Genomic DNA, 144,179 nt, shown 5'->3' on the forward strand with positions numbered 1-144,179 from the left:
CAGCCCCACCCACCTCACATGGTGATTATTGTGAGTATAATAATAACACACTTGGTAAACTACTCTGAGTGGGCATTAAGTTGTCCTGAAGAGCGATATATATGTGTTTGAGTGTGTGTGTTATTATACAAATCGAATGTTATTATATAAATCAAATGTTATTAGCTTGTGATGCTAATCAGCAGGCTGTCAGTCAAAGTGCAGTCCGTTGATGGTTGGCTGTAGACAAGGCACTCTTGGTTCCTGTTCTGTAATATGGGAGTAATAATACTGACATACTTTACACATTGTTATCTAGGACTGCTAAGCTTATAATGCAACTGCCTTCAGTATTTAGTACAGGCTCTAAAATAAATACTAATCATAGGGTTGGAACCTTTTACCAGAGGACTATTTTCACCAAAGAATATCTCCTTTGCCAGAGAAGGATCCTTGGGTCAGAAGAAGGCTCTACCATTAGCAGAATAAGACCTATGGATCCAACCCATAATTATTTACTCCTAGCCTACTACTTTTCCTGCATGGTTTCACACTCACTAGCAATCCATGGAGTAGTTCTCAAAAGTTTCCTTTCTTGGAATCCTAGCATGGACATGTTCTGCAGGTTTGATCTGGCACACAGCTAGTGGCAAGGATCAAATTAATGGCAGGGATAAAATTAGAGAGTGGGAAACTAGTTTTTACATTTTTAAAAAGTTTGTCATGTTTAATTCTCCCTCAATTTCTCTGCCTGCAGCCTTTGAATTAAGATGGACCATATATGTACAATAGGAGTGATTGTGCAATACATAGAACGGATATACAGCAACATCACTGCAACTAGGATTGCCATCTCCAGGTTGGGGAATTCCTGGAGATTTAGGGGATGGAGCCTGGAGAGGGTAGGGTTTTGCGTGCACTACTTTCTGCAGTCTCTGAAGGCTGCATTCTAGGTATACCATTCTCAAACAGATATTGCAGCTGTGGTGGGGTTTTGGGAGCGGAGGGACCTCACAGGGGTATAATGCCATAGAGTCCAGGCTCCCCAAGCACCCATTTTTCTCTAGGGGAACTGATCTCTGTAGCCTGGAGATCAGTTGTAATTCTGGGAGACCTCTAGCCACCATCTAGAGGTTGGCAACCATATCTGCAATCTGAACAAGTTCTGAAGCCTGCGTAGTGTTAATGTGTCTGCAGTAGCATCAATACATATTCATTTATACTGCTGACAGTGGTACTCACTCGGTGGCTCGCAGAGCCAGATTTGCAATGATCATCAACCAAAAAGCCACATTTACCCCTCAGGGAAGCTCACAGCTTACCTATTCCTCTGGCAGCGGCAGTTTCAAAGTGGGAACTATCTGCCAACCACAAGCCCCATAGAGGACGGGCCTTGCCCACTATCCTGAAACATGGGGCAGGTGCCATGCTGGGAAATGGTGCTCAAAAGAGCAACAGGTGGCATGTTAAAGAACCACATGCGACTCCCAAACCACTGAGTGAAGAGAAAAGGAAATATGTTTTGTAAGTGAAGATTGGTAATGTAGCATTCCCAAGCCATTGAGTATCCCTACCTTAGATTTCCTATGTAATAACAACTGCAGGTCATTATGTTAACATGGCCCTAATACTGGCACTTTGGAATACTCCAGGCTTTGAAAATAAGTAGATGGGACTCCTGGGGTTTTTATTTACTTGTATCAATATGAATGTGAGTATAGGGCCATTGATATAATGTTGAATGTTGTGAATGTGTTTTTTCTTTCAGTCTGAAGGCTTTGGAATTTTGGCTCTATGTATATATTTGAGTATTTCATTTCCATGGAATGCTTGTGTCCTTAATGCAGAACTGCTCCCTGCCATTTCACAGTCTCTACACTATTTTTTATTATAGAGGAGGAGGTTTGAGGCATTATTGGTAGTCTACCTATTATTATTTTAAGTTTTTGTTTCCTTTGCATGCATCTGGAAGTCAACTAAAAATTAATTAACCAGATTGAGACATTGTGAAACTTGAGGATGCTCAAGGCAATCAAATGCCTCTGTCTCAATAAAAGGCTAAGCACAACCATATCTAGTATATTATTTCTTTGTATATTGTGGGTGAGTAAAAAGGAGAGAGAAGCAGGGGACAGAACTCATGCTTTGTGAGCCTCATTGACTCAACCTACTAAGACAATCTTTTATTATCTTTTACTATACACAAAGAAAAACGCTACATTACCAATCTTATCTTCACTTACAAAACATATTCCCTTTTATCTTACCCAGAACACTCTATTCAAGGACATCTATACAGATTAGTTGCTATTTACAATTTTCACTTTACTATGCTAAAGTTTATTAAGAGTAAGACACTACCTGTTAAGAACACGCACGAGATATCTGCTAATAACTCTGACTTATGTTGCTCTCAGTCCTGATACTTTTAATTTACTTTTTAGATTCCTGTTTTTTCTTCAGTAATCTTGTTCTGCTGCTTTTCAGTGGAAATTGTTTTATAGTCTAGTGAGGTTTTCATAACGTGACATGTTCAGCCTTCTTAAAATGAAAATTGGCAGTTTTTAAAAAAAGGGACTTTGGGATACTGAATCAGTTTCTAGCACATGACAAGATCTAATGGTTTTCTCATATAGGAGTATATATGAGAAAACCAATAAAAATCTATTTAAAAAAAGATCTAATGGTTAATCTTTAAAAAGCCAAAAATACATTATTAATATCTAAATCTTCAAGGTTCATTTCAAACAACAAGGAGTGTTAGGGGCTTGCTCTCATGGAGCATCTATCTGAATTTGAGTTTTCTCTCATTAGAAACCTCTTCTTGATTAATGTATTCAGCTGTTCTTGAATTTTCTGTTGAGCTCCCAACAGATCATTCTCAATATACTTTTTAGTCAGGTCTTTGTTGCAGTGTTTTTCAGGCATTGGAAAAGTGGTTGAAAATCTGCAAAACAAAACGTGCTGGTTTGTTGTTGTTATTGTTGTTTTGGCCAATTCATTGTGCACTATTGTAGAAAGAGCCCATCTACTCAGAGCTGATGAATTGCAAGAATACCAACTCCCTTCTTCGTATTTCCATTCAGCCATTTCTGACTCTGTTTTGGAGTCATTTGATTAAACTTTGGTGTGCACTTTCAAATTTCAATTTCTACTTTGAAATTCTGCTTTCTTGTCTTGATGAAATTAATGTATTTATTGTAGAGATAACCCTTTTCTAAAAGTCAGAGATTACTTCTACAGATGCATGAAATGTTAAATATTGCAGAGATTTATACCCAGAGCTATAACAGGGAAGGGTAGAGATTGGGGAGGGAGTTAAGCATGGATGTGATGCTATAGGGTCCACCCTCTGATGCTGTTATTTCACCTAGGGGAACTGAGCTCTTTAGATTGAAAATCAATTATAATTCTGGGAGAATTCCAGGTACCACCTGGAGCTTGGCAACTTTATGACAAACTCATGGGCTAGTGTTGGGGAGGGGGGGGGGAAATAACCAATACTTATGGAGTTATTGTCTCAAAGTTATCCCTGTTTATTGTAATTCCAGAGGGGTAGCTGTGCTAGTCTATTGAAGGCAAAATAAAAAAATGAGCCTGGCGGCACCTTTAAGATTAACAAGACTTTATTTCAGTGTTCACTTCCTTGGACTAGAGTCTCCTATATTGCATCTGGGGAAGGAGGATGCTCTAGTTCATGAAAGCTTAAACTGGACTAATATCTTGTACCACTAAACTTCTGTTGATTTCTAATGTCTGCAGCTGAAGTATATCAAACTTTTTAAGAATTCCTGCATCAATCTATTACATGATGAGGAATGTCAAATCTGTTGCAGTAGATTGTTCTGATGTAGGGCTATCATCTCTAGGTTCATTAAGCCAGTCCTTCTTACTTTATGTAATTGGTTTAGGCTGTGACTTTTAATCTATAACTTCACTGTAGCAAGCAGAAGTTCCTCCATCACAATTTAGACCTGTAATGTTGTCTTTATTGAAGATTTTGTTATTTAATCCCATGTCTGCCTCTTGACCTCTTTGCGAACCTGTTACCTGTGTGACATGAAAGCTTTTTTTGCCAATCAAACTTGTATCATTAATGCCAGTGTTTTCACATGTAACATGTAAAAATCTATTATGCACAAAGTTTGATGATATCACAGTTCCTTTTGCTGGAATCCAGGCTTGGCAAGTGCTCTCTGCCAAAGATATGTCAACATGAAATATACTTTTGTAGCTGATATGTCCTGCATTATATAATCAAAAACATGTTTTTGATTAAGCATCCTGATGTAGTGTGCATACCCAGCCTGGGCTATTAATAATAATTTTTATTGTACTTTTTCTCCAAGGAGCTCAGGGTGGCATAGTTGGTTTTCCCTTCCTCCATTTTATCCTCTGCAAACCTATGAGGTAGTTTAGGCTGAGACACAATAAAGAGCCCAAAGTCACCTAGTGGCAAGTTGGGGATTTGAAACTGAGTCTTCCCAGGCTTCAGATACTCTAACCACTCTGCAACACTGATTTCGATGTCTACTAGGAGCAATGCTAAGGAGGTCTACCTAGAAGTAAGTTCTGTTCTTTTATTTAGTGGCACCAACTCCCCAGAAATTGTTCTTATGATTGCAGCCTATGTCCTGTACAATTGATAAAATAAACAAGAAATAAATTTTTAGCACTCTTCTTTAAGGCTTCGTTTAAGTCTCTTGGATTCCTGGGTATTGTGATTCCCTGGATCTCCCTCCCATATGTTTTCGATGGCAAATAGAGAAATACAAACACACTTTCAGGATATAATCATTTTAATTAATGAAAAATCCTTAGATCAAGCTGTGCTAGGAAGTCAAATCTCAAAGTTAAGTGCATCCTCTCTATAAATCCTTGGTCTCTTTGTAATAACTCCCCTCCCTCACCCCTTGTAGCTCTGGGTATAAATCTCTTTGCCCACTAATTATAACATTTCATGCATCTGTGGAAGTGAACTCTGAGTCAAAAACGTTATTGCTACATTAAATTAATCTTTAATGCCAGAATGCTTTTTGTTATTAGAAACACTATGCCAATATGGGCCTTCTCCTGGTGTTCTTATAATTAAGAGAGATAGCTTGGTGAGAGAGCTAGCTTAGTGTAGTGGTTAAGAGCATGGGACTCTAATCTGGAGAACTGGATTTGATTCCCCATTCCTCTGGAAGCCAGCTGGGTAACCTTGGGTCAGTCACAGCTTCTAGAAGCTTTCTCAGCCCCATCCACCTCACAGGGTGTTTTGTTGTAGGTATAATAATAAAAACAACAAGCCAGGGCTACAATATAGTTAATAATTGGAGTATAATCTATTGTTTACAATACAAAGTGCAAAAGTGCTGAAAATACATGCATGGATTATAAACCAATTTATACAGAAGAATTCACAAGTGCATAGATACAGTTACCAGTAGCAAATATAATTGTGCAAAATATCACTGTCCGGAACAAGTCTTATCCATTAAAGTGCAAATGCCAAAAAAGTCAAAGGAGAATCGGTAGGTGGGAGCTTGCGCCAAAGGGATATTAGCAGTCCATACAATCAAGATACATATACAGAAGAAAACGCCGACGGGGACTTGCAGGCAAATAACATTAACCCGTTTCGTGAGGATCACCCCTCACTTCTTCCTGGGCGTGTAGCAATTCGGACTGTACATACTGTGAAGGAAAATTAACAATAAACGAACATATATTCAATTTTAATAAATATTTAAAACAGCAAACCACACACTCACAGTATGAAAGTAGCGCCACGAATTCTCCCACCGTTCCTCCGACACGCAATTCACGGACGTGTGCCCATAAAGGTAACCATTGCTACTAATATAGCCACCGTAGGAGGAGTCAAACATGGTAAAGAAAAGGCTTTGCAAGAGCTGGAAAACTTACAGGATTTTAATTGGACATTCATAAGAAACAGGAAAAATTAATGTCAAAATTCAAACCATGTGGGGACAGGGAGTTTGTCTGAAAGATCCATTTGGATTCTAAACGAGATAGTAATTTAGCCCGATCAGTGGCAAAAGGACATTCCAGTATGTCTATTACTGAAACTTTAAAATCTTGAGGATGGTGCTTGAATTCATGAAAGTGACTAACAAGGGGTGCCTCCCAAACCTGATTCCTTATTCTGGATAGATGCTCTTGTATCCTGATCCTTAGTGGGCGAGTTGTGCTCCCCACATACAATAAGGGGCATTTGCACTGGATGACATAGATCACATTTTCAGACTTACAGTTTGAAAAAAACTGTCTATTAGAACGATAATCGGGGAGTATTTGTTCTGCCCTAACCATAAGGCTGCATACGTTACATGAGCCACAGGCAAAGTGGCCTTTGGGCAAGTTATTGGGAGCCTGGTGACTGGAGAATTCCGATTTCATTATCATATCTCCAATAGATCGCGTGCGTCTGAATCCGACTGACAGCCCTGATTCACATCCAGGAATGTCCCTAATGAGATGCCAATGCTGTCTGATAATAGATGTTATTTTTGTGGCCAGTGGGGTATATTCCAATCCCCATTTGATCTTATTGTCTCCCTTCCTGTGTCTAGGTGTTAAAAGGACAGCCCGATCCGTGGCGTCTGAGCTCAATCTAGCCCGTTCAATCACACGCTGGGGGTAACCTCTTATTGCAAAACTTACTTCCAGTTCCCGACCACTAGAATTATAGGAATGGGAACTGGTGGAATTCCGTTTTAGGCGTAGGAACTGTCCCAGGGGGATGTTGTCTTTAAGTTTTCTAGGGTGAAAGGACTGATAATGCAGATAGGAGCATCTGTCCGTCGATTTCTTAAAGGGGCGGACTGATAATCCATTAGATTCACGGTAAATAGTGACGTCAAGATAGTCCAGGTTGCTTGAGCTCCCATTCCAGGTGAACTCAATATCTTGGTGTAAGGAATTAAACCATTGTCCGACTTCGTCAGCAATCTCACGTTGTCTTAGAAGGACAATGACGTCATCTATGTATCGCCGGTATAGAATGAACTGGTCTTTAAAGGGATTCTTTTCGTTGTTAAACACCCATTCCTTTTCTAAAGAGGACATGAAAATATTCGCAATGCTGGGGGCCGCAGCACATCCCATGGCCACTCCCTTCAGCTGAAAAAAATAATTATCATTAAACTTAAAGTAATTCTTTTCTAGGATAATATCTAGAATATTAAGTAGGAATGGGGTGGAAGGCTGTTGTATTTCTCGTTGTAAAAGGGCATCCTGTACCACTGATCTTGCCTCATCGTGTGGAATGGAGGTATATAATGACTTAACATCCAGTGACATCAAATATACTGTTGGTGGAATTTCTAAGGATTCGATAAGGGAGATTAATGTCATAGTGTCCTTTAAATAGGCAGGAGTGCTCGCAACTAAAGGTTGTAAGAAATAGTCTAGATATCTCGAGAGGGGTTCCAAAATGGAATTGGAGCCAGAGACGATTGGGCGACCCAAGGGAGGGCGTTCTCTTTTATGGATTTTAGGAAGTGTATAAAACACTGGTATTCTCGGGGAAGGATTTATTAAAGCATCTCTAGTTTTCTTATCTATTTCGTTATCTGCTAAACCTTCATCCAATACTATTTTAATGACTCGTTGAATCTGTGCTGTAGGATTATAAGGCACTCTCCTGTATTCCATCTCGTTTCCCAATTGTCTCTCACATTCCTGTACATAGTCTGCAGTATCCTGGACAACTATACCGCCCCCTTTATCTGCCCTTTTAATCACGATGTCCCGGTCGTTTTGGAGCCCTTGCAAAGCCTCCCATTCCATCTTGGAAAGGTTATATCTTTTGTAACAACGTGTGGATTCCAATTTGGTTACATCCCGCAAGACCACCCTTTCAAAACTTTCGATCATAGGATCCGTTACTGTCGGACAAAAGGAAGATTTGTAAATGATTCCAGAGGTAGGGGAAGGATCGCCTGGCCCAAAAAGATGCCTTAATTTAATCAGGCGTATCAGTTTAAAAAGATCCACTCTAGTGCGAAAAGCACTATACCCAGGAGTGGGGACAAAACCAATACCTTTATTTAAAGCTGCAAGTTCAAAGCCAGTGAGAGCCCGTGAGGAAAGATTAAAGACTAAGTTTTCCTGTATGGGCGTCTTTGGCGATAGGGGCCCCTGCCTAAAAAAGGCTTAGATGGAGTGTTCCGTGGCCTGAGACTACGAGTACTCATGCCCTCGTCTCCAGAGGTATCAGTCTCTGAGGGTTCCGTAGTTTCCAACTCAGAGTTGGAGGCAATGTTGGGCGCCCAAGAAACTTTTTTACGTGGTCTCAGAAACCTGTCCTCTTTCCATTGATAAATTCTACCAGAAGTATAATCTCGCCTGTCTCGCTCAAACTTACGGACTTTAAGTTCCTTAAGTTTCTCTTTGCTTTCCTCAATGCGGCGTGCAATATCCTGTGTGCGTTGGTCAAATTCTGCCTGAGTAACCTTGGATTTAAGTTCCAATCCAGCTTTATCAATGTCTACAGTCAGGTTATCCGCTTGGGCATTGGATGTTTTAATCAAGAGTAGCATCAAGTCAAAAGCACATTTATTGAGTATTGCTGCCCATCTGGATTTAAACTCCTCGTCCTCTTTAAACATCCCTGGCGGCTTATGGATACGCAAGCCGCGGGGAATGAATCTGTGCATAGAGTAATCTGTTAAAGACGCCGCATTGAGTTGTAGGCGGCATCTTTTTAATTCAAGCTGCTCTAGAGCAGACCAATCCTCAAGCGGTATATGTGAATCTGTCCCTAGAAGGGTAGAATTGTTAGACAAAATTGCATCTCTCTCCTCAGTGGAAAAAGCAAAGCACTCAGCTAAATCCGCCATACTGCCCAAAACAGATGACAAAAGAAATACCAAGGGCAACCCTAGTGCAAATTAGCAAAAACAACAAGCCAGGGCTACAATATAGTTAATAATTGGAGTATAATCTATTGTTTACAATACAAAGTGCAAAAGTGCTGAAAATACATGCATGGATTATAAACCAATTTATACAGAAGAATTCACAAGTGCATAGATACAGTTACCAGTAGCAAATATAATTGTGCAAAATATCACTGTCCGGAACAAGTCTTATCCATTAAAGTGCAAATGCCAAAAAAGTCAAAGGAGAATCGGTAGGTGGGAGCTTGCGCCAAAGGGATATTAGCAGTCCATACAATCAAGATACATATACAGAAGAAAACGCCGACGGGGACTTGCAGGCAAATAACATTAACCCGTTTCGTGAGGATCACCCCTCACTTCTTCCTGGGCGTGTAGCAATTCGGACTGTACATACTGTGAAGGAAAATTAACAATAAACGAACATATATTCAATTTTAATAAATATTTAAAACAGCAAACCACACACTCACAGTATGAAAGTAGCGCCACGAATTCTCCCACCGTTCCTCCGACACGCAATTCACGGACGTGTGCCCATAAAGGTAACCATTGCTACTAATATAGCCACCGTAGGAGGAGTCAAACATGGTAAAGAAAAGGCTTTGCAAGAGCTGGAAAACTTACAGGATTTTAATTGGACATTCATAAGAAACAGGAAAAATTAATGTCAAAATTCAAACCATGTGGGGACAGGGAGTTTTTCAGCTGAAGGGAGTGGCCATGGGATGTGCTGCGGCCCCCAGCATTGCGAATATTTTCATGTCCTCTTTAGAAAAGGAATGGGTGTTTAACAACGAAAAGAATCCCTTTAAAGACCAGTTCATTCTATACCGGCGATACATAGATGACGTCATTGTCCTTCTAAGACAACGTGAGATTGCTGACGAAGTCGGACAATGGTTTAATTCCTTACACCAAGATATTGAGTTCACCTGGAATGGGAGCTCAAGCAACCTGGACTATCTTGACGTCACTATTTACCGTGAATCTAATGGATTATCAGTCCGCCCCTTTAAGAAATCGACGGACAGATGCTCCTATCTGCATTATCAGTCCTTTCACCCTAGAAAACTTAAAGACAACATCCCCCTGGGACAGTTCCTACGCCTAAAACGGAATCCCACCAGTTCCCATTCCTATAATTCTAGTGGTCGGGAACTGGAAGTAAGTTTTGCAATAAGAGGTTACCCCCAGCGTGTGATTGAACGGGCTAGATTGAGCTCAGACGCCACGGATCGGGCTGTCCTTTTAACACCTAGACACAGGAAGGGAGACAATAAGATCAAATGGGGATTGGAATATACCCCACTGGCCACAAAAATAACATCTATTATCAGACAGCATTGGCATCTCATTAGGGACATTCCTGGATGTGAATCAGGGCTGTCAGTCGGATTCAGACGCACGCGATCTATTGGAGATATGATAATGAAATCGGAATTCTCCAGTCACCAGGCTCCCAATAACTTGCCCAAAGGCCACTTTGCCTGTGGCTCATGTAACGTATGCAGCCTTATGGTTAGGGCAGAACAAATACTCCCCGATTATCGTTCTAATAGACAGTTTTTTTCAAACTGTAAGTCTGAAAATGTGATCTATGTCATCCAGTGCAAATGCCCCTTATTGTATGTGGGGAGCACAACTCGCCCACTAAGGATCAGGATACAAGAGCATCTATCCAGAATAAGGAATCAGGTTTGGGAGGCACCCCTTGTTAGTCACTTTCATGAATTCAAGCACCATCCTCAAGATTTTAAAGTTTCAGTAATAGACATACTGGAATGTCCTTTTGCCACTGATCGGGCTAAATTACTATCTCGTTTAGAATCCAAATGGATCTTTCAGACAAACTCCCTGTCCCCACATGGTTTGAATTTTGACATTAATTTTTCCTGTTTCTTATGAATGTCCAATTAAAATCCTGTAAGTTTTCCAGCTCTTGCAAAGCCTTTTCTTTACCATGTTTGACTCCTCCTACGGTGGCTATATTAGTAGCAATGGTTACCTTTATGGGCACACGTCCGTGAATTGCGTGTCGGAGGAACGGTGGGAGAATTCGTGGCGCTACTTTCATACTGTGAGTGTGTGGTTTGCTGTTTTAAATATTTATTAAAATTGAATATATGTTCGTTTATTGTTAATTTTCCTTCACAGTATGTACAGTCCGAATTGCTACACGCCCAGGAAGAAGTGAGGGGTGATCCTCACGAAACGGGTTAATGTTATTTGCCTGCAAGTCCCCGTCGGCGTTTTCTTCTGTATATGTATCTTGATTGTATGGACTGCTAATATCCCTTTGGCGCAAGCTCCCACCTACCGATTCTCCTTTGACTTTTTTGGCATTTGCACTTTAATGGATAAGACTTGTTCCGGACAGTGATATTTTGCACAATTATATTTGCTACTGGTAACTGTATCTATGCACTTGTGAATTCTTCTGTATAAATTGGTTTATAATCCATGCATGTATTTTCAGCACTTTTGCACTTTGTATTGTAAACAATAGATTATACTCCAATTATTAACTATATTGTAGCCCTGGCTTGTTGTTTTTGCTAATTTGCACTAGGGTTGCCCTTGGTATTTCTTTTGTAGGTATAATAATGGCATAGTTTGTAAACCGCTCTGAGTGGGCATTATGTTGTTCTGCAGGGCAGTATATAAATCAATTATTATTATGTTGTCAGTATCAAACAGGGGTTGCTTGATATTGAATGCCAAAGAGATATAAGCATTGTCCCAAGTTTTCTGATTCCAGATAAACTTAAATATGTTGTTCCCCTGGCACCTTATCTCTCTGTCTTGGAGGTACCTAGTCAAAGGAAAGCTTTCATTTTGTTGAGATGGCGAGTCGTCTCCTGTGCAGTGTTAGAGTGGAGATATAAAAAGACTCCATGAAGGAGAGAGCCTGCCCATGTGACTCCGAGGAGGTGGAATCCATTGAACATGTACTGTTCTACTGCCGTTTTTAATAGGAAGCGAGGTTAAGTTTAATCTCTCCTCTGTTCAATAACTACCAAGGTTGTTCTGATGCCGATATTTTAAAGAAGCTTTTAATGGGCACTAACCCACAGGCTATTAGCTGTGCTAGATTTTTCTCAGCAGCCTGCTGAATTCATTGACAAATTTTAGGCATGGATTTCTAATTTTGAATTTTAAATACTGACCATTGGTTGGTTCAATCTTATTTCTTTATAGCATGTGTTTTAAACACTTATATCTGTTTTGAACTGGTTGTAGGCCGAATAAATGAATTGTAACCTACCCTGAGAACCAGTTTTGGCTGAGAGGTGAAATAAGAATACTTAAATAAATAAAACATGTTTGCTGGCAAAGTGACAAATGTTCTCTTCTGTTCATAAGAGAAGAAAGCTGTGATGTTGATACAACCAGCATGTGTGTGTGTGTGTGGGGGGGGCATCTGAGTACGGTTGCCAACTGTCTGGAGGAAAAAATGTCAGGTCCCTTTTTACTAGTGGTTTAACTCCATGTCTTGAGAAGCTCATTACCAGACATTAAGCCTCTATTAAAGGGACAGAACATTTTTCTCCAGGCTTCTTGGCAATTCTTTTTCTGAGTGTCTGTCTGTAAAGGGAAGGTGTTAGGGCTTATGTGACAGATGGCTTTTGCCCTTACCTTTCCATGTTTCCTGTGTATTTCATGAGCTCCTAATTCTTTCAAAAGTACACCAGCTCCTCAGCTTTTTGCAAGTTATTGATTTGTTCCTTTGTGGATAGTTTGATAGCATCAGTCTATTGGGCAGGTATGTTCACATGTGTAACATGAGGCCCACTGGGTGAGAGCCGGAGTATTTAAAGCGCCTTTTTGCTCATCCACCACTGGAGGAAACTTAGAAATGGATTTTGCCACATCTTTCAAATCGGGGTCCCAGCCAGTCTATCACAAACCCAGTCTTCCCAGGTGAGGCGAGAAATGAGGGAGGATGAGAAAGTTCAAGTGTAGATAGCGAGCAGCAGCTTTTGTAGGGACGAGAGGTCGTGGAGGCGAGGTGGCAGGATAGTTCTGTGGCACCTGTGAGCACCCCCATCTCGTCGTTCTCCATAGGAGAGGCACCTCAGCGGGAGCGGAGGCTGCCACCCGCCTCGTGCCTGGCCCGTCTTCACAGAGGGCGCCTTTCCCGCCCTTTTCTTAACCTCACGCAACGCCTTTTCCTTCTTTTGCCAGGGAGGTGCTTCGTTGTCCCACACAACAGCTGCTCGCTTCCGTGTTTCCTTCCCTGGCGGCGTTCAGCGGGAAGCTAGGAGGCGGCCCGCCTGCTTGCTGGCACGCTGTCGTTCGCTCTACCGCCGACGGGAGCCTAGAGCCGAAGGCGAAGACGGCGGCGGCTCGGCCCCTTTAAGGCTGAGTCTGGCGTAACGCGATCCCGCAGTGAGTGCCAGCCGGCCGCCGCAGTAGCAAAAGCCTCCGCCGGAGAAGCACCGTGTGTGGGTGTGAAGGGCTCTCCCGCCGCAGGGGCCCGCGAGGAAGAATGGGAGGGACAGGCGGTCGGTCACGGTAAGCCCTCAGGTGAGCGTCAGCATCTGAGGGAAAGGCGGCCGGGCGGGCAGGCAGCCGCCAAATTCTCTGGTGAGGATCCCCTCAGGACAGGCTGGGCGAGGGTCGTGGAAGGGAGGGCGGATAGGCCCCCGGGCGGCGTGTCAGGAGATGCTCCCTCTCTCCTCAGCTGCCGTTGTGTGTGTGGCGGCTCAGGTTGGGCAGTCTGATAGGGAAGAGCTGTGCCCCGCCGTTGGTGGGAGCGTTAGTAGAGAGCAGATCGGTGGCTGGGAGGACGCTGTCTCTGGAGAGGTGAGAAGGAGGGCAGCGATGCTGGTAAGAGGGGGAGGAATCCCTATTCTCCAACCCGGTGCTTTTGTCCGTGGGTGGGAAGCCGGGTGAATGGGAAACGGAGAGCTGTGGTCAAGCTCCCCCGCCCCGACCTCTGGTCTAGGTCGGGCCGAAGAGAAGCAGAGCCTTCTCTCCCCGTTGCAAATGAATGTTGGCAAATGGACGCTGGGGTGGGCAGTCAGGCTTTCTTGGAGTGGGGACATCCGTTCCTGTACGGTGGGAGTTTCACTGCATCTCTTTGTCTTCTTCATCTCCCCCGGTACTGGAATGGCTCTGTCTCTCTTTCTTTTTCAACAACGCCCCCCCCCCCGGAGTTGGTATAGGATAACTTGTTTTTTATTCATTGAAAAATTGAGAGGGGGCAGCATAATTGGTGCCTGTTGCCTGGTGCTGCATTTTCTGCAGCGGGATTGGGGAAATGCCTGGGAAAGGGAACCTGATTTTATTATACCCAAAGGTTTGAGTGAGCACAAGTAATGCCAGGATGGGTATGGGTTCTAACAATAAAGTAAGCTGGAGGGAGGGACTCTGTCTGCAGCTTCAGCCCATTTGAGGGAGCTTCTTTCAACCTGCATCCAGCTCAGTACACTGTTCTGCTGTCTCTTTATAGTGCTGTCCAAGTGGCTGGTATCTTTCAGTTCGTGCAGTGAAGATGAAACCTGTACTTTGGGGTTGTTTATTAAGTATTAGTTTATTATGTATTAAGTATTCCATAGAATTTTTAACAGCAAGTAGGAAACAAAGCCAAAAAAAAGCTTCTTGGCTGCTGTTACCCAGGCGGTAGTATAGTAGAACTGGGGAATGATGAATAGTATCTGAACAATTAAACCGTATTTTTAAATGGTGCTTGTAGTCATTTTTTAGTTTTCTTTGTGCGGCATATAGTTCTAGGGCTGTTGGGTTTATATTCCAATAGTCAGTAAAAATATTTTTGTTGTACGAAATTTCCGAGATGGTTATTTCTTTGTGGATCTCCATATTAATTCATTTTTCTTTGCAATACATTCATTTCTTTAAGGTATTTGTATTTGACTAGATAAGGCATTTTGTACGTATTGTATGTTGTTGTATTTGCACTGTCCTATAAAACCTCTGCCTCATACTCTGACCTTTTCACTCTTGTAATCTTATCTTTAGCATATGTAATTTTTGCTGGCCTTGCTTTTCTTGATGCCAATGGCTGAGCTGCTTTGATGTCTTTGCCCCAGTGGTAGTCATGGCCTCTTTGGTGTGACAGAAAGCACCAATGGTCTTGGATCAGGTACCTGATAAAAGAAGACTCAGAATTCAGATTTCAAGTTTTATGAATAATATTTGATAACCTAAATCACTAATATAATTTAAATGCAATGGTTATTTTGAATATCTATCAATTTGGTTGAGCACTTTTAGTTATTTGGTAGAAACACATACATGCTTCTTATATAGTATGTATTGATGTTCACAGTCTGTGTTATACAGGAGGGATGTTGTATGTACAGCAAGCAGTGTGTGACCTATATCCTTAGAAACTAAATTCAAACTTGGTCTACATTAAAGTCGCTGAATTTGATTTTGTATTTTTCCACTTTGGAGACAGTACCCTTCTTCAAGGTAAACACATACTGAGTAGTCCTGAAGCAATGTAAAAGAGCATTGCTATGGATTGGAAAGAGAGAGCATTCACCCATCCATTTGCTGATCTCTGTTTTGATGCCATACTGCAGGCATCTCCTGTCTTTTTGAGACTGCAGACACCTTTGAAATATTGAAAGGTGGCAGTGAGCACCATCCCAAAATGGCTGCCACAGAAGGTGGAGCCAAACACAGTCTCTACCTCATTTGCAAAAGTATCACATAAAGGGAATAATAAGAAATAAAGGCAATCCCAAGCAAGGATGGGAGAAGAAAATGAAGGGGGAAGTGGGATTAAAAGAAGAAAAGCCTGAAAGGGGAATGAACGATAAGCCCAAGTGCTTACCAGTCATCCTGGTTCTCCAGTCATCATGATCCTTACCAGTCACCTTGTGCAGTAGCAGCCATGGAAAACTGTTTAATTTTAATGAGGGCAGTCAGTAACAAACCCTGCCTTTTGTGTTTGTATTTATGCTTGTTTTCAAATTTCTGCAACCCATACTCTATTGTATTTGTTAACTGAATGTCTTAGCTGTTGATCATATTGACTTGCACTGTGTAATCCACCTTGAGTCTCAGTGAGAAAGGCAGGCTATAAGTAACATAAACAAACAAACAATGGTTCAGAAAGTGGGCAAAGCATAGCAGGTGCCGGGGGAAGTACTGGTGGGCGCCATGTCGCCCACAGGCACCACATTGGGGCGTCATCCTCCCTTTAGTCTGTAATGAATTACATGTAGTATAAAATTAAACCTGCAGCATCTCTATAATGTGCGAATCCAATTTTGCAATTGTTATATAATAATAATAATAACATTCAATTTATATACCACCCTTTAGGAAAACTTAACGTGCACTCAGAGCGGTTTACAAAGTGTGTTGTTACAACACACAAAGTGTGTGTTGTAAATGTGTCCACAACAATCACCTTGTGAGGTGGGTGGGGCTGAAAGAGCTCTGAAGAGCTGTGACTGACCCAAGGTCACCCAACTGGCTGCAAGTGGAGCAGGACTCCAGATTAGAGTCCTGCTGCTCTTAACCACTACAAGTCAAGCAAAAACTACAACCGCGTAGTAGGAAAATTTACAAACAATGCATAGGATAAGTAGTCATCATATAAATGCCTAATAACAATCTTGACAGTATCTCATAGAAACATATGTAATCCACTGTTCACACAATCAAAGCAGCTGGTCATATGCAATCCAAAATAAATACAATACTAAATTCAAATATAAATTCATATATCCAATCCACAGTAACACATAATCAATGTGCTTTCCGTTATAAACCATGTTTCGATGGAAACATCTTCAGGTAAGGATTGATCAAAGTTGTAATGGTTACATACATTTCTTCAACTCACAGGTAAGTAGACAGTGCTGTGAACATGTAAAAGGAACAGTGAGTAAACTGTTTCCTTAGTAAAGTTTAACAATTAATTACAAACATGGGATATTAAATGACCCTTACCACTATTTCCCAATTTGTACATTCAAGATAGCCGCAGCTTACTGTATATAGAAAGTTCTTCTGAAATATACAAAACAAAAACTGTTCAGCAGCATTCATACAGTATCCAACCATTAATTTTTCAGAGGCTCTTAACTATTACACCAAACTGGCTCTCAAACAATGTGTCTGTGGATAAGTAATAATTCTTCATTGCAATACCTGTTTCTTGAGCTGTACTGGTGTGTGCGCACAGATGGGCAGTAGGACTATGGTATGTATCTTACTTTAGGCTAGTGGAACTTCCTGTGGCCTAAGGGAACCTTCCTCCACCATAAGTGGTTTTTCTGGTGGAGGAAGAAGAGCCACATTAGAGGAAAGCTTCAAACTTTGCTCTGCGGAGTGGTAGGATATGTGCTAATTTTTTCTTTTTATCTTTGAGGCTTGATCATTTGGTATGTGTGAAAGTAGTTCAAAAGATAGTGATGATACAGAATTGGGTTTTCCCTCCCTATATTCCACTACGGCAATTTCTCTCATCTGAACAGGGCCTTCTGCAGGTGCCACCCTGCACATTGGCAAAATCGACAGTTGTCTGTACATGGGCATTCTTCGTGGTGGCCCCTGCTTTATGGAATGGTCTGTCTGAGGAGGTTAAGAAAGCTCCCACTTTTATGGCCTTTGTAAATGATGCAAAACTGAATTGTTCAAGAGGGTTTTTTGCTCAGATGTAAGAGCTGTACTGTAAGAAAGTGCTCTCAAGAGATCCATCAGTAAAGGGATAGAGAACCCCTCAGTAAAGGGATAAGGAAGGTCCACAGAGTTCACTACTATTGCTATAAACACTACAGTGAGGGATCATAGACTTCACTACTATTGCTGTAAGTATGATCCTACTGGGTAGTTCCTATGCTATTTAATATATCAGTCATGGAATTTGCTTATGCTCTGTTTCAACATTGTTGAATCTATAAATATTTTTCTTTCTTCACATTTTGCAAAATTGCATGTATATGCCTGTTACCTGTATATTGAAATGCCTTTGATTGGACTGACTCACACAGTGTAATCTGCCTTGAGTTTCAGTGAGAAAGGCGGACTATAAATGACATTAAAGAATTAAAAAATAAAATGCTTAACATTACCTTTGAGTTGCTTGATTTTTCAGTTTAACTTGTACAGCTTAAAATCCCATGTTTACTTAAAAATAAAACCCAGTGAATTCAAGGGACTTTGAAAATAAGCATGTTTAGGACTGTAGTTGTACAGTTTTAGTCCTATGCATCTGAGGTTCACAAATCTTCAGCTGGCCTTGATAGCCAGCCAAATTCTGTGCTCATCAAAGACCTTGGCCATGTCCCACTGAGCTTTGGATGTGTTCAGAATGCCAATAAAGCCCCTCCTCTCCCTCACAATTCTGTATTTGTGTGTAATCCTTCTTGTACTAACTTTGGAGTACCTCCAAGATCAACACATCTGAGCCTCCACCCCCTTCCCCAGTTCAAAGCCTTGGAGGCATAAAAAGACGTTTCCTTCTTTCTCAGTTTCCGAGGCTCAGCATGGGGTCAGAGATAGACTTGAGCTCTTCCTTAGACTCCACCAAAGGGCAGAAACTTGTGCCAGATTAAAAGATGCACCTTCCATGTCCCTGTTAGGCACTGTTACTTAAGTCTTAGTGAATGCAGTGGGAATACTATTTTGTATGCCATGGACTGAATCTCTTTGGTACTGAAGTTTATGATAGTATTTCACAGTAACTATATAGAGTAGCTTGTATACTTTGAGTTTAGATAAAGCAGACGGCATAGACCTAAGGTACTGTGACAAAATGATCTGCAGTCAATGATAACATATATTGAATGTGAGTATTATGTTGCAAAACATAATGAAAATAACAGCTAACCCTGTTCAAAATAGAACAGTAAATGTACACATTGGTTGAGCTGAATACAAGGAGCCAGGAAGAGGAACTTTTGCATGTCTGTTATGTAGAGCAACATTAAGATTTTTAGCTCAGGAAAACAAATGTGCGAGTGAAACAATAACACATTGATGGGGAAAGCTTTGCTGCTGATTACAATCAAAACTTCCCTGGTTTTGCTGTCATTGAACTCTTATTTTAAAGAAGTAGATTGCATATGCTGTGACAATTCATCTATCTGCAGAGTATTACTAATTTCTAATTTTCAGTTAAATTTTGGGTTCAGCTAGGTGGGACACTGGAGATCCATGATCAATTCTCCTGATGTCTTTAAAAACATTTAAAGCAGCCAGTGGGTGTCTGGGGAGTGAAGTCTAATCTTTCTCTTTACCATGCAGTTTTCTGGACTGGAATTCCTCTCCCCTTTCCCAAACACCTATTAGTTTCAGTAAGAGAGAAAAAAGGGTGGGGAGAGTTAACCCTCTCTAGCACCTCAGTTAACCCCTTCTGATCAGTGCTTTGACAGATTCAGAGGAAGAGCCTGAGGAGCCAAAGCCAGAGAACCAGGAAGGGCCTGACGCTGCAGAGGCAGCTGCTGACCATGTTCCAGTAGTGCGAGAGGCCACCCTGCCAAGCCTGCAAAGAAGACCTGGCCTCTGAGATAGATAGATGAGACAGGTCTCATCGCTGAGAGTAATGGGAGTCACCACCAGTCTCTGAACTGACCCTCTGTGGGGAGACCGAGAGACAGCTCCCAACCCTATTGGGTATTAAGCAAGAAGTCAACCCTGCAAGGTAGGATGCCTGCAGGGTGAGCTCCACAAAACTATTATTTGGTAGCTGTGGCCAAACTATGCCAAGAGACTGAATGTAGATTCAGCCCCAAATAACACAGAGAAGTATAATTATTAGAATTTATTAAGAGTGTCAAAGATTACATAGAAGTTGTGTAGAACAGGAAAGAAAATAACAAAGCTACATAAATACTCTTAAGACACAATATAAGCTTTGGTCCTCTGACACAGAAGTTACTTTGTCATATTAGAGACACAAAAATCCGAAAGTCCAAAGGCAAGAATTCTGGACTGATACCTATCCTGGTAGTCCAGTCCAGAGCACAAAACAGCATGTAAGTGGCAGTTATTCCACCACTAGCAAACAAAACGAGAACCAAAGTAGAATGAAGACCCTTGCTTTATGCCAGGCTGCTTCAGCATGGCCTAATCATGACTGACCAATCAAGGGTCTGGCTAGGTATTCCTCTGCAGCTGAAACATACTCACAATTAGAGCAACTAGCTCTCACCCAGGGTTCCTCGCACTAATGAGATGGAATGAAAGTGCAAAACTCCCTCCTGGACTCTTGGCCTTGAAGCTCTGATTTCATGATCAAATCTGTACCTGTGTGCTTTAGGTCCATCTCATACCTATCTCTCTGAAAACTGCAGAGTCAAAATGATCAAACTTTTATAGAGAAAGGCCTTTTGTAGTGCCAGGGCTAGAAACCTGAACCAAAGAATTGAAAAGCAAGAAATGAGCTAGAATAGAACACTCTCTTGAGGGCTGTCCTACAGGGACCAGTATATATGTTGTGTCCCAAGATGCTCTGGCTTTAAAACATCAGATACCTGGATAAAATTTCCAGTTTGATACCAAAACAGGGCCTTTGCGACTGGATACTCTCAGATGGAACTATCATAATTGTTTGAATGCTTCAAAGACCATTTGTCCAAATCACCCATGAGTTTTGTCACGCCTGCAGCCATATATAATGACTCAAGTTTGCCAGACAATGACCTAAGGTCCTGGAGGCTCCTTCACAGTATAACCAGGGCTTTTTTTCCAGCTGGAATGTGGTGCAATAGAGTTCCGGAACCTCTTGAAAATGGTCACATGGCTGGTGGCCCCCACCCCCTGATCTCCAGACAGAGGGGAGTTTAGATTGCTCTCCACGCCGCTGGAGCGGCGCGGAGGGCAATCTAAACTCTCCTCTGTCTGGAGATCAGAGGGCAGGGCCACCAGCCATGTGACCATTTTCACCAAGGGTGATTTAAACTTTTAAAAACTCTCCCCTTGTTCCAGCTGACCCAAAGTGACGTCATTGGCCCTGGGAGCATGCGTGCACTTTGCATATGCACATGTGGTACCGGGGCACCACCTCCCACCAAGAGTTGTCCCCTGTGCTAGCAACCCACTGAGTTCCACCACCTCTTTTCCCAGAAAAAAAGCCCTGAGTATAACCATCTCCAGTATTCAGTTACAAGCCCAGTAGAGGACATCAAGCCACTGCTCAGTCTGTTGAGCCTGTGTTAGCCGGGCTGCCACTCAGGTGATTCACTCACGACAACTGGACTTTTCTGCTGTCCCAATTCCCTCACCTAACATGCCCATATTTGGATTTCCTCTTCCCCTGCTCACCCAAATTCAAATACTCCGTTAAAGAATTAAACCCTGCACCTTGGACCCAATCCCCACTGTAGATCCTAACTCTGCATGGAATTTGGCCAATATCATAAGGATAGTTAGGTTGGAAGCAGTAGAACATCAGGATTTGAAGCCAGTCTTAAGTTGCCACTGGACTCAAATCCTGTTGGCCAAAACCATAACTCACCGCAGCACAGGCAACTCTAAATACATAAATGGGGCATCTTAAACCCCCAGACTTTGTAGTTAGTTTTGCTCATGAACCTCTGCTGCTGCAGAAATCATGCTAATTGGTAGTCATCTGATCATTTCCACTGCTGAGGTCTTGGGCAGCCAATAGTTGGCTCTGTTCCAGGACCTCCCTTTCCCTGGGCTTCACATCACTTTACTCTGCTGTTCAAGACAGACAACTTATGACTTTTTCTCCTTCCCTTTTTCACTTCTCCATAGGCATCCCCAGTTAGACATGGCTCAAACCAGCACCCTTGGGATCATTCAAATCTACACAGTTTATTTGGCTACCATGTACAACTGTTTTACAACATTGTCTCATTTTGCATTGCTGTTTCCTATTTCATTTCATTTCTTTATCTTGATAGGACAACAAAGGTTACGTGTTCTTTTTCTCTCTCTCCCCCTCCCTACTAAATGAGAGTATTGTGCTAGGTTGGGAACCATGTGTACAATAGACTGGATGGTCTCAAGTCTTTGCCCTAGAACATGTGTATATTTCTACTCATGTAGAGGATGCTCTGCATGTGTCAGGCTTGACACAGGGACCAATTTGAGTAACAATGTGTCCTAGAATGTATTCTCATTTCATACATGACAACAGTTGGGGTTAATAGGTCTAGTATATCCTCTTTTAGACCACTGAGTTGAATGAACAGTAATAGAAAAGAAAGTAAATCCTGTTCATGAACTGACTAGCCTTAGATATACTCCAGAATCATTCTTGAATGTACCTTGGGGAGGGGGAGTTCCCAGCAGGTGTCCATGTGCAAAGTAGAAAGTTGATGCATAGTGGTCATACTGGGACTCAATTTCATATTCCAAATGGGTGTAAACAGTACTTCAGACAATGTGCAATGTGTAATAATTATGCACATAGTGAAATTGAGTTAAGTATGCTGCAGTTAAACAACTCAGTCAAGTTCCTGCTTTGACAATATACTTCATGGAATGCTTTCTTTTCCTTTCATGCCATGCCATTAAGTTGAATTTGGTCATATTCTTTTGTAGGGATGGCCTATTTAATGTATGTTAAGTTGATGCTATTGATGCTTGAATTAATTTTATTAGTGTTCTGTCATTTATTTGACCTTGCTGTGGTATCATAATTCAGACATTCCAACATATAAGTTGTCCTTTATATCCTATATTGGTGGATTACTGTGAATCTGTTTTTTAATGAACAGAATGGTTCTGAATTAATTTTAGTTATTTACTTCATTTATAACCTGCCTTTCACAATGAGAGTCAAGGCAGATTACAAAATGCAAAAAGTAGTACTAGCAGAATTCAATGCAAACAGAAAACTGTAACAAAGTTGCAATGGCCATAGAAAGCCTAAGTGCTTTGCTCTTGTTTCATCTGAAGTGAAATGTCTGCATAACATATCTGTAGAATGAAATTGGTTTAGCTACTCTGTTAAGGTATGTGGAAATGAAGGCTTGCACATAGACTAAATCGGTGATTCTGAATGTGTGGTACTTATGGGTGCCATGGCACCTTCTGATATGTTTCCTGGTTTCACCTTCCTTCCTTCTACAATGCAGCTCTTTCTGAAAGCGAAGAGCCTGGCTATTTTCTAATTTGTTGTAGCAGGAGGCTTTTCAGAAGAGTGTAGGAGGTAACACGTTTGGGTCTGCAGGGAACATCATTTGAAAACAGCTGTCTGCATTCTAAGAGGGCACTTGGCTTGTAACCATACAGCGTTTTGATAGGCCCCAGCCCCCATGACCTGTTCTCAAAATTCCAAAAATGCCCACAGGCTCAGCAAGGTTGGGAAACACATGATTAAATTGGCACAACTTACATTGCAATCCGCTCTGTATTACCATTTCACATTGAAGAGAGGGATCTGAAGCTAAGAGATGGACTCTCCTAAAGCTCCTCCCATTCTTTCCAGGTCACCAGTTAAGATCTGCCTTACAAGCCCTGCTCTCTGTGCCCTCCAGCTTTAGCTGTAGTTTAGTCTGTAGTTTGTTTCTATTATCTATGCTTTTATGCTGGACAGAGGCTTTTTTATTGTGGGATTCTAATTAACTTTTAATGTTTTGTTCTTATTTTGTAAGCCTTGGGCAGGTTCCTAGAGAAGTGGCATAAAAATGTTCTAAATAAATAATAGTGATTTCATGACTGTATTGAGATTTGAATTTCCTAGCTCTCATTCTCATAGCCAGCATCTCATTTCACATTTGGTATTGCCACCAGTGGGGGAAACACTTGTTTGAGCAGCGTCCATTCTGTAGTAAAACTGCTCTTGAATGAGGAATAGATTTACTACTTAAAATATACAATACAGGAAAATATTTGTAGGCAGAAGTTTTTCATTTATGTTAGACTGTCCAAGAGGTATCTAGGCGGATCCATCTCTCTCCCTCTCTCTCCCCCTCCCTCCCTCCCTCCCCCTCCCCTGCAATTTTTCTTTTCTTACTTATTATGCAACTTAACACCAGCTTAAACTTGCCAGTGTTAATAATGAAGTTGTATATTGAATCTATCTTGTAGTACCTTAAAGACTAACACATTTATTGTAACACATTTACTGTATTTTTACGATCTATTGTTGACTTAGTTAGAAATAAATTTCATGAAGGCTGGGAGGTAGGGAAGAGGTGATCAGGCTCTCCCCACCAACTACCCCACCAATTTGCACTAGGATTCATTTCAAGCTCAGGTACCAGAGACAAGACAAGACTCCCGTGTGCTTCAAAAACAAAGCTGCAGCTTTATTGATTACAAATTTTGCTTAGTAACACTCGTGCATTACACTCACCCCTCAGTGCTGTGCTGATTGAATCAGATGGCCCTCCCTCCCAGGAGTTCCCTCTTGATCAGTTAGGAGAGATCCTCAGTGGAGGGTCTCTGTCTCATTTCAGGTGACTTTAGGTTTTATAGTAATAACAACAACATTTGATTTATATACCGCCCTTCAGGATGACTTAACACCCACTCAGAGAAGTTTACAAAGTATGTTATCATTATCCCCACAACAACAATCACCTTGTGAGGTGGGTGGGGCTGAGAGAGCTCCTAGAAGCTGTAACTGATCAAAGGTCACCCAGCTGGCTTCAAGTGGAGAAGTGGGGAATCAAACCCGGTTCTCCAGATTAGAATCTCGCGCTCTTAACCACTACACCAAACCGTCTCTCTCTATATTCTTTTTTCTTCGCCTTTGCCTTCCTATTGAGGAGTGTTGTCATTTGCCCATTTACAGGTCTCATGTTTTGGTGGAGTGTTCCCGACTCACAAATGTTCTGGAACCTTGCTAACACTTGCCTATGGACTCTGTGAGTTTCCGTTTTTCTCCATAAGGAGCTGATAATGGCACTTGCCACTTACTATGACAGAGGTTATCTGGGGACTTTTCATCTGGTGGTCTCTTTATTCTTGCTGATCCAGGTCTTCTTTTATCCATTCCCTCAGTTTTTGTTCACACTAGCACAGATCATTCATGTATAAGTTACGTAGATCATATGGGGTTACATGAAGTTCATCTTCGTTCTTCTGTGCCTCCACACATGGGGACTGCGCAGGCGCAGGCCAGCCGCCGGAGAATCTTCCATAGCTTCTATAGCTCCGAAGGGGCCGTTTGTCGCGCGCCTCAGCGACCGTTTTCCCGCCCAAACGGTCACGTGCTCCTCCAGCGACCAACGGCCCCTTCCCTCAGTTCTCTTCTTGCCGCCGCTGGGAGAGAACGTTAGCTTCGTTGCTCTGCGCTTATTGCTTGTGATTGATCTTCTGGTTTATTTGGACATCGGTTTGGACTTCGGACTTCGCTTTGGATACTGATTTGGACGGTAATTAACGAACGGTTTCTGACTCGGACTGGTTGACCTCTCTTATTTGCGCGCCCCTGAAGATGGCCTCAAAGGCGCTCTTCAAGCGTTGCCTGAAGTGCCATACTAAAATGGCGCAGACCGATGGCCACGACCAGTGCCTTTTTTGTCTGGGGGAGACCCACAATGTGACCGCCTGCAAAATCTGCCAGGGGTTCACGAATAAGGCCCGTCAGGATCGGCAGGCCCGGCTGAATTCCTCCCTCTGGAAAGCGGTCATGTCGACGGAAACACCGCTGCCCTCCCCCAAGGCTGGCCCAAGCCCCTCTGTCGGAGGGCGCTCGAGGGCGGGTTCTGTGTCCTCCGCTCGGTCTGCACGCCCCGCAAGTGCCGCGGCGTCGAAGACAACCTCTCCAGCGCAGGGTTCGGCGCGGCCGCCCCGAAGCGCTTCTTCTACCGCGTCGGATCCGAGAGCTGCCGCCTCGGGGCCGAAGATCGTGGTTCCGAGCCCTCGGTCGGAACCGACGGCTGGGTCGATTCCGGTGGCTAAGCCGCGCTCGTCGTCATCCAGAGCTGCGTCGGTACCGAGATCTTCTTCAGAGCCACCGGCAAAGAAGAAAAAGACCAAGCACCGTCATCGCTCTCCACGCTCGGTTCCGACGGAGGAGGTCATCCTGATTCCGCGCACACCGTCTCCTCACCTGGGCTCTCCGGTTCCGGAGGATGTGCCGGACCCGGGCGCGTTCGAGGTTGTACCATCGGCGCCTTCCCCGGTAGCTGATCCAGACCCGCCTCCGAGTCGCCGGGATCGATCGTCTTCTGGTCACCGCTCGCCGGCAGCTGCTTCCAGTCGTGAGCGACGTCGGTCCGAGGAGGGGAGTGTCGGTTCCGTGCGCTCGTTGGCCTCCCGTCATCGTCAAGCTTCGGATCTGCCTCCCGCTTTCCATTGCCAATGGGAAGGGGCTCCTGGTTTCGCATACTCGGAACCGAGGCCCTCGACCTCTAGGCAGGCATGGTTCCCTCCGCCAGCCCGGGGAGAGGAATCGCACAGTTCCGAAGGGGAGGACATCGGCAGCGTCGGAGATTACGGTTCCGAGTCCTGTTCCGAGCCTTCACCAGACGACAACGTGGCGCCGAGCAGTAGTTCTCCATATGAAGATTTGAGAATCTACGCAGATCAGATGGCTCGGATGGCTCAAGCTTTAGAAATGGACATCTCCTCAGCCGTTCCCCAAACCAAGGACAAGCTGCTCAGGAGGGTCTATGCGGACAATCCTGCAACCGTTGGCTTCCCTATGCTTGAGGGGATAGAGGAAATTGTCGAGAAGGTGTGGAAGGTGCCCTGTGAACAACCTGCCACCTCGAGGAGGATTGAGCAGCTTTATAAGATTAAACAGGGCACCTGGCCGTCGTTGTTGAAGCACCCTCCGCCTTCATCGCTCGTCACGGAGGAGTTCCAGTCTCGCCGCTCTGGAGCACCCTCAGCGCCACCTGACAAGGAGGGGAGGAAGCTAGATGCCCTGGGTAGACGGCAGTATTCCATCGCGTCCCTAGGGCTGAGGATTGCCAACTACCAGACGATTATGGCTGGGTACCAGCTCTACCTCTGGGAAAAGTTGGCATCCTATGTTGGCATCCTCCCCCCTGAACAGAAGGCAGTGGTGTCGCTCCTGCAGACAGAAGCTGTCCGCCTGTCAAAACAGCAGCTAAATGCAGGGAGCCATGCGGCCGACACAGCAGCTCGTGGGATGACTTCCGCCATCGTCCTCCGACGCCACTCATGGCTGCGGTCTACGGCCCTTTCCCAGGAAGTGAGGTCCCGGGTGGAAGGCCTTCCTTTCGAAGGGGAATCACTGTTCTCCGCGTCCACCGATGAGGCCTTAAAGAAAAAGAAGGAGGACAGGCAGACGGCACGGTCCTTGGGCCTGGCTCCCACGGACAAACCCGCCTACAAGCCACGGTACACTCCCAGGTACGGCCCTTACCACTACCAGGGCAGGTACCAGCAGCAGCGGCCGGGTTACCAACCGTTTCCGGCTTATCAACAGCGACACTACCCTCCTCAGCAGCAGCCCAGGAGGCGTAGGCCGTTCAAACCTCGTTCCTCGCAGCCTCCGGCCCAACAGAAGGAGCAGCAGGGCCCTGGGAGGCAGTACTGATGGGTCAACCCAGCCGTACCACCGAACTTCTCAGACAGACTGAGGCCATTCCTCTCGGAGTGGGAGTCAATAACATCTGACTCATGGGTCTTAACTATTGTTGAGAAGGGGTACGGGCTGGAATTCATTGAACTGCCGAGATGCTGTTCACCGCTGACCGCTGTCAATAACACTATGGCCGAGCTGGACACTGAAATAACATCGCTCTTGGCCAAGGGAGCTATAAAGGAAGTGCCCTATGAAGGCTCTGTGAAGGGGTTCTTCTCCAGGTTCTTCCTAGTCCCCAAAAAGGACGGGGGGTTGCGTCCCATTCTGGACTTGCGAGGCCTTAATGCCTATTTGAGGGTGACTAAATTTAAAATGGTAACGTTGGCAACTGTGCTTGCCCTGCTCAGGAAGGGGGACTGGTTTGCGGTCCTGGATCTGAAGGACGCATATTTTCATGTGGGGATACGTGAAGAACATAGGAAATACCTGAGTTTTGTTTACCGGCAAAGGGTCTTTCAATACAAGGTGCTCCCCTTTGGCCTGTCCACTGCCCCACGGGTGTTCACTAAGTGTGTTGCTCCTGTGGTCTCCTTCCTTCGGGAGCAGGGCTGTTCAATTTTTCCGTACCTTGATGACTGGCTCATCGTGGCTGAGTCTGAGCCCAGATTAGTCCAGGACCTTGATCTGGTGCTTACCACATGTGACCGGTTGGGCCTCGTGGTTAATCTAGAAAAATCTAAATTGATTCCCAGTCGTACGGTCTCCTACATTGGTGCACTTCTGGACTCTGTGAAGGGTAAGGCTCTGCTCCCCCAGGGGAGGGCTAGGTCCCTAAAGGGTCTTGTGTCCATGTTTAAGAGGAACCGTTTTCAACCGGTACGCACTATCCAGTGCTTGCTGGGCCATATGGCTGCTGCTACTTCTGTAATCCCCCTCGCCAGGCTGCATTTGCGGCCTCTCCAGAACTGGTTTGTACGAAGGTATGATGCTTTTCAGCACCCTCCGTCCCTCAAGCTCTCCGTTCCTAGGAGCATACTGTCCTCGTTGGATTGGTGGTTGTCTGAGGGCAATTTGTTTGGAGGTTTCCCTTTCGGTTATCAACATCCTGACATCACGGTGACCACGGATGCCTCTCTGGTGGGATGGGGGGCTTACTGTGGGGATGTCTGTGTCCAGGACGTCTGGACTGAAGGTGAAAAGGCGCTCCATATCAATGTTTTGGAACTAAGAGCCATTCGTTTTGCGCTTGTGTCCCTTACAGCTCTGCTGCGAAATCGTCACGTGTTGGTACAGACAGACAACACCACTGCCATGTACTACGTGAACCAGCAAGGGGGCACTGCGTCCATGACTCTCTGCCGGGAAGCCACGCTCACCTGGCAGTGGGCAGTCAAGAATGGCGTCACTCTGCGAGCCATACATGTGGCTGGGTCAGACAACGCTCGGGCGGACGCCCTGAGCAGGGTTCGGTTGATAGACCACGAATGGGAGCTCAACGACGGGTGCAGTGGGCTGATCTTCAAGCTGTGGGGACACCCGGTTGTAGATGTGTTCGCTACGGCGGAGAACGCCAAAGCCCAGACATTCTGTTCCCGGGCAGGGAGCGATCCGCTCTCTATTGGGGATGCCTTCCTGTTTACGTGGAACCGGGGGTTGCATTACATGTTTCCGCCCTTCCCCTTGATAGCCAAGGTCCTGTGCAAAATAGAGGAGGACAGGACAGACTGCATCTTGGTGGCCCCTTTTTGGCCGAGGCAAGTCTGGTTCCCACGGCTCCTGCAGCTGTCTCGGCGGACCTATGTGAAGCTGCCCCCTTGGCAGGATCTTTTGAAGAACGGGGACATTCTTCACCACGACCCCGGGAAGCTGCACCTGGCAGCTTGGCGGATCGTCCCTCCTCGTTGATTTTTTCCACGCAGGTGGAACAGGTCCTCCTGAATGCCCACAAGCCATCTACCCGGCGCTCTTACGAGGCCAAGTGGCGGAGGTTTGAGACCTGGGCACGTGAGAAAGGGGTGGTGCCTACAGATAGCTCCCTAGGGCTAGTTTTTGACTATTTGTGCCTCCTGAGGGACCAGGGATTAAGGGTTACCTCCCTCAAGGTTCACCTGGCAGCTATCTCTGCTACCCACTCTCGTGTTGATGGTAGCACGGTTTTTTCCCACCCAAAGTCCCGCCAGTTCCTTAAGGGGATGTTCAACCTCTACCCACCGGTGTCGCCTCCTGTACCACAATGGTCACTGTCTTTGGTGCTGGCACGGCTAATGTTGCCTCCCTTCGAACCTTTGGCGACCTGCCCCTTGGACCTGCTATCGTACAAGGTGGCATTCCTAGTGGCTATAACCTCTGCCAGGAGGGTCAGTGAGCTCTCTGCGCTAAGGTCTGATCCCCCCTTCCTTTTATTCCATCCCAATAGGGTGGTATTGCGTCCCTGCCTGGGTTTCCTGCCTAAGGTAGTGTCCACTTTTCATCTGTCGCAGGAAATATCGCTTCCTACATTCTTTCCTCATCCCTCTTCCAAGGGGGAAAAGGCGCTGCACACTCTGGATTTGAAGAGGGCGTTAGCTTTCTATCTGGACAGGACAAAGGGCTTCCGAAAGTGTCCTCACCTGTTCGTGTGTTTTGGGGCCAAGGACAAGGGCAATAGGGCTTCCTCGCAGACTCTGTCCAGGTGGATTGTAACGGCAATTAGTAAGGCTTATTCCCTGGCCGGGGCGAGCTGCCCGCTGCAGGTTAGGGCCCATTCCACACGGTCCCAGGCTGCCTCTTCGGCTCTCCTCCGAGGGGTTCCGTTGGCTAGCATCTGTAGGGCAGCCACCTGGTCCACGGCTGACACCTTTGTCAGGCATTATGCTGTGGATGTGGATACAGGGCGAGATGTGGCTGTGGCCAGGGCTGTATTGCATTCCCTTTTTTCCTAAGGGGTTCTGAGATGCTACGCTATGATGCTACAATTTTTTGTAGTTGTATGTGTTATATGTATATATGCTTATATATATATTTATTGAATATATCCTTATACAAGTGGTGTATATATGGGAGTATATTGTATATATGTGTTATTTTTGTATGTATATTTGTGTATAGTTATATGTTGTTTACACTTGTTGATGGTTCTTGTGTGATACAATAAAATTGTGTTGGACTTCACCCCACCTTCCTTATTGTGTGAAGCTTGGTACACTCCCATGTGTGGAGGCACAGAAGAACGAAGATGAAAACAGGGTTGACATACCTGTAACTTATGTTCATCGAGTTCTTCTGTGCTGACACACAACCCTCCCTCCTACCCCGCTGTGAACTCCAATGCACAATGCTGTGTGGGCTGTAACAAATATTGGCGTCCATGCAGGTGGTGACTATGTGTATTGGATAAGCGGCGGCAAGGAGAACTGAGGGAAGGGGCCGTTGGTCGCTGGAGGAGCACGTGACCGTTTGGGCGGGAAAACGGTCGCTGAGGCGCGCGACAAACGGCCCCTTCGGAGCTATAGAAGCTATGGAAGATTCTCCGGCGGCTGGCCTGCGCCTGCGCAGTCCCCATGTGTGTCAGCACAGAAGAACTCGATGAACATAAGTTACAGGTATGTCAACCCTGTTTTATTGTGCATTTTATTAATTGCAGAATTTTGGGTTCTGTCTGTATAACAAGAAGCTGAAACAAATGGCCAGCCTGTGCTACTTCCTGCATGATATAAAAATACATCCTAACTTCTGCTTTACATGGATTGTTGGCCTGAATAATGCTTACAAGTTCTAACAATGGTTAACTAAAAGTCATGAATCCCATAGACCTAAAATCTACATCTCACAACTTTGTCAGATGCATTAAGTGTTATATTCAGAGATAAACATAAGGGTACAAACAGTAGAAGGACGAAAGTGGGGAGTGGCAAGGAAAGTCCAAAACAGCCAGCATTCCTAGACATAAACATTATACTTCAGACCATATATGAAAACAATATCAAGGCAAAAGTAGTTTGCTATGTCATTCTCATCTGTTGATGAATTAACAGTGTAAGATGAATAGTGTATATAACCTATGAAGAACAATAAATAAATAACAAATAAAATGCATTCTCTGTTCCTGTTGAGCCCAAATGTGATAGTGCCAATTTGTATGTGAATACTAAATCAGCAGCTTCTCATTAGAGTCTCCCTTTGAAATTCTCCTCTACAGCAAAGTTGTAATTTATTATTGATTGTCCAAGGAAGTTGAAATGCTACCCCATTGGTTTCTTACTGTTTCATCTTTGCATCTGATTTGCGTCCATTTATTGAATGTCAAGACTGACTAGACTTGACAACATAGCAGGAGAAAGGCATTGTTGGCACATAATCACATAATGTTGGGTGTACAGGTCAATGAATTCTTAGTGGTATGGATAATGTTATTGAATTCAGTGATATTGTCGCTTGAGAGGATGTGGGGACAGAGCTGCATTGGAGTTGGTGGCATGGGCTGGTTTCTTCTGTCTCTAGTTAGAAGGTCCTTTGCTGTTGGTGAGTAATTGCTTCAGTTTGGGGAATTGCCTGTAAACAAGAATGACTCTATTCTTCAGTGCCTTTGAATGGGAAGAATCATCTTCCTAGAAAGATGGTAGACCCTTGATAATTCACTAGGAGGTTTTAGCTGGGAGCTGTAGGTGATAACCAGGGACATTTTATTACTTTCCCTACTCTGTGCAAGGTGATTCTTGAGTACTCATGTAGCATTGTCAGTCTCTTCTTGAAATGTAGACTGAGATTTTCAGGAATGCTTAATGTCAATCATGTAGGTTCAGTTGTATCTTACAGTTATATGTAGACAATAGATTCTGTATGGTATTAGCTGTGACCAGGTTATTACTTAGTGACCTTGGGCCAGCCACATACTCTTAGCCAAACCTACCTCACAAGTTGTTAGTCTAAAATGGAGAATTCCTTGGAGGAATTGGAAAGAAGCAATAAGATGTGAAAAGCTAACTATAAATACATTGTATGTACCAAATTCTAAAACAATTTTTATAGAAAAATTCTTTATAGCAAAATTCATTTTATAAAGTGCATAATTAACAGTTTTAAAAGTTCTCCAGTTTCTAAAGTGTAAAATATTGGTATCTAGGACTTGAAAAATCTACTTCAATCTTACCGCAAACCAGAAATGTCCCACACTTAAAGTTTCATATAGTCATAGAATGGCAATTTAGCTGAAAAATTTGCCTAAACATGACACTATATCCAGCTCATAGATATAAATGCAACATGTCCAGTTCTTTTTAATTGCAAAGATGAATATAAACTGGGAACAGTGGACGTAGTGAACTTCTGAATGAAGCATGGTCTGGAATGAAGCATGGCTGTGTCAGTTCCATTTTCTCAGCAGCCTGTTTCAGCTAATACCTTGAGAAAAGATTATCTGAAACAGGCATGCAAGCCAGCTCCCTGTTGGGGAAACAAAGCTGCAACGCCATCCAGATCATGCATACCCAAAATTAAGTCCCGCACCTCGTCTCTCCCCAGGGTCCGGTATTCTTCCAGACCCCATCTGGCAACCCTAGACAGTGGACAGGGGCATTGTATGGCAGGGATTGTTATTGGCTGGATTTCTACCACTGCAGTAGCAGACACAACCACTGGAGAATCAGGAGTACTCAGGTTTTCCTTACTCACTGTAGTGTTCCATTCCTCCTTTAGACTTTCTGCCTTTTTATTTCCCCTTCTCTTCCTCCCTCTTTCCCTCCCCCCCCCTCTTCTCGGTCAGGCTTTCCTTAATTTCTTTTTATTTCCTGTCCTCTTCTTTGAGAAACTGGCTTCTATAAAAATTTTACTGGAGAACACTTTTTAAAAGTGTGTTTGGCTTCAACTCCTCTGGATGCCATTTTTGGGGTGACACCAGCAAAATTGCAGTGATTCCTGGGCATAATATAGGAACAAAAGGTCACTTCGTTGGATCAGTACATGACACCTGTAGTGACTTGCCAATCCTTGGCATATGTTCAAGCCATAATATAATACCTTGATCTGTTGTTCTTTATGATGACCAAGGAAGATGGTTTTCCCCATAGTTTAAGAAGAAAAATTGTTTTCAGAGGGTCATACTTTCATTTTTAAGAGGTATTTGCATTAAGTTTAAATTTCATTTTGAAAGATAATATTATAAAAGAAAAATATAGCTGAAACATAATGTTTAAAAATCTGACTTCAATATTTAATTTTTTTAAAAAATCATTGCTTTTATCTACCCTTTCTTGCACAGAGAATTTAGTTTTAACGATAGCCCTGTCTAGTGGATGTAAAGCGAGGACAGAATTGTAGGCCATTTCCACACGCCCTGAAAGGATGGCTCACTCTCCAAATGCTGAGGAGTTAGCCGTGTTAGTCTGTGGTAGTAAAATCAAAAAGAGTCCAGTAGCACCTTTAAGACTAACCAATTTTATTGTAGCATAAGCTTTCGAGAATCAAGTTCTCTTCATCAGATGCCTGATACAGAGACTGGTCAAATACAGAAGAGAGAGAAGAGGCAATTAGGGGGAGGAAGGCCACTTTTCTCCAGGAATCCAGACATCCCTATTTGCAAAATAGTTGCAGGCTGTTTAGCATCTGTTTTTTCAGCGCTTTTTCTGGGAATGCACTTCCTGAGGCCACAGAAAAGCCACCGAAAAAACGAAGCCAAATAGCCCACAAACATTTTGCAAATGGAGACTTCACCAGCATTCCGTGAGTGGGCTGTCCATTTAAGGGCATGTGGAAACAGCCATATTGTAACTCTATTCCAGATACCTATACTGGGGCATGATACAAAGATATACACAGCCCAAGATTTGTTTAAAGTTTTAGGGTAACCGATTAACTGTGCTAAGTCTTGCTTCTGCACACGTTCTTCTGCCCTTTGATTTTCTGAGGTGCAGACTATCTTTTTGTTGTCAGGTAATGTTGATTTAAAAATCAGGATGGTTGTTGCTTTGTATGCACTTCACTGTTGATCCATTTCTAAACTGAGGAATTCTGTTTGTTTTTTAATAGGCTGAAGAAAGATGGCTGCCTACAATAAACTCATTTTGGGAGTTGGTGTTAGTAGTTTTGCTATATTTCAACTTCTCTTCCATGTATTAAGTTCTTGGGTTTCAGCACGTGTAACTTCTGGTTTTAATAATCTTGACCAAAAAAAGAAGATTGAATGGAATTCAAGGTAAACTTCATAAACAATAGTTTAATCTGTGGAATAAAAATGTCATTATTACAAGTGTATGATTTTGTATTCAGAGTTAGAAAATATTTTGTTTTCTGTTTTATGAGGTGCAGTATATTTTTGTTCTTATTACCCTGAATAAATGCATGCTCTGTGGTTTGTACCATATCTACCTTATAACCTTTCTTTTTTGCTTTTCTCCGTTGCGTTTTGTTACCTACTTGTTACACTATAGGACTTTAGTGGGAGAAATTCCACAATCTTCTAGGAAAATAAATTGTTTATTATAATCAAAATAGCTACTGCTTTGAAAACATTTTGCATTTTGACATGGTAGATCATGTAATCATCTTTGCTGTGATAGTTCCAATATAAATGTGTATTAGATTTTTTCTCACTGACGTTAATACGTGTTTTTAAGAACAGTTATGAGGTGCTGGCTGAGCTGGGCTGTGTGGCCCAATTGTATCATGGGGAATTTGCAAGGATGTATGGGTGTATCTTGCTTTCCCCTGTATCCCCCCCTCACACGATTTCCTCTTTCCCCCCCTCGTGGCAGCCCCCATATCTTCACTTTTCCCTGTTTCCTTCTCTCCTTCTCACCTACTAACCAATCTACCTTTTATGTGTCCCTCATCTTCAGCTATATTTATTATTTATTGACTTAATTTATACCATACATTTCTTCACCATGGGGACCCAAAGCAGCTTACATCCTTCTCCTCTCCTCCATTTTATCTTTACAACTGCTTTGTGAGGTAGGCTAGGCAGATAGTATGTGGCTGGCCCAAAGTCACCCAGTGCGCTTCCACAGCAGCGTGAGGATTCAAACACTTGGTTTCCCCAGATCCTAATTTGAAACTCTGACCACAACGACACAGTGACTCTGGCTGTTCCCACATGCCCTTAAAGGGTCAGCCCACTCACCAAACGCTGGTGGCTTTTCCTCATGAATCCAGACATCTCCATTTGCAGAACGGTTGCGGGCCATTTGGATTCTGTTTTTTCTGCACCTTTGGGGGGATTGTACTTTCTGCAGTCCCAGAAAAGGCACTCAAAAAATGGAAGCCAAATGGGCCGGTCCGTTTTGCAAATGGCAGCGTCACCAGCATTCCGTTTGTGTGCCATCCTTTTAAAGTCATGTGGAAATGACCTTTGAGGTGGTTACTGCTGAACAGTAGCAAGCTGCTAGTCCTGGGTGAATCATATAAATTACATCGTAGCAAGTCAGTCAATGGTTACTGTTGGGACTGGCCACAATGAGTCCTTCCTAAACAGCCCTTGAAAAGGGCCCTTCCCTTTCCCCTTGCCTTTTATGGACAGAAACCAAGGCTTGAACATAGGCAGTACTGCTGTGGTTGTCTAACAATGGCCACATTTGTTTCTTAAAGCTACAAGTGCTGCTTGTATCATTTTAACTTTCCTTGTTTGCAGAAGGGCCATGTAGTTGAGCCTTTTTCTTTTTGTCCACCAAAAGAATTTCGTAATGGTCTTAACTGTATGCTCTTTGGAACATTGTATTTATCCAGCATTTGTCATGTGAAGAATAAGCACTTGGAAATAACATTAGAGTACAAGCTACTACTATTTTTTTTCCTAAGGTGTCACTTCGCATGCTAGATCAAAACTAGGGTTTGTTGCCTGATGGATCAGATGTGATTTTCCTTTGTTTCTTTTTCTATAAATACTACTTTCACTATTGTAACTGAGAATTTATAAGACTATCTAGTTTAAATTGCACTTTTATATTTTAAGAATATTACAGTCAGAACATTCCTAACTAGTTTGCTTTTGCTTCTTTTTAGGACAGTATCGACATTCCATGCCCTGGTGGTTGGAGCATTTTGTTTATATATTTTATTATATGACGAAGCTGTTAATGTTGACCATGTTTGGTAAGGAGTGTCCTTGCTCATAAATCCTTTTTTCTACTTTCTTTTCCTTAACAGTACACTGTTAAGTGATCAGATTGTTTCTAAGCTTCATTTAACATACTAGAGAAGTAGTCCTACATGATTCTACAGATTTTTACATGTGACAGAACATGGTTTCTAAAATGTTGACATTTGTGTAGAATAGAGAGAGAGCCTGAGGCCTTCTCAGGATTGTGTTCATAAAACTAAAACTGTTATGCAGTCTTAACATTTACATAACTGAACAACCATATCAGTCAATTAAAGTCTCACTGTTTCTTGTACAGTTCACAAATAAAATAATCCATGGACTGGAATGTGTGAATGGAAGCGCTACTTTAGCATGAACTGGAATACGCTGTAATCTTTTTCTTAAAAGTTAATGGTAGTCTGAGGGGGGAAATGCTGTGCCTCATTTGAAATGATTAACTATATTAATTGATTCCCTGTTCAGAATTAGTGTTTGAGGGCACATTATTACCTTCAAAACCTGTAAAACAGGACTGTCTCCAGAAAATAAATATTGGTACCTATCTTGCTAAGGATTTCTACTGAAAACAGTAAAAAAGAAATGTGACTGGAATTTATCTGAAGTGGCCCAACTGATTTATGCATTGTATTCTCGTTACCTGCTTTTAATTCTGTCTGGCAACTCATGTAATCATAAACATTGAGACTTTATTGTGAGCTGAAAAAAGGACTCGTTGGCCTGTTTTTAATGTTGAGAAATAAGCTAGGGAATAGAATGAACATAAATCAGTGTTGCACTGGAGTGACAAATATATAAAACAAAATAAATCTTCAATTTTTTTGTGCAACTTAAAAATAGTTAACCACAGCTTAAAGCTATGATTCAGCTAACATTTGATAGAATAGAAAGAAGATGTAGAGGTCATGTCAATTCCTTTTAATGTAATGCCATTTTCTAACAAAAAGTGTGGCAGATTCCTGCAACCTCACCCCCAAATTTGTAAGCTGCAACTATCCTGCCAACGCTTTCCCCCAGCCCACACAGTTTTATCATGTGGAACTTTGCCCACATCATACCCAAGATCTCTCTTTTGGAGATCTTGGGTATCCTGATGGATGTGAATCATGTGTCTTTTGTTTGTTTAAAAAGAGAGAATCAGCAACATACATAAAAATTAAGCATACTTCCAAACACTGTAAGACTTTTGCTAGGCCTTAAGTAAAAATTACCTGGTTCATTTCTTCAATAACATCTGCAGTACCTTATCTATGAATTTTGTATTAACTTAAGAGCAAAGCTGGAAGAGACGAATTAAACAAGGACATGCAGGTGAAGGGATTCGTAATGTTAACCAGGAAGTTGAGTTTTAAAAGAGATCAGAAGACTTTGTCGATTTCCCCTCTCTACAGAGTCAGGGAAGATAGCTGCTCAGAGGGTTTGTTAATTTCTTCTTCACCTCCTAGAAGGGGAGGTGAAACTGACAGAGCCTTCAGGAGGCAAAGAGGAAATTAACCAACCCTCTGAGGAACTGTTTTCCCTGGCTCTGTAGAGAGGGGAAATTAACAAAGCCTTCCGATCTCTTTTAAAATTCAGTTTCTCGGCTAACATTGCGACTCCACATGCATGTCCTCGTGTAATCCGTCTCTTGTAGCTTGGCTCTTTGTACAAGTAAATGGTTTGTCAGAGACTGGAATTACCTTTGTTCTATTCTTTGCAACAGGAATTTGAGTGCCCTACTTTCCATTCACAGGTTTCCTGGGTGTTCTATTTTCCATTCATGGGTTTGATTCTTAGTTGGAGTCCACAGTGTCTTGATTTAACTGACCAAGACTTAAAAAAAAGTTTTAATCATTGAGGTTTAAAAGCCATTTTTCCTCTGGGAAGACAGACCTCAGTTATGTCTATACTACTGTTGAAGCACTGGTGGCTTCTTCAGACATCATATCGTTAAGGTTAGGAAATTGCAACTAAAATATAAATCACTACAACTGAAGGATGAAGAAACATGGTTAAGAGACCGCTAAGCAAGAATTCCTGGAATCTATACATCATCTCACACCACATACATTATTTGGAGTGTTTATATGCCACCTCTCCAGAGTCCTGCTCAAGGTGTAAAAATACATTTAATGCACAAGGTTATAATGTTGCATCACATAAAATCTTTTATGTACTTTATTGTAATCAAAATCATAAAGTGAGAATTATTAATAAATATGAAATTGACCCTTCTGTTGGAACTTCCACAGACAAATGTAGTTCCTGCATAAGCAGAAATTTCTCATTTGTTTTTGTGATAGTAACAGCTTCACTGGGTATCACTTCATGCAAATGGGTAAATCTGAAGTGTTTTCCCTGTTATTACAAGGAAAGGGAAGGCCTTGATTGATCAGCAGTTCCAGTGTATGTATATGGACCCACTGGATTCAAGGTATAGCCTCTAGTTTAAGCAAATAACACTTTTCTGGATTTTCACAAGAAATACATTTTTTTATAAGATGCAGCAGATTAACTCTCAGGTATTATAGAAAAGCTTTAAAATTTTCAGCTGCAGCACCAGTCTTGATCTTCTTATGCCTCTATACAGCTCTAATAATCTGGATGGTTCGGCTCACTCACCAGACTTGGTGACCCATTACCTGTACGATCAGGGTGATGGAGGCCATATTATACTGGAAGAAAGCAAGGCACATACATATCTGGCCTCTCTAAAGCTAGAGCAGATTTTTTGCATTCGCTTCTCTAATTGAGTTTTTCAGTTATCTTTTGTGTTCCATAAATGTAACTTTTAAAAATTAATATTCATGTTAAAGAACTGCTGCTTGGCCAGTCTGTTACATGGCCAGGTTAGGTAAATAAAATTTCTCCTGTGCCAACCTCCGCAGCCCTGAGATGTGGGATGGGGGAATGGACATTGTAAGGGAAAGGGAAGGAGGATGTGCTGGAAGTGCAGCTGTACCAAGAAGTCATCGAACATAAGCTGATATGTAATTTAAACAACAGATTTTTTGTCTTTATTTATAGGGGTGATCCTTCTATAGTGAAACTAAATCTTGCCATTACTACAGGCTACCTCATTTCAGGTAATTTATGAGATGTCAAAGAAGAGGTATACAAATTTCAAAATAACGAACTATATATGTAGAAAATGTATAATAACTCACATGCCTACATGTGATTTTGCTACATGCCTAAAACAAGAATTATATTATTGGCTTTTAGGAGAGTCAGGCTGTAAGTTGCTGAAATTTTACTTTCTCTTGCCTTTTGTATATAAAGAGTTGTGTAGGAAAAATGTGATTATTTGCTGATAGCACAATTTAAAAAAGATAACTAGTTTCTCTGCCACCTTCTAGCATTGTCAGGCTTTGCAAATTTTTAATGTGACAACATGAATTAATTTGATTTTTACTGCATTTGTAGTAGTACAAGTCTAGCATCAGATGTTTGACTGTGATGAAAGAAAAGTGAAGCGAAGAGGCTTGTCGCTAAAGGAAATGTGTTTCCTAATTGCAACTGTGCTCTTTAGTTCCCCTAATGATACAAAATTGCATGGACCTGAAGATGCTTGTCATCTGATTTAATCAATTTTACTCTAAATTGAAGGTTGTCCCTCCCTCCCTCTCCCCTTTTTAAATGGGCTGTATGGACGCATGTGCATATGAACCTATTTATTCATGTCCTAAACAAAATTATTTTTAAAATAGTTCCAACTGGGTTCCATGTGTTTTGTGTGTGTGTGTGGGGGGGGGGGGTGTCATTTGTTGTGGGCACCAAATAAATATCTGTAAGTACCCATGGCTTTTGTAGCAGTATTGGTTGTACTTCTGGGGACTTGTTTTAGTTTTTCCAATTTGTAAAATTAACATTTGTAAACATGGTGTAACAAGAGACCGTGTTGGAATGCAAAAAATAAGAGTTAATGTATCATAGGAAATAACTGCTCTACTATACTGCCTCAAAATAGAAAAGAGTCCAGTAGAACCTTTAAGACTAACTACTGTAGCATAAGCTTTCGAGAATCACAGTTCTTTTTGTCAGATGACGAAGAGAACTGTGATTCTCGAAAGCTTATGCTACAGTAAAATTGGTTAGTCTTAAAGGTGCTACTGGACTCTTTTCTATTTTGCTACTACAGACTAACACGGCTGACTCCTCTAGATCTATACTGCCTCAGTATCTCTAAAAGATTATTGTCTATATGCAGGCTTTTTGAATGAGGTGTTTTCTTGGGAAACAGATTAGCTGCAGAAAGCTATTGATATACATGACAAAAAGTTGTAAGAAAATATTTTAAGCTTGCATCACTAAAAGAATGTGATTTCTCCCATCCAACACAAGGGATTCTTTTTATCACCTGTTTTTAAAAAAGCTTATGAACACTGGAGTTCACCAGTGGCAAAAGAGATGAAGAGCATCCAGATGAATCATCAATCAACTTCAGAATTGGCTTGACAAAAATGTGAGGTTTAGATTAATGGCTAGGCTAATACAATTGAGGCCTTGAGTCGGGGTTCTGATTTACAATGATGTTCTGGCCAGTGAGGGGCAGCTCAGAAGCTGAGTTCCTTGATGCTTCCAAAAAAGACGCTGTGTGTTTTGTAAGTGCTCCTTGCCAGTCTTCTGCTGCTCCTCATCCATCTTTTGCTGCACTCATTTTCAGTAGTTTCATTGGGCGCACTCTTTCCTGAAGTGCTACTGCAGCTTGGTTTCCTAACTATATTGAATGCAAAATGTCCTCCATGAAACTGGACAGTAAACTATAACTTGTTATGCTAAAAATAAGTTTGTTACATTCTAAAGCTCAATTTTTTCTAGTATCTAGTTCACCACATTCTTCTTGAAAAGCAGTTTGGTCAACTACATTTGCAAAAGAAAACAAACATTGATAGTCATGGGTAGTTTAATACTTATATTGTATCAGATATATTTGAAGAGTATTTTTAAAGGTCGTTCATAATTAATCCTTAATATGGTAAGCAACATAAAGTAGTTAGTATTTGCTTGCCAAGGTTTTTTCCTTACAGAAGTTCCCCCCACCCCAACCCAAAACAATGGGCCTTCAAGTGAATCAGAACAAGACAGGAAAGCCTTGCAGACCTTGCATTCCCTACACTTGAACAAAAATCTCCATATAGTCCAATTCTAAGAAAAACATGTTAATTTGTATGTTTTTAAAGAGGAGTATACTACCATAGTCTGGGCGGGCGGGGGTGGGGGGTGGGGCGCGTTCTCTGCATTCTCTTCTTATGCCTGGTTTTCTTGGCAATCAGTCCAGACACACTGGGATCTGCTTGGGCATGGTTCATCCATAAATCTGCCCTTTCTCTGCATTTTTATAGTTGTAGAGTCAGTTTATTTTCTTCCACACATACTTTAAATAATTAGGATTTTCAAGGAGGTCACAGCTTGGGTGTGCTTAGATTGGTATAATGGCTGTATTTTTAAAATGATTGCTAATAAACGTACTTAGGGATGAAGAGAGAGAGTAGGGGCTCCACTGACACACACAAGGCTCCTGTGGGGAGAGATGGCTTTCTCAGGTGGAGGAGCCTGCAGCTGGCTATTGGGGAGGGTCAGTGCAAGCCCCCCCCCCCCGCAATGTGGGGATGGCAGTTTCAAACAGTATTTATATCTGTTCATGAACTGTATGTGAAGCACTATGTTCCTTTCAAAAATGCCACTTTTTTCTGTCACTAGCAGTGCCCCTCTTCCTCCCAGGGCCACCAGGGCTTTTGCAATTTTTTAAAAAATCAGCACTAGAATATAGTTATATTGACATACTGTTGTAATGATAGGCTTAACAGGTTCTCTGAATTACCAGGTTTCACTTTTTAAACAAAGTACATTTCTAGCCCCTTTCCTCGCTGTTATACCTGTGATAATGGCACAGCTCCAAACCTATAGGCCGTGCGCTAACCACGCTGAACTGCAAAGCAGAATTCTCCTTTTAAAGATTTTATTTTTATAATTTGTTTATTTAATATTTCTTTAGTTTCTCCTCATGTCTCTTATGTTCAAACAAATCCAAAACAAATTTCGCTACTGGGACTGTAATAGCTGGGTCTCACTGTGATATAAAGAAAAAAGGCATATCTCTGCAAGGGAAGGGGTGAGGGACTTACTTTTTTCCCAATGAAAGCTGGGAATTCAGAGAACCTGCTAAACCTATCGGGACAATGGTATATCAATGTGACAATATTCCAGTGCTGAAAAACCATTTTTGTGCATGCTTATATCAGTTTGAATTATTAAAAAAAAATAAAAAATGAAACCATTAAACTTCAGGGCACAGGCAGGGAAAGAGAGGGAGTGGTTTGATGATGATGATAATGATGACAGTCTAATAATTGAAAAGTGGGTTGGAGGTGAGTGAGACAAAAAACCCCAAAAGAAACATTATGCACAAGTTAAAAAGGCAAGTAAAAATCAGCTTCCAGAAAAAGACTTGGGTAAAAGTGGTCTCAAAACGACTGGAAAAAAACCAGAGGGGGAAAAAATATGAAAACTAAAGACATAAAATCTGTGTGGAAATCAGGGAATTAACCAAAGCTATATGGGATCAGAACTGAGTTTTAAAAGCCCATGCAGAAAAGCCCTCTGGCATAGGCATCACAGCTGCATTGCAGGCAAAAAATCAGGGTGGCAAAGTAGTTAGAGTGTCAGACTAAGAAGGTTTGTATCCCCACTCTTCTGTGGAAGCTGAATGGGTGACCTTGAGCCAGTTACTATCTCCCAGCTCCACCTCACAGGATTGTTACTGTGTGGAAGAGAGCAGAATGATGTGATAAGCCACTTGGGGTCCCCATTAGGGACAAAAGCAGGTGCAATTTTTTGAACATAAGATATGGTGACATACATTTAGAGTTGCAGCACTGAACATTGTACTTACTTGTGGCAATGCTTGAAGCTTCTGTTTAAGGAATGATTTAAAACATTATTTTGTCACTTTTACATTTTTAAATAATATTCCAGATTATTGTACTATAGAAACTTTTAAGAGGAAAATAATGGTAACTGCAGTGTGCCTTTTCTCTTTTTTTCTATAGACTTGTTGCTAATTATTTTCTACTGGAAGGCGATTGGGGATGTATTTTTTGTAATTCACCATTTAGTAGCACTCTATGCCTACTACTTTGTACTGGTGAGTGTCTTGAAAATTTTGTAGTAATGTAGTTAACTAGATCAGTGGGTTTAGTGAGTAGGAGTGAGCATCACTTTGAACAAATTAAAATGGAAACTTTAAGGAATATCTTAGTGGTACATATCCAGGAGCCCATAGCTTTAATATATCCTGATTAAGAAGAGCACAGCCATCTGTTAAGCTTCATTTCTCTGTCATAATCAAGATGAGATTTTGTTTTCCCCAATTCTAAAAATGTATAGGTAGTGAATCTAAATTAAATGAATGAGTAAATGCTTGCTTCTTAGTCAATATATTTGGGATTTCAGAAAAGGATATTGAAACTCTACAATACACTAAACAAAAAAGTAATGCACTGTATCTGAATAGTAATTTGTGTTAAGTGAAAAATTGTGGTAGTACTAACAGCTGAGAATATAATTCAGTATGTATCCTTGTTTATGGAACAGAAATTGAAGAAAGCTATTTTGGTTCATCTTTAGAAAACTCCATTTGTTGTAACTCACATAAGGTTTATTGTGTATGTCATCTTTTTGTTCTTTTTTCGTCATTCATGCACACCATTCATAGGCACACATAACAATCTAACAATTGAGCAGCTCTTTAGTAGTTCTGCTTGTTTCCTTGCTGAATCCCTTTTCACTAGCTATATATAGTCTCATCTGTTCTAGACTTCTTGCTTTGGTGATTTTTTTAAGAGTCTGAGTATTTGGAATAGCCTTAAACATTACAACTTCAGCAGCTGAGCTAATGGTAAGGAAGAATACACTTCCATCAACTGAAGGTGATTGACAATACCACATATCACAGGCTAAACTGGGTCCCCACGGGCTTTGTGATAAGTTCTTGGGCTTGTTGTTTGATAGCTCTGCTTTGTATTGTAGGTGTAATAACAATTCTGGGATGAGCTTGTTTCACAGAATTATGTTTTCATGATGGTGAGCCTTTTGTTTTGGATGAAAGTCAATAAGTGCCTCATCTTTTTAATAGTGCTTAGATAAGCGTTGTCCTTCACTGGAAATCAAATATTTTTTGCCTGTAAGACATTTCAGAAATGACAATGTTAATAGCTGCCAACAAATGACACTTTTATTTAATGGATTGTTAAATTTCTTCTAAACTTGCCTAAATTTTCTAGTCTCCCAGCTCTTGTGGAGCTAACAACATTTGTGGATTTTAAAAACTTACATTTTTGTAACTGCAATCAGTGTAACCATGGCTGGTAATGATGCTTATTAAGTTGATTCTTAATCATACAAATCAGTTTTTCCAAGTTATGCAGCATGTAGTTTCATGGTCCATAAAATGTATGTCATCAGATACATAGATCATATAGTATAAAACACTAGTTTTACCTGCAGAACAGCCTTTCAGCTGTTGTACACAGTACTTAACAATGAAATTCTAAGCAGGGTTACTCCAGTCTAAGACTATTGAAATCAATGGGCATAGACTGGTATAACTCTTGTTGGGATTTCACTGTTAATTACTCCAACTCCAAATGTATAAAGTTTGGTTTCCTACATTGCTATTAAGTAGCTGGTTTTTCCTATCAAGTAGCTGGTTAGTGTGATATAATCAGTAGCACAGATCATGCTGGCAAGTGGCAGCAGTGGCCTGTTGCCACTGTTCTAGTATAATTTTATTCTATATATGTGAGGCTGATCAAGTACGGATCAATATACAACAGCCCTTTAAATAGTATCTTAGTGCTAGAACTGACTGGGCAGAAAATATCTGTGGGAGGAGGAAAAAACCTTATCCAGCCCATCACTGGCATGAATCCTACCATTCTGCTCAGCAAAGTTTGAATTTTTTCAATAGAAGAGCTACTTAAACTGGAGGGAGGCTTCAGACTTTTCTGGCATGCCAACTAAATCCTAAATAATAATACAATTCAATAGTAAAGTATTTGCAGAATTTCACAATTTGACTTGCTTTTTGAAGATTTATATTCCTGATTGTTCTTAATGTTTATTTATTATCTAGGATAGAGGATTATTGGCATATTTTGCTAACTTTCGTCTTCTTGCAGAATTCTCTACCCCTTTTGTGAATCAGCGGTAAGTGACATTTCTCTTACTTTAATAAGCTCTCTTGAACTAGCTTCTTGCCTTTTAATAGTTCAATGAGTGCAGACTTGGGAAGCCTGGGTTCAGATCCTACTTCTGATATGACCTGGTGTTTTGATCTTGAGCAAGCTGCAGTTCCTGTGGGCTGCTTAGGTGACAAATATGGTAACAACAGGGCTTTTTTAAAGCAGGAACGCAGTGGAACAGTGTTCCGGAACCTCTTGAAAATGGTCACATGGTTGGTGGCCCCACCCCCTGATCTCCAGACAGAGGGGAGCAATCTAAACTCCCCTCTGTCTGGAGATCAGGGGGCGGGGCCACCAGCCATGTGACCATTTTCTCCGAGGGCAACCCACTGAGTTCTACCACCTCTTTTCCCCGAAAAAAAGCCTTGGGTAACAATGTAAAATATAAAGACTTTGTTAATTGTAAATATGTGGTATATGGTAGTAGCCATTTTGGATAATTCAAAGCTTTCTAAATAGATATTACAGATGGATAATTGTCTTCCTAATAAAGTCAGGGCAACTGAAAACATCTAATTTTTTTTTTTAAATGCTTGTTTGATACAAGATGTTATCAGAGTAATATAATTTTGTTTTGGAGTGTTAGATCTAATTTCTCACAGCAGTTGCTATAAATCCTCTCAGACTACTGCTCATCGTCATTAACACCCATGTAGCTGCTTATTCACTTCCAGGACTTCTTAACAACATGACTGTACATGGAAAATATGGTTCTAAGTTAAATTAAGATTTCTTTACAAAAGGATGCTTGAAACAAGGTGGAGTTTTGTAGTATTTTAAAGGCTAATAGTTGTATCCAAAGTTTCCATTCTGATAACAGCGGGGCCTTTTCATACAGAAGGGTTCACCATTAACACAATGGAAACTCTGGATCGAACCTTAACATTGAATGTAGCATGAGTTTTCATGAACTATTCAAGCCCATTCCATGAGATGCATGAAGTGTATCCTTGATGTATAATATATACTCATAGAGGTACAACTAACTGTAGAGGAAAAACTTGTGAACAAGAGCGAATGAGCTAGGAAATGTAAGAGAGGAATGCTTTGACATTTCTATGTAAAAATAAAAATGCGTTCAAGATGAGCAGTAATAATTTATAATAGCAGATAACCTCATTTTTTTTTTAAACTGATCAACACCTGTAGTGGATAGTAAATACCTACTCATTAAACCTTTGCAAATATAGTTAAAATTCCTGAAAATTCAAATTCTGCAATTTTGTACTAGAGATTCCCTTAGAAGTTCTGCTTAGGAATAGTGGCTTCTCTGTTGAACAATATATCTTGAGACATCTGAATATTCTGTCCTGAGTATCTGAATTATTGGATCTTTAAGTTAGATTTTTATCCATTCTTTCATATAAGCTAAAGTATTTCTCCTTTTTAGACAATGGGAAGGCATTAGGCCACATTATGCCAGTGTATGCATGGCTGATTTAGAGCAGCTCCTGTTCCTTCCCAAACACCTCTTCTCTACTTGATACACTGATGACACCTACAGAGTCTGGACACGTGGAAAGAAAGCTCTGGATCAATTGAAGCTGTCTTATACTGAGTTAGGCGGACAATCAAAGTCCATATTGTCTGCTTCAACTGGCAGGTCTCAGTGTCTCATGTGATGTCTTTCACATCACATACTATCTGATCCTTTTAATTGGAGATGCCAAGGATTGCTCCTGGGACCTCAGATGCTCTACCACTGAGCCACAACCCCTTTAATACGCATCATATACTTCTGCATCTGATAAGCTAGGCTCTAGCTCATGAAAGACTATGACACAATAAGTCTGCTAGTTTTACTTCCACTACAGTTTTTCTGCAACATATTAACATAACCGTCCACTCCTCTGGAATATAAAACTGCCTGGGTTGGGAAATGGATGTATTTCCAACAGTTGTATTTACTTTGAAGACCTGCTTATACTTAGGCATGATGTATCTCCAGCCCCCCTCCCCTTAGGTGGTATTTTTGTACACCTACTTTATCTCATCATAACTCATCAGTATAAATGCAAGTCAAAAGAATGAGTAGTCTGAGCATTAAGATGGATGCTTTTCTTTACAATCATACATTTTAAAAGAAAATAAGTTGGTTGTGAAAAAAACACAGTACTGACAAGTGAACTCCATAGCCATTTTTATAGTCTTGTTTTAAGATACATTCATGACGCTGCATATCAACATCAGTGTTTACTTATAATTAATTGTTCAAGTAATACTGGGCACATTGTGTTTGTAACTAAACATAATGTTCTTTTCATATTAATCAAACGGCCGGGTCTATATTTTGAAAAGTCAAGCTTGGCAATTGCTGCTTAGAATTTCAAGGTGCTAACTCATCATCTTTCCTTTTTAATTACCTTGAATAATTCATACCTTCCATCTCCTTTTGAGTCTGGATATTTATAGATTCGGCAGCTCTCATGTTTCTTTTTAAGTCTTGAGAATCCAGTTCCTTTAGTCACTGTAGCCTAGACAGGGAACAGTGGAGGAACTTTAGCCCTTTTGATTACAGGTCAAATGAGCTTGGCCTTTCTTAAGCTAGACTAGAGCTGCGATACTTTCTTTTTGCTTATTTTCTGATATTCAAATAACAAATAATGCTTCCCAAAGTATTTATTTATGCTAGAAGGTACCATTAGCATTTATGGTATGGCTTCTTCTTATAGCTCAAAAATAATACCTGAATCCATACTCTTTCCCAAGCAAGCCACGCTGTTTCTGGAAACTGGATAATGCTGACCATGAGAAGGAGATAAGGAGCTGGCTCTACAAACATGATAGTTTTAGTGTGGATCCACATTTTTTTTTTCATGGTGGAGAAAGAGGCCACATGGTAGCAACTCCCATATACTGAATTTCAGAAGGGAGCCTCAGGGAATATATCATAATGAACCATCAAAGATATCCATTTATATTTTTCTAATTAGTGCAACATACAGGAATGCATACATTCTTAAAATGAATAGTTAAATTTAATAGTTTTTATCATCTTTTTAAAGTTATGTTAAGGTGGTGTCCATGTTGAGCCATTTTAGAGTGTAGTATTGCGAAACATTATCAATGAAAAAGGGCTAATTCCTCTTTTGAAGCAAAGTGTCCTAAAATAAATTGCTACTTATCTGACAAGTGCATACAGAATGTGGCCTGAGAGGTTCGCTAAGAATGTTTGTTGTTCCCTTAGATTAATTAAATTTGAAGAGAACCAGATGTTAAATAATATAAATTGTTTATAATGCTGGTTTACATTCACACATCTGTTTATTCCATTAATGAAAACAGCCATGTTGTGCTGTTCAGTTGTATTTTTAACTTATGAACTCTATAACCTTTATAAACAGCCAAATCATCATTCTTAAATTGTCAACAGAAATTATTAAAAGCAGCACATTTCAAACTAGTGTGTTCCTTTTAAAAATGTGAAGCAACCTATTTGTTGTACTTTTCTGAGAGTATTTATCTGCTAAACAAATCAAACAGTAGAATCCTAAGCAAAGTAACTCTAGTCTAAGTCCATTGATTTCAGTAGGCTTAGACTGGAGTAACTCTGCTTAGGATTTCATTGTACGTTACCTTTCTGAGTCTTTGGCATTCTCTCTGAAGTATCACTTCACTGGAGCTTCTGTGAAGCTTGCAGGTTTAAACAGATGATATGCTTATGTGCAAAAGTAGTAGTATTACAGTAGTGAGTTCTTCCATAGGTCCCAGTGGCATATGCCCACCAAGCTGAGCCAGGGCACAGATCCTACTAGAAACCTTGGTATCCTCCTGCTTCCTTCTGTGCCAGTTGTAAATTATGTAGTAGCTCAGCTGCTGTTTTCCTATAGGCCAATCTCATGTTGCTCTATCTATAATAATGCACAGGCCAGGAGAGAGAGAAGATCACATGTGAAAATCATGCTAGTTCCAAGAAATGAGATTGGATGTGTGTATTTTGAATCAAATAAGTTTGTAGATATTTCGGATGCTATTTATTAGGACACAATGAAGGCAACTATCTGAGGAAGGCTGGTTTCAGTGGCATCCCATTTAAAAAAACAAACAAATTAGAGAACAAGTTATTGCTAATAACTGAGTTAGAACAGGAACATAAATTAAAAAGGAGAAAAATCAATCAAAAATTGTTAGCCAAACGTAAATTGCTTGATATCTTTGATTCACAATGTGTTCAAAAACAACTCATTTTTAATGAAACAGAAATACTGGACCCACTTTCTGAAGTCGTTAAAGCTTTTGTCCTGGAGAGCCAAGAAGGAGATGAAATCCTGCCATATCCAGGGCTTGTTATATTTTAAGAGAGAGAGAAAAATCTTCCAGGGAGATAGTAAATACCTTTGTGGAGTACTATGCAAAGTTATATTCATCCTCGAGGCCCAAAGAACAAGCAATTGAAGATTCCCCCCCACCCCCAACACGTCCTTTTCCACTTTATCGGATTCGGATAGAAGCCTTATGGACAGCTCCATAACCCTGCAGGAAATCTTAGATTCTTTTTAAAATCTGAAGGCCAGTTCAGCCCCTGGGACTGATGGCTTCAGGGCAGAATTTTACAAAGCATTTTCCACCTGTTTATTAGTCCCTTTGTCTAATGTATGTAATGAGATCCTTCAGAGGAGGGATGTTCCTCCTTCATGGAGAACGACTTCTATTGTTCCCATTCCAAAGGAAGGTAAAGACACCTTGGATCCAGCTTCATACCACCCAATAGCATTGTTAAATAAAGATTATAAAATCTTTACCTCGGTACTGGCCAATCGTTTAAAGAAAATTGTCAAGTAGCTAATTAAACTAGATCTAATGGGTTTTATATGCAATAGAAATTTGACAGATAATATTAGGAGGAGGATGAATATTATAAATTTTTGTAAAACTCAACAAATAGAGGCAGTTGTAATAATACTCAATATGGCCAAAGGTTTTGATTCTAAAGAAAAGTCCTATTTTCTTTCCTTTATTCGTCATATGGGATTTGGCTCTAGGTTTCTCTGTACTCTGCAGGCACTTTATTCATCCACTCAAGTCCAAGTCAAGGCTAACAATCTGAAATCTGGTTTATTTAATATAAATAGAGGTACCTGTCAGGGTTGTCCACTTTCTCCTCTCCTTTTTGCTCTTGCTATGGAGCCACTAGTGGAAGCCCTTAGGCAGAATCCTCAGATCCACGGCATTCAAGTATGGGACTATGAACATAAGGTTTCGCTTTATGCCGATGATATTTTGATTTTTACCTCTTTATCAGTTGACTCTCTAGTAGAGGTGGGCATGGACTGGGAAAACCCCACAGACTACCGGCTCATGGTCCATCCATTTTCACGGACCGTATACCTTGACCTTTCCACAGACAAGCCCCATTCATGAACCGGTTTGTCGGTCTGTAGTCCGTCACTTCGAGCAGCTCTGGCTCTGCTCCCTTCACACCCAGAGAGCCCAGACTCACAGAGAATCTTCAGCATCCTCTCCTCCAGCCACCCACCAACTTTGGTCAAGATTGAATTCTGGATGTCCGAGTTACAGACCCCCCCAAAGCATCTGCCCCCAGGAAACTTCCAGTAGATACTAGAGTCACAAATGCCAATTGACTTGCATTGGCTAGCAGCACCAAAAAGTTGCAATGAGGCAAAATCAAACAGAAAAGGGTGGGAGAAGAGCCCCCTCACTCACCACACGGACACCTTCCCAGCCATTGCCTAGAGAATTAATTCTTGCTCCTTGCTTGCATAGAGAAAAATGGGAGCTCTCTGGTTGGCAGGCAGAGCTGCCTATCAAGGTTTTGAGGGCTAAGATTGGCTGCAGAATGTCCACCCCTCCCTTGCCTAGGGAATTAATTATTCCTCCTTGCTTGCATAGAGCAGAATGGGAGCTGTATTGTCGAAGGCTTTCACGGCCGGAGAACGATGGTTGTTGTGGGTTTTCCGGGTTGTATTGCCGTGGTCTTGGCATTGTAGTTCCTGACGTTTCGCTAGCAGCTGTGGCTGGCATCTTCAGAGGTGTAGCACCAAAAGACAGAGATCTCTCAGTGTCACAGAATGGGAGCTCTCTGCTCGGCTTGCAGAGGTGCCTATTAAGTTTTTAAGGGCTGCAAATGGTCTGCGGATGTCTTCTCCATTCCTAGGAAATTGATAGATTGGCACCAGAATGTCTGGACTCACGGACCAACTGACCAGCCCAAATGGACAAAATTCATGAAAAAGGTGAGTCCCACGGACTGTGTGGTCACAAACAACGAACTGGGCTGGACTGTGCAAAATTTTGGAACGTTTTCCAGACTGTGCCCACCTCTACTCTCTAGAATCAGTCTCACATACCCTACACTTTTTTAGTTCGATTTCAGGTTTAACAATCGAAATTGGAGCTGTTTTCCATTAATTTGACCTCTAGTTCAGTAGCTAAGTTATATGAACACGATTTGCATTCAAGTGGGTTACTAAGAAGATGAGATATCTAGGAGTTTATATCCCTGTACTTATGAATGACATTGTCCAGGTAAATTTTTATGAACTTTAAAAATCTGTATTGGTCTTTTTTTCTAAATGGAAAAAACAAGGTTATTCATGATTTGATAGGATCTCACTGGTTAAATCTTTCATTCTCCCTAAGTTTATGTTTCTATTCCAGTCTTTCCCAGTTAAAATACTCCCAAGGAAAATACAGCTCTGGCAAAGGGCTCTCAATGAGTTTATTTGGTCTTATCATAAACCGAGAGTTGGGTTTCAGACATTACGTCGGCCCTCGAGTCTAGGTGGCCTGAATGTCCCAGACATGTCTTTATGTTACGCTGCCTCTTCTTTGGCTCCATTAATTCAGGCTTGAAAATTGAACCCAACGGAAGCCTGGATCTCTGTAGAAAGTTTCTTTTCTTCAGCACTTTCCTTACCAGTAACATCTGGTCCTCTCCTGAAAACAGGCCGGTTATGATTTCCTCCAATTCCCTATTAGACAACATGCTGAAAACCTGGGACAAATATAGGAAAATCTCAGCTCCGGGTATTTCTCCCCTGATGTCCTTCATTAATCAAGACTGGTTTCCCCCAGGAAAGGGTTTAAGTGAGTTTAGGGAATGGATAAATTCTGTGTTGTCGATAATTATTAATTGGATTAAAAATGAGGAAGTCTTGGATAAATCCATAGTGGAAGAAAGATTCGGAATTAGGGTATCTTGGTTTAGATATCTTCAGTTGAAGCATCTGATCACTAATCTGATCAGGTCCAAGTATTTGCTTCGGCCACTAACTCCTTTTGAGGGAATTATTTGGAGTGGGAATGATGGTAAACAGGGCATGATTTCCGCCCTTTACAAATTATTACTAAGGGCGACAAAGACCCTTTACCATATTAAAAAAATGGTCTGACTTGGAATCTGATTAGAAACGTTCTTGGAATCTGATTAGAAACAGATATGGAACTCCCCTTCCAACAAATCTAGCTGTTGGAATATTAAACTCCAGTTTTACAAGTTATTGTCCAACTGGTATTTAACGCTACATAAATTGAATCGGATAATTAGGCCCACTATACTGGAGATTTTGTAAGCAGGAAGACACGACCCTACATATGTGGTGGGGAATACCATCAGGAACTCTGAAGAGCGGTTCATAAAGAGATATCCAACATGGTGGGTCTTTCATTGCCATACTCCCCGAAATTTCTGTTATTGGATTTCTGGGTCGATTCTCTGCTGGATAGAAATACCAGACCTATTATTTCGATGTTGGTTGCCTCTGCTTGCTTGTTCATTGCTAGGAACTGGAAATCTCTCACAGAATCATTGTTTAAAAAATAATACCAGAAAATCTGGGAGCAATATTTGATGAGTAGGATTATGCATAATTCATTTTTAGGGGACTTACATATGGTAGTTCCTTTATTTGAGTATGATAAAACACGGAAACCAGTTCTGGGTTTTTTAAGTGCTAAAGATGTAATCCCCTCAATGCAACAAAGTTTAGATGCTTGTTTATTGTGATCCTTGGGCTTGTAACAATTTGCTAAGTATTGTTTTGATTACTCCTTTTTATGGTTTAATTTTGTTTTTTTTCTTGTCTGTATTTCATGGTTTTATGGTTTTCTCTAGTTTGTGAATAAAATTTGTATTCAAAATAAAAAAGGATGTGTGTATAAAAGGAACATATTCCTACTTCACCAAAGTGGTGTGGAGCTAAACCACAAGAGAGCCGTGACATTGCCAGTCCTATCATGTAAATCTGTTTGCCTTTTCCCATTTAGGGAAATGATTGTGAGGGGAAGAAAACTACAAGGTTGTTGGAGTTTGTGTGGAATGGGATCTTTCTGCTTTCTAGCACTTTTTGGCAAGCTGAAATGGAGCAGTGTTGATCTGTTTATACTTTCATTTAGGTCAGAGACTTACAACATTTAGTTTAAATTAAAGCCTCATTGCTAAGATTCCACTCATTTTAGTGTGCCAGCTAAAATCAAGAATATCGTTACAAGAATAACTTGTTCACAGTTCATGGAACAACCTGTTTGTTATGCTTAATTAAACTGTGGCTAATCATAAATGCAGACTATTTACAAAATACCCTATTGCAGTAAGCAATATTACCACATTTGCTGTATATTTCATACAACAGTGTTTCCCAACCTGTGGGCTGGGACCCAGAAGCAAGTTGCAAAGCTTCTGAAAGTGGGTCACAGGCCAGTCCTCTCTAATGGCTGCCCATGCCCTTTGCATCACTCTCTTTCTCTCGTCTTCCTCCATGCCAGTTTTTTACATGCTCACTTCCGCCCTACCCTTAGCAACAATAATGAGAAGGGAGAGTCATCCAGCAACTAGTAACTCTACAGGTATACGTGTTTTCCTATCCAGAATATTCCTGTAGGAAGATCATCATGTAAAAGTAATAATAATTAGGAGCCCAAATCTTTTTTGGGTGCACACCCCTAATAATAAGAACAGTATGCTTATATACTGCCCTTCTGGACAGATTAGTGCCAACTCAGAGTGGTGAACAAAGTCAGTGTTATTATCTCCTCAATACAGCTGGAGAGCTGGGGCTGAGATAAGTGACTTGCCCAAGGCCACCTGCAGAGCTCATGGCAGTAGTGGGAGTCAAACTAGCAGAGTGCTTATTCGCAACCCAACCACTTAACCACTATGCTACAGCAGCTCCTATAAAAACAACTCTGGTGCTTAATGTGAGACAAGGCTTTAACCTGTATTTTGGAATCTAAGACCTGACCCTGGAAACATCATCTTCCATGTCATACATTAGTTAGTTTTTTTTCACTGCATATGCATGCTGATTGATAAAGAATCAAATAAAATGTATTCTGATGGTTACAAGAGTGAATAATGGAGAAGAATGCCACTTGCCTGGGGTTCATAGTAGGATGTGATGTTTGTGGATTTCTCAAAAAACATTTGGTTGGTCACTGTAGAAAACTGTATAAGGGACTAGATAGGTGACAAGTTCATACTTCACCCAGGGCACCAGAAAACCTTGGGCGAACATTGGATGGGTCAGTATAGCAAGTAAACTTGGACTTCTGGGTCACCATATCTCAAAGGCTGGGAACCACTGTCATGAAATACAGTAAAATGAAAGGCATATACCCTTAGAAAAAGACTTCATATCTTTAGGAGATAATTCTTTGAAACTTTTAAAAAAGTGATTAGAAATAAAACATTGATAAAAAGTCAGGAATTCATAAATGAAATGTCAGTGTAGCTGATGTATTCCCAGATCCCAGTTTGTGTTTATCACTTGCAAAAGAACATGCTACCTACTCGAATTGATTAGTTTGTCTCTCTTTTCCCTCATAGATGGTTTTTTGAAGTGTTGGGGTATTCCAAGTCTTCAAAAGGCAACATTATCAATGGAGTACTCATGACAGTCGTGTTCTTCCTGGTGAGGATTGCAGTCATGCCAGTTTATTATAGCCATGTTGCATTTGAGTATGGAACAGAAGCTTTTGACAGATTAGGATTTGCAGCTCAGAGCGCCTGGTTTATCTCCAGCATCGTGTTGGATGTCATGAACTTAATGTGGATGGTCAAAATCACAAAGGGATGTTACAAAGTTGTTTGTCTTATTGGACAAGGAGAAGCCAAAGCTCATAAGAATGGAAAATCTGACTAGAAGACTTTTAAAAAGATCCTCTTAACAACAGTCTTTGGTTCATGAAAAGAACAATGCACACTTTTGCCATAAAAAGCTCCTCTTAAGGAAAGAAGGTATTACCTCTGTTTAAATTTAGCCTTTCCCTTACCTGGCTGCTTGGGCACCCAGGGCCACTTCATTTATAGACTTACATTTGGTGGAATGGGAAACATAGACATGCTGCATATACCTTGGCAGCATGTTCTAATCACAAATGAACCTGTAAAGGAACAAACTCTTCTAGCACTACGTTCCTAAGAATTTTCACTCAGGTTTCTTAGACTAATGTGTTTTTAATGCCTGTGAATGTCAGGATCTCTAGTTTACGTTCTGTTAATATGACAACTCTCCTGGCATGTTTCTCTGCTTTCTCAGTGTTTGGTGTTCATAATCAAGGTTTCCTGTTTTGACAACTTTTAAAATATTTTTGCAAGTATTTTGCTTTGAATCTATGATCTTTTACTGCATTTTCTGCTGCCTTACATGCATGGATACAACTTCTGGGATTTATAGAGCAATTTTACATGAGCGAATCTAAATTAGAATTTGAGATTTCTTTTTTTAAAAAAACTCTTCTGCTGTGGATAAACTGCTGCCGTTTTCATCCTTTTTAAAATTATCTGAATTCCATCACATGTTAGCATGGTACACGTATGGAGATAAAAGCAAATTCTTACTTCAGTGTTTCCTCTTTGTCATGGCTATTGGGACCTATATATGTTTTTAGTGTATTATCATATAACAAAGACATTTTTATGATGTTTAACCTACTGAAGGAGAAAACTTTACTATGTTTAGAATGTAAAGGGGTATCAGAATAGCTGGTGAGCTTGTTAAGCAGAGTTTAATGTTTTACTAATCACATTCAATTTTCATTTTTTTAAAAAAGCTTAGAAAATATGTCATTGATTGTTTCTCCAAATTGGTTTTTTTTTTAAAAAACACACACACTTTAACTCTATTAAGATTTCTAGAGCAGCTCTACAAAGTCCTTACATTAATTGCTGTCATAAGAAACAACCATTTTTCAAAGTTTCTCACCTTTAATAGAAATTTGCAAACACATGTGGCAAGCAAAGACTGACAAAAGGAAACATTTGTAAAAATAAAAAAATGAAAAAGATACGTTTACATTAATTGTACACCCATTCTTTTCTACTATGACCTGCAGTTTATCTTTGTGAATTTATTCTTGACCTGTGTTTCTCAAATAATGAAATATTCACTTGTATTTGTGTTTCAAGTTTTTAATATTGTATGTCCTAACTTGCTGCTACTGTGGTGTTTATTATGTTTTTGATGCAAATACGCAGAAACACTGTAGAGAACAAGCTGTTTTGACTTTTTTAAAAAACTGGCTTCATGTTGGTGTATTGTTCTATTGCTGCTTTTTAGCAAACCTTATACAGAAGGTGATTTGTATTCTGAAACAGAAAATAGACTATGGCTCCCACGTAATACAGGCATAAAGAAAGTGTTACTAAAACATGCACATTCTTAATTTTTTCATAGTTCTTCATATTCTCTATATCTTGCTAAATAGCTCTTGGGTTCAGAAGATTATAGTGACTGCTATTAAGTACACTTTTTTGTCGTGTTAATTAAGCCCATTCAAATCATCATTGATTCATTGATTCAAATCATGTTTATCTCTTAAAAGATCTGGTACAAGTAGTGGCTTGCATATGTGAAAGATTAATCTTTTAAAAAAAACTCTATAGAGCTTGGAATCATAAATTGATGCACATAGATGTGTGAAGCAGCTCATTGCTCTTTGTTTACCAAACAGCCATTTTGAATTCTAGAGGTGGGGAAGGAGGAAAGAAAAGCCGCCTAGAAATTCAGATATGAATATCTACAGTATTTTCTGGGTGGAAATGCAATGATTGCTAATGAGTTGACCAATAATTTTTATAGACTAGCCTTGTTGGATGATAACAGATGGCTGTGCAAATAAGTACTGAGTGCTGTTTAGGCCTCTTATTTTGATTTGTAATTTTTCAGTAAAGTGCCTTGTTGCAGGTTCTAACACATTTGCTATTGGCAAATTGGCTGCCTTGAGTTAACTCTTGAAACAGAACTGAATATTTTTGTTAACATTCTAAATTAATACCTTTTGGAAATAATGGTGTAATATAATGTGTTAAGAATAATATTCAAGAAAAGGGATTGTTACCAATACAGAATAATAGATGTAACTGTGAAGCTCTTTTTGCTTCTGTTTAGAACTAAAAGTTTGTGTAAGTCTATTGGTTCAAACATGTTTGTTCATTGAACACTTTAAAGATCAACACAGCTTTTTGGTGCTTTTCTTTAACATTTCAAGCTTTGCATTGAAGCAGGGGTGGCCTACTCCTCAAACCCGATCAGCACACTTCCCATTCTCAACAGCCATAGCAGAGTAGTAAATCTCTACCACTACAATCACCTGGAAGCAGAAAAGATACTGGTAAAAAGAATGCTACACATTGAATCCAGCTGTGAGTACCAAAAGAAATAGCAGGATCCCACTGAACAAGAAAATCCAGATGTGTGTGTTGGTGGCTGGCAGAACCAATAATTATACCTATACTGGTTTAGTGTGTGGGCAAGACCTAACTGGGTGGCTGGGTGTTTTTGATTTTTTGAGAGGTGGTGTTAGAACAGAAGGGGCTTCTCAGTTTGTCCGTGAAGTATCATGTAGCATCTTCATGTTTACAGCAGAACATTAGTAGCATATTTTGCAAGTACTTTACTACTGCATTGGATTAGAGCCAGGCAGTACTTTGTAAGATCTGAAAATTCTCTTCAAAACATTTCAGTTGTACTGTTTGAAATAGCCCTTTAAAAATGAAACAATCATTGGCTGATATCCAAAGAGGCTATTATGCAGTCATAACCTTCCTCTCGTTTTCCAGCTGCGCTGTGAGGATTGTGGTCTGAAGAGGAGGTTTCTGAAAAATTACAGAATGTGTATAAATTATCCACATGGCTCTCTGTACCCCAGTCTATAACTTGGATAGTTCAACATTTATATGATCTGCCATTTGAATAACTGAAAATGCTATTTCTCTGCAATTCAAATTAATATGGACTACATGGATTTGGTTCACGAGGTTTTAGACTGACAGTGTTTGTTACTGGGGAATCCATCTAAACAAACTACTACCTGTCTTCCCATTTCCCCCCTTGACTTACATGGAACAAAACAGCATGTTCTCAAAGTTTTTACACTTGACATGTAGTTGTAATAGGTATTTACAGTTGTTTATGCATAGATTTTATTCTCAGCATATTTTGAGAGTTTTTTTGCTTTATATATTTTGGAATTTAATGTAACTTTCTTTTTTGCAAAAGGAATTAGCATATGCCATGTTCAGCTGTTTTCAGAATATATGTACAAGATACATAAGCAGAAAGCCCCTTTATTTAAAACTGCTAAACTGCTTTTCTATCAAAATACCAAAGCAGTGTGCACTTTCATTCATTTCAATGTAAGATTTTTTAAAAAAATGATGATATATTATGAAGGAGTTGAGGTCCTATGGCAGTGAATGTTTTCTCGCAGTATCCATTGTAAATGGTTTTGTATCCTCCTACCCTGAAGTGTCTGTTTTTAATCCCATGAATTTTAGTGTTCTCATAATACAATTCTATAAACTATCAACATAGCATAATGCTGTAAATTGGGGGTGGCCAAAATGTGGCCATTGGATTGCATTCAGCCTCCCCTTTGATTTTTCTGACCTTTATAACCACATTTGTACAGAAAGTTTATATATGCTCTTGGAGAATTCGTGTGTAGAAATGGTGCGCTGAGTATAAGAGAGATGACATGAAGAGGAAGCTGAAGCCAGTTCTTCAGGCCTCATACTTCCCCCTTTCTCCTTGCTTGGTGGGTCATTCCCATCTACTTTGAACCTGGCACTGATGGTCAAACTACATATACAATGTTACTGATATTCTTTCATTTTAAAAAGCAGCTATGGGGAGCTCCTGATTTGACACTGGGCATGGCACTGGGCCAGGGGGTTCACTTTCTCTAAACTGAAATAGCAAGATGAAGTTTGGGCATGCTGTTGGAAGAAATCACAATAACAAATGATGGGTACAATTCATTGGTAAGCCCGTTGGCCTGCTGAATGGGTTGTACAGCACAACTCTAAGCATGTTTACTGACAAATGCATCCCACAAAGTCCAGTGGATCGTCGTCGTCCTTCTGTGCAGCCCCACATTGGGACTGCGCAGGCGCAGGCCAGCCGCGGAGAAGATTCTTTTAGCTTCTAGAAATGTGACGGGGACGTTCGGGCCCACCGCGCATGCGCGTCGGTGTTCCCGCCAATTTTGAAGTACAAGTACCCGAACGTCCCCGGCATTCCCTCAGTTCCTTTTTCGCCGCCGTTCGAAAAGGTTCTTTAGCTGTCGCTCGTGTCTTCGGACTGTTCGTCGCTTGTGAGTTATCGCTTCATTTTCTGGGACACGCCTCCACCATGTCCCATTCCTCTCTATTTAAAAAATGCCAGCAATGTGGCACTAAAATGACCCACTCAGACGGTCATGACCTGTGCCTTATCTGTTTGGGCGAGGGGCACGTCGTGGAGCGCTGTAAGTTCTGCATGGCCTTCACCCCGAAGGCGCGGAACGACCGCAAGGCCAGGCTCCGAGCCTTCCTTTGGGACGCCAACCTTCTGCCGCCCAAACCGTCTGGATCGTCCGGGAGCAAGCCCAGCTCTGTCGCTCCCTCGCCGGCTCCGCGTAAGTCGCCGGAACCGCTCCCCTCGGATCCGACGGGGCCGCCCGTTCCGGAGGGCTCGTCTACCTCCGGTTCCGTGAGTGTTCCGTCCAGTCGGAAGGCGAAGAAACGCGCTTCGTCGAAGCCTTCTTCCAAGCCTTTGGCCACTGCGGCTTCTTCGGAGCCCCCGCCAAAAAAGGCAAAGGCCAAGTCGAAAGCCAAGAGCCGTGCTTTATCGCCGGCCCCGACATCGTTGGCTGGTTCGCCTCCCAGATCGGCCCCTCCTGCTGAGGACGTCAGGAGTCTCCTGCACACCCCTTCGCCTCCTCGTACGCCTCCTCCGGTGGTTCCGGACGACTATGAATCGTTCCCTTGTTTTTCGGAACCGTTCCAGGAGTTTGAACGCTCCCTGCCATCTGCTCCGGTCCCGTCGGAGGCCTCCGTTCCGGCGCAGCCAGTCTTGTCGGTTCCGGCGCCGTTTCACCGATCCGTTCCAGTGCCTGCTGCTCTACCTCCTTGGCAGCCTGTCCCGGGCTTTGGGAACGTGGCCTCCTGGCAAGATTTCGTGGCTTGGATCCAGCAGTCCGCCCCCTTCCTGCCTGGCCCATCGGCGCCCTTGACCTCGGTTCCGGCGCCGTCGACTCTGCCACTTGCTCCGCCTGCTGCTCGGCCGCATCGCCATCTTTCGGCTCCCGAGCCTTGTACCTCGGTTCCGACGGAGCGCCCTTCGGTTCCGACGCAGACCCCGGCGGTTTTCTCCGACTCCGAGGATGAAGAGGGCCTGGCGTCTCCATCAGAGTACTCCTCGGACGCGGCTTCCGACCCTTCCCCTGATGATGCTGTGGGGGAGCTCCGTTCGTCGTCTCCTAATGACGACTACAGAGTGTTCGCGGAGCAGCTGGTCCGGATGGCCGCGGCACTGGAGCTGGATGTCGCCTCTTCCACCTCAAAGCCCAAGAGCAAGCTGCTGGAGCCGCTGTACTCTGGCTCTCCTGCCTCGGTGGCGTTCCCCCCTGTCGAGGATCTCGTCGACAATGCCCTCGCGCTCTGGCAGACCCCTGCTTCCGTTCCGCCTACGGCCAAGAAGGTCGAGAAATATTATCGGCTCAAGCAGGAGGATTGCCCTTACCTCTTCACCCATCCGAAACCCTCTTCCATCGTGGCCGAGGAGGGTCAAGCTCGGTTCCGACGCGGTTCCTCTTCGGCTCCGTCGGATCGGGAGGGCAGAAAGCTAGATGGCATCGGTCGGAAGGTGTATTCTTCGGCTTCCCTGGGGTTCCGTATCGCCAATTTCCAAGTGATAATGGGCTCCTACAATCTCTTCTTGTGGAAGCGACTATCCTCCTACCTCTCTGACCTTCCCGACGATCGCCGTGCCTTGGTCAAGGCTCTCCAGGCTGAGGCTTTCCGGTTGTCAAAGCAACAGATGACAGCTGGCAAGGACGCCGCCGACTCTGCTGCACGTGCGATGGCATCCTCCGTGCTCTTGCGTCGGCACGCCTGGCTTCGATCTACGGCCCTGCCCCCCGAGAAGAAGGCCAAGGTCGAGGATTTCCCGTTTGAGGGTCCCCAGCTCTTCTCAGAGAAAACGGATGAGTCCCTTTCCCTCATGAAGAAGAACCAGCAGACGGCCAAGTCCCTCGGGGTTGCGCCTTCGGTTCCGCAGACGGGTCCGAGATATCGGTACGGCAGGTTCCGGTCCTATCAGTCACCCTACCAGCAGTTCCAACAGCGCCAAGGAAGGTTCTCCTCCGGTCAATCCTATGGCCACCGTTCCTACTCTGGCCAGCAGCGCCACTCTTCGAGACGCTCCGGCCGGTCCAAGGGACGACAGCAGCCTCCCTCGCCCAAGCCCTCGACTTCGGCGCAAAAGCCCACGGTCTTTTGACTAGACCAGGACGCTTCCCAGTTGGCCTGCAAGGACACTGTTAATATCTTGTTCTTGGACAGGCTACGGCCTTTCTTGCCCCATTGGCGACTCATTACTACTGATAGCTGGGTCCTCTCTATTGTGGCCCGTGGTTATAAGTTATCGTTTACCACTGCACCCCCTCTTTCGCACCCCCCTCGTTGTGCTTCTTGTTGTAATGTTGTGTTACAAAATAATGTTTTGGAGTTGGTTAACAAAGGTGCTGTCCGGGTGGTCGATGTCTCTGCTTCCCCTTGGGGATTTTATTCAAGATACTTTCTTGTGGATAAGAAAGATGGGGGGTCTCGTCCCATTTTGGACCTTCGGGCCCTTAATACTTACTTGAGGGTGGAAAAGTTTAGGATGCTTACTCTGTCACGAGTATTGGAACTCTTGGAGTCAGGCGTCTGGATGGCCATTTTGGATCTCAAAGACGCCTATTTCCACATTTCCATCTTTGAGGGCCACAGAAAATATCTCCGTTTTACCTGTGGAGGCGCTGTCTATGAGTACACAGCCTTGCCCTTTGGCCTGGCCTCGGCGCCCAGGGTGTTCACTAAATGTATGGCCACCGTGGTGGCACATTTACGGTCTAGTGGCTGTTTTGTCTATCCATATTTGGATGATTGGCTCCTGGTGGGTCCCTCCTCTGATTCCCTCCGGGCCTCTATCGCCCTCACCTTGTCCGTGCTAGACGGCCTGGGGCTAGTGGTCAATTTGGGGAAGTCTGTGTTGTCCCCAGGTACGAGCATTAGGTTCATCGGGGTCCACTTTGACTCTCTGCTGGGCCGGGCTTATCTACCCCCGGACCGCTTGAGCAGGCTGTCCTGCCTGGCCCGCCACTTTGTGCATAACCGGTTCCAAACTGCCCTCCTGATTCAAACCTTGTTGGGCCTCATGGCCTCCTCCACAGGGGTGGTGTGTTTTGCTCGCCTGCACATGCGGCCTCTGCAAAACTGGTTTGTTCGGGTTTTCAACCCTCTCGCTATGAGTCAACACCGTGGGTTTTCCATCCCGAGGGTGATACAGCGGTCCTTGGTGTGGTGGACTGTCCCTGAGAATTTGTCCAAGGGTTGTCCTTTTGGTCCCTTCCTGCCGGAGGTCACCGTCTTTACGGACGCTTCCAATCTAGGCTGGGGAGGGCGTTGTGGGCGCCTGTCTGCTCAGGGTGTTTGGTCCTCCCTTGAGGTAAACATGCACATTAACCTCTTAGAGCTTAGAGCGATCCGTTACTCCCTTGCTTCTTTTGCAGATGTCATTCGGAACAAGAGGGTGCAGGTCCTGTCGGACAATACCACAGCCTGTTACTATCTCAACAAGCAGGGAGGAACGGTCTCGCTCAAGCTCTGCAGGGAAGCGACTACGCTCTGGAACTGGGCTATTACCAACAACGTCCTGCCCAAGGCCGTTCATATTGCGGGGGAGAGCAACACAGCAGCAGACGCGCTGAGCAGAGTGTTTTTGCCCCAACACGAGTGGTCCCTCAACAGGGCTTACCTCCATGTGGTTTTCCGCATGTGGGGCACCCCGCTCATCGACCTCTTCGCCACAGCCCACAACACACAGGTTCCCCTGTTCTGCTCCCGGGCCGGGATTGGCCATCGTTCACTGGGGGATGCCTTCCAGATACCCTGGTCTCCAGGGCTCTTTTATGCCTTCCCGCCCTTCCCACTCCTTCACAAGGTCCTGTCCAGGATCAGAGCCTTCCGGACCCATTGTATCCTGATTGCCCCTCGGTGGCCTCGCCAGGATTGGTTCCCCCTTTTACTCTCCCTGTCACAGGGGCGGTGTCTCCCGCTTCCACACGCCCCAGACCTGCTACTCAGGGACGGGGTGTGGCATCACGATGTGGCAGTGCTAAATCTGACTGCCTGGCTCCTCTGCGCCCCAGACTAGGCCTCTCTGCTAGGGTGCTTAACGTGATCTTGAATGCCCGAAAACCGTCTACCAGGTTGTCCTACCAGAGGAAGTGGTCACGTTTCTCTAGGTGGTTAGCCCCCAAAGGGGTTTCCCCTTTCACTTGTCCGCTGCCTGTCATTCTGGAGTACCTCCTGGACCTGTGCTCCCAGGGCCTGGCGTTCTCCAGTGTTAAGGTGCACATGGCTGCTATCTCTGCCTTCCATGAGCAGATTGATGGGAGGACTGTGTTTGCACATTGGCTGTCCAAGCAGTTCCTGAAGGGCCTACTAAAGTCCTTTCCTCCTAGGGCCCATCCTATTCCTCAGTGGAGCCTGACCCTGGTGCTCTCCCGTCTGATGCTCTCCCCTTTTGAGCCCCTGTCTACCTGTCCCTTGCCTCTGCTCACGCAGAAGGTGGCCTTTTTGGTTGCAGTCACTTCCTCCAGGCGGGTTGGGGAGTTGTCTGCTCTAAGGTGTGACCCCCCCTTCCTGCAGTTCTTCCCCGGTACGGTCATGCTCCACACTAGTATGCAGTTCCTGCCCAAGGTGGTTTCCAAATTTCACCTGCGTCAAAAGGTGGTCCTTCCTTCCTTTTTTCCTACACCCTCTTCCCCAGAGGAACGTACTCTACACACATTGGATGTGAAACGTGCTTTATTGTTTTATTTACATCGCACCAAGTGTTTCAGGAAGTCTCCTGCCCTGTTCTTGTGTTACTCTGGCCCTCGCAAGGGCTCGCCAGCTTCTGCCCAGTCCATCTCTCGCTGGATTGTGTCTGCAATTAAACTTTGTTATCAGCAAGCTGGAGTCCGGTGCCCGTTGTTGATTACTGCTCATTCTACTCGAGCACAAGCTGCCTCTGCTGCCTTCCTGCGAGGAGTGCAACTCCAGGACGTCTGCCAAGCTGCAACGTGGTCTACCGCTGACACTTTCATTAAACATTATTCTGTAGACGTGAATGCACGCCGTGAATCCGCTGTTGGCACGGCTGTTCTGCATTCTTTGTTCACATAGACACTCACACCCGCCCCCATTGGTGAGATGCTAGCTATTCTCCCAATGTGGGGCTGCACAGAAGGACGACGACGATAAACAGGGTTTCTCACCTGTAACTGTTGATCGTCGAGTCTCTTCTGTGCAGACACACATTCCCTCCCGCCTGCCCCGCTGTGAGTGCTTGGTTTACTCCATTGTTTCTCCGGCGGCTCAGGTGAACTGAGGGAATGCCGGGGACGTTCGGGTACTTGTACTTCAAAATTGGCGGGAACACCGACGCGCATGCGCGGTGGGCCCGAACGTCCCCGTCACATTTCTAGAAGCTAAAAGAATCTTCTCCGCGGCTGGCCTGCGCCTGCGCAGTCCCAATGTGTGTCTGCACAGAAGAGACTCGACGATCAACAGTTACAGGTGAGAAACCCTGTTTTTCTTACTGCCTTAGAATTATAGCATTAAGAGTAAATCTCCTGGGCACCTTGCATCCATTTTGGTAGTATATAACACAGGAAATGTTTTTGGTGGATTGAGTCCAATAACTTGCCAGTTAAGTCCGTAAATCAATTAAATTGGTAGGACCAACCTTAGAATTAACATTTTACTTTACATAATTTATAACCATAACTTTCACTTCTGACACTTCATCTTTAGGAAAAGGTTGCTTCAATATGTGCCCAAATTTAAGGAAATAATCTTGCTTGTCAGTTTTAGCAGAGATAATTTTGTGGCTGAGGAAACACTGAAAAATTGTGTGAGCATTTCAGTCCCAGTAGGGATTGGCTTCTCTCCAGTGAAGGGAGTTATCATGGTCTCAAAGATCCCTAATGTAATGCTAAATAACAAAGAACTTCAATTTAGTTTCATTATGCACTTGTTCTAATACTTCCATTAAATATTTGCAGAAATAACAGAGTAAATTAGTGTTATGAAAATCGTTTTCAACATCCAGGAATGTTTTAATCACCCAGATATGGTACATCTTTTGCTGCATAGCAGAAAATCTTAACTGTGGGTTTGATACAAAGAAACGTGCAATTAGTTGCATGATTCCATGTTTTAGATCACCGTACTGTATGGCCAGTTGCTTTTGAAATTGATGATAGTTCAAAAGCAGTTCAATAATGGCCCTTGCCATGGTGGGGCGGAGGGGGGGGGGGCAGTTCTCAGAACAAGCAGGCAAGACCTTGGGTGTGCCTGAAGTATAAACTGCTTTGATCTCAGCCAACAATACATTACAATCCTTTAAAATTTGCCTATCTTTATAAAAATTTCACCTACAAATGTCTTAGATGAATAATTAAAAAGAAATATGAAGCAACAAAATATATTCTTATGCACTAGTTACTTGGGTTTGGTGCGTTTTCATGTACTATGTTTTTCTGTGAATAAAAATCTGCACTAATTGCACTCCGTCAAAAATGACCATAAAATCTTTTTGTTCTTTTTTACATCTTAAAGCTTACAAGGCAAATGTATTAACCCTCTGGTAGGAAAATTAAGAATTTGAGCATATTTGCACTGGTAATCTAGTATTAGCTGAGCTTAAGTCCAACAGGTATTATATGAGGATGTGTACCTTTTATCCAAAAGTAAAATATTAAAAAACCCTGGATTTTTATTGTACTGTAATACATAGTTATACTATAATTATCCAGCATTAAAGTATTGCTTAGACTCCTTTCTTTGAAGAAAACAGTTGCGCAAAACACTTTCTGTAGGAATTATGTCTTTCAGTTAGAGAATAAAGTATTACAAATGAAGCAGTCAGATTTTAAAATGTAGTGCAGAAATTTTTAAAGAAGCAATTGCTTCTCTTTGTTGAAATGTATAATTGAACATGATCAGGAATCTGATTCAAAATATACAACCTACAAGAATTTTACAAGAATTTGGGTATTAACTCCATTCTTAAGCTTCTCCCAAATGCTTTTGTTTTAAAGTGATGCATGTATCAGGCAGTACTTCTTGTGTTAATGTTTACATGTTTTCTTTTACTTTAAAAATTAAACTCCATGCAACAGATCAGTACTGCTGATTTGTAAATTCATGCTGGGAAAAGGGTGCAGTTTAGAGTCCATGATATGAGGCCTTACTAAATCATAGCACAAGTTTGATAAAGGTAGTACTGAAATTCTATACGGGATGGAATGAAGATGGCACCTGTGAATCCATTTAAGTAAGCTGAAACGCTGCAGTAGCATTGGTTATGTTGCTCCCAAATTATAATGGCACAAGAAATGGAGAAAGCTGTATTGATTCTGTAGACCTAAGTAGCTGTACAGTTGTGAACTTTAACAAGATCTGACCATCTGCTTGATTAGTCTTAATGTGTTGCTTGTAAGAGAGAAATATATGAGTTTACACTGGTATTTGAAAGCCTTGCTGTTTTGTATAAATTCGTGTAGGCTGATCTTGTTTAAGGTATATGCAATAATGTCTATGAGCAATAAGTTGCATGTGTATTCAAGACATTGGTACATAAGAATAAAAGGAAGAGAATGCAGTATTTCTCTGTGGAATTATTTCATTAGCAAGTGTGCTATACAGCTGAATCCTACTATAATTGACATAATTTGTATTCATTTGAAACCTCTGAATGTTATTTAATAAAAATACTTCTAAGTTGTGAGAATGGTGTAGCTAGAATTTTCTTCTGAAGACAGAGTTTAACAATTCTGTGTATACAGAGCTGGCATCTCCATGAGGCAGAATTAAGTGGAAGAATGTAGGCCACATTTAAAAGTAGCAAATTGTCAGTTAAAATTAAAAAGTGTAAAAGTGATCTTGTTTGCCTTTAGACTATGTTCTGTGACATGTAAGGAACGGATTCCTGGTATTCAAATCCTTACTACACAACTTTTGAATTATCCCCCATTTGTAAATTAGGGCTTCATTACAGTCCGCAAGTTTCCTAACAACTTTCCTCTTAATTGGGCCTGTAAGATAAGTTGAGAGGAGATTCACTATACTAGAATAGTCTTAAAAGAGCAAAAATAATATTCTTCCTTGCATCTGACAGAGTGCTTTGATTGCGGCCTATGCTGAGGGCAAGGAAAGGTGCGGCAGGCAACAAACTCAGACCCACACCAAGCTGCAGAACAAATGGCCACAACTTTATTGAGTACAGCGAGCAAGGAGCATTGGCAGTGCATATAGGTTGGATCCCTCCAAAGCATAGGCTGACCCACCTGCCAGCCGATGACCCCTCACCCCCCCAGACCAGAGCTGAGTGGGGGGGGAAACAAGGAGTGACATTGAAGGGGGAGATCACCTGGGTGTACACCCCTCGGTGATTCCCCTGCCACCCGGGAGTAAGTATACCCTGGCAGCCCCCGAGGCGGGCATGCCCCTCCATAACTCACTCCCAAGATTCCTTAAGGGAATCCCCTTAACAGGGAGCCTGGGCACGCAGGCCCTGCCTCCCCCCAAAAGGGGATCCGATCCAATGCAAAATGCCGAACAAGTTGTGACGATGAAAAATTGAGGAACAACCGCATCAACTGAGGGAGAGGAGGGTGGGTAACGCTGCCTGAAAGCAAAGTGACCGGGAAGGTGGCTGGATGTATACTTAGCCACCGGACCTGAGGCAGAACTGCCTCCCTGAGGTCTGGTGCCAAGCTGCACCCATGAGCCCTTCCCTGGCTGCCCCTGATAGGCTGGCCAGGGGCTTTGAATCGATTGGCCCGCCGGCTTGCCCAGGGGATGCTGGCACGAGCCGGCGACATGGCGGCCGCCATGCCTCGCCCCCTTTTGAGCCCGACGGCCACAACCTGGACACCAGGTAAGTCTGGCGGCCTTTATTTCTCAAAAGCCTATTACCTAGAAATCTTGTTGCTCTTTAAGATGCTATTGAACTTGCTTTTCTACTGCAGAATCAACATGGTTACCCACCTTAAACTATCCTGCAGTGATACATCAACCAAGACATGTTTTTGATAAGCAAATTTAGAGATACAGAGATCAATTTTTTAAATAAATGAATACTGTTATTTTTATGGAAGATGACCCGAGTCCAAAAAGCAAGTCAACTGGCTTGTGAACAGGGACAGGGCAATTAAATTCCACAGGAAGAAGTTTCCTCAATCTCTCTAATTACTTAATAAACCACTGAATTAGAAGATAAAATGATGATAATATTAACTGGCTAACATTCAGTTGCAGGCAGACATTTAATCATTCATTACTTGGGTTCTTGTAAACATGAGGCCAGATGCAACATAAAGAGCAGTCATATAATTACAAAGGATAAGGCAGACACAAGGGTTGGGTGACATGTAATATGAGGGCCTTAGAGTTTATTCATTCAAGTCAGTAAATTGCTGAAGTTATCACGTACACTGCCTTTTAAAATGTCTAATAGCAGCACACTAGTGCTGTCTGGACATACTCAAGTACAAGTACTATAATAATGGTATGTTACAGAAGAAGCCAACAGTTGCTGTGCTGAGACAGACCAATAGTCTGTGAAAAAATAACATTAAAAGAATATACCGCCCTTCCGGACAACTTAACACCCACTCAGAGTGGTTTATAAAGTATGTTGTTATCCTCAATCACCCTGTGAGGTGGGTAGGGCTGAGAGAGCTGTGACTAGTCCAAGGTCACCCAGCTGGCTTCAAACAGGACTAGAGAATCAAATCCGGTTCTCCAGATTAGAGCCCTGCTGCTCTTAACCACTACACTAAACTGGCTGTAGTCCAGCATCCGTTTGCAAAAGTGACCAAATGCCCCAGAGAAGCTCACCAACTGAGCTCTGCTGCCTTTTGATCGATCGCCTTCATAGTTTTTTTTACCTTGTTAATAATGTCCTCTCCCATTGATGGTTTATGTGTGTGTGTGTAAAGTGTCCTATTGTAAAATACATGCGTGTTTGTCGACGCCGTTTCCAAATGGTATCAGACTAATGGAACTCAGAACCCATGACAGAGCTGTGGAGGCTACTCAATGAGACGTTGCACATGCTGCGCGTGACGCTTGACGCTGATTTGTACGTTGTTGCACAGCTGAAACTCTGGCCAGCTTTCACCTGAGAATTCAGCTACTCCAAGGCTCCGAAATTTAGCCGCAAGCACAGCCAACTCTCCAGGGGAGCTTCGCGCTTCACCCTGGCTCAAAAGAATAATCAACGCATGGGGAGAAGAAAAAAGGCCGGTGCGGTTACCACGGTAACAAATACTGTCCCTCTTCCCCCTCCCTTCTCAGACCGCGGCAATCCAAGCTCCGCCTATCTCATGCGCGCGCAAATTTTCTTTCCGGGAATTGATTCTATTTGCTCCAGCTGCTTGCAGAAGTCTCGCGAGAAGTAGCACGTTGCGTGTCCTAGAGACCGGGCCCAAGGAGGTTTGAAGGGAGGTAACTTTCGTTCGTTTTTACGCTGGCGACCGTCTTGGGGTTGCGGGTTACCAGTATTGGGGGAGTCTAGCTGATCTTAGAGACTCTGTGGTGGGACTTTCCTGTGTGTGTATGAGAATTGAAGAAGGGCGGGGGGGGGGGTCTTAAACAAGTATAGCAATTCCGCGTGGATACTTTTTACCCTGAATGAGATGCCAAACTGATAAGTGTAGCGATAGGAGTGTCAACGCTTAGCGCATTGAGACACCAGTCCAGGCAGCCCTGAAGCGCTCACACTGCCAGACGAACGTCCCTCGCAGGGGGCGGACAGAATAAAAAGAATATTTTTAAGGGAGCTTTCTCTGCAATTCACTGCTTAGTAAGGTGACCCTGAGATTACCCAACACTTCCAAATATTCTAGTGATTAATATTCTTCATTTTATGTGTTTGGAATTGGGTTTTTATGTATTTAATAATTTTAAAAAAAACACTACGTGGCAAGGCGACCCTGAGTTTGTCCAAGACAAATGGTATCACTCTCTGCCAAATAGTAAAATAAAATACTGCACTAAACTGGCCCTCAAACTGTTGTTTCCCCCCCTCCTATCTGCCTCCCCTAAGGTGTGGCGATTTTGTTTATTTATGGTAAAGAACTGTGCTCTTTTTCCATCTAGTATTTGGTGTGTAAGCTGACTCTCATAAGAGTTGTCATTGTGCAGTTTTGTGGCCTACAGGTACCTTCCCGCTCAATAACTGATCCTCTATTGTTTCGGTATCCTAGGGAGGATTCTAACCTTTCTGTAACCTATAATCAATAGTTGTTGCTGCCAATCAAAAACAATCAGGCATAGGACTACTTTACCTGTGATCAACTTCCTTCAAGGAAGTGAAAATTCTGAGCATGTATGTAATATGTGTGATATTCCATATGCAACCTGTGCATAAATTAACATGTTTGTATGTAGAGATTTTGTATGTAATTTCAGTACACAGTATTTAATTAGAAGCTCTGTAAGACTTAGTGCTTGTGACACCATTACAGTGTTAATCTGCTGCTTTTTTTCTGATTGCTGTGCTGGTGTCTTGGTGGTCCATTTTGGGATAGCAGTAGGCAAATCTAGAATAGGTGTACATGCTGAAAATCAGGAATATTGCAAAGGTGATTAGTGATAGGCATGCTTCTATCTTCATTCATACCTAGTAGGAAAAAAATCTTGTAAATATAAATTTTTCTTGACGCTCTCTCAATTATAACCATTTCTTCCCATCTTTTGCTGTGTTCCTTTTTTAAAAAAAAAAGTAGATAGGAACTTGTATTAGACAGTAAAGGAAAATATATACATGCAGATATCATTTTGCTATACTGGGAGCACATCTTTATGTTGCTGCTAGATATGTGTTATTTATATGTTATTTTTAAAGGCAGATATTTGACCTACCATTTTTAAGACCTGTAGCTTTTATAGTTCATAAAATTCATGCTCTGTGTTTGTGAGGAGGTGATGAGCTGAGGGACAGGGTTCTCCTCTGACTCTGCAGCACTCTACAGAGTTCCACTTGCCTGGGGGAGGCAGCCTCAGTGCAGGCAGAGCAACCTTGAGGAAGGAGTTTCAGTCACTCCCTTCTCTGGCTCTTTTCCTGGCTAGTGTCTCTTAGCTGTGACTATTCAGTTATCCAGCTTGCTCCGCCCTGTAATGGCAAGAGCCAGCCCCCAACTCATCTCAGCAAGTGCTATCACCTGGGAGGGAGAGCTCTGCCCTTGCCAATGGGGAAGCCCCACCCCATGCCTCCCTTTTCTATCTCCTTACTAGCTGGGTGGGAGTGGCTTCTTGGGGATGAAGGGAGGGCAAGCCATCTTTGCTGTCTCTCAGCTCATCCTGTAAGTCCACACTCTTTTGAGGAGCCCCAAATATGTTGATCTATTTTTCCCCACTGGCCAGGGCAAAGTATGTCCCAACTATTCTTGGGTAAATCTAGGAAAGTGGAAGCAGATTCTGGATAGAGTTTTTAACTGTGTTTGCCTACCTGCTGTATTTTTGCCCTCCCCTGCCCCCAACTGTGTTCATAAGCTCTGTTTTGCATTTCAGATGTCCTGTCCACAAACCTGAGTTGAAAGAAAAATTGGCCATGGGCTTGTCTGCATCCTCTCCATCAATAGCAGTCCAAGCAGATGTATCTGACCAGCCTCAGACTGCCTCTTCCCAATGTCCGATGCTCCAGGAGAAAATGGAAGGTAACTTCCTTACTGAACTCAAACAAGCAGTGTTTGAAATATACTTCTAAAGTACTTCTGCATGCAGAAAAGCTTCTACAACCATGTATTAATATGGCAGGGGCTTTAGGTTCTAAAAGTGTACCCTGAAGCCAGTTGTTGATGTTAAAATGAAAATTGTGATCCCCCCCACCCACCCCGGATGTACCAGGCATTTTAGGTGAAAAAATAAGCTGTAATCAGGTTTCTGACTTCAATGATAGCTGGCTAGAGAAAACCAATCTGTTTGAGTTGCTATTAAAAACTAAAAAGTCTTCAGATCCAGAATTTTTAGGGAACTCAACTGAGATTATTGATCTACTAACCCCTATATGTAACATCATGAAATCAGCCACTTCACCAAAGTCGAGAATAGGAAATGTTACACCAGTTTTTAAAAAGGGGTCCAGAGGGAACCAGATAATTACAGGCCAGTTAGCCTAACATCTGTCCCAGTTAAATTAGTAGAAACTTCAATCAAAGGCAGATTTATTAGGCACATAGAAGAACAAAGCTGCTGAGGAAAAATCAGCATGGCTTCTGCTAAGGGAAGTCCTACCTTACCAAACTTTTGGAGTCTTTGAGAAAATGAACAAACATGTAGATAATAGTGATCCAGGAGACATTTATATACCTGGACTTTCAAAAGGCTTTTAACAAAGTACCTCACCAAAGACTCTTGCGTAAGCTTATCAGTCATGGGATAAGAAGATGGGCCCTTTTAAGGGTTAAAATTTGGTTAGTCAAAAGAAAACAGAGAGTAGGAATAAATTAACAGTTTCTCAATAAAAAGGAAGTAAGCTGTGAGTTTTCACAGGGATCAGTATTCGGGCCAGTATTTCTTGCTTGCTTGCTTAATTACCAAACCTTCCCTACAGTAATATTTATAAAATAAACAGATAGGTTTACACAAGCCCACTATGGATCTAGACATTTGAATATAGGAGAACTGGCAGCTTCACCAATGTAAGATAAGGCAAGTGGCAATCCTCTTGTAACTAAAAGAAATTAAGATCATTAATGTATAAATTAAATAACAGAGGGGCCAAAATACATTCTTGCTTAAGACCTTTATCCAGTGAAATAGGTTCTGTCAGTACCCCTGAAGGGCGACACCGAACTTGGGCTGTCGGATGGTTATAAAGTTGCTGATTGAGAAATAAGAGATGTTCATCCATAGATAGTTTTTCCAATTTTGCCCATAGTTTATCTTTCGGTATAGTATCGAAAGCATTTCTGAGATCCATGAAGGCCACACTTAAGGATCCCTTCTTATTACCAGTATATTTATCAACAATAAACTGTACAATGTGGCAGTGATCAATTGTACTTGCTCCCCTTCGGAAGCTAGATTGTTCCCCAAGATTGTCTTGCTTTGTAACCAACTACTAATCTGCCATACAGCACGGATGCATATAATTTAACCGCAACTGATAACAGGCTGATAGGGCAGTAATTTCAAGGATCTGATGGGTCTCCTTTCTTGTGTATAGGCACCATGATAGCATGGTGCCAGATCCTAGGCATTAAGCCTGTATCATTAACTTGTGTAAAAACTGGAGCCAAAACTGCTCACCAAATTGGGTTTGATTTAAATAATTCAGGGGAGACCATGTCAGGGACAGGAGCTTTACCTGGCTTCATTTGCATTATTTAAGTTCTAACTTCTTTTACTGAAATAAGAGGCTATGCATGAGCATCAGGAGATAAAGCCAGCTGAGTATTTGAGTCAACCAAAGCTCTCTTTCCAACAGAACAGAAATATGATATGAGACCAGAGGCCTAGAGTTAAATTTTTCCAAATAGTACTCCAAAAGAGTTCAGTAGAAGTAGATACTGTAGCATTTGCCTTGAATTACAAATTTTGGTGGTGTATATAGTGTATTGCGTGCTATTTAATTATTCATAAATGATCTGGAACTGGAGGTGAGAAGTATAGTGGCCAAGTCTACAATGACACAAAATTATTCAGGATAGTGAAAAACAAGGCTGACCGTGTTGAACTCCAGGAACATCTTCACAAATTGGGTGAGTGGGCAACAATGTGGCAAATGACATTCAGTGGAGGTAAGGGTAAGGTGATGCACATTGGAACAAAAAATCCCAACTTCAGGTATGTGCAAATAGGGTCTGAACTTGCTGAGACTGAGAAGGAACGAGATCTTGGGAGTCGTAGGGAATAGCTCAATGAAAGTATCAACCTAGTGTGCTGCAACAATGAAAAAAGGCTAACTCTGCTAGGGATTATTTGGAAACGGATTGAAAATAAAACAACCAATATTATAATGCAATGCATATTATAACGTACCCTGTATAATCCTCTTCTCCCCCATTCCTGTCCCACCGTTATGAGAAAAGGAAAAGTTCTGTGTTTCAAGACCATAGACTGTCTCCAGAATTGCCCTTCTAAATATCTCCCAACCATGTTACACTTATATGTGTGCCCTAAAGATTGTCTTGCTAAATCTATTTCTAGCCACACTATTTGTTACAGTATAAATAGCATCAAGAGTAAAGTTTCAGTTACGAGTTTAATGCAAAATAAGGTCCCTAGTTGCCTTTAAATTCAAATTCTATCGCATAACTGCATCCTTGTTTTGTTTTAGGTTGCCCAAAGCATGTGAAATCAACAGACAGTGTTGATGAGAACCAGAATGCTGCTTGTCCTGTGCATCAAGAAAGAGCATATGAATATGTTGAATGTCCTGTGAAGTCTCAAATACATGAGAAGATTGATCCTAGCAACATGGTAACTTCTGTTTTTCTTTCCAGTATATTTTCTGTCAAATGTAAAAGCGCTACTTGAAACATCGTACAAGATCATATGTCACAGCTCTTAAGATAAATTCATAAAGGCTTGATATTTTGATGCATATGTATGATAATAACATAGCAGAACTGAGAACAGCAAGCCCTAAGCCTTTGGGCTGGAAAATGCAGCCACATTGGCATTGCTGTTAGAAAGTGTATTTTTCCATTTGAGCTGCTCTCAAAAACATAATGCTGGGGCAGGGGCGGGGGAGAATAGCAGTAGAAAGGATTGCAGGGATCCACACTAGACTCCCTGCCCCCCACCCAATCACCATTGTGGGCTTTTTCTGTCCTGCCCTTGCTTGAAGGGAGAATCCCTATCCCCTTGTTCTTGCTTCCTCCTATGCTTCACCCTCTTTGCTGTCATTCTTTCCCCTTCCCCCAACCCCCCCATTCTATGCCACTCCTTTGCTGTCATTCTTCCCCTTGCCCCACCCCTTAGCTGCCTCTCTTTCTCCTTCCACCACCTTCACTGCCACTGTTCATCCAGCTCCCCTCAACTGATTCCCTTGGCTTTCTGCCCACCCCCTTTGTTGACTCTCTAACCTTCCCCCCCCCCGCCGTCTTCGTAACCTCACCCTTGTTAAGTCTACAGCCACTGCAGCCTTTGGGTGGGCCCCCAGGTCTGGTTTTCAACAGGAAAGAGCAAAGAGGCATAGCTTTTTCTCCCATTCACTTGCATTGGTGGACTGGAAGCTGCTGTGAAAGGAAGAGCAGCAGCTGGTGCATTAGTGGACATCCACGTTGTCTGGTTTGGCATGGAGGAGCTGGGAGGTGCCTTCCCTGCCTCTGCTCCCTCAGGAGCCATTTGTGATGACATAGCTTAACCCTCCCCCAAGTGTTTTTTACTGTTTTCAGATTTTTCTGCAAGCCTGGGGCTGGTTGTCTTAAGTTTGCAGAACTAACTGTTTTGTTCCCAAGTGGTCACAATCTGCAGATTTATGTATCCATACATCTATGGCACTTGGGAATTAGATATATGATATTCCAGTACGCGACTTCCTTTTATATCTTTGTGAAACTGACCTAGTGGCATTGTTTTTGGAACAGTTACTCTTCTTCTATTTTTCTGTAACATTTTTGTGAGTTAGTACATTTGTGATAGATGTATATTAATGACAGGTATATACTCATGTTTATGAGTGTAATGCAATTCTGATTGAAAGAACAGCTATCTTGACTAATACTTGTGGATGGTGAATGGTTTAGGCTTTCAGATCCTGCTGCACTTTGTTATTCCTGGAATACCCCCCCCCCCTTATTACTATGGGTGTTTCTGTCAATATTCTTGGAGACTTTGCCAAATGTATTTATAATAAGTTTCTTACTTTGTTGATTTGCATCCTGTCTCCCTTGCATGTTTAAACTGCTTATTAAATAAGTCCATTGTGAAGCTGAAAATTTTAACAGATACTTGTGATATCCCTTACTTCATGTGCCTTGGTAATTCTTCATCAGGCTGCCTAAGAGATTCTGCTTTCCTTATAGAAAGAAAAACCAGAATTACCTAGTTATCAGTCTTGGAGAAATAGAAATTTCCCAGGTAAGCATGAGGTTGAAAAATTCCATGGCACAATATCCTCTTAAAAAGTACTATGCATTTATTTTAAAAGAAATCAGAATTTGCAAGGCATTTAAACTTAAAAGGAAGTAGTGAAAGTTGAACGATTTAGGATTATGCAGGACAGGTAACTTCCTTTATATGTTCTGATGAAGAACTGGGATATTGGACTGCAGGATTTCAAAATTTTCCAGGAGTTCTTTGTTTCCAAGCCGTTTCAGAGACTTTCATTATGGAACCAGCCACATATTACGTGGGCTCTGGTTGTTCTGGGAAAACATGAACTTCACTTTGTCATCGAGATAGAAAATGGAAGCTTTCAGGATACTTCCTCCACTGGAATGTTCCACTATTGGCAATCACTTTTGCTGCTCTAGTGTGAGGTAAATTAATAGTTAACAAGTCCTCAAAGAGGATATAAAAGGAAGGGCTTTTGAAAAGTTCATCAGGAATTGGGAGACCCTGAGTGACGTAAAGCCTACAGAGAAGTTCTGCCAAGTAACTGGATAAACATTTTGCTAGAGCAGGGGCTGGATTCTTAAAAAGACAGGTAAAATCCAGATTGTTTCCTGATCTACCAAATGTCCTTTTCTCTCATGTTCCTGTTCTGGTTGTTTTATTTAGATGCCACCTCCTAATCAAATACCATCCCCTGGCCAGCCATTTCCACTCTCTACTACGAGAGAAGAGTCTAATATTCCTAGAGCTTTTTCTCAACAAAACTGGATTTATCCTTCAGAGCAAATGTTTTGGAATGCAATGCTTAGGAAAGGGTAAGTGAAATAATAGTGTTACATGTTGGTTTGCGGAACTTCTTGGTGGTACTTTTTGCTCTTGGTGAAGAAGGAATGCCTGGGAAGATGTGCAAGAGTGCTTTTATATTCTTGCGTGGTAGCTGCAGCTGTCCCCATCTGTTCCCATACTGGGGCTAGTTTATTTTTAAAAAAATAAATAATAAATATATTATTTATTATTAATAATAAATAAATAAATATTTAATATATATGAATAATAAATAATATATTTACATGTGCTTAAGCACATCACTTCATTTTCTCAGTCATCCCTCATTGTCTTTTCCTCATTGCTCTCCTCTCTCCACCCTGTTTCCTTCCTATTAAAATGTAGTTTATAAGTTCTTTGGTAAAGAGGCCCGTCTTTTTTTTTTTAATTTGTTTGAAACCAGTGGTTGAACATCGGACAATAGATAAGATAGATATTCATCCCCCCGAAAAGAGAACCATTAACAGTGATTAACAAGATAAGGTATTGAGGTGATGTGAAATTTCTGTCTGGTGCTGGATCTATGGTAGTTCATTTACCCATGTGAGTCATCACTTGATGTCACTTTTGTCAAGTGATGGAAATATGTGTGTGAGCATGCTTTGCTAAGTTTGGAGGCATGACTTCCAGGCAAATTTGAGCCCTGGTACCACCATTTAATTCATCTAAAAGGACTGTGTATGAGCACTAGAATCTAGACAAAACAATAGTGTGGACTTCTCAGCCCCCTTGTAATTGAGTCAATAAGCAAAGACCAGATTTTGGAGCAGGTAGGCAACCAGTGTGATGTAGCAGTTAGTATGTCAGGCTGGATTCTGGGAGAACCAACTACAGATCCCTGCGGTGCTATGAAGATTGTGGGGTGATTCTGGGCCAGTCACTTTCTTTCCATCTAACCATCTGGAAGATCTTTGGAGGAACAGTGAGATGAAAATGACCACGAAAGAGCGAAATGAAGAATTTGTGGGCAGTATGTGATTTGCATGAGAATCTTAGATTGTTACCCAGCCCATAACGCACGCACGCACGCTAGGAATGTGAAAATCAACTTTATTTAAATATTTGTACCCCACCTTTCCTCTTGGCTGAAGGTGACTCCGGACTGAGTGCCCTGAAAAAAGGAGTGTTTGTTACAAAATAGCGTGTGTAGACTTTATGAAACTTCATTAGGGCTGCCTAGTCCGTTTCTTACTGTTACAATAATAGATTCAAAAAATGGAAACTATTCACATAACTGCATTTGATATCTGCTTGGAACAAGTAATCTTTAATTATAATGTTCTTTGTTGGAAGAGCGGATTGTATGCTTGATTTCAGCCTATTAGTTCTTTGAACATACTGCTTTTAATTAGGGGAGAAAAGAAATATACAGAATGGTCTTGGGTACTTTCTCACTTCTTCAATGTTACTTTCTTTAGATGGAAATGGAAAGATGATGACATAAAACCTCAAGATATGACTAATATCATTAAGATTCATAATCAGAATAATGAGCAGGCTTGGAAGGAAATTTTAAAATGGGAAGCACTTCATGCAAAGTGAGTATATTTGCACTCTTTAAGTAACAGCCATGGAAGAGCTGAACATTTATCTTCAGATTGTGATAGAGTCTGGTCATCGTGGATGGATAGGTGGTTGGATTTTACTGTCTCTTTACCAAGTGGGTTTTGCCTAGATTGCTGATCCATCTGTTTCTGAAATTGCTTTTCAGGGAGTGCCCGTGTGGACCAACCCTTGTTCGATTTGGAGGTAAAGCTAAGGAGTATTCACCAAGAGCCAGAATACGATCCTGGATGGGGTATGTTTGGGTGAAAGCTGACTTTGTGTTATAATAGAAAGATTTTAAAGTCACCTTCAAGAATAAAATGAGGCAGATGTGCATCTGAATACTTGTTAATGTTTAATATTTGTATAATTGTGGTGATTATCTTAATATTATAAATAAGTGTCTTTCTTTCCAGGTATGAATTACCTTTTGATAGGCACGATTGGATTATTGAACGCTGTGGAAAAGAAGTCAGATATGTTATTGATTATTATGATGGAGGAGAAGTAGATAAGAACTATCAGTTTACCATTTTGGATGTTCGCCCTGCTTTTGATTCCCTGACTGCTGTGTGGGACAGGATGAAGGTGGCTTGGTGGCGCTGGACTTCATGACTGAAACGATATCAGAACTGTATTGTTTGAAGTGGTATTGAACTGACTTTGGACTTGAATAAAAATTTATAGTGACTGCAGTTTTATTTAATAGCCTTGTGCTTGCCACTGAGGGACAGAAAACATTGCTTTAATCAAGGATTTATTTAAATAATGTGTGCATTATTTAATGCACCCCCCCCCCTTGACCTTTTGGACACATTTGATCACAACTGGAAGACATTGTGAATCTCTCGTACATTGAGTAGAGACAGCACTAACATAGAGATTTAAGTATCTCTGTTGAGGAACGGGAATAGCTGTAATAAAGCAATGGAGCAATTGTGCCTTTCAGTCTAGTGTTTGTGGTTGAAAAAATAGCCAATTTGAAAAACATTTCAAAACAGTCAAAGAAGAAAAATACCTTTCTTGTCATCCAAACTGTAAATTATAAAATGTTTTGTGAGTGGCATATAATAAAGACTCCATAGATTATATCACATGCTGAATGTACATATTCATAGAGTAACCATTTTTTACGTACAGGCACATCATTTTAAGAACAATTAGAAATCAACTGATTTGCCAGTTTTCACATCCTGCCTTTTTGAAGTGGAATTGAAGTTGAAGTGGAGTTTGGCAAATCAAGGTTTTGTTTTTTTTTTAAATGAGGTTTTTGCTAATGTCTGCTTTGAAATACTTTGCTCTTTAAATAGTAACTTTAAATGTACAGCACTACAACAAAAGTTAAGTTTGGTAAATTGGTCAAAGTATCAGGTTTTTCACTTCATATTTACTTCACTTGATTGCATATGGTTGAGTACTTGTGGCACTTTGATAGATACTGAGCAAAGGAGAGTAACTGTTGGAAGTTGGTTCCTGTTGGAAACAGATGCTTAAAGATTTTATAACAGAAATGTTACAGCTGTTTTCTGTGCTTGTGCTTCTAACTATTGGTAAAGGGTTGGAATATGCCTTTAGGTTAAACTGTTGTAGCAGTAGAAAAGAGCAAGAGTCCTTTGTGGTAAGGTATGAGCTTTTGTGAGTCACAGCTCAGTTCTTCAGATTAAACTGTAGTATGCCCTTACAAGAAGAGAGATGTCCTGTCAGATATCAATACCAAAGGTTCTTATGCAATATAAAAAGTTGTAGTTGAATTTTCCTAGGAAACTGAAGGATTTTACAGTACTAAAATAATGTTTGAGAGAGTTTTGAAGATTGTTTTTATAAATAGCTTTAACTTTCCAGTGGAGATGAGCTTTGCCACTCTAAATCCAAATTTATGAACAAATCAGTCTAAGACCAGTAAAAAGGGCTTCCAGACTAACGCTCTTCCTTGGAGCTGTGCCTGGGTCCCATCCCAACCCTTTGCAGGTTGATATTCTGGGTCAGCAATCTGGGATTCACTTCTTTTTGCATCCTGTACAGTGTTGTACAGGATGGTTGTACCCTTCTTATGTCCTTGTTACCATTACCGCTACCCTTCTATCTGGCTTGAAATGGAAGTGGAGAACTTGCAAAAACAGCAGAGAAGTGGGGAGTGTTAGGGGGTAGTGGATGAGTACAACTCCTGGTGGGATAGCCGCAACAGTCTGTTGCAGCAAAGCAGAAGAAGGGCTGTGCAGCACCTTTTAAAGAACCATGTGGCAGTCAAATGCATGAAGTGACCGAGCAAGTGGTTTGTACGCAGGGTGTATAATCCAAAAATGAATAATGTCTTGGAAAAAGGTTTAGTTTGTGGCATTTCTGTACAAAATTGCACAAATTTATTTAGTTTGCAAGGTGCCACAAGACTCTTGAATATTACATATAAGGCTATTGTACATGGTAATATATGGTTACATTTGTGAAGACAGTTTAGGGGAAACCAGCAGGTTTATATGTTACTGAGCAAATCACTAACCTATAATCATCAGGATATCAAATGTGTTAGTACATGGTGATTCTGATTGCGTATCATTACCACCTGATTTTGCAGATTTTAAAATCTTGATTATTGAATTGTATGTTAAATTTGCACAAATTTAAGAAAAAAGTGAAAACGGAAAAGTAATTCTGCTTCTTTTCATGATGGGTACGGCATCTGAGGGATGTCATCAGATCCATATTCACATCTCTGCAAGGTACATTTGCTGTACGTGGCTCCAGTCATCTAGTATATATTTTCATTGTATACAGATGGATTCAATCATATATTTTACGGTGTTTCCTGGTTTGATTTCTAATAAAGATAAATTTTATTTTTACCTTGTTGCATGGCTGATTGGAAGTATCTTGGAATCAATGCTGAAGTGTCTTTATTAGCCCCTTTTGAATTGACAAAGCATTCTATAAAACTGGAGTTCCGTATTTCGAAGCCTGTAGATTCTTTGTAAAGTAACTTTTTTGCTGGGAATGTTTTGGATATATTCATGTGAAAAAAGCAATGAGGTGGACTGAAGATTTTTTTATGCAACCTGTGTTCGCAGAGATGTGAGTGTGTGGAGTAGACCCTGGATTATCCCACTGTATACTCTCCCATCCTGTCGCCTGCAGAATGCTGCTTCTCCAAGTGTCGGGCCTCTGGACCAATTGATTGCAGCTGAGACCTTTCTGTGAGGTTATCAGAATCCCCAGGTTTTCAGGACTGAAGCTTCTCTCAGCTGCAGAGCTGTGATGTAATAGACATAGGAGGGCCCTGGCTGCATGTGAATGGAAGAGCAGCTGTGTGCAGCAGCAGCTGATTTGGGAGAGCTATGATAGGGTTCTATAGGATGTTCTTGAGCCCTGCTCTCTTGAGAGTAGGAGTCATCTATCGTATCCTTTGCTGTGTGATGGATCTCCCCAGGCCAGTGTCTGAACATGTTCTAGCTTGATGTTTGAATTGCCTGTAGGCTTTATGTAATAGTATGCATCTATAACATTTGCTAGCTTTGTAAGCTGTACTCTTCTAAATAGGTATTTGGCGTTGGCATCAATTATGTTCTTGAGACTCTCCAGGCCAGCTTAGTATTATTCAAAAACCCATTAAAATAAGAGAGAAAGTTAATTGGTTGCTTATTCATACTGGAGTAAAAATAAGCTGATATGAGCTGGTATGAAGTATGTGTTAGAAGGTGGATGAAGTTTTACCTTTGGTCCTCTGCTTCTAGCCCCCTGACAGACAGTGCCAGTAAGAATTTAAAGTTGCATGCGTTCTTTTTACAAGCTGTAAAGTAACTCGCAAGGAAAACTTGTGGTCAAAGTATGACTCATGCCTCTTTGATTGTCATCAGCAAATTAAGATGTTCCTAAGGATTATTTGGAAATGGGTCACATGGTTTTCAGAGAGGCTGACTTCAAAATAAGTATGATAGGATTGCAGGCGAAAAGTGGGCTTCTGTTTGGCATGTTCGTTGACACTGAGCCATCTCTTGTTATTAAACAGTGGCCCTGATGAGGATGGACATCACCTATGTGAAAAGATGCCTCATTGATGCAAACATCTGCGCACACCAGCGGTACACGAAAAAACTGCTGTAGCATAGTGGTTAAGTGGCTGGGTTGCAAATCAGCACTTGATTCCCACTACTGCCATGAGCTCTGCAGGTGGCTTGTACAAGCCACTCCCCTCAGCCCTAGTTCTCCAGCTGTGTTGTGGGGATAAAAGCACTGACATTGTTCACCGCTTTGATCAGGGCAGAAATCTGTCTAGAAGAGCAGTATATAAGTGCAGTTATTATCAGAGCTGCTATAGCATAATGGTTAAGTGGTTGGTCTACAAATCAGCATTTTGCTGGTTCGAATCCCACTACTGCCATGAGCTTAGCAGGTGGTCTTGGGTAAAGCCACTCCTCTCAGCCTCAACTACCCAGCTGATTTGGTTCACTGCTCTGAGTGGGACACTGATCTGTCCAGAAGGGTAGTATATTAAGCACACTGGTTGAGTGTTAAAACTTATGCTCAACTCATAAATTTCTTGGGTGGTTATTTTATGTTGCCTGGTGTGTTTTCATCCTGGCAGAGGTAACCTCTGATAGCTGGAAATGAAGGGATCATTCGTCTATCATGCTTTGTACACACAGGTTCATATGCACGTGCAATGACAATCTAAACCTTGCCACCCGCATGTGAATCTTCATACCCTATGCATATCTCCCTGGACTGTATGGGGAGAAATGCATAAGGGCGCACACACTTTATGATACATGTATTTTCATCTCAGTGAGTGGGTCTTTATGTACAAAAAAGTAATGTGAAGGTTCTGCGATGGGAATACTTCTCTGTAGGGTATATTTTGCTCAGCGTTATCCATTAGGCAAAGAATACATATGAAAGAAAATATTAGGCATTATTACTTTTTGATTAATGTCCCTTACATCAGAATTATTATGTATAATTTATTTAGGAAATTCATAAGCTATTAATCTCCAGAGACCTGCTTGAGGCAGATCAAAGCTCAAGCAAGACAATAAAACAAGCCAGGTTATAAAAACAGTATAAAATGACCATTGAGTGGTCTAAAATGATATTAGAATTGTCCTTAGGTTGGAAGCTGACCATAAATAGCTTTTAAAAATGGAACTCTCCAGTTATAAAAGCCTAGCTAAAAAAAACTTTTGGCCTGGCATCTAAATGCCAATAAGAGCTAAGGGAGTGCATTCTAAAACTGAGGTGCCACCACTGAAGTAGGCCTTTCTCTGGTTGCCATCCAGCTCACCTCTGCAGGCACCGGCTCAGAGAACAGGTTATGAAAAGAGGATCTTAACTGGTAGAATGGAAAGTATGGGAGGAGGTGGACTTTCAAATAGTCTGTTGGTGATCTTTGGTATTAGCAAAAGACACTTGCCACTCTTCCAAACAACAAGTTGCTGAAATACTTTCTTTTGAAACTGCATTTTCATTTGTATGTTTTAGGTTTCTTCAGGCAGACTTATTTTACTTTAAACGGAGAGTTTGAGACTTGTGTTTAGACTCATGAAACATAGTTCTTGTTTGGATGTTCATCTGCGTTTATACTTTCAGGAATATGTTAGCACCTGAGTGTCATTTGCTCAGATCTAAATGACTTAATTCACCTTACAAAATTCAGAAACTAATTTTTCTGGGACGATGACAGCTGTGAAATAAAATGTGCAGGAGAGACTTCATGAAGATGCAGATGGGCCTGACTTAAATCTGACCTTTTTCAAACTGGAGATATGAATTAATTTTACAGGCTTAGCTATTGTGATTGCATTCACACCAGAAATGTCATAGTAGGACATCAGGCACTCCTGAAGTTCAGAAGTTATAAGAAAAAGATTAAAACTATATTTACAACCTTTAATCTGCTCTGACCTTCACAGAGTATGGTTTATTTTTCAAAGAAAGATACGCACGTTCCATGTGTATAAAATTTGCCAAGAGGAAGAGTACAACCATCTTAAAATATAATAACAATATTTTAAATACCACTTCCATCAATGCAATAAGGTATTACACAATTTATAACATGGTTTTCACTTTTTGTTTCATAAAAGAACATTCTCTTTAAAGGCACCCAAGTATATAAATTCTACGAACTGAAAGCATTATTTTTTAAAAAGTGCTTAGTTTACAAAGTGTACATATTTTAAGAACATCAGAGAATTGCAGCTACTTTGGAGTATTCATGAGAATCCTATAACAGAGCCTCTGTTAATGAGACCAGTTCCTCATAGCACCTGCCTATCTATTTTATGCTGAAGTTCTAAGAAGATTTTCTTGGGAGTAAGTCTTTTCAATAAAATAGGACATTGCGAAGTAGACCTGCTTAGGGTTGCTGCTTTAGTAACTTAATTTCAGACTTTTCTATTTGTGAAAAGTTTTCTTTTAAGTTTATGATATTTATCTCAAATAGTTTAGGCAGTCCTAATCCATTTTGATATATGTTGATTTTTTTAAAATAAAAAAACCTCTTGCATGTTGAAATATCTTTAATGTTACTAATGCAAGAGTTTGAGACTAAAGCTGTAGCTTCTGAAAGTGTCTATGTGGAAAGCGTAAGTGATACAGCTTCCCTAAGTGGGAAGGATTGGGTAATGAGGGGCCTCTAATTTCAGATAACATTACCAGCACTGTATGTGTTTACCATGTGTTCTTTGCCTTTACCCTTTGAAATGAGTGACACAGGTCTCCATGAATTTTTTATATTACAGAGTGGTAGAAAGCGAATGTGTTAAAGTAGCCCTTGGTTCCAGTTACAGTCCACAGCACTCTTGAAATACTATCTTATAGTCGCTTCTCAGAATTTGTGTGTGTGTGTGTGTGTGTGTGTGTGAGAGAGAGAGAATCTTCCCTGCTGCTTCTTTGCTATCAATTTTGTCCCACTGTGTAATAATTCCCAAGGATGCAATGGCATTAATTCTATGCAGTTCTTTTGGAACCTGAAGTTTTTTGTCGGCCATGGGCTCCTGAGCAGAGTCTCTGTTTTCTCCTTTCCTCTCACAACTGTAGCTATGCAGGAGTGAGCAGGAGACTAAAATTTTGGGCCTCATGGAGGGTCTAACAGAAGCTCAAAAGATTCTGCCCTGAAGCTCCCCTGCTTTGTTGCAGGGACTGTGAGAGTGATGGATGCGCAAAGGAAGCACCAGGATGTATCTTGCAAACAATTTACTGTTGCTAGCTCCAGGTTGGGAAATTCCTGAAGAGTTGGGGTGGGGCCTATGGGGGTGGGACCTCAGAGGTTTATAATGCCATAGAGCCCACCCTCCAAAGCAGCCGTTTTCTCCAGGGAAACAGATCTCTGTAGTCCAGAGACCAGTTGTAATTCTGAAAGAACTCCAGGCTCCACTTGGATGTTATTAACTGTTATTAGCTCAAGAAAGCCAGGCTAGCAAAAAGGTGAGGATTTTGTCAGGGCAGCATGTCATTTAAAGCAGGATGCCTTGTGTGAGCATGGAACATTTGCATGCATGGGTTCCATATGCTAGGCACCTCCATACTGACATGCTACGAATAAAAACCATTAATACTAATTTTCAAATATCACAAGGTTGGAGGTTATTTTTTTTCCAATGGAAATCTTGTTTTCCAATATAGTAATAATACAAGATGGAAGCCAAGGTGTAAAAGAAAAGTCATTCACTTCACATTTAAATACTTAGCATTTCCACGAGTCTGCAACTACAAGAAAATTTATTACATTTAGAACGGATTTAGATCTTTGCTATCGACGTGATATTTGCACAGTGTGAAAAATATCAAACTGACACCCCGCTACCTCCGTGACGACTTCCAAATGTCAGAGTGCAGCAACTTCTGCTTGCGGACGTCGGTATCTTTAGATAACGTCAGTTTAAAAGACATTCACATTGACGTTTTAAAAAGAGGGTAATGTGTATAACTGGATCAATCATAGTAAGGTAAAGGGGAAACACAAAAGAGGTAAGTTTTTTCATGGCGGAAATGAGGCACACTCCCGGAATGGGCTATGTGCTAGGGACTGGCTGCGGCTGATCAGTTTAAATCCGCCTTCGAGTATATAGTCGAGGATTTATGCAGCGCTTTGCTCTGTCGGTGCGCACTGCGCTGTCACTTTTTAAACGGCTTTTTAAAAAAGTGATCGGAAGAAGCCGCAGCGCCCTCTTGTGGCTACGACCTGTCTTTTCAGCCCGGTGTTTCATGGCCGGCGGAAGCGCTTCCCGAGCCTTTTCGCTGCTTCCTGCCTGCTGGAAAGGAGGAACGGCGGCGTTTCTGTCATGTCGGAGTTGGCGTTGGAGGAGCTCTCTGCGGTCGCCGCTATTTACTGTGAGAAGGGCGAGTGCGAAGTGCTGCAAGTCTCAGGTGATTGTTTTTGCAATCCTTCTGCAAAGTGAGCCTTGGGCTTTTACAAAAAGCCCTCTGATGAGAATGACAGATGTGCCTGCGTGTGGAAGAAATGAGCTTTGCCCAGTTCGGTTTTCTGTTTGCTGTTTCTTTTGGAGTCCCTGTACAGTAGTTTTAAAACAGGAATAGTTAATCTGTCGGTCATGTAGAAAGATATATGACCCTTAAACTTGTTTATTTGTAGTCCTCCTTTATTGCTGAGACCCAAGGATTACATACACCTAATGCCAACACAAATCAGCAGGATGGCACATCCAGTAGACAACACAGTAGGGTTTGACTGGTAGAACCAACCAGAGATCAGAAACAGTAGAGAAGCAAAGCATAAGTATTAACCCAATGCGGATTTTGGCTTTACCCAAAGGCGCTCCTGCCGCCCTAATGAGGGCTGAAACAGGACTCCCCTCCCTTAGGGCGCGGGTACACCTTGCAGTTTTAAAATACTGGGAAAGGATCAAATTTTCCAGTTCTGACTCCTTAAGTTGCCAATCAGTAAATTACTTACTATCCAAAGACCCCATATGCCCTGGCTTTCTATCCACCATTTGCCAAAGGTATAGCATCCTGGATGACCTGTTAGGGGTCTCAGCCAACAACCTCCCACTTAAGGAGTGGATCTACAAGTCAGATGCAGTGATGGATCAGCTATCAATATCCAAATCTAAGGCAGCTCCTTGGTATAAACTAATCCAATTTGACCATTCAAGATCTCCCTACCTAGCCAGTATTTCTCATTACAACCTCAGAGTGTCTTTCACTGCTCTGCGCTTCCAGATGATGCAGACAGCTCTTTTGGCAGGGCGTTATTCTCACACCCCTATGGAACATCGCACCTGCATTTGTGGATTGCCTACAGTGGAGAACCTTTCCCGCTACCTACTTTATTGTCCATTATATAGTGTACCCAGAGCTAAATTTTTGGCCAGAATCCTACCAGTGACAAACACATACTCTGAAATCGAGAAGATTGTGTTTTTGTTATCTGACACTGATAATCATGTGTCCTATAAAGTCTCTCAGTTTGCACTCGTAGCCAAAAAGATAAGATCTAAGGTGGTACTGAATGAGGCTGTTTTATGACTCCTGGGATAGTTTGGCATACTGTATTGTTTTAATTAATTTTAGTAACCTATACAAACTGTGATAAGGCATTTAAATGTTTATTAGTCAATGTTTGGTGAATTGTGACGGCCTATGGCTATAGACAATAAACTCTTTTGACTTGACTATTAACTCAGTGCGTTCAACGATGCAAAAAATCACATAGTTGGACATACTTACAGCAACAGATCATTGTGGTAAAGTGGCTGGTAATTTTCTGAATTGATTGAGGCTACAGTTTTTTATCCCCTTCCCCACATCAGGACTTTTATAATGCTTGTTAAATGAAATAGTACCTCCAAACATGTTTAGAGTGCCAGAGTGTCTTTGTTGGTAAATGCCAACTATTCTGTTTGTAGCCATGGATCAGGAGGAATTGCTGCTGTACGAGGAGAAGAAGGGCATGAGTGAGACTTCCAGACAAAGTTGACTCCAACACCTTTGAGCCAGTTTGGTGTAGTGGGTAAGAGTGCGGGACTCTAATCTGGAGAGCTGGGTTTGATTCCCCACTCCTCCACTTGAAGCCAGCTGGGTGACCTTGGGTCAGTCACAGCTTCTAGGAGCTCTCTCAGCCCTACCTGCCTCACAGGGTGATTATTGTTGTGGGGATAATAGTAACATACTTTGTAAACCGCTCTGAGTAGGCATTGTCCTGAAGGGCGGTATATAAATCGAATATTATTATTATTAGGGCTAAGCTAGGCCCAACTCGAGTTCCCTGCAGCTGCACAGCAGCTTTGGGGAGTAGTTGTTAAAAATAAAAGAGACCCTAAATGGCCTCAGAATACCTCCACGGGGGAAGAAGAGGCTCCTCCCTCCCCTCATTTGGACTCTCTTTTCTTTTTTAACAGCCCTTTATTTTTTAACTGCTGAATGGCTGCAGAAACCTGAGTTGGATCTGGGGAATCCAGCTCTTTAAAAACCTACACATCTAGCTTGGCCCTAAGTTAGAAATTAAGCTACATTCTGGAATCTACACATTTTAGGGGAACCAGATCTGTTATTGAAGACCAAAATGACTGATACACCAGACCTTTTGACAACAGTGGGGAAGACTTATTTCTGATTGTATGTTGTTTCCCCCCTCAGGAATCCATTTATCCTCAAACTAAAGCACCTGTTTTACTAAAACCAAAAGAAGTAATTACTTTAGATGGACAAACACAATGGTTTGGTTTGAGCCAGGATCTGTCAGAGTTTAGAATGAGAAGAAACTACTTTTAGCACCATGGATTAGTCCTGAAAGTGTAAAGTAATAACTCCTGAGACTTGAAAATGTGTGGCCTTTGGAAGTGTTTTATAAAATGGAATGGGTTGTAGGATGTCACTGTGAGATTTAGATGCCACCCTTTTTCAGTTAAAAATTTCAATAATAAACAGGCTGATTAAAAATCTAAATACAAGACTAGCTGCAGAGATAGCTATAACTTCGTGGGCGTAAGGTGCTTCTGTGTTGCCACAAAAACAATGATGGTTGGGCTCTGGCATATGACTTAAATTTAAATTGTTGCACAGTTACAGAAGGCTTTGGGTCATACTCAGTTACAGAAGATTTTTGGCCATCTTTTATATATGTATTTATTTATTTATTTTATCATATTTATATTCCGCCCTCCCCGCAAGCAGGCTCAGGGCGGATAACAGCATTAAAAACATTTAAAACATTTCATTAAACATTATCATAAAACATTAAAAGCATTATATAAAGATATTAAAAATAGCAGCACTCTTTTTTTTTTTTAGTGGCAATTACAGAAAGTGCAGCAGTGCAATTGAAACATGGCAGCAGCTTCAGAACAGTGGTGGGCAGCTCTCATAGGGAGGGGAGTAGATGTTATATCCTCCAGCCAGTGGAGGCCCAGCCTCAGCCATAAGCCTGGCGGAACAACTCTTGTCTTACAGGCCCAGCGGAAAGATAGTAAATCCTGCCGGGCCCTGGTCTCGGTAGACAGAGTGTTCCACCAGGTAGGAGCCAAGACTGAGAAAGCTCTTGCTCTAGTCGAGGCCAGGCGGGCCTCTTTGGAGCCAGGGACTGATAGTAATTTCTTTTCTCCTGATCGGAGGGTCCTCTGGGGAATATACGGGGAGAGACGGTCCCTCAGATACGCTGGCCCCAGTCCGCACAGGTCAATACCAAAACCTTGAACCTGATCCGATACTCCACTGGCAACCAATGCAGCTCGCGCAATATTGGTGTAATATGCACCCTATTTGGTGCTTTCATAATGATGAGCGCCGCTGCATTTTGCACCAGCTGTAATCTTCGGGTCAGGCACAAGGGTAGGCCCGCGTAGAGCGCGTTACAGTAATCCAACCTAGAGATGACCATTGCCTGGATCACTGTAGTTAAGTCACAGGTAGACAGGTAAGGGACAAGTTGTCTGGTCTGCCACAGATGGAAAAAAGAAGACCTGACAACCGCTGTGACCTGTGCCTCCATTTTCAGGGAGGCATCCAAGATCACCCCCAGGCTCTTAACCCTCGGAACTGGCACAAGCTGTGCCCCATCGAGGGTCGGGAGCCGGAGTCCCAAATCCAGTCCCCCCTGGCTCAAGTATAGGACCTCCGTCTTTGTTGGGTTCAGTTTCAGTCGACTCTGTTTCAACCAATCAGTCACAGCTGCAAATGCATGTTCCAGGACATCTGGGGCTGAGCCGGGCCGGCCGTCCATCATCAGATACAGCTGGGTGTCATCTGCATATTGATGGCACCCAAGCCCAAAACTTCGCACCAGCTGGGCAAGGGGGCGCATATAGATGTTAAACAGTAAAGAGGAGAATATTGCCCCCTGTGGGACCCCACACACCAATGGGTGATGGGGTGACAATTTCTCCCCAAGCGCCACCCTCTGTCCCCGACTGTGGAGAAAAGAGACAAGCCACTGTAAGGCAGTCCCTCGTATCCCCACATTGGTGAGGCGGTGAGTTAGAAGATCGTAATCGACTGTGTCAAACGCTGCTGACAAATCCAGTAATATCAGCAGCGCTGAACCACCTCGATCCAGATGTCTGCGAAGGTTGTCTGTGAGGGCGACCAGCAGCGTCTCCGTCCCATGTCCTGGCCGGAACCCGGACTGAAAGGGATCTAGGGCCGAGACATCATTCAGAAAACCCTGTATCTGTTCCACTGCTGCCTGCTCAATCACCTTTCCCAGAAACGGGAGGTTCGAGCCTGGGTGATAATTGACCAGGTCAGTGGGGTCCAGTGATGGTCTTTTCAGGAGCAGTCTCACCATGGCTTCCTTTAGTGGCCCAGGGAAAACCCAAGGATGTGTTAACAATGGCCTCCAACGAGGACCGCAGACCATCGGCACTGGCCTTTACCAGCCACGATGGGCATGGGTCCAGGGGCACGTGGTGGGCCTAACAGATTCCAGGGTCCTGTCAATCTCTTCCCTGGAGAGTGGACTGAACTGATCAAATATTGACCCTAAAGACGGCCAAGGGGTCTCTAGTTCCTTCACTGTATCAACTGTGGCTGGCAGGTCACGGTGGAGAGACAAAAATTTTTCAGCAAAAAAGCTCCCAAAAGCCTCACAGCTGATGTCTGAATTTGGCAGTCTCCCCCTGGGAGGGAGACTAGTGATCAAACCACATTGAACAATTTTGCTGGGCGTGAGCTAACTGATGCGATGGAGGCTGTATAAAACTGTATAAAACTTCTTCACAGCCTTCACCGCCATCTCATAGGCTTTCATAAACGTCCTATAAGATGATCTTGCCTCTTCGTCGCGAGATCGCCGCCACACTCGCTCAAGCCGTCTTAGCTCCTGCTTCAACATAGGATTCTTTGATTCTTTGGGGCCAGCAGGTCCCTGATAAACCGTAAATGGAAGAGCCACAGACATTCAGTAAGAGAAAGCAGGAGATTAAATCGTAGGTTACCACAGAGGGGAAGGGTCCCTTTTAACACTTGTGCTATTAAAAAAAATTAAGTCACCTGGCAAGGTGTTGTTTCTTCTCACTTCCTCTGAACCAATCTCAGTGTAAGCTGATATTTCTTCCTCTGAGGCAGCCATTCAAACAACAAAGAATTATGAACTGAAACAAAGGAACAATCCCAGGAAGGCTATTTTCATCCAGATTGGAAGATGGATTTGGCATCTCAAATATGCAATATAGGCCAGAGGAGAAAGATCCCAAAGACTCAACCTGGCTGAGACGAGCCTTGATATGATCTCAGGTGGTACATCTTCACATATGACAGAATACACAGATTGGATCTGGGTCCCCATAACACAGTCACATTCCTGTGTGTGGAGTACTCAGGGTCAGAAAGGTGATGTATGTGGAAAAGGGCTTAAGCCTTCCTTCCCACCCTCGCCATTTTCCCAGCTTGAAGAAATCTGCCTTTCTGTCCACATCTGTTTTAACAGGTTTCAGCTATTCTCTATGGAGGTTACACTGACCTGAATGGTTCAGGCTAGCCCAATCTTGTCAGATTTTGGAAGCTAAGAAGGGTCAGTTTTGGTTATAATTGGATGGGAAACCTCCAAGGAAGACCAGGATTTGATACACATAGGCAGGCAAAGGCAAACCACCTCTAAATGTCTCTTGCCTTGAAAGTCCCAACAGGAGTCACCATAAGTTGACAACCATTTGACAGCATTCACAGTTGTATAGTCAAAACGAATCAGGAAAATGTATAACTTAATATTTTACAATTTTGATTTGTGTGTGTATATTTATACAAAATTTTGTAAATATTAAGTTATAAATTTAAGTGATAAATAACTTGTGATTTTATTCCCTCACCATTTACAAATCAATAAAACATATATGTTCTCTTACACAATTCCTAGGGACTATCACCTTGAAAATGTTAATTCAAACTTTTAAGTTCCCAGGCTCGCCATATGTTTGATTAGCATTCATTCTTTGTTACTAATTTTGATAAAGAACGAATCTTTTGAAATGGAAAATTTTCTGCAGAAATGAAGCCCTGGAAATTCTTTTGCTCTATACCTACAATAACTAGCATTCAGAAAAGGTTGCATATTTTGGCCTTGATGTGTGCATTGAGAAGTGAATTGATGTCTGTGTTTAAAGGGGAAATATAGACTACGATGATGTTTTCATATTGCTTTTTGTGTTTTTCCTTGTTTGCAAGTGTAGGGATTGTGCAGGGTCAATCAGGTAATTGTCATGTAAGGAACAAACACTTTCGGATACTGCAAAACAGGCCCAGAGCAACTTGGCCTTATTGAGGGAGTAGCTAACCTGTTTATAATATGGAAAAATATTTCCACTTTCTTTTCCTTCTGCTTTAGCTTGTTCCTTCTGTGTCAAGCAGGGTGAAAAATTAGTTCTGTAGTAGTTGTTTTCTCTCAGGCTCTTTTCTGTATCCCTATCACGAGGATAAAGGCAGCGATGTACATTTTTAATTTTCTCTCTCTCTCCTCCCTTGAATGTCTGTAAACAGGCAAAGTGATCCCATGTAGTTCCCTACTCTCTTGTCAATGTTGCCCTTCTACCTGGCCTCTTCCTTAACACCTGCTGGCAAGCTAAACTGAATATCCTCTTTTGCTGCCTCTAGCCTCCAAAGATCTCTGGGTTGCTTCGCGGGAGTTTACTGGTGGACTGCTAAACATCACTGATGCACATTAAATATGCATCCAATATGCTGCAAAAGCACTTTAGCTTCTCCAGACTGCAGTGTTAGAAAAAGGCTTCACTTTTCAACGTTCACTTTGTGTAGCACAGTGGTTTTTTTGAACTCCCGGGAGCCAGGGGTTCCTCAGAACATCAGGGTTTCCTTAATGAGAAGATCTGTCATGGCAGGAGTACTTCCCTGAAAAATACCCTGCCCACCCACGATGGATCTTCCCTTCCAATATCCAGCTCATAACCCTGTTGTCAGTCTTAACTTGTGGTTGATCTGCCAGGCCATTACAGTGCAAAAGGAACTGTCTTCTGAAGCTGTTGCCTAGTTGTCTGAGACTGCTGAGATGTTGGACAAAGTCTCCATGACATGACCGAGGCTTCTCACTGTGATATGGGATAGAAATCCATAGCAGGTAGATGTGGTTTACACCTGAACAACTTCATTGGTTAGTTGCCAGATAAACATCCAAGTGATGTCCCTCCTACATAAATTATAAGTGTGCTTCATTAATAGATGTTTGTATTCATCCATTGAGCTTGTCCATCTTGTTTATGACTTGGATCTTGCATCCCATCACCGGAAGGTGCTGATGGTTTCAAACTTTCCTGCCCCCCCTGCCCCCGGCAGTCCTTTCCCATCCCAGGAAAGTTTATTCCTGGGGTTGTAGGATGCACATGATGTAATAGTCACATGGGTTGGGATGCTAGAGTACGGAGGGGAAAGGAGACCAAATAGTCTTTTCTGCCTCTTCTATAAATCCAGCTCTGCTCTGAGGATTTCACCCCCTTCTCCTCACCATTGGAGCATCCCAACCCACATGGAAGCTATTAGATCTCACAGGTCCCAGGAGCCCAGAAATAAACTTTACTGGGATTGGAAAGGACTCCTGGGAAAGCCCAACATGGGGAAAATTCACAGTCCTTGTATCCACTGATCATGAGATCCATCTGATGATCTTGGACTCTTGGATCCTTCCCCCCCCCATCCCTATTTCTGATGGAGAAGAATGGAACTCTAGACCGTTGTTGCCTTGCTGGCTAATATCTTTGTGAGCTGTTTTCAGTACCTGTAGCTCTCAGTTTAACAGTGTATAACTGTATCCACATAGGATAAGTACCACTGTCCATCACTTCCTTGATTGGTAGAAATCTGTAGGGGCCTAATTAGTGTATTTTAAGGTGTGTTCTGTTTACTGGCAGCAGCCAAGAAAGCTAGGTGGGCACAGATGAGCGCATGCCATAGAACAGATCTCAGCAACATGCCAAGATTCCTCAGCAGCCAAGCTCCCTATAGGTAAAGAATGTGAAATCCACCAGTATAGCAGTAGGACACTTTATCTTGAGTAATGTATGTTTCTATATATATTTTTTAAAAAGTTACCCAGGTAACTATTTCCATCCCTTTACTGTTGATATTAACAGCAGAAAATTCAGGTGGTTTTTTTTCTGTCAATTTTACAAGTCCTACATCTTTACTGTTTTCAACTTTGACATGGAGCAGATTCTAATGGGTGTCACTTTTCTGTCACAGGTTTCTGTCTCCCATCCCCTCGCATTGGAGGCTGCAAGGTTGTGAGAGGTGAATGAATGACATTAGTCAGAATTTGATACATTTGCTAAAGGGAATCTGAGATTTATGTTCCGTTTCCTAAGAAAATGAGTTTTCTAGGTTAAAAAAAGTAACTACAGGTTCTTTTTTCTGAGTACTTTTGGATTTGTTTAAGAGTGACTATTTTGAGGATTTAACCTTCAACTCAGTGGTTTTTAATTTTTTTTTTAACTGAGACCCATTTCTAAACCTGCTGTATTTTTCAGTATCCTTTTGTGAAGTAACTGTATGCTACTTTCCCTCTCCTTGACACAAAACAAAAGAATCTCACAGGTCAACACTGAACAAGTTTAGCATTTATAGTGTGTTTTCAAGTTTAGCATTATTGAGCAGCAGGTTGTGTTTCACGGCCATTTTGCACATTACACAAAGGCGCAAACCCAAGTTTGCCCTTGAGCCTCTTCTCCCAGTTCACCCTGTTCCTCCTCCTCCTCCCCACATAGCAACCCACTCACAACAGAGTTATGTGACCCACTTGGAGGACCTACTTTTCTTAACTTGTTTCAAACATTGAATGGGGCCATGTTCATCCAAACTGTTACTTTGCTTTAATCAATACTCTTAAAAGCTGTCAGCAGTCTTTAATGCCCTTCCTGCCCCGCCTCATTTACACTTGACAGAGGGAGGTAAAGTGAAGAAGAAAGAGCAGCGTCCTCTTCCAGTGTGTCAGGTTGTGCTAAGCTCTGGGATAGCTCTGTATGACTTCATGAATGTGGTCCTCCAAGGGAAAAGCCATACTGTGTATTCTTCTTAACATTATAGAGGTTAAATAATGTTCCTGGTTTGTTGTGGATTTTCTGGGCTGTATCGCCGTGGTCTTGGCATTGTAGTTCCTGATGTTTCGCCAGCAGCTGTGACTGGCATCTTCAGAGGTGTAGCATGTTCTTGGGGTTGCCATTTTTTTCCTGGCAAGGCTACAGTGTCTTTAACATGGAACAATGGCAGCATGATAACAATGGCAGCATGATAACAAGAACATGTTCGAGAGTCAAAGCAGCCTAGTTTCATTGTAAGGATCTACCTCTTTTTCCTACATCACTAATATGTTCCTGACTTTCAGATCTCCTGCAACTAACATGCACTATATTTATTTACTGGGTTGGATCCAGCCAGTTCTTTCATTCAATCTCACTTAATTCCCTTCCTCATTAAAGTCCCCCATTGCACAGGTCCCATGATCCCCATCACGGTATTTTTGGTGGTCAAAAGGGACCATCTCCTTCCCTGCTTTTCAGCCCAACAATTGGCTCACAATCAGCTTGCAATAATTTTAGAAATAGAAAATTGCAATATGATGAAAAAAAAGTGCTGGACGGGGGTTGTGTTGTGACTTCTTGGTCCAGGCACATTGGAGGGTTTCTGTGGCTGCAGACTTAATTAGGATTTTAATTGGAAACATGGAAGGAGAGGAACATGTATGGTACACTGAGCTCCTCTGAGGAAGGAAGGGATAAAACTGTAACAGATTTTTATTTCCTGCGTCCAACCCAGTGCAAGATTTTATAGCCCCCGAATATTAAAATTGTTTTCTACCTTTGTAATTCTACTTTCTCTATTGATTATAGTATATACCTTACCTTAGACTGTTGTTTGCATAGTTTTCTAATTCAGTTATTTCACCCTTTCTTCATTTTCCCAATTGAAATCACCCCCTCTCAAATGGCTGTGCCTGTAAATCAGTAGGAATTTTTTGATTGGGAAAGAAGAGCAGAGGGAAGGGGTTACATTTTTCCTACCTTCTGCTCTGAGCAAATTCTCACCACCATTCACATCTGTAGATGCATTTTAGTAAAAACAAAAAAACTGAAACCAGCTTATCAGCCACAGATCTCTTACCTAATGGGTACTTGGGCCCTGAAATACAGGCTTAACTGTATCACTGCGACTTAAAAATGTCTAAGTTTAGCTAGATTTGTGCACTTGTTATTTAAAAGAAAAAAAATAGGTATTAGGTGGGTGTGTTATATAGGGTACAGGAAGCTGCATGCCTTAATTCAACAACTTGCTTGTCACCCTGTAGCAGTGTAATAATCCCACACTTAAGAATGTTTTTACATGTCATGAGGGGAAGGAAATTGACTCCTTGCCCCAGTCCTCAGGAGACCTTTATGTTGATATTATAGGTCACCTTATTTACCACAGCAACCTCACAGAAATGTATCTCTTGAGCATTGTTTGTTAATGACAAATTATACTCGGGAGATATTTTTCTGTGAGGTTGAAGTGTTAAATGAAGCGACCTTAAAGATCAGAGTAGAGATCTCTGGAGAACTGAGGAAAGGAGATGCTTCCCCTCGTCTCATAAAACATACCCTTTCCAAAGCTTAAAAGTGTCATGCCCAAAATGCAAAAAATGTTTTATTGAAAATGATGTGTGTGTGAATTTAAATAAGCTAATTAACAAAGGCCTGTTTTCTTTTACTTGCTGGTCCTAAAGATTAGTGTTGCCGATAGAATGACATAATTTACTTGTTAATCCACTCTCTCTCCTTCTCACTAGTTTGCTCAGCTATCTTGCAATAATATATTTGTTCACCAAACTTGGTTTTCTATAGCTAATTCAGAAATGCAAAATGAGTGAGTGACATAGAAAGTTTATGGATCGGGAAGCCTTTGTGGCTGACATGGAACACAGGAAGCAATCTGAAGTATGCCAGCACTAAATTTCCTGATGATAAGCATGCAGCTGGGGAATGAGTGAGAATCTGCTGAGTTCCAACTTATTAGCACAATAAATGTCAACGGAATGGTAATTTACTGCTCTCTATTTCAGATAGCACCTCTTGTGATAGAGTCAGGCAAATATAAGGCGCTATTACTGGTAGTCAATAGGAAGAGCTGCTGTAATTCGCTAACTTCAGCTGAAAGCAACCCTTCAAAGTCAGCCTGCTCTTGTTTGGCCTGAATTGAAAATATAACTTTGAAATGTAAAAGAAAAACAATGCCAACCTAAGACACAAACAGTGGCGTACCGGCTTTTCATTATGGATTAAAAGGTCCTAGTGAAATGTTCACGCTGTAAATACAGTGGTTCATTAAACTTTGGACTATTGCAGGCTACCAGACAGCTTGCAAGGCTTCTGAATTTAAATTCAAGTAGTTCTACACTACGATATGTGGGTTGAAGACAAAGGGGAGCATTTCTAAGTAGTGGGCAGGCGTTTTCAGGTGTACACTTAGCACCAGTTCACACATTATAAACTTTTGTTCCTCTGGTTGATAAGCCATGGAATGAAAGTTCCATGCTTCAAGCTTAATTCACAAACACCATCAGTACATGGACGTTTCCACAACAGGGCAAATATTTATTTTATTTAGAACATTCATTAGCAACTTTTGTACCTTATGACCCTCAAGGCAGCTTACGGCAGACATAAACTAGACAAAAATGCAAAATCATGATATAAAACTATCAATAAATATTAACATTAATTGAATGAAGTTCTAAATAAACTATCTTCAGCTGTCTCTAAATATCGAGAATGAGGAGGCCAGGCACTCTCCCTTGGAGAGGTTGTTCCACAATTGTGGGGCTGCCACCAAAAAACCCCTCTCTTATGTACTCATCAACCAAGCTCCTTTGGCCAATGGGACAATCAGAATGATTTCTCTCTGTGATCTTCTCCCAGGCAGGAATGTATGGCAGAAGATGGTCCTTCAGGTACCCCAGTCCCAAGCCATGTAGGGCTTTAAAGATGAGAGCCAACACCTTGAATCAGGCTCAAGAGTGGATTGGCAGTCAGTGTAGTTGCTATACTGTTATGGTCTCATGCTCCTGTTAGTTGGCTCCAACCAGCAGTCTAGCTGGAACATTCTGAACACTCTTCAAGTGTGCCCCCAAGTGGAAAGTGTTGCAGCAGTCTAGTTGAGATGTAGGCATGGATCACTGTGGCTTAACCTGACTGAACCAGGAATAGGTTCACATAGGCTGACATACCAGTTGGGCAAAAGCACTCCAAGCCACCTGTCTCTCTAAGGTGACCGTGGTTTCAAGAAGTACTCCTAAACCGCAAACCTGACTTTTCAAGGAATAACAACAACAACAACTTTTGATTTATATACCACCCTTCAGGACAACTTAATGCCCACTCAGAGCAGTTTATACAGTGTGTTATTATCCCTACAACAAACACCCTGTGAGGTGGGTGGGGCTGAGAGAGATCTGGAAGAGCTGTTACTGACCTAAGTTCACCCAGCTAGCTTCAAGCAGAGGAGTGGGGAATCAAACCCGGTTTTCTAGATTAGAGTCCTGCTGCTCTTAATCACTACATCAAACTGGCTCTCCAGAAGTATAATATCATCCAAAACAGGAAAAATCTTATGTTGCGCTATTCATCCTTTCTATTAACCCAGACAACATTTGTCTTGTCAGGATTAAGTTTCAGTTTATTCATCCTCAAACAATTACTCATCCCAAGAACCAGTTCAGAACATCAACAACATCCTTGGAATTAGATGAAAAAGAACGGTAGAGCTGAGTATCATCTGCATATTGGTGACATCACATCCCAAACCTCCTGATGAGCTCTCTCATTGGCTTCATGTAAATATTAAGTAGCACGGAGGATAACATTGAGCTCTGTGGGACTCCATAGGCTAGTGGCCAAGGGACAGAGCAGGAGTCCCCCAGCACCACATTCTAACACCATAAATAGCTTCTTGAGGTTGTTTCAGGCTGAGGAAATGGCATAGGAGAAGGCTTATGGCCCTTCTGCCCCCATGCTTTGGCCCCAGTCTGAACTGGGCCTGAACACATGGGAATTACATTCCAAACAGGATTTCCAAGTGCCTCCTTTTGATCCCAGACTGGGGCCCCATTCCATTGCCAGAAGAGAATCCAAACATTATATGAAGATCAATGAACTTGCATAACGTCATGGGCCCCTAGAATGATGAAGGCCCCTGGCTTTTATACCCCAGTCCCCACCGCCTTGAAGGCCGTGTCTGTGAGCATTGAATTACAGGCACACACGTGTCTGATTGACAGAACCTGTGAAAGCTATGTGGGAGACACAAGGACATGGCTGCATGTGAATTACCTGTGAGTGTTCTCATTCAACGTTTATCAAAACTTGCTACAGAAAGGGCTTGTTTAACTTTTGTATCTATTACTATATATTTAGTAATATTTACTGATGCCTATTTATGTAAATTTTAATTTATTGATGGGCTTTATCTGTTTTAATATGTATTTTAAATCTGTATTTAAATGCTTGTTGGGAACTGCCCTGAGCTCTTCTGCTCTGTTGTAATAGTGCTCGGGCTCAGGCTGGAGCACTCCTTTCTGTGTCCTCCAGTACAACAGGGAAGCAGAGAATTAATCCCTTCCCCAAAGTGTATGGGAGAGTTTGGAAATAAATTGGCCTGCAGTCTAAATTAATTTTATTAATAGTCTCTGAGACGATGGATTGCAGACCGCTCTTCAAGAATTGTGGCTATAATGAAGGGCTTTATTTGTTTCCCATACAAAAGAGGAATCGAGAGGACTACTTGTGCTTATTTTCGGTCTGCATTGACATTGTAGCAAAATAAACATAAGAGTGTTTTTATGCTGTCCCTGGATCCTGCTTGACCATCTTGTGGACCCTGGAGATTTGGGTGTGATGTTCTCTTGCAATTGCGTTTCTACCTCTGCATTCTGTTTGGGCTGGCGTATAGTCAGCATGTTTGAAACAAAGTGCCCCTGTGAATTGGTCTTGAGGATTCTTTCAGATACTTTGCAAGAGAGGACAATGTAAACTGTGTCTGGATGATCTGGATTATAGCTCAGTACTACAAGTTTCAGGCGTATGCATGAATATGCCAATTTTCATTTCTTTGGTTTTGTATCTTGCTGTTGTGAGCCGTTTATTTCTGATCTTGCTGTTGTGAGCTATGTTTGTTTCTGGTGTGAAGCGGAAATTGATCCATAGTAAATGATCTTCCAGGGAGGAGGGTGGGGAACAAACAACTCAATTTACAAAGAGGCCTATTCACGTGACTTTATAATCTTCTGTAAAAATGTGACAATTTAGGATCATAAAACTTGTTTCATTAATAGCATGCTTCGCCACAGGAACATTTGGTTTGTGAACACAATCAGTTTGGTTCTCCCATCTTGGACACCAAAATATCTTGAGGGGCCATGTTGAAGCCTTGATGAAGTGGGTGACTTTAGAGATGTAGACCTTGTGTGCATAGCACAGTGGAAGGACTGCGTGGTCTGCTCCTCTCTACTGATATTTCCTTGTCATTAGGGGTGTGCACCCCAAAAATTTTTAGTAAATCTGATTTTTTTTTAATGGAATCTGAGAAAAAATCCAGAATTCCCCAAATTCTGAATTGATTCTCTAACTCTGTTTGGGAATTTCTGGAAAATTTGGTCATTGTTTTCTATGGGAAGATCACTCTGGAAGCTATCCAGTGGGCTAAGGTGGGGGGGAGGGAAGCATTTTTCAATCTACCTTCACCAAATTTGACAGGAACCCACTCCTGATTGTCCTCTAAAGATCCCCAAGTTCCATGAAGATTGGACCAATTTTATGGGCCCTCAAAGAAGGTGCCCCAACCCACTCTATTATTCTCTATGGGGAAAATATCTGGGGACTATCTGTGGGGTGGGGGTGGCATTTTTCTTGCAATCTCCACCAAATTTCAGCAGACCTACTCCTGAATGTCTTCTGATGACCCCGCCCCCCCAAGTTTCAGGAAGATTGGAGCCCGGGGGCCAGTTCTGTTAGCCCCTGAATGAGGTGCCCCCAGCCACTCAATTGTATCCTATGGGGGAATAAGTCAGCACTAACTCCCATTACAGAAACACACTGAAGCAAGGATGCCATGGCAAGGCACACTCCCAAATGCAAGCTGAGCTCATCCCAAAGAAAGCCCAACAGAACTAAACTGAAGCACAGGAATGGAATCCTCCCAGAACCAAAGTGAAGCAAGAGGACCAACATCACATCAGAGAATCACATCCATTCCACCCAAACCAAACTGAAGCAAGCATACTGTTGCAAATTAGCCCAACAGAACCAATGTCCTTCACAGCAGCCAGGCACTGGGTTCAGTCAGTGGAGAAACACCACACAACAGAACCAAGCAGTATCCAACCAGAAGCACAAGCAACTAGGGGTGTGCGCTTCAGGTTTCCGATTTGGATAAAATGCCTGAATTGGACCCGATTTGTAAACATTCAGGATTCCCGAAAGCTTCTCTGAAGCATTCAGGTTGCTTTGGGAAACTTTGGGCTGAGTTTAAAGGACCCTCCCTACCTCTTACAAGTGGCAGGTCCCTTTATACTATCAGCTGGCAGGCAGTGGGGGGGGATCCCTTTAAACTATCAGCTGGCAGGCAGCGGGGGATCCCCCCGCCTGCCAGCGGATAGTTTAAAAGGGCCTGCCGCTTGCAAGCAGCAGGGCCCTTTAAACACCCGCAACCCCCAACCTCCAAATTGTGTAAAAGAAGAGCGGCAGCCATACATGTGATCAGCTTTCTCAGTATCTGGAGCAGTGATTCTCCATTGCAGTGTCTACCAGTGTGTTTCATGGTATCCACTTATTTCCCAGAGCAAATAACCAGTCGTAGCTTTCCTTCATAAAAAAAAGTGCTACTTCAGAAGACCACAGGATAATCTTTGGGACAGCAAGGAACACAGGTTCAGAAATAGCTACCTGTATCAGAGGGAGAGCATTAGGCTTGGAACCCTCCACCTTCTGTGACTGGTCGCATGTCAGCTATTTTGTAGTTAGTTATGCCCCACATGGCAGTCATTTTTGATGGTACCTGTTACCTGTTCTCAAATTCCAAAAGGGCCTGTGGGTTCAACAGGGTTGGTCTGGATAGTTTGCTTGAACTGTCCCGTGATTATGTCCACCCTGTAAAGAAGACTTCTGAGCAAAAGTGATCAGAACAAGATACATCTTTAACAAGGAAAGTGGTTACCTCGTGATGCCCATCAAAAGCTCTTTATCCTTTTAATAAAAAATGCATTATGGGTACTGCTGCTGGTGTGCTCTCCTCTGTTTTTGCCCTCCCAGCACTCCTCTGTAGCACACAGAAAAATGCTTCCTTGATCATTTCTAGAGCAGTAAATTTTTTATATTCTGTTCAACATACTTGATGCAGTACCTGACATCTCTGACATAACGAGATTTTACAAATGATGTTTAATTCGACAAATTATTTTTGCTCAAATGAACTTGAAATTAGTTTTATTTAAATGAACTTGAACTTAACTAGCACTGTAAAGTCATGCAAGAAGTGGCTTCTGTCTTTTAAAGGGTAGGTTGTATCCTAACGATAATTTGTCTACCACAAGTGTGTATATTTTCATGTGGTATATCTGACTCCAGTACTTGAAGACTAGAGGACTGACTCTTTGGGGGTATCTAGTACCCTTGTGTTTTGTAATGCTGTTGTGGCCAAAGGGGTGTGTGTGGGGGTGGTGTGTGTGTGTGTGGGGGGGGGTGTTTTAGAAGAAAAACTTTTCGTCCCCTCTTGTTAGAAGTACTCTAACTTGTCTGAACCATTTCAACTTACCTTGTTCATTAAACAGTCTCTGTTTCTGTGTTTCACAGAGGGCACCGAAGGTTGCAAAGCAGTGTCAACCATGAGGGGGAAAATCAGAAATAATTCTGTTGCCTATCATGTGAAGGGAGGGGAACACTTGGGAGGTAGAGAAAAGACAAGCCACTTCAAAAGAACTCATCTGAAACTCAGGACTGTTCTGCTGCACCTTTCAAATCTGTCTCTCCCTACCCCTGTAGAATGAATCAACTTGACATTTTAGCAACTTTTTGAAGAAAAGGGCTGAAATGGTTGGAACACATCAAAGAGTTGATATAGTGAAGATCTGAAAAAGAGCAGCTTTCATCTTACACCCTAATTTTTTTCCTGTTTTAGTAGAAGTGGGTGAGATCTTTGTCCCCTTTTAGTTTTGTGAAAGGGCTGTTATTGTTTTAACTTTTCCATATTGCTATCAGAAAAGAGAATACAATAGAACTCATGTACCATAAGCTCTTTCATTCACTTTTAATTATGTGATTTGTAAGATTATAACAACAATGCATTTCACATACATTATTACAAACTTATAAAGTAGGACATCAGCAAAATGATGGACAAAATGCTTATAATAACTAGGGGAGTGTGTGTTGATCAAAGGCTTATATCTTGCAAGATACTCTGGGAAGGGCTAACTAGGATGCATTGCCTGAAAATTCCCTAGTAGAGGAAGCTGTTTAGTTAAAAATAAAGTGGAACAGTTAGGACTCATGTTACAGAAAGGCCACAGCTTGATCATCCCAACAACTCGGCCGCCAGAGGAAATCAGCCAAAGTGTTTCTGTGCCAGAGGATTTTTATTTTATTTTTTCTGATTTTTAGACTGCAGGAAGCATTTTTCTGTGTGCCATAGAGGAATGCTGTGAAGGCAAAAACAGAAGAGAGCATACCAGCAGCAGTGCCCACAATGCATTCTTTCTGATAAAGAGCTTTTGATAAGCATCATGAGGTAAACACTTCCCTTGTTAAAGATGTATTTTGTTCTGATCATTTTTGCTCAGAAGTCTACTTGATAGAGCTGACACCACCCAAAATGATTGCCATGAAGGGCATAGCTGAGTACAAAATAGGATCAGTCACAGAAGGTGGGGGGTTTCAAGCCTAATTTCTCCTCTGATACAGGTAGCTATTTCTGAATCTGTGTTCCTTGCAGTCCCAAAGATTCTCCTTTGCCCTCCCCAAAAGCCCAGCTTTTAGCAGCAAGTCTTCACTGGCCTTCGTATGTAGCCAGGCAGGGTACCAGCATCTTAAAAGGTCTGGTAGGGTGGTTGGAGAGCAATGGGTTTGCCCCTGGACCCCACCTGTTCTCCACTAAGGGAAACTTTTTAAACTAGAGGTGAAGTTTTGACACAGCCCAAACCTCCAGAACAAGAAGCATTTCTCCACAGAAGACTTGCCAGCGGCTCCAGGCAATGTTGAAGTTTATTCTAACTAATAAATTATATCATGTGGGGGAAACCCATGAAGATTCATGAGGGGAAATCTCATCCCCCTGATGTAACTTCTCTCCTTTCCCTGCACTTCCTTCTTCCCACCTACCTGTTTCAGTTAACACCCCATCTGATGCTTTCCCTCTAGTCCTCCCTTCCTTCTCTCTCCTCCACAGCTGTTCCTGTTTTCCTGCTTCCTTTTTGCCCTCCAGCCCCCATTTCTCCACCCTTTCTCCATTTTTCTTTCCACCTTTCTCTTCTTCCTAATCTTTCATTTTTGTCTTTCCTACTTGCCCACTACTTGTTTTCCCTCCACTTACCAAAACTTCAAAATGAAACTAAGGCAGCCATCTTAGATTACTTAGGCAACTACATACAACATCAGTGATGTTTGCACTTTTCTAGGTAATCCAAAATGCCTGCTAAGATCTTAGTATTTCAAAACTCTTTTATTTAAACCCCTCCTTTTTAAAATTAATGTTTTTGTTTGCTTGCTTGCTTGCAAACTTGGATTTACTTCCTGGTCTGTGGAAATACTTCTCCTTTCTGTACCTCCTGTTATGCAGATTTTTAAATCTGTGTTGTCATACCATGTTCAGAATTAGATAAATAAGATAAGACTAACCTCGAACCCCACTAATAAGGCCACTTAAATTGATCTTTCAGCATTGTTTTCCATTCCAGATTGATTGCTGTTCATTTAGTATTTATTTACTTATAGTCCGCCTTTCTTAATGAGATACAAGGCAGATTACACAGTCTAAGAGTGATTCCGCACACGTTGGATAATGCACTTCCAATCCTCTTTATAGATCACTTGGAACGGATTTTTTCGTGTGCGGAACAAAAAATCCACCTCAAATGATTGATAAAGTGCATTGAAAATGCATTATCCAACGTGTGTGGAATCACTCTAAGTCAACATGATCAACAGCTGGGAATTCAATAATTAATGCAATAGAGTATGCAAAATTTGCAGACATTTGAGAACAAGAAGAAATCCAATATGCAGCTGAAACAAAGTATAAGTAATTAAGTCATTAGTTGGATGCATAGAGTGTGCTAGGATTTCATATGCTCACTACTGGGATAAGGAATTGATATGGGGACTTGGATTTGCTCTCCATTTGCTCTCTATTTTCATTCCACTGTATTTAAAGATTGACTGTTTTCACACATCTTACTGGCCGCGCAAAAAACGTGTGGCAATTTGTGCCACAAACCAGAGTCATGACAGGAAATCACATCAGGAAGACGCCATCATTCCAGGAGTTTTGCGCGATTTTGCGTGGCCAGTAAGACGTGTGAAAACAGCCATGGTCGATTCAGAATTCTGTTTTTTTAATCAATATAAATATTACAAATGCTGTTATCTCCTTAAAATAAAAACAAGGATCTTCAATGCTGTTTTGATCAACTGGATATACTACAGGAGCAGTCAGGTAAAAATACACACAGATGTACGTGTATGTCATCTCCATAAAACCTCAGCATTTATATTGTGTTTTCAAGTATCCAGAGTGCTTCAAATATGTTTATCTTTATTTATTAAAAATTCTATATTTCCACTTACGTGTTTTCAAGGTTTTTAGTATGTCATTTCAGTCATCCATTCAACTAAATTTTAAAATAGATCAGTTTCCTTGTTCTCTTGTTATTGGTGGGGAGATGAAGATGAGAGAATGTCCTAATGAATTCATGGCAGAGGTGAGATTTGAACTGGAGACTTCCTGGTACACAGCTCAGCCTCTTAGCCATTACAGTACACTTTTTGTCAGATGTGTAAAGGTGCTCCAAGTATTGCTTCTGAATGCAAAACAATCTTGTGCCAAGTAGCCCTTAATTGCCTGGAGAATTGTATTAAAGAGACCAAATAAAAGACACTGAAATGATGCGTTTCTGTCAATGTTCAGTTGATGATTACCTCTGGATATTTTTCAGAGGCTGAAGGAATCTCATTTAGGATCCAGACCCATGTGAGAGGTCCTTTGGAGACAGATGTGTTCTTAAAGCTGCTGTTTTCTTTACCGATCGGTTACCCGTCAACCTTGCCGAATATCTCTGTCCACTCTGAACAGCTTACAAGGACGCAGTGTATGGCGGTGAAAGAGAAATTACTTGAAGAAGCAAAGAGGCATTCTTCACAACCCATGGTGCATGAGCTGATTCTATGGATACAACAGAATCTGAAGCATGTTGTTGAGCAAGGCAAAACTTCAGCTGGGAGTGCGAAAAGTACTCTATCAACAAAAACAGCCACAGACGATGGTTTATTATCGACTGTCCTTTTGCATTTGGATCACATGAGAGCTAAAGGAAAATATGTCAAAACTGTGGAAAAATGGTGTGCAGATCTAAGGCTCACTGGAAGACTCATGTTCATGGGCAAGATGATTTTTATTCTTCTTCAAGGAGGCCAGAGCAGCATTAAGGTGCAAATGATGCTGTCTGTTTCCTGTTTTGTTGCTGGTAGGGCAGGGTATGATGCGCATTTGGATAGATTCTGTGTGTTTTTTTGTAATACCGTTGTGTGACTGGTTAACCGGTCGTGATACTTATTTGTCTTTGACTGTGGATAATTAGGCATGTCTATCTGTCCAAGCAAAAATCTGTTTCTGTTTAGAAAAATACTTAGCACTTTATCTATAGGACCCCTGATCAAGAACTCAGTTTAATACCTGGCCTCTGCTAAAATTAACTGCAGACTAAGCCCCTATAAATACAGAGCTAAAAACAGCAGTTATAAACATAGGCCTACTTTTTCATGCATTTTCAGATACCTTAAGGACCCTCACCCTCAGTTGTACAATACAGGACAGCATTGTAAACCCATCCACTGATTCATTCCCATTCACAGCAGAAACAAGATACGCATTGGGAGTGAATTGGCAGAAATCACCACCCGCTTTTGCAAAGCTGGAAGTGATCTTAATCCTTCTGAACTGCATAGCTGGATACAAGCTAATAGGTATGGCAGCAGGGCCAGCCTGAAGTTTTTTGGCAACCTAGGTGAGTTACTTTGCCCCCTGCCCCATGGTGTGGGGACCCTGCCCTCACTGGAGCTGGGATTGCAGGTCACAAAGCAAGCCAGGAGGTCTGGCTTGTTTGGTGACCCTTCAGTTCTAGGACAGACAGGAGCCCTAGGCCATTGCTTGGGTTCCTCTAGTGGGTGGGCTAAGTCTGGCTGGCAGAGTTAGGTACTTCAGGTGCTCACTCCTACGTGCCTGTGTTTGGCCAGCACAAAGGAGGGATCGGCTGTAGTGGATGAGGGGAGCATTCTATCAGAAGCCCCGCTGCTCTTCACATCTAGCCCTTAGGGTAGGCTAGAAAGAAGGGAGATTTTTAAAAACTACCAAATGTAAGAAATGCCCCTCCTCCATCTAGAGAAGCAGAAAACTGAAGACTTGAAGTTGTCCCTGATGCCAAGCAGTACCCACTTGTACGCGAGCATATATGGCAGGGTAATGCGTGAAATTATTGATTCATTATGGTAAAAGTGCCCACCCACCCATGCAACAGATTTCTTGGGAGATCTGTGGTAGGAGCCTATTTTCTATATTAGTTGAAACGGTGCGAATCAATCCACTCCTAAAATAAGAACTTTCTGTTATCCGAGAAGCATGCAGTGTGAACAGTCCTGTCAACTGCTCATCTTTCAGGGTCACGAATGGAACTTTCTTTTAGTTGAATGTCTCCTTTACCAGTTGCTTTTATCCCTAACAGTCTAAACTGTCATGCTGTTATAATATTTCTTCCATTGTTGATGCAAGGACCTCAGGATGGTATATCTCCCTGATGTTTAATGACTGCCCCCATATCACCGTATTGAGTTTTAGAGCTAAGTGGAGATTTGAACCTGGGTCTCCAAACTATCCACTGTTTACCATTGTGAATTTGTAATTGCAGTTTATTATTATTGCAGTTGCAACTCTATCTAGTGTTCTCTCTCTCTCTCTCTCTCTCTCTCTCTCTCTCTCTCTCTGCCAATCCATTTGCAAATGGTTATAGTGCAATGATAGAGCAATATCCAATGATGCGTGGATGCAAGACTGATTGCAATCTCTGTTTTGGCAGGGAAGATAGAGAGAAGTAGGGTAGAAGGGGAGGACACGCATGAAGCTGCCTTATATTGAATCAGACCATCAGTCCGTCAATAATAACAACAACAACATTCAATTTATATACCGCCCTTCAGGACAACTTAATGTCCACTCAGAGTGGTTTACAAAGTATGTCATTATTATCCCCACAACAAACACCTTGTGAGGTGGGTGGGGCTGAGAGAGCTCCAGAGAGCCATGACTTGCCCAAGGTCACCCAGCTGGCTTCAAGCGGAGGAGTGGGGAATCAAACCCGGCTCTCCAGATTAGAGTCCCGCGCTCTTAACCACTACACCAAACTGGCTCTCAAGGTCAGTATTGTTTATTGAGTCTGGCAGTGGCTCTCCAGGCTCTCAGGCGGAGGCCTTTCATATCACCCACTGCCTGGTCCTTTTTAACTAGAGATGCCAGGATTGAACCTGGGACCTTCTCCATGCAAAGCAGAGGCTCTCCTGCTAATCCACAGCTCTTCCAAAGGGACTTCGTGAGCCAGCAAGGACATTCCTGATCCTTCTCCAAATTATGAGTTGGAGGATCAGGACTGCTTTCACACACGTTGGATAATGCACTTTCAGTGCACTTTAGCAATTGTTTGCAAGTGGATTTTCCAGTTTCACACAGGAAAATCTAGTTGAAATAAATCACTGAAGTGCACTGAAAGTGCATTATCCAGTATGTGTGAAAGCTGACTTAAGTGGTGCAGTTAACAGGTACAGTCACAACATTGCCCCCATTAAAGGAGACTGGCAGTCTTTAGTATCTCTAGAATTAATGCAGTAAACACAGTTGATTAGTTTCCTGCCCCAAATGTAGAAAGTTCTTGCAGACCCATGTCAAGACATGGATTAAGTCTTTCAGACTTTACATGGCCTTTCTAATGGTTTTGGAGCCGTAGCTATAAAGTGCAGGGCTGTCTTCAGCAGAATACTCAAGATGTGACCTGGTTTTATCAGGGACACAAATATTTAAAGTGGAGAGTTTTTAAAAAACAATATTTTTCAGCACTTTTTAATCAACAGGTTGCTATGGAAAACACCTAATGTTCTGATGTTTTGTTTTTAATTATTTTTTTCTGGGCACATAGGAATATATGATTCTTCAGAAAACGAGCAAGATAGATGTGGACTCGAGCGGGAAGAAGTGTAAAGAGAAAATGATTAGTGTACTCTCCGAAACAAAAGCACAGGCAGAAGACAGAAGGTATAATTTAGTACAGTTTCAGCTATGGAAAAGCAGCTTTGAATTGTTAATTACATTCTGACAGAAGTAGGTATATTCATGAAGCCTCTCTTGTACAACACAGGTTCCAGGCATTTGAAGTCAAAGAGTATTCTACGCTGGATGAGTTACAAAACGAATTTGAGGCTGCGGGACTGGCAGAGCTGTTCACTGAGTTTGTGCTGCCTCAGTTAAAATAATTTTGAAGCAAATGCATACGCCTCAGACTCAAACTGTCATTGAATGTATTGAATGTTTGCTGAGAGGAGATAAAATGAAAGGTTTGGTGGCAAACAGCTCTAAAGCTGCTCTGTAGCAAAATGTCAGAAAAAGCCGTCTACTTGCAAGATACAAAAGACAGCTCTCACATTCTGAACAGCTGATAGTTTTGACTGTGTGTGCTGACAAATTTTGCTAGGAACTGCTGTGTTTTAATAGTTGATATTTAAGAAATGTAGGTCATAAGTGAAAGATGATGGAGAAATCACTGTCTTGTTGGCTTTGGATGGGACTTTTATCTGTAATTGTGTTGTAATTAAACTATATTGTAAAGAGGTTTGTTTTTAATATGACATTTTTGTCTGCGACTTGGAATGCTACAAGAAAATCTTTTCTCTCTCCATTAAAATATTAAATTTAAAGATTATTTAAAGATTATTTTTCCCTATTCTAGTACAGTCCTAAAGCAGTTCATTTTGGTAATTTGAAAAGCAGAAGATGCCGTATATACGAGGTTTAAAAATCAATTTTTTGGTTTAAAAATCAATTTAAGTGGTTCACTTATTCTGCTTTTAAACTGGGAGAGCTGAGGGTTTTTTTTTTAATGAAATCATTTCCCAGAAGTCACACTCAGATAGTAGTTTTTTATGTTTAGGTTTTTAGCTGCCACAATTAATTATGATTTATTAATTTGTGTCGATCCTTTCTTTTCTGTCTAGTTTTATATCTTGCTCACTGCCATTTCTTTTTCACTCTGCATTTTCTTAAACAGACCTGTTCGCTCCAGTCTTCTCCCACTGTTTTGTCTTTCAGTAGGTTTATATGACTGACTTTCTTCAAGTAGTTGCGCAGATACGCAATGAAAGGACTAGTGTGAAAGAGGGACAAATATTCAGCTGGGAGCCCTTTCAATGATTGTCTGCACTATTTGCAGCAGACACAATAATGCACATCTGCCAACTTGGTGCATGTTCCACAGAAGTAAAAGAAAGCAGTTTCGTTCAGTATAAACATTTCCAGTATAATGCTCAGCATAGAAAGGAATGCCATGCTAAATCATCTGCTTTAAACTTTTTAAAAAAGTTGCCCTGCCTTACGCTGAATCAGACCACTAGGCCATCTAATCCAGGGCACATTCTGACTCCCAGCATTTGCACCAGGTCTGACTCAGAGGTTATTTATAGTTATTCTACCTGAGATCCTTTAACTAGAAATGCTGGCTTTGTGCCTAGGATTTTCTACAGTGCGCTAAGCATGCAGTCTACCTCTGAATTATGGCTATTCCCCCCATAATGAGATTTAACTGAATGCAAAGTAGATTGCAAGGATTCTTGTATCGGGGAAGAACTTACCCTCAAATGTATTATGATCTCTTCTGCAAAGATCAATGTTTTCCATTCATCATCTCTGTCTCCAGTGTTGGTGTGTGTCTTCCCTGCTTTAGAGAGGGGGAAAAAGTGGAAGTATGAATATAGTTCTCTCCTGCAACACTATATACTACATGGAGTGGGATATTTCAGTATGCACATTAGAACAGGGCTAGCTCCAGTGTAAGTGCAATGATATAACTGGTGTTTGTTGATTTTGTGGAAGCATAAAGCCATCTGTGAGCACATATTTGAAGTTAAGTTAAATAGATGTTTAGTACTGAAAGTGTAAGAGGCTTTATACAAGATGTTCATATTCCTAATTCTAGTGCGGGATAGTGGCTGTGATCTGGGCTACTTCCACACCATGGATTTCCTATATTTCAGCCACCTGACTGGTGTGTGTTTTTTCATGATTCCACATGACATCGTCCTCTATTTGTGCACTGATAGTTAACAGTCATTTCTTTCCACACACACACCTGATTTATTTTAAACCTGTAAAAAACTGGTATTTCCTGGGCAGGACGCTATCCACAGGAGCAGTTCCATGGGCCTAAAGTGGGGAAACAATGTATCTGCAGGATCTGGTCAAGAGCTAGTCACTCTTTTCATTTCTTGATGAACTGGCAAAAATTAGCATAACAAGAGAATCACTTGCCTTTTAGACAGAAGGGAGGGAAATCATTAGAGGTTCTGCAAATATAAGTCTTTTTGTCAGAGGCTTTGCAAATACAAAGAGTTTCTAAAAAGGCTATTAAAAGGATTCTTTTATTCCTATCCAATCTTACTCATGCTTGTATTTTTAATTATAGCTAGAACTTCTTTTGGAGACACTGAAGGCTAATCAAGTTGCTGTAAGATCTCAGTACTGAAAGGGGAAGTAGAACCTCCTGCAGTACCTTTAAACCTATCTTCAAACTAACATTCCCAGGTAGACAAACGGGATATCAGATGCTAAGCTGTCACTTTATTGAAAAGATCTAAGTTTTTGCCAAATGGCTCCCTCGTTTTTCTCTTTAACATTATGTCTAACGTTATGTCTTTGTAAACTTGCATTTATTTACTGTATGGCATTGTTTATGACATTGTCCTTGATACTGACTGTACTAATCTCACACTGTGTAATACGCCTTGAGTTTCAGTGAGAACGGTGGACTATAAATGACATAAATAAAAAATAAAAATAAATAAAATAATTTGAAAATTTTGGAATTACCTGCTGTCTGCATGCTTCCTCTTTTTCCGCTTAAGTTTTTATCATGACCTTTCAAGAGGAGGAATAACCTTCTTCTTTCTAAAGTTCAAGACTTCCCCCATACAGCATAGGCTTTAAAAAGTTCTAACTTATATTGTTGACAATCACAGTCAAACCAACTATTTTTCGCCGGTGTTCTATATGTCATAATTGACTTTGCTTAAAACAGAAAAGGCCAACTTTTTGGTAGAGTTTTCTTTACTATCGGATTGAATAATAGACGTTCATAATACTTTAGCTTCTTCTGACCCCACTTTTTACGAATTGCAACAGTTGTAATTTTATTTTCTTTAAATTTAAAGGGGAAACCAGAAAAAAATAGCCTGAATTATTAGCAGTCAGACCTTCTCCCCACACTGCAAAGACAGTTTATGGATATGGAATATCATAAACTCCTTGCCATAAGTCCTAGGCACTGTGTGATCCCAGGCAGAAAGGATGCCAGCCGGCCTGGAGACTAGAAAGTTACCAACCCATGAGTCAGAAGGGGTGTGTATGACTGACCGACAGCCCTCCATTTCCCGGAGAGCAGCAGAGATGATGAGCCTTCCTGAAACAACTCCCTACCTAATCTCATCAAAACCTTTCTTTACCTCTCTCTCCCACTTACCTAATCAAGGCTATGCAGCACATCTGATAGCCTTCCTCCTCAGCACTTACCAGGTCCTCAAGCAATATTTTTACCTATAGTCCATCTCAGACAGTTATATCAAACCTTTCCCAATTTGTCCTTCCTTCAGATAAACCATTAAAGTATTATTTCGGGGAGCAAGATGTCAGCCTTGCTCCAGGGTATGTTTTGCTCTATAACCAGGCTGCCCAGCCATGTGCTTTGTGTGTGTGTGTTCTGGACCCATACATGCACCCTCAAATATGTCTGACTCCTCTCTCCTTGTGAAATGCTGGTGGTCTTGCGGCTGTTCTCATGGACTCCTCCTTCTTCAGGACTGTTAATTATCTCCCTATCCCAAATTACTCTTTTCCATTTTCCTCTCTTTTCTTAGCTAGCTTTGTATGTGTACTGTGTGTTTTATGCTTGTTTGATTGCCTTTTATTTCTCTTCTAATAAAAATCCTGTTGAACATCTGCCTGCTTTATTTGAGAGTTCTCTAAGGGAACAATCCCAGTCCACATAGGTGGAGATTCCTAGTTACCCCCTCTTGCTGGATCTTCTTTAACGCTAATTCCCACAACAAATTAAGGAGACCAGTGTGGGTAACAGAAGCAGATGATAATCACTAGCAAGCAGGCGCCTGATCAAAAGTTTCCTTACCAGATCTACATTGTTTTGAAACCATAAAATAATCTATTATGCTCACTCCTTTATTTGAACAATATGTAAACTCTCCATCCTGAATTGACTAGAGGGCCACCATTTAGAATTATAAGGCCTAAATTAGCCACAAAATTTGACATCCTTATCCTTGAATCCTACCAGGATCTTTAGAGATACAGTGAGTGGAAAGATCTAATAAATTGGGTGCTTTAACAGTCCACACATCAGGTTTATAGGTGATGCTACTGTTGTTGCCAGTCATTGCATTGAAATCACCAGCAAGTAGAAATATTGCATCGGGGTGATTAGATTACAGATTTAATATATAACATTCTAATATCCCACTGATTGTCTATTTCTCCTTGTGCAGCTTGGGCTAGGATGTCCTTTAGTTCTCAGAACAGTTACAGAAGAGAAGTTGAAAACCTGTTAAACGGATATCTTCTAGGGTTCATGTCTCCTGGATCATCAAACAACCTTTCTAGAGATAACAAAGAGTTTCTGGAACCTGAAGAGCTCCCTTAAGTCCAGCAGTATTTCAGCTCTACACTGGGTCAAGTTCAAAGGGTTTCTCTAGCTGATTAGTTCTTAAAAAACCATAATCGTCTCTTACAACTGCAACATTTGAAAATATGACTTTAGGGGTTAATGGAACAGGCTGAACTAGTTAACTGTATGAAGTTGATTACTTAAAAAAGATAAGGCTATGGTAAAATTTGAAGCTGTTTGGAAATGCTCACCTATTTATTTCCGTGTATCCTATCAGAAAACGTTTGAGTTCGCTAAATATTTTTTGTAACTAACAGTTCCAAAGTATAGTCACTCGAAAGTTACTTAGGTGCAATTTGTTACCTTCTGCTGAGATGGAGAGCTGTTTTAGTAGAGCCCCACCCAAGAAACGCTTCTGTATTTACTGTAAAGTTCAAGTTGATTCTTTTTAGTTGCTCCCATTATATTTCCCATTATATGACTCCTTGGACTGACTGCTACAGAACATTGCAGAACAACAGAAACTAAAGATCTTATTGTCAGGCAATATTAAAAAGTGTGCATGTGATTTAGCCATATTTACTTATGCAGTTATAATTATCTGTAAAACACTCAGATGTATGGCCTGTAGGCTGTTACGTTATAGGAAAAGAAAGGAAGCTTGTTTTTTAAAAAAGCAGAAGAACTCAACTTGCCTTTTGGGGAGGGGGGAGGGGATCATCATAGGTGTCTGCAAATATGCGGAGGTTTTTTAAAGGTATTGTGTTATTTCTATGCAATGCTGTGTTACTCATATTCCTCAAACAATAAAGCCGGGTGGGTGGAGAATTATGAGGCTCACGTGAGAACACAGCAGAGGGGGGCATATTTCAATGCAGATGTAAAAGAGAAACCACTCCTAAAAATGGCCAGAAAACGGGTTACCCTGGGCTGTCTGGAATTTTTTGTTGCAGCAATGATTTCAAACAGGATCATATCAGCAGGGTTTTTTTTCTGGGAAAAGAGGTGGCGGAACTCTCAAGAGGGAAATGAGGAAGAAACACATGGGATTCTTTGAAATAATATTATTTTCATGCACTATTGCCGAGTATTTTCAAGAGGTGCCAGAACTCCGTTCCACCGCGTTCCTGCTGAAAAAAAGCCCTGCATATCAGTAACCAGACTCCCATGGAAAATCTTCTAGGTGTGGAAGCAGCCGTGAAGATCCTTGCATTTTCTTGAATGCATTGGGGAGTTTTGCTGAACGGAAGGTTGATATTGCTGTGTTTTGACACAGCACTTAGCACATAATGGGCAAGATAGTTCTCCATTCCCAAACTGATAATTATGATGGTGTTGATAGAATCCACTACCAGTTCTCTTCCCGGTGTAGTACTTTTCCATATGCACAGGGCCTAATACAGATGGCAGTATGTTTTGGAAAACTTCCTTATGGGTCTGGATGAGCCTCAATGGACTGGAGTATAATTTTGTCTCCTATATGAGGGAAAATCTCAACAGTTCTCAGATATATAAATACAGCGGTTGAAGTTCTTTGAAGTTCATCAAGCTTTAATGAGCTTTGTAATTTTTTTAATGTTCTCAGTTTCAAAGCATATGGTAGATGTCATTTTAATCCACACAAACTTATTTAATGAGACAACAGTAAAAAAAAACCCTCTTTATAAGTGTGTAGCATTTCATCTACCACGCTGCATTATTTTGAAATGTCTTCCTGAAATCAAATGAATATTTTCTGTGTTTCGATGGGAACATCTGCCTGTGTGACATTTAAGAAGCTACAATAAAACACAAATGCATAAGAATTTGTAAAGGAAAGTAGAGCGTGTGCATGCAATGATCATGCGAACACGGCATCTCCAGTGGATCAGATAAACCAATGTTCCCTAAATCTTTGAAATGGGAGGGGCACCCTTGGGATTATACTATAGCAGTACATTTCTCTTTTATATTTAAGAACATAACTGTTCTTTCATCCTTTCATCTGGATTAATCTAGAACTCTTTATTGGGGATCTTGTAGGATAAGTATATCCACAAGGACTAAGTGTTTCTACCCTGCAGAGGATGGTAGAGGAAGGATTATTGCATATGCGTCTTACAAGAAGAAGCTTAGAGAAAGGGAAGAAATTAACATGAAAAATAAGTTGAAATATTTGTTAACTCAGTTTGCTACATTTCCCAATCTAGATCCCTATCAAGAGTTGTAAAAGGTTATATATGAGTTGAATAATATATTGTTAGTGAAAGCATAACATGCTTAATTGTGTTTCCATCGTCATTCTGGGAAGGAGGAAAGCGAGCTGGCAGACTATTGGCTCATCGTTTAAGGCAGCAAAAGAACAAGAATTATATTCCTTAGGTTAAGGATGAGGAGAATGTAATGCATGCTGCTTCTACTGAAATAAATTTGCAGTTTCAAAAGTGTTACTCTACATTGTATAGTAAGGGCAAAGAAACATCAGGAGAAGACTTGGAACATTTTTCTCTCACCTTGATCTTCCATATTTTGATATGGCTCAGCCACAGTTACTTGCTGAACCTTTGTATATGGATTAAACTAATGCTGTGATAATGAATATGAGCCCTGGTAAATCTCCAGGACCTGGTGGGTTCCCTATTGAATGGTATAAAACCTTTTGAGATTTTTTAATTCCAAAATTATATCAATTGTAAAATGAAATTCTCCCGTTGGTCCAGGAGTGGGTCAGTCAGACTCGTGGGAAGTAGCTCCTCCTCTGGTGCAGGGTCGGATTGGCTTTGCAATTCCAGGTAGGAGGGGCTCTTCCCTGGACCTCCAGTTTTTTCCGGCCCTGCTCTTGCAGGGTTGTGTTTTGGCTTGCTCGTATAGAGCACAGCAATTTCAAAAAAAAAAAAGAAGAAGAAGAAGACGACGACGACGGAGGGGACGGAGGGGCAAGGGAAAAGGGAAGGGAATCTCCCTCCTAACTTGCGCTCTCCCCCCCCCCCGGATCGAGCCGCAGGGAGCGGCTAGAAAACGGCGCCAAAAGCGGCGCGCGAAAAAAAAAAAAAAGCTGCGGGCGCACGGACGCTGCAGGAGGCCGGGGAAACTGCAAACGGCCGCGGCGACGGTGTTGGCCAGCGCGTCCAGCAGCGTTTTTTGCTGGCTCGGCCCGGAAAGCAACCTTGGGTCTCCAGGTGCACGGGCGGCGGCGCTGACAGAGGCACTCCCAGGACTTCGGCAAAGGTAGGGAGCTACGTGCCTGGCGGGGGCCGGAGCGGAATAAGGCGAAACCAGCGTGGCTTTAGCCCCTGGAGCCTGCCTAGAGAAGGTGAAACGGGGGTGCTAGGTGGTCCCTTTTCCCCGTTTTTTTCCTTTGGGGTTTTTTTCGCTTTTCTCTAATGGCTAGCCCCCCCTCCTTCCCCCGTGCCCTTGATTGATCTCCCTCTCATCAGCCGCCATTTTGTGTTCTCCCCTAGGCGGGAAGATTTTGGCGGGAATGGCCACCAAGGCAGGGCAGAGCGAAGAGGGGACAGCAGAGGGACCCTTAAGCAGCTTGGAGTCTCCTAGCTCACCCTTTTCCCCTCAATCAGAGCAAGGTCCCAGTGGAATGAACCAGGAGAGCAATATGGATCTGAAAGACCAGGAGACGAAAGCAAGTATGCTAACCTGGATGAGGGGTGAAATGAGAAAGGAACTCAGAGCAGTAGTGCAGGAGTTCAGGGCTCAGCACGTCTCAGAGTCATCTAAAGGGAGCCAGAGGCACCTTTCCCACAAGGGCAAGAGACATGCGAAGCCCGCTTCCCTTCACAGGTCCAAGAGGAGGAGGAAGGAGAAGGAATGGACAGAGGAATCATCCAGCCAGTCTGGAGACATTGATTCAGGCTCTGAAGCATCGGGTCTAGAAACAAACTCCGAAGAAGAACTATCAGAGGAAGAGGAAGACCCTATGACCTCTACACAGCTCAGGCTGTTCCCACAGGATCTATACTCTAGATTATTGCCAAAGGTCCTGAGGACGCTGGAAATCACCCAGAAGGAAGTGGGGAAAGAGGATACAGACCAATCCTACCCACAGGGCAGTGAAAAGGTTCTCCCCAAAGTAGGACAGCCGCAGACGGGGGTGCCATTGCCAGCTATGTTTCACAGCATCCTTAAGGCAGAATGGGATAACCCAGCTAAACCAAAGGCCTTACAGTCAGTGTTCAATAAATTCTATAGACTGGGACCAGATGCAACAAGAAAGATCAAGTTACCTGCAGTGGACGACCCGATCTCCAGCCTGGCCACCACATCAGTACTACCTATGGATGCAGAGGGCATGCCTAAAGATCCATCCGATAAAAAGATTGAGCAGGCACTACGCAGGAACTTCGAGGCGTCTGCAGCATCATTGAGAGCCTCCGCCACGGGTTCACTGTTTGCCAGAGCAGCGTTCACTTGGGTGTCAGAACTAGCGGATGCAGGCAAGGAGATACCACGGAAATTCAGGAATGTGGTCAAGAAATTAGCCCTGTCCACGGCCTTCATGGCAGATTCCTCAATGGACTCTTTCCAGATGACCTCGAGGGCCATGGGTTTCAACGTGACAGCAAGACGCAACACGTGGCTCAGGAACTGGGACGTGGACCCACCGGCACGCAACAAAGTGGCGGCGATACCCTTCTCAGGGACAAAGTTGTTTGGAGAGGCACTGGATAAATTTCTAGTGGAAGACACTGAGAAGAAAAAGGTCCTGCCCTCCAAGAAACGCGATTTCAAGGGCAAGAGCAAGCAGGCTTTTCGAGACCCCAAGCGTTCCTTTCGATCCAGTGGTGACAGAACATTCAAAGGCCGGTGGCAAACAAAACCAAGGAGTGACAACAAACACTTCGGTTTCAGAAGACAGAGCCAACAGTCAAAGGGCCAGAAGAAAGGAAATCAGGCATGACTATCTGGAGGGGAAAGAGTCCATCCCAATTGGGGGAAGATTGCAACACTTTGCAGTTCAATGGACAAGATCAATATCAGACAAGTGGGTACTGGAAACAGTATCCAAGGGATACACTTTGGAGTTCGAAAGACAACCGCCCTCGAGACTACTTACGCTGCCGAGACATCAAATGGAATCGAAACATCTCAAGATTCTCGGAGCCATTCGACATCTAGTAGAGATAAGAGCAATAGAGCCAGTCCCGAAACACCTACGGAATCGGGGTGTCTATTCGGTATTCTTTATCGTACCAAAGAAAAACGGAGAGGTAAGAGCTATACTGGACTTACGATGGCTCAACCGGTACATAAAGCGCCGCAAGTTCAAGATGGAAACCCTGAAGACAACAGTAGGAGCTATCCGGAAGGAGGACTTCCTGACCTCGATCGATCTTTCAGAGGCATACCTTCACATACCGATACGACAGTCTCACCGCAAATACCTCAGATTCGCATACAATGGAGACCATTACCAATACAGGGCGCTACCGTTCGGGTTGAAGTCTTCACCGAGGGTGTTCACCAAGGTGTTGGTGACATTGGTAGCAGTGCTCCGGGTCCAAGGGATTGCCCTGTCTCCATACCTGGACGACCTGCTGATAAAGGCTCCCTCATTACCTGCGGGAAGGACAGCGACACAGGAAACGACCCGGTGCCTTCAGGAGCATGGGTTTGTGATCAACTGGAAGAAAAGTTGCATCATCCCTACACAAAGAATCAATCACCTGGGAGTGTTCATAGATACAACAAGGGACAGAGCCTTCTTGTCTGAAGAGAGACAACAAAAGATTTCCACGATGATAAAGGCGATACAAAGCAGAAAGAAAGTGGAAGTTATGTTTCTAGCGAAACTGCTCGGCATGATGGTGTCATGCCAGGACATTGTGAGCTGGTCTCGCTTCCACACTCGCCCGCTCCAAACCTTTCTACGTCCTTTCCAGAAAGTCATAACTCACAAACAAAGGAAGTGGGTGACGATAACAGAGTCCCTCAGGGTGGAGCTGAATTGGTGGACGGAGCCTGCCAGGTTCAGCGACGGCGTGCCGCTCAGAGAACCAAAGAGATCCATCGTGACTACAGATGCGAGTCTGTCGGGATGGGGCGCTTATATGACAGGCAGGATGTGCCAGGGTACCTGGACAAAGGAAGAAAGGAACCAAAGCATAAACTTGTTAGAGCTGAGAGCCATCAACTACGGACTATGGGAGTTGCAGGAGGATCTGCTACATCAACATGTGCTGATAAGAACGGACAACATGACGGCAAAGGCCTACATAAACAGGCAAGGAGGGACCAGGTCTCCAAGATTGAGCAGAGAGACAGAGGAGATTTTCCAGTGGGTGGAGTCGCATCTCCTGTCCATAAAGGCAGTGCATCTAGCGGGGAAACAGAACATAGTGGCAGACTGGCTGAGCCGAAATTCAGTGGACCAAGCAGAGTGGAGACTGCACGATCAAGTATTCAGACAGATATGCTGGAGATGGGGGACGCCGGAAGTGGATCTATTCGCGACGGCATCAAACAGGCAGGTCACAAAGTTCTTTGCCAGGTGGGAGGAAAAGGCAGCCATCGGAACCGATGCCTTAAGCGAGGACTGGCCTCGTGCCCTGCTTTATGCTTTTCCACCGGTCAGCATTCTCAGCAGAGTGGTACAGAAGATCGTGGAACAAGAGGCGGAGGTGATCTTGGTGGCCCCTTACTGGCCACGGAGACCGTGGTTTCAAGAGGTCATGAGACTATCGACGACAGACCCATGGGAACTGCCCCACAGGTCGGACCTGCTGAAACAAGGAGATATACTACACCCAGACCCGACGTCATTAAGACTGACAGCTTGGCGGTTGAGTTCGACCAACTGAAGAGGTGTGGCTACGCCGAGGAGGTGATAAAGACCATGTTGGCCTCCAGGAAGGACTCAACTAACAAGAGCTATGACAGGACTTGGCAGGTGTTCTCCAGTTGGTGCATGGAACGGAAACGTACTGCTCTGACTGCGTCCATCAAGGACATTTTGCTTTTCTTACAAGAGGGGTTGGATAAGGGACTAAGCACTAGTACCCTAAAGAGACAACTGGCAGCCATCTCAGCTGTGAGGGGATCTAGGAAAGGGGGCTCCCTCAATAAACACCCTCACATAAGACGTTTTATACGGGGAACTATGCTCTTAAATCCTCCACAAGTACATAGGTTCCCTACCTGGAATCTGAATGTAGTGCTTTCTGCACTTACGAAGGAACCGTTTGAGCCCATGGCGCTCTGTCCCCTTAGAGAGCTCACTCTAAAGACCATTTTTCTAGTGGGACTAACGTCCGCTAGAAGGGTATCGGAGATACGGGCACTGTCTGTGAATAGGGAACTTTGTATTTTCCATGCTGACAGGGTAGTCCTGAGGCCCGATCCGACCTTTATTCCAAAGGTGAACTCCGAGTTTCACAGGGGTGAGGACATAGTGTTGCCTTCTTTTTGTCCTAATCCTACTCATAGCAAGGAGAGGGAGTGGCATAAATTGGATGTTCGGAGGGCCCTGAGCTATTACATTGACAGGACTAAGACTAGCCGTAAGGTGGAGAAATTGTTCGTCTCCTTTAGGAAGAGTTCTTTAGGGGAACAAGTGTCAACTGCAACCCTGAGTAGATGGATTCGGGACTGTATTGTTCTGGCCTATAGGACAAGTAAGAGGTCCCCTCCTGAGGGGATTACTGCCCATTCAGTAAGGGGAGCTGCTGCGTCAGCGGCATATAGGGCTTTTCCAACACTGGAAAAGATATGCAAGGCGGCTACCTGGAAATCGGTGCACACTTTCACCAAACACTACAAGGTAGATCAGCTGGCCTCCGCAGAAGCGGCCTTTGGGAGGAGAGTGCTACAGCACGTCCTGGAGGCCTAGAGTAGGAAATTACCCACCCGGTAGTTCACTGCTGGACATATGTCCCACGAGTCTGACTGACCCACTCCTGGACCAATGGGAGAATGGAAGATTTGTGTTCACTCACCGTGAAGCTTCCTTTCTCCGTGGTCCAGGAGTGGGTCAGTCAATACCCACCCAGTAGTTGTTAGATTGGGAGGGGGTATCCTAACGGATGTAGTTGGATAGTTTGGTTAGGAAGTTTTTGTCAAGTTTATACATGTTATCAGTATGTTATGAGCAGGTTACAAGATGGAAGGTGGCTTCTGTGGTGTACTGCATGGAGATAATGGGCTTGGAAAAGAACTGGAGGTCCAGGGAAGAGCCCCTCCTACCTGGAATTGCAAAGCCAATCCGACCCTGCACCAGAGGAGGAGCTACTTCCCACGAGTCTGACTGACCCACTCCTGGACCACGGAGAAAGGAAGCTTCACGGTGAGTGAACACAAATCTTCCATTTTTGAATCTGGTGTATTGCCAACATCACTGCAGGAAGCTTAAATTACTGTGATTCCAAAGCCAGGCAAAGACCATACTCAAATAGCAATTTTTCAACCTATTTCTTTGATGAATGTGGACGCTGAAGTATTAACTGCCATTCTTGCTAACAGACTTCAGGAGATTATTAGAACTTTGGTATATATAGACTGGGTAGGATTTATGTCTTTCTCTCCAGTGGAGATCTAAAACAACTTACATCTCGTCGCCTGCATTTTTTACCTCACAACAAACCCTGTGAGGTAGGTTAGACTGAGACTGTATGACTGGCCCAAGGTCACCCAGCAAGCTTGCAGGGCAGATTGGGGAATTGAACCTGGCTCTGCCTAATCCATCTAGATCCTAAGTCCATCATTTTAGTCACTACATCACTTTGGCTGTCACATGAGATGCTTTATGCTAATGAGTGCTTTATGCTGTTTTTATATGTAGGTTTTGGTCATTACTGAATGTGCCCAAACACAAAAAAGGGAAACTTCCTTATAATAACACCAACGGCAAGGGAGCACCTGCTCAAGGAAGTACAACCAAAAATAAAGTTTCCGTATAGGACGGCATGGTCTGTATTTATAAAGCCTTCAATGGGCAAATTCCAGTATTATTAATTGCACATACAAATACATAGTTCCCTACACACACATCAGGTGGAACTAGTATTTCACATAAGTATACAAAAATCAAAGTGCCCAAAATTTGGAGCAATTACAGTCAAGACCCGAATGGGTAAACAAATGCCGCTCATTCCCCTAGGTGCGGGGAGAGCTCCGGCTTGGATTCCAGGCAGCTGGCGTTCCCTGAAAGCTGGCTACGAGCTTCGCCGGCCTTTTGTTGCTCTGCTTGTTTCGAAGCAATTCTTCCGGCCAGTATTTAGTAATTTATGAATAAACGCATTCCAAACTCCGTCTCTGATATCGTCAGTATCTATGGGGACCCCATAGATGGGGATGCTGATGGGGAGGTAGTAGTGTGTTTGAGCAGTGGGAGTCTATGAGGTACCAAGAACAGCTAAAATTAAAGAATTTTAATCACAGAACCAAAGCAAGCAGGGAACTCAAAAAGAAGTGACTAAAAACGTATTTCCTCTGTCCCTCCCTTTGTACATGTCTAACTTAGATCTTCTGTTAAGGCAGACTCTCTGTCTTAGAAAGTTCAGTCTTATTGAAAAGCCCTCATATGTTTCATGCTTCAGGCCTCCAGCCTCCACGTGGCCAATGGCTGCCTCCTATAAGGAGTGAACTCTCAGCAGCTTCCAGCTCGAATCAGCCAAAGAGAAACACCCTTCTCCCTCTGCCAGGAGGTTTTATTCTCTCCTTTTGCCCATCCCCTGGGCAAGTCAAAGGGGCAGATCAGAGAAGTTTTTCCTGAATGCTCTAGGAAGAAAGTTTTCTGGTATTTTAGTCCTCCAAGTTCTTTTTTCTCAGTAGGGTTTTTTTAAATCGGTTCTGGCCCCATACTGCATTGATTTCTGTGTGAATGGTCAAAATACTCCAATTCAAGCTCCAAACTGCTTTGACTTTTTTGTGTTGTGCATGGGGAAAAGCTGCATCTGCTATGGAATCAATCTTTCTCCAGCTTTTCTATGGCTTTTCTCCTTGCACACATGCTTGATGTTTTTTTCCCAGTGAAGTCAAACCATTGCCTTTTTGATGTGCAGAATGCTTTCTTTGGTGTAAAGCCTGGCCCTGGCCCTGCCTTTCACCCTCTATTCCCCTGCATCCTGATTGGTTGAACATCAACCAATCCAATTTTTTTCCTGAATTAAAAAAAAAATAAACAACAATGATGGTGCCTTAAAAAAAAACCTTGTGACTTACAGGAAAAAAGGCTGCAATATGGCTAACACAAAAAGTCTGCAGAGAGCTCTGAATCCCACTTGTTATTTTAAGGTTTCCCTTGGTGCTTCCTGTACTTTTTCGTCAATTTTTTTTGGCATTTAATTTTTTTAAAAGCGATGTTGGAACATTAGTGCCTTAAAAAAAATCCTTTTAAGTTTCTTCAGCCCTTGAACTGACGAAACTGACAAGTTCTCAGCCGATCAACTGACAAAACAATGTGTTCCCCAGAAAGGCACAGCAGAAACAGGGCATTTTTCTAGAAAAATAAACAGATCCCCTCAAGTGCAGAATTGCAGATGCCCAAAGAGGATCCAGTCCTTGTAGACTGAACATCCAGAAAACCCAGTGTATGTGTGAATGTGGAAAACACCTGTGTCTCTGTCTTCCCCCCCCCTCCAAACCTGGAAGGGTAAGCTTTTAGCAGAAAGTCTTCTGGCCACATCTGGATAACTAAAGCCCAAGACTAGGTGAGGCTTAGAAAGCATATGGCTTTCCCTCCCCCCTCCTACTTATTCTCAGCTAAGAGACGCTTTTAAATTGGGGGGTGTTCTGATACACCCCACATCTACAAATGAAAGCCTTTCTCTGCACCTTCTATAAACAAATAAATGTTTTATAAATAAATAACAGCCTCCCCATAAGGATATTTGTTTATTGGCAATCACAATTGGGATCAATGTTGCCAGGGAACAAAACGTTGAATGAGACTGTCCATTCCAGTACCACAAACAGTTTTGCGTGATATTTCTGTAGGTCCCATTACTGCTGTTTAAGGAATACAGGATGTGTCATTCATACATTAAGTAAAATGGACATCATCCCAAAGATACTAGGACCACACTGCAACTACCTTAAAGTATCTCATCATTCACCAGGCAAGAAGTGTTGATTACTTGTTCTAAGGGGCTTGATTATCTATCCATTCTAGTGATAACAACAGACATTTCGTGCATCGATCTTCTATCACCTGCTCAATTTGTTACTCACTGTTCTTAAATTGTCCAAATCAACATATTCATTCAGCATAAGCAAACCGCCTTGAGTTTTTCTGCTTAATTTGACATATTTTAAAAGAGCATGATGCTCTTCAGACATTTGGAGGAGAACATGAAAGTAGACGTCAACCTCATTCTGTCAAAGCAAATGCTCTTGTCTCCCTGCTGACTTTAAAGAACATGTGGACATCTTGTGTTCAGGCAAGTAATTGGCATTTTTAAGAGGTTGTCCTTTCTGAGCTAACTTGACAGCTAATTTGCATGTACTATAGGCATGTTTTGTGAGAAAGATGGGCAAAGCCCTTTGGTTTTACAGGCCTGAAAAAAATGGCAAAGAATGTATCAAGATATCAGCTATTTTGTATCCAAAGTGAGAATCTGAAATGGGAAAACAACATTAGAGCTTGCATCTTGGAGACAAGCAGGGACCAGCTAGACAGGTAGCTAAGCTGGGAAGCAGTCAGTTGGTCAAGGAGGAAGATTGAGATGTTGTTGTCTGTTCCCGCTGTGCTTTTACTTGCAACACCATCTGCTGGCCTTTTTGCAATGATTGTACTAAAGTGTAGTAGAGAGCAGGCCAATAGTTCCTTCTGTGGGTATATTATTTCAGAGGATAAAGTATCTGGGTTCCAGTATCCTTGGTTTCCAAATCTGGATATTTATTGTTTACACCTGGAATAACAAGAGCCCAGTGGAATGAAATAAATGTGGGAAAGTATAAATATGCATATTTTCTCAAAACACTCCCCACCCCGCCACCAATGCTTATTGCAATATGTTCTTCAGCTTTATGGGCGACCAATTTATTCAGATGTTTAGCCTACCCTACTACAATGTCTTTAAGCAATAACTGTGTTAAAAATATGGCCTTCATCCTTCCTCCCCAAGCCTGCAGTTTAATTCATAGGACCACACTTCTGTGCTCAAACAATGGTTAAAAAGTGGTAAAGAGAAAGATCCCCCCTGTCCAAAACAATATAATAATAACATTCAATTTATACACTGTCCTTCAGGACAACTTTATACCCACTCAGAGCAGTTTACAAATTATGTTGTTAGTATTCCCATAACAAAACACCCTGTGAGGAGGGTGGGGCTGAGAGAGCTCCTAGAAGCTGTGACTCACCCAAGGTCACCCAGTGGGGTGGAGGAGTGGGGAATCAAACCTAGTTCTCCAGATTAGAGTCCCACACTCTTAACCACTACACCAAACTGGTTCTTATGGATGGAATGGCAATGCCAGTGATGATCCCCACTTGCAGCCTGATTAATCTGACTGGTTTTCAGATGGCATTGATGGAATTTCCTGTTGGTGCACCTGTTGATGCCCTTGTTGATCTCTGGGAAAAGGAAATGATCTGAGAAACTGACACAATCACTCCAGGGCAGCCCCTCTCAGGCCTAAGAGCCTGGGTTGCCTCTTGGATTACTGAGAGCCAAGCTACAAGTGACGCCTGACACAGGTTGGACACTTGTCAGCTTACCTCAAGTTTTGATGGGAAATGTAGGCGTCCTGGTTTTACAGCTTAGCTCTCCATTACAGCTGCAAGACCAGGATGCCTACATTTCCCATCAAAACTTGAGGGAAGCTGACAAGTGTCCAACCTGTGTCAGGCGTCACTTGTAGCTTAGCTCTCAGGGACTGTGGATAATGAAAAGACAAAGAAGATGGCAATACAGCCACAGTGGAGAAAGACTTGTGATGAATCAGACAAGGCACAAGCTAGAGTTTATTTTAAAAACTATTCAGTAGTGGCAGTGGTGGTGAGGAAACAGCATTTCCCCACCACTATTGCACCTCTGTGGTGTAGACCTGTGCAACTTCTGGATGGTTGAGGGCTTCTGGATGGTTGAGGTCTGGATGGTTGATGGGTTCTGGTCTGTAGGAGGAGGTGGATCACTGCAATCATTTTACTCAACACTTTGCAGACAAAATCTCTCACATCTGTTCTGACTTGGACTCTACATTAGCAGTGACACGACCAGATGGTCCCAGGGTACCAATTTGTCCAGTTGTGTGAGCTACCCACCACCTTGGAAGTTTGATACCACCTGCTTGTATGACCCTTGCCCCTCAATAACTGAATAACTAACATTCAGTCTCAGATGTACCTTTCCTCAGCAAAGTAACTGAATGAGTGGAGTCTGGGCAACTACAGAGGTTGCTGAATGAAATGGATTGTTTTAATCCACTCCAATCTGGTTTCCAGCCTCAGTAAGGGATTGAAACAGCTTTGACTGCCATGGTAGATGACCTGTGCCAGGAGATGGACAGGGGGAATGTGACCCTGTGAATTCTCCGGGACCCCTCAGCAGGTTCAGTATCATCAATCATGGTATCCTTCTGGACTACCTTTTAGGTTTGGGACTAGGAAATGTCATTATATGGTGGTTTGGGTCCTACCTTGAAGGACCCAGATTTTCTGTTGGATAAACAGGTGGCAGCAGTGGCTCGGGGCATCTTTCACCAGCTTTGGCTGGTAAGCCACCTGTAACTCGCTTTGGGCAGAAAAGGTCTCCCCACTGTGGTGCATGCCCTGGTAACATCTAGATTAGATTACTCTAGTGTGTTGTGTGGGGGGGGCTGTCCTTGAAGATTGTCCAGAAACCACAGTTGGTACAGAATGCAGTGGCCAGAATGTTGACTGCAGTGGGTCATAGGAGTCTTGTCTCATCTACACAAGCTCCCAATTTGCTTCTGACCTTTAAAGCCTATTTGACCTGGAGCAGCACACCTTCCGGACTGCTTACTCCCAAGTGAGCCTACCCAACCTCTCTGCTTTGGGTGCCCCTGCTAGAGCTAAGCTACCAGTGATGCCTGACACAGGTTGGAAGACGCTGTCGTTCCAGGAGCTTGGCACGATGTTCCGTGGCCAGTAAGCAGTGTGAAAATGGCCTTTGTGAATAAAAAAGCCCCCCTGAATAATTCAGTTTTGCATAGTTTGCAGAAACCCAGAGAGTGGGAGCCTGCCTAACCTTATCAGGCAGGCCATTCTACAAAAGGGGGGGGGGGACAGAGAATGCACATTGTGGGCATGTTCAGGGTGGCTCTCTCCACTCACTGGAGGAAGAGCTCCCAAGCCTTATGTTTCCAAATAGTCTGAGATTTGACACTTGTCAATGAAGTTTGCCTGGAAGAAAGTGAGGAGGAATATGAACTTACCAGCAATAATGTAATCTCTCCTTCCAATAGTGTACTCAGATCTTTTTTCCTAAGATGGTCCCAAGAAAATCTGTTTCCAGTAAGTTTTTCAAAAAAAAGACAAAAATAATAATTGCACTCTTCCTGGTTACTACAAACTGGATTGGAACCAATCAAAGACCTTCATTTAAACAAATTACCAATGTTTCTCTGTTAGTATTCAGAGTTCAGACATTGCTGCATTTGCTAATAGCTGATTAATCTGATTTATATGGTAAATTTGTAAAGTTCATTTATATGCATCTTTCTTTTAAACGCTTGTTCTGAGTCAGTGGAAAGCAAGACAAGAAATCCAAATAAATATGTAGAAGTTCACATATAGGATAGCTTTTCTTTTGAAAAGGCAGGCCTTGTCCCCTCCTGTTCATGAAAGAACTAGTGAGGCTTGTTTGGGAAGAAGTAGAGTGATAGTTTCAATGGCAGATTACCATTTAGACAGCTCAGGTAAATTACAACTGAAGCGGGATCTATGTTGGGGTATGAAAGTGCACTCCTACTGCAGTAGCAGCAAGCAGGGCAGGAACGGTATCCACACAAAACCGTTCCTGCCCTGCTTGTTGCTACTGCCGTCCCACCCTGCCCTCCTTTTCATCTGTTGCACCTGCACAAAATCACAGTGAAACAGCAAAGGCACCAGCCACCCCCACCCGAAACCTCACACTTTCCCCTCACTTTCACTTTCTCTGCTGAGCTGTACACTATAGCTTGAAAAAGTTTGGGGGTGGGTGGGGATGATGTGTGGCATCAAGCTACCCAATGCCAGTCTGAAAAAAGAGCTTAGCTCCACCTCTTTTCTGTGGTGACTGCAGTTCGAGTGTCTGGATGGATGCAGCCACCCCGCAGGTCTCCATTTGAACCAACTCAAAGGGTTTTCCCCCCATCTAGTTTAAAGGGAAATGCCCAGGGAACGCCCTTCCTTATAAACGCAGGGGCTTTCTGTCCTTCATGCAAGAAAAAAATCTCCATGTGGAAGCAGCTTTAATTTTAAGAGGACTCAGAAATGCCATGGTAGGTTTGAAGGGAATAACGTCAGCAATTAATTGTTACTGGGAGATTTAATGCAACGGAGAAAAAGCAACGGAAGTTAAAAATGTATATCGATCGATCCATCTGTCCATCCATACATGCATACATACATTGAGAGGAAAATTCCTGGGGGAAAGATTGCACCCAAAACAAAGTGATGGATATGGGTGCTAGTGAAGCTATCCCGTTTTTATCTTGTCCCTCCTACAAGGAGCTCAGGGTAATGAGCATGCTTCTTTCATCCTCCATTTCATTCTGACAATGTGACTAGTCTAAGATCACCTACTGGGCCTTGTGGTTAAGTAGAGATTTAAACTTGGTTATTTCCAGTCCTAGTTTGACCCTCTAACCACTACAACACCTTGAGATAGTGGTGAAGAAAACGAACTGTGATCCAGATAGTCCCTGGTTCAAATCTTGCCGTGAATTCACTATGCATCCTTAAGCCACACTCAGCTATTAATAATAACTGGATAATAAACTGGCCTGTTCTGGATTACTGAACTCATTTATGTATGTGAAGTGCATTGAACAATGGAGTACATGCTCATAAGTGCAACCACACAGAAACTGTCAGCCAACAGTGTCTTTGAAAAGGTAACCCGTTCAACTTGTGTGATTACACTAAGTGCTAGAGTCGTTTTTCACAATCCTTCCAATTTGAAGCAACTGGAGCCCAGGCTTCTGTCCCATTCTTGAGGAATTACAGCCCTGCAAAAATAATACAGTCCCAGGAACACCAACCAAACACAATACATATACACCACGTTTAATCATATTGATCACATACAACATTTCTTATTACTTTATTCAAGGTGATAAGAGCATATTAAGTATTAGCAAGCTTTCCAGCAACCAGATTCTTCCCCAGCTGCCTAGCTTTAGCTATTGATTCTGCCCTACTGGGCTAAATCAATTAGCTCATAGGGGTTACATACGCCATTTATTAATATTCCAGCATTAAAATTATAGTGTTTTGAAACTTGAAAACCATTCGTTAGAAGCTATGAGTTTTCCTATGTTATTGCATCCCTGGGCCTGACATGTGGATGCTGATGCCATGTTAGAAGTGAACTTGACCATTTAAAAATGCCAATCTTGATCAGGCCTACAAGACAGGAGGACCAGGCGATCTTCTTGTCTCTCCCCCTACCCATGCCTTTGTAAGTGCCAAAACACCACTTTAAATTGCACAATGGGCGCTGGGAGGAAACAAGACTGCCAGGTCCTGGTGTGCACCAAACACCAGGTTTTGCCTTGAGTGAAGTCTGATTTTGAAACTCAGTTTGCAGGCTTGGGGAAGGCAATTGATGAACAAACCCAAGATGCTGAAAAGATACACCATCTTCTCCCAAATTACCACGTACCAATTACACCTGAAAGCAAAATACAAGCGCTATATATTAGAATCTTTTTCTTGGGACTGGTTAGTAAAGATGTTGCTGTTCAGTGCTCCTTCTATGTTTGGCTCTGAACTTAAACTGGTAATTGCCTTCATGACAATAAACTGCAATTATTGTAATAATCTCATATATTTTGTAGTATTAGGATGTATTTTATGTCTTTTTAATGTTTTACATGGGTAGCATTCTTGCCAATTTGCAGTTTGTATATTTTTGTGTAATTTCATGTTATCTTATGCAGGAAATACATAATGTGTAACTTAATTACAGGATTTATAGACATAAATGGAAATTGAAATGAAAATATGCTAATAGCATCTGAGACTTATTGTTCCAGGCTGTGCTGAGATATATGCTCTTGAATCAATATTAGTTTGGTTGTCTAGCCTTCTTCAGAGCAGTCTCCTCCAGCTAAGAACTGTCTTTTTCAGAGAAAGAAGAGGAGCGAAGAAAAAATGATTTGCCTGTAAAATAAGGCACTTTTGCATATTAATTTGTGAAAATTCTTTGTACTTTAAGAATAAAATCCTTTAATACTTTGGTTGTGGAACAATTATGTATTCATTGGCTTTAACCTTATGCTAATAAGGGAACAAAGCTTTAATTTCTTTTCTTTGTCTTGTTTGTATTCCTTGTGCATGATTTAATGCAAACAATTGGTTCATATATGGTATTAGTGCTCTGCTGATCTCGCTTTATAAGTATTTCTGTTATAAATCTTGATTATCCAAGGTTTATAATTTGAAGGATAAAAATAATTTTGGGATGGAATTAAGCATGCTTCAGAGCAAAATCTAACTAGCTGCTTCTCCTTTTTTCTGTTACTGGACACTATATTTATGAACAGAGAACCAAATTAGAGGTTTGCGCTGGATTCCACATACATTAAATTTCATATCTTGACTTCCCCTCTTAAATTGTTGAAAAATCAAATCTCCAAATCCAATCACATGTAAGCATTTTTAAGCGCCAGTATTATCAGTGCCAGACAGCACCACTCATTCAGGTGTGGTGAGGGCAACTGGTCATGTATCACAGTTGCTTCCCACCAAAAGAAGTTTCCAACATTAGGGCCAGAATGAACATTGAAATGAGCTCAGCATTTTGACCCACCATCGTAAAGGGGCTTTGGAGTGTCCTGTTCTGTCCACTACCCTGCCCAGTGGATATAACTCAAACACTGTTGCCAGAAGTGTTTAATTTGTAGTGAATTGTCTCTATAATTGTGCATGAACATTATTTTGGACAAGGGGTATTTTGTGAATGCGGTATGTTTGGTATATGTTCTATTGCCTGAGAAGCCTGGTATGAATATAGCTTGGTTGGGCACTTGTAATTTGGGGCCTTTCAAAAAGGTTGTCATCACTGCCAGAAAGGTCTATTTTCAACAAATGTTTGCAGCATTAGTCATTGTTGGAAAAATCATTTCAAGTTCTCTGTGACAGACAGACCCAGCATCTATAGGAGACATCTGTGCCAACAGTCTTCCAGTGGGTGATATTTATATGCATGAAAATCTTGAGAAAAAATCTTGTCATGTTAAATTAACATTGTGCTCAATAATGTCAACATGTTAAACAAGACTTTAAAAAAAATCTTTTTGATATTTTAGAAAAATTAATTTGGGGTGTGTTTTGGATTTCTTGTTAAAAGGGAAGTATAGTAAACCAATATGGTGCTTGTTTTTGAGAACATTAATTAAAGTAACTACTGTAATAACTTATACGGCATGTGTCGCAACTGACCTATGGCAACTCCAGCAAGGGATTTTCAAGGCCAGTGCGAATCAGAGGTAGTTTGCCATTGTCTTCCTCTGCAGAAAAGTAGGACTTGAGTCGTGTGGCACTTTAGAGACCAACAAGATTTTCAGAGTATAAGCTTCTGAGAGTCAAAGCTCCCTTCTTCAGATGCCTCTGCAGAGTACCAACCAAGTATCGACCCTGCTTAGTTTCCGAGATTTGACAACATTGGGCTATACTATGCCTTCCCTCCACATGGCATGCAGCCTTAATAAATTTAACTATGCTTACTGAGGTAAAATCACTACATCAAAATTACTATAGATATTATAAATAACTGGCTTATCCAAAGCTATACATTGTTTTTGAAGGACTAATCAGTACTCTTAATTTGCACTCTTGCTCAGATTTGTTTCAAGTGACCTAAGGCATTTGATGGAGGCACCTAAGTATCAAAAGGAAGTATAGCTAGGAACAACCTATGGGGACACCAAAGTAAGCTGATTCATTGGCTGTGTTAGAGGTGGAAGTCATCATGAAGTGGAATTATGTTGTCATGAAAACTTGTTTTCTTTAACTTTTTTTAGGGCAACAGTCCTTTCAAAAGAAAAAAAAGTACTCACATGGCCATGTTATTACAAAAGATTTCTATGGGACATAATATTTGGGGGAATAACTTGTGGAGAGCTAGAGAACCACTCTTGTAGACTCTGGTGCTGGATTTATCCATCCAAATCACAGTGTCTGGTTTTAGCCAGGTATTAGACTAGGATTATTTCTGTACAAGTCATATTAGGAGGAGTAATCAGGAAGGTATTTTCTCTAGGATTAAAGTACCATTCTCATACTAGTATCTGGTAACTCAGAGGTATTCCAGCATAGGGTTGTAGTCAGGGCAGAACCAGTGAATGTAGTTTCCTACCTGGAAGTCCTGATTCACTCCACCTATATTGTGCATTTAAAATTTGTGACCCAAGAGATTCCAAGGAGACTACGGGCAAAGCTACAAGTGACGAATGACACTTGAACGGCAAGTGTATTTCTCCCTGTTCACTTGCGCTCCACTCAATCCACTTGCCGTTCAAGTGTCATTCGTCACTTGTAGCTCGGCCCTGAGAGAGCTTGTTTTTAGGATAGTTACATTTCATGTCAAAAAACAACACCACTGGGGACTGGTTTACCACTTCCTCTGCCTCAACTGTACCCACTTGACCCATCCATCTTTGCCTACCCAAGATTTTTGCTGACTTGGAGTGGATTTTTCAATATCACTATACTCTTTGTCGTGCTTAAATATACCGTCCTCCGTTAACTGCTATGATTTTCAGCAAAGAAGGGTTCTTAAACAGGAGAAAGGTGTAACTTTAGGAGGGCTTTATTGTTTTAAAGAAATGAGGTCATTACAAGCAAGTAAAAACTTCTGAACTTTTGTGTCTGTTCTTAGTTGTTTTACAAGTTTATTATGCTAACCGTTTCCTAGATACTATTCATTGATATTTGAGCATGGCAACAGTGTTACAGAAATTTCTGATGGTTATGAGCAAACCACAGATTTCCCACTGATTTCTTTGGAGCTCAGTAGGGAAACATGGATACACCAACTAGTGAGAAAGTATGGCTATTGCCAAAAGCAGAAGGCTTGGAGCAGCTCTAATGTCAGAGCAACGCTGTCTAGAATTTTGTAGGAAACATTAGAGGGACATAGAATTGTTCTGATTAATGTCCCAGAGATTGCTTTTATGATAGCCTCTCAAAACAGGCAGTGATCACTTGGTCTTATTGTGGCAAAGTAGTAGAGGTATATGCCAGACTTGCACCAGAGCTCTGGAGGACAAATGCTGGGGCAGACCCTATCCTTTTTTGCAAAAAGTGTTGCATGTTTTAATGCTTTGAAAGCCTGTGAGTAGCTAAATGTGGACCAACACACAATGTTTTTTCTAATGTAGCCATGGAAGGGAGATCAGCATAGGAGAAGAGCTATTTAACTCTTTCCCCTTGTGCCATTTTCCCTGCTGAAAATTCTATTCCTCCAGCTTCTTTTGTTTATTAATATATTTGTACACCACCTTTCTTCTTGGCTCCAGGAAGTTTACAGGTAATAATTAAAACATTACAGATCGAAACCAGATAAAATAAACCTCTGCAAAACCTACCCCCTCCTCAAGCCGTGAAAGGCTTTAGACCAGTGCCTTGAACTGACCTTGGAAACAAACTGGCAGTAGCCAATGTAGCTACCTCAGAATGGAAGATATGTTCCCATCAGCTAATCCCGGACAATAGTTGGGCTGCTATGTTCTGAAGCAGCTGCAGTTTCTGGGTTGTCTTCAAGGGCAGCCCAACATAAGAGTGTGTTACAGTAATCCAACTGCTAGGTTACAGAAGCATGGATCAAGATAGTCAGGTCAGCCATTTAAGAAAAAGAGAATTGGAGAATCAGATGCAGCTGATATAAGGCAGTCTTGGCTACTGCAAAAACTTGCTTTTCTAACAGCAAGGCTGAGTCCATGAGTACCGCATACTCAGATTAAACAAAGGGTAGCATATGAATTGTGTGCCCCCACAGGTCTGTTACTCAAACACTACTAGAGTGATGTTGTACTTACTTATGCTATAAGTATGAATCCTTTTTCCGTATGAATTTTGACTGAACAGACAGGATACAGATGGACATAAACAAACTTTTTTAAATTTAACAGAAACAAAAGTATTTAAGAGGGTACATGTCTTGTACAGTTAGCTTCTGTTTATAAAATGAACCTGGCTCTCAATTTCACCTTCCAACGTTACAAATTTTCCCAATATGTGAGTAAATTGTAACTGAGCCATAGATTATGTAACTAAACACTGAGGGCTATTTGGTTCCCCTTTTCCCAGACAGTTTACTTCAGTTTATGATGTTTCACCGGCACCTGTTACCATAACCTACACAACGTACAGTCTCCTGTCTTGAACATGATGCTTATTTGTCTCAGTAAAACAAGCTTTCTTCCCTAAGCTGACCCAGAACTCTATCCAAAAGCCAAATAAAAACCTGATTAAACTGATCCTCTTATTCCCTATCTGAGGAGAGAAGTTTTTATCTCCCTTTTCAAAATGAGGCTTGCTTGCCTCCTCCCATCCAGGAGCTTTCCATGGGCTCTGACTGGCTAACAAACACTTGGATTTGCATAAGGCCAAAATCTCAAAGTTTGGTTCAGATGGTTTAGAGCAATGAAGGGTAGGTGGGACTTTTGGGGATGATTGCCACAATAACATCTCCATATTAATAACATCCAACTCCCAAGCTCCAGGTGATGTCATTCAGTAGATATATATCTACCTTGTGGCACTGCACAGGACAAATCCTACCCAATTCATTCTGTGCCTCTTCTCTGTTAATGTGAGAAGTCACTTGCTTATCAAAAAGGTAACACACACACACACATGTAGCACCCCTCTCATTGTCCTGAGTCGCCTATCCCAATAATTTCTTGAGCAGCCATAAAGAGTGCTAGGTCAGCAAAAAAAGTATTTAGGCATTAAGCAGTTGTGTGACCCTCTTCTCAGAAGAGCCCACTACCTATGAATGTACTATGGCTTATTATCCACAACACCTAAATGGCTTCATGTTCAGCCACCAGCTATAGTCATCCTGCTCTGTTGGTGAGCTTCCCCAGATACCTGATTGGGTCCAGCTGGAGATAAAGGTAGAACTTTGTGCTGATCCAACGCAGATTGTTCTTACATGGCAGAGATGGATCCATCATATTTTTATTTCCAGTCCTCCAGGGAGTTCAGTGTCGTGGTTCAGAGCCTATGTGGTATAGTGGTTAGAGTGTCAGAATAGGATCTGGGATACCTAGGTTCCTCAATCTGCTATAAAAACTTGCCAGGTGACCTTGGCCCATCACTCAGTTGTTGCAAGGATAAAATGGAGAAGAGGAAAATGTTGTAAGCTACTTTGGATCCCCATTGGGAAGAAAGGCAAGGTATAAAGGAAGTATATAAATGAAGTCTCCACAAAAACTCCCACAAAAAACTCCCACAAAAACTCTGTGATGAAGATCAGGATAACAGAAAGCAGCCTAAGGCCACCCAAGTTTGAACTTGGCCTCCTACACCCTGGTCTGACGTTCTAACCACCACACCACAATGGCTTCTGGGCTGAATTGAAGATGGCGCCTAAGCTATTCCCCAAACCATTTAGTCTTACATGTAGCCATCTCCGTGGATCAAACTTCTATGCCTGAGATATAGTTATTGGCTGCTTTAATGTCATTGGGACAGAACTGATGAGAGCATTGAAGGCAGATGCACACTGCTTGCCTTCTTCTGTATGTTGCTATGATTGGGGGAGGGGCAGACACTGAAAACTGATGGAAGACTAGGGCCGTTAAAAAGAAACAAACGAGTTGTCTGGATAAAATGAGGTTATGGAAAGGTAAGAGGCTCACCAAAACAGCAAAGAAGAACCAGGAGGAAATAACATTTACACATTACTTAATGTGGCATGGAGAATTTCAGGGCTCGCTTTGTCATGCATAAAAGCAATACATATGAGAAACAACATCAGGGTAGCCTGGGGAATAGATGTTCTTTTTTTCTCATGCTTCTGCTATCTGTTGCTGGGACCTCTCTTGGCCTCTCAACTGAAGCTCCATTAGTTTTGCTGTGGCTCTGATAAGACCCAAATCCCCTGCTGTCTGGAAAGATATCTTTTATGGTAGAAAAGATCTATAGGAAGATGATATTCATTGTCTTTAATTAAACTGGGGATTTCCACTTGCTGTGAGTACTCTGGTGATATATATTTGTGGCATTATTTTCCCGCATTGCTTTCAAATTTACAACAGAGAAATGAATAAATAACTTTTAGAGGGTTGCTATAAACATTGTGTTTCAAAACAGCAGGATGCTTCAGAGGAATGAAAACAGTAATAATTTTTAACTAGATTTGGCAGATCTGAATTAAATCCACTAATGGTAGCTTGCTAAAGGAACGTTATTAGTGCACACAAAATATGAAGCTTTGGTTTCATTAGCTTATTTGCAGAATGTTACAAACTATTGGCAAAGTGAATTATTAATCAAATAGTCTTTAAGGAGCCCAGATCTATTTGCCAGCAGTTCCAACAGGTGAATTCTAACTTTTAGAAAATCTGTTTGGCTTGTTTTATGTACCTGTTGCAGGTGACAATAGCTTTTTACAAAAACAAGTGAAAGGCGTTCTATAACATGGACCATATTCACAGCACAATCCTGAAAAGGGGAGGGGAGAGCTCTGGGTGGTAATCGACCAAGAGTTATGCCGGCATATCCCAGGCTTATGCCGGTGTAACCTTCCTATGCTGGCCCAGTGGCCCAGTGCTGTTCCAACGGGACAGTCCGCTGGTGCCTGGCCATGGTGTAACCGTGGTGTAAGTCCCTGTACTAGTGTGCTGAGGGGGCATGCAGGGGGCAAGTTATGAGTTAGTTGGCTCTGTAAGCCATTTCGGGCTTGGGAATGCCCCCAGCAGCAGTGGAAAATCATGCCATTTAGCCCATAGGTGTCTATTGTACTGGAAAAATTTAGCCCATAGGCATCTATTGTACTGGAAAAGTTGACTACTCCTCCCCATCCGGCCCTGCCCAAGTGTCCCAGCAGAGCATAGGATGCTGACTACTGCAGGGACCAATCCGCTTGCACCCCAGGGGCAGCTGAGCCCCCTTCCCTATGCCTAGTCAGCTCCTTGGGCACCCTATATAACCACCAGCCCTGGCGCCCATGACCCCAGGTAAGTATCCCTTACCTGAGAGCCCTTGGCCTGAGAGCCCCTGCCCACGAGGCAGGGGAGGTGCTTGCAGTTGAGGGGCAGGAGTGCACAGGGGGAACTTTGCAAAATTTCGTTTACAGCCTGCCTTTCTCATGGATGCTCAAGAAGGATTACAAAATACAAAAAACAATTTAATCAGACAGCATAAAAGATTCAATAAACATAGGGGGGAGTGTGGGATCCCCTGCTCCCACTCTCCACCCCCATCACCACCCACCTGGCCAGCAGGAGGAAAGGAGGGGGAACAGGCCTCCTGGGCCTGCTCCTGGTGTGGCATGATGATGTCACTTTCCAGAAGTGACATCATTGAGCTGCCCCAGGACTGCACATGCATGAAGCACGCATGTGAACATGCCAAGGAAGGTGAGTGCTGAGTGCCTCCTGCCAAGAGGGTAAGGGGGCCTGGCAACCCTAAATAAACAATGCAATATGATTAAGATTACAGAATTATACAATAATGCAAACAGAAAATATCTAAGGAGACATGACGACATACCATAAACGATGCAGAAAGGAGACTACAAAGAGAGAAGATTTGCTGGCTTAAGCCTTATCCCTGGATCTTCTCCAGAGTCTCTGGGGTGACTTGCCGTGGATATGTAATAAACCACGGCTATCGTTACCTGGCTTGCCTGGCTTCAGCAGCAGCAACAAAATCTTGTGGCAGGTACTATAACAGCCTCTCTTCAGCCTTAGATGCTGCTGCTACAAGCACCAAACTCACAGGGAATAATACGAAATATAGTTCTTAAGGTCCTCAGCATTTCTGAATGTTGTATATCCAAGAACATAGGGAACCATATTTCCTAAGGTTCCCTGCACCTGTGGCTGCCACTGGACAGGCGTGCTATATAGACCAAGGCCTAAGAGAAATCATGTTGTAGTATCAAGCCCTCCACTAGTGCTGTTTTTATTTATTTATTTATTTGTATATATTCAAAAAAGAAACCCTGTAACATATGTATTAATTCTTTTGACCAGTTAGTTGTGTCTACTTAGAGGGATTTTGGAAATGGCTAAATATTTGAAACAGATATTTATGGGCTCTGCTTTCTGCTGCCTGATGTGGTATTCCTTTTTTAAAATAAAAAATTCAAAGACATTTACCCACTATATAATTATGTAGAAATTAAAGTTCCTTTCACAGCTATTAAATTGTATTTTAATTGGGCTTAAAAATTGCTTTTGGCTTGCATTAAAAGTCATTAGTATCTTATTTCTAGTAACAAAATAGTAATCAATGTTAAATTCTAAAATGAAACAGAAGAAGGCTGTATTTTTATTAACTACAGAAAGAGTGCATCTGCCGTATATAAAGGTTTGGATTAAATCATCTGAGATGCTGGGGATGGTGTTTTAATTAAGGTAATCCTTATTTGCATCTAACAAACACCATCACTACTTACAAATTTAAGACCTTAGTGATGCATATTAGTACATTACCTAAACAAATCTAATAGTGACTTAATACTTGTATTTGAAGTAGCAATCTGTCATAAATTAAGGGTATTTGCATAGACAATTTACAGGTTGTTATTCCCCATGGGGCTTTATATAATTAAAGGACACGATAAGCCTTAACATTCTATAATTTTTAGTGGTGCAAGAAGCTAGGTTTTAATGTTAAAGTGTTTCTCACTTTAATCAGAGACTTAACAAAAAAAGTTCTAGTCTTTGAGAATAACAATACATGCAGAATCTGGATGTTTTCCATGGCTGCTTCTTTTAGTACTGATAGCAGAAAACAGGAAGCGGGGAGAGAAATTTACCACTGTAAAAGGAACCTCTACCATCAGGTACATACAGATGTGCAGATGTGCACTCAAAACGTAACAAAATTTGAACCAGACATGCCTTGCTTGTTAACCTCAGAAAGGTAACTTATCTGAATGAAATTTGCACCAACTTTCATTTTTACCCTGCTTTTCTCTCCAATGGTCCCCTAAAACAGCTTACAATATTGTCTTCATTGCCCATGTTTTATCCTCAGAACAGCAAACCTGTGAGGCAGGTTAGGCAGAGAGAGAGAGAGAGAGAGATGCCCAAGTCACCTGGTAAGCTTCTGTAGCAGAGCAGGAATTTGAATCTGATCTTCCAGATTTTAGTATGGCATTGTAACTGCTATACTGTGCTGTGTCCCTCACCACCACAACATGCTGGTTTCAGATTTAAACCAACTAGTCCAGTTCTACTTTCCTTTCTGGCCATGCTGCCATGTCTGTGGATGCAATGCACTTTCAGGTTCCATTTCCTTGCACAAGCTTTGCTTTTCTGTTTCCCCAGGAAAGACTGACTCAGTTGATACTGCGTGAGAAGTTTGCTATCCCTCTTGGACACTGACTACTTATTGATGCTCCATAGGTTTGAACGCCTGCAGAGGGGAATGAAAAAAGGACAGACGCTTGAACAGAAGGGACCTTTATTGTCTCCACTAGGATACAGTGTAGCAAAGAAGAGTAAAATGATATTTTGCTGCACAGGGAAACTAAGCAAGTCTGGGTAGTTCATTAAGAGAATACGGTTGCAGTTTACTTGAGGCAACCCAATAAAACATTCACTTTGCAAGATCCTAGTGTCCAACTGTAGTTATTTTAACACAAACCTGTGTGTTCTTTCAATGTGGCTAGTCCAAGGAGACAAACTGTCCATGCACCTTTTATACCCAGTGGGGAGCTTGCAGTGCACATCTAACAGAAATTTCTTGTGGTAGGCCTGAGCATGATGCAAGGAATGCGTAACATGTAGATGGGCCATATATACGACATTGGGAGTCTGTGATTGGATCCCTCACCCATGTGTTTTTTTATCCTAAAAAAAACAGCTATGGTTTCCCCAACACCCTCACCCTTAGGAGGGAGGATTTAATTATTTCCTCCCCCACACCATTTCCTTAATCAAAAGTGCCCCTCTCCTGCGATTGCTTTGAGCTTTGGTAAAAAGTTACAATATAGGCACCTGTCTTTTTTCCTACTGGGGCTAAATATATCTGAGGGGGTCAATTTAGATTAAGAAAACAGCAAAGGGTGAGAAGCATCAAAACTCCCTAGGAATGGATCATGGTCCTAAAAGTGTATCAAGAATCCCTGTGGCTGCTTCTTGATGCTAAATTTGAGTACCTTGCCCTTGTAGGTCACTGGGACAGATTCCGGGTACTTTAAATGACCTATTTTGAGTGACCAAATCTGGGTAGGCACACATAATAAAATAGCAGAATTCCCAATGAAATTATATTTTCTATTATATATGTTCAAGCCATTTAAACAAATTGTTGTGGCTTAGATGAATTGATTGTGCTGCTTTCCTCTTGTTTGCTAAGATGTAAATAACATTTATTATATGTGAATCTCTCTTTTAGATTGACTCCTGAATTATATCTTTTGGTGAATATAATTTTTTTTTAAAAGGCAACACACGGCAGCATCAGAAAGGTCAGTATGCTTTACGTTAGCCACAAATTTCCTTTCCTTCTTTGATAGGAACAAATAGCTTTTGTATGATCAAGAAATTTGTCCTTTGCACTGACTTAGCTTCGATGATATTAATTGGCAAATTACAGCATTCATTGTGTTGACTGCTTTCATAGTGAAAGGGTTCTTCTGTCCTTTCCTTTGTTAATTTTCTTTTTTAAATAAAAAAAATCTGAATGGATGATGAAATTAAAAGTTAGATTTTTTTTTCTCTTGTAGGGAGACCTCAACTGTCAGGGTCAATGATTTGCAAACTTTCCTGGGTTAT

At 42.1% G+C, this 144,179-nt stretch overlaps 3 protein-coding genes across 4 annotated transcripts; all 3 read left to right on the forward strand.

Moving 5' to 3' along the window:
- Positions 1–13,220: 13,220 nt before the first annotated feature.
- TLCD4 (TLC domain containing 4) lies at positions 13,221–59,876 on the forward strand. Of its 2 annotated transcripts, none has more exons than XM_054979184.1 (7): positions 13,221–13,418; positions 34,300–34,465; positions 36,271–36,360; positions 39,374–39,432; positions 43,399–43,493; positions 45,483–45,556; positions 55,376–59,876. In XM_054979184.1, the coding sequence occupies exons 2-7, from the start codon at positions 34,311–34,313 to the stop codon at positions 55,689–55,691; spliced, it is 789 nt and encodes a 262-aa protein (XP_054835159.1). In that variant the 5' UTR covers positions 13,221–13,418; positions 34,300–34,310; the 3' UTR covers positions 55,692–59,876. The 2 variants fall into 2 exon arrangements, with proteins under 2 accessions (XP_054835159.1, XP_054835160.1); XM_054979185.1 differs by having other exon boundaries at positions 13,221–13,406.
- Positions 59,877–70,516: 10,640 nt separating this feature from the next.
- LOC129331474 (holocytochrome c-type synthase) lies at positions 70,517–82,347 on the forward strand. Its single transcript, XM_054982043.1, has 7 exons — positions 70,517–70,576; positions 72,644–72,789; positions 75,414–75,556; positions 77,804–77,952; positions 79,381–79,500; positions 79,674–79,760; positions 79,924–82,347. The coding sequence occupies exons 2-7, from the start codon at positions 72,684–72,686 to the stop codon at positions 80,120–80,122; spliced, it is 804 nt and encodes a 267-aa protein (XP_054838018.1). The 5' UTR covers positions 70,517–70,576; positions 72,644–72,683; the 3' UTR covers positions 80,123–82,347.
- Positions 82,348–87,703: 5,356 nt separating this feature from the next.
- RWDD3 (RWD domain containing 3) lies at positions 87,704–114,312 on the forward strand. Its single transcript, XM_054981484.1, has 4 exons — positions 87,704–87,865; positions 108,132–108,622; positions 111,375–111,490; positions 111,594–114,312. The coding sequence occupies exons 1-4, from the start codon at positions 87,781–87,783 to the stop codon at positions 111,706–111,708; spliced, it is 807 nt and encodes a 268-aa protein (XP_054837459.1). The 5' UTR covers positions 87,704–87,780; the 3' UTR covers positions 111,709–114,312.
- The last annotated feature ends 29,867 nt before the right edge of the window (positions 114,313–144,179 follow it).

Source organism: Eublepharis macularius, chromosome 5, assembly GCF_028583425.1.
Source record: "Eublepharis macularius isolate TG4126 chromosome 5, MPM_Emac_v1.0, whole genome shotgun sequence".
In the NCBI taxonomy this organism is placed as follows: Eukaryota; Metazoa; Chordata; class Lepidosauria; order Squamata; family Eublepharidae; genus Eublepharis; species Eublepharis macularius.

Excerpts from the sequence above, each read along its gene's own strand:
- TLCD4 (XM_054979184.1), top strand. The coding sequence starts at position 34,311 with ATGGCTGCCTACAATAAACTCATTTTGGGAGTTGGTGTTAGTAGTTTT. Across the intron at positions 36,361-39,373 it reads GTTAATGTTGACCATGTTTG|GGGTGATCCTTCTATAGTGA; the intron begins GTAAGGAGTGTC and ends CTTTATTTATAG. Across the intron at positions 45,557-55,375 it reads ACCCCTTTTGTGAATCAGCG|ATGGTTTTTTGAAGTGTTGG; the intron begins GTAAGTGACATT and ends TTTCCCTCATAG.
- RWDD3 (XM_054981484.1), top strand. The coding sequence starts at position 87,781 with ATGTCGGAGTTGGCGTTGGAGGAGCTCTCTGCGGTCGCCGCTATTTAC. Across the intron at positions 108,623-111,374 it reads GAGGCCAGAGCAGCATTAAG|GAATATATGATTCTTCAGAA; the intron begins GTGCAAATGATG and ends CTGGGCACATAG. Across the intron at positions 111,491-111,593 it reads GCACAGGCAGAAGACAGAAG|GTTCCAGGCATTTGAAGTCA; the intron begins GTATAATTTAGT and ends TGTACAACACAG.
- LOC129331474 (XM_054982043.1), top strand. The coding sequence starts at position 72,684 with ATGGGCTTGTCTGCATCCTCTCCATCAATAGCAGTCCAAGCAGATGTA. Across the intron at positions 75,557-77,803 it reads AGATTGATCCTAGCAACATG|ATGCCACCTCCTAATCAAAT; the intron begins GTAACTTCTGTT and ends TGTTTTATTTAG. Across the intron at positions 79,501-79,673 it reads TGGGAAGCACTTCATGCAAA|GGAGTGCCCGTGTGGACCAA; the intron begins GTGAGTATATTT and ends ATTGCTTTTCAG.